This window comes from Gopherus flavomarginatus, chromosome 9 (genome assembly GCF_025201925.1).
Source record: "Gopherus flavomarginatus isolate rGopFla2 chromosome 9, rGopFla2.mat.asm, whole genome shotgun sequence".
NCBI lineage: Eukaryota > Metazoa > Chordata > Testudines > Testudinidae > Gopherus > Gopherus flavomarginatus.
In genome coordinates this window covers 70,080,082-70,187,127 of record NC_066625.1, presented here as the reverse complement: position 1 = coordinate 70,187,127, position 107,046 = coordinate 70,080,082, and the positions used below count along the sequence as shown (strand labels likewise).

At 44.1% G+C, this 107,046-nt stretch overlaps 3 protein-coding genes across 9 annotated transcripts; all 3 read right to left on the bottom strand.

The window, feature by feature from the left end:
- Positions 1–25,615: 25,615 nt before the first annotated feature.
- On the bottom strand, positions 25,616–83,756 carry LOC127057813 (tropomodulin-2). Of its 3 annotated transcripts, XM_050966918.1 has the most exons (12): positions 83,660–83,756; positions 82,637–82,692; positions 81,822–81,984; positions 61,564–61,771; positions 57,261–57,417; positions 41,908–42,030; positions 39,698–39,784; positions 35,161–35,291; positions 33,479–33,586; positions 32,400–32,543; positions 31,960–32,104; positions 25,616–29,515 (listed from the first exon to the last, which is right to left on the bottom strand). In XM_050966918.1, exons 4-12 carry the CDS (start codon positions 61,687–61,689, stop codon positions 29,481–29,483), a joined length of 1,056 nt encoding a protein of 351 aa, XP_050822875.1. In that variant the 5' UTR covers positions 61,690–61,771; positions 81,822–81,984; positions 82,637–82,692; positions 83,660–83,756; the 3' UTR covers positions 25,616–29,480. The 3 variants fall into 3 exon arrangements, with proteins under 3 accessions (XP_050822875.1, XP_050822877.1, XP_050822876.1); XM_050966920.1 differs by lacking the exons at positions 81,822–81,984; positions 82,637–82,692 and having other exon boundaries at positions 83,660–83,743; XM_050966919.1 differs by lacking the exons at positions 81,822–81,984; positions 82,637–82,692; positions 83,660–83,756 and adding an exon at positions 67,421–67,747.
- Positions 69,194–73,240, bottom strand: LOC127057814 (zinc finger and SCAN domain-containing protein 29-like). The gene is made up of 2 exons (XM_050966921.1): positions 72,435–73,240; positions 69,194–71,778 (listed from the first exon to the last, which is right to left on the bottom strand). The coding sequence occupies exons 1-2, from the start codon at positions 72,970–72,972 to the stop codon at positions 71,369–71,371; spliced, it is 948 nt and encodes a 315-aa protein (XP_050822878.1). The 5' UTR covers positions 72,973–73,240; the 3' UTR covers positions 69,194–71,368.
- On the bottom strand, positions 79,230–96,672 carry LOC127057804 (tigger transposable element-derived protein 1-like). Of its 5 annotated transcripts, none has more exons than XM_050966905.1 (3): positions 96,537–96,672; positions 88,899–89,565; positions 79,230–81,317 (listed from the first exon to the last, which is right to left on the bottom strand). In XM_050966905.1, exons 2-3 carry the CDS (start codon positions 89,023–89,025, stop codon positions 79,663–79,665), a joined length of 1,782 nt encoding a protein of 593 aa, XP_050822862.1. In that variant the 5' UTR covers positions 89,026–89,565; positions 96,537–96,672; the 3' UTR covers positions 79,230–79,662. The 5 variants fall into 5 exon arrangements, with proteins under 5 accessions (XP_050822862.1, XP_050822861.1, XP_050822864.1 ...); XM_050966904.1 differs by lacking the exons at positions 79,230–81,317; positions 96,537–96,672 and adding exons at positions 90,702–90,757; positions 90,966–90,985 and having other exon boundaries at positions 86,997–89,565; XM_050966907.1 differs by lacking the exons at positions 79,230–81,317; positions 96,537–96,672 and adding an exon at positions 96,178–96,225 and having other exon boundaries at positions 86,997–89,565.
- Positions 96,673–107,046: the final 10,374 nt, after the last annotated feature.

The window sequence follows — 107,046 nt, the reverse complement described above, 5'->3', positions numbered from 1 at the left end:
AATTGTTTGTTGTGTTGTATCCAAATATTACGCAAAGTCCTTGTCCCCAGTTTTTGCCAGTCAGCAATATCATCTTTCAGAATGACCAGTATTTCTCCAGGAGGCATGCACTGTAAAACTCAGCTTTTCTCTGTGCTGTGCTAGTTACTGTCTAGCCAACCAGTCCATGGCAACAGCTTGGGAGCTTTAGAGAAGTGTTGATCTTGCTTATTTAAGTATTGTTGCATGTAGGGATTGGCTGCCTTTGCCACCCTTACTGAAGGAGACAGTGAACGGGTTCCTGACAGCTTATGTTTCATTCACCAGACTCAAAAAATGATAGCACCTGCCTTGCCTTACAACAATAGACATGGGCTAGGCCCACAAGGCTAGGAACCAGACCCAAACTTCTCAAACCTTTAGGGATGCTTGTATCCAGAGCTCTGGTTGAGCCCAATTCTTTAGAGTTCGGTGAATTATTTCAGCTAAAATAAACCAATCATGTTGATTTTCACTGAAAGTGAATGAGCTAAGATGTCAGAATAGAAATCCAATTATCAAATCAAAATATTCAGATAAACTCAATCACTGTCACCATGATGAAATAACACTCCCTCACCCCCTGCTTAATTGCTTTGAGGTGGGGTTTATTAATGTTAAATCACTGGAACTTCATGAGCTGCCTCTGCTGACAAATGTTTCTCACAGCTAGATATTCTAAACAACACTGCAGGTGAGCCTTACAATATGGGGATACCAGAAATGTGCCCAGGCACCCAAGAGTAAAGCAAACAAAGCAACAAGCAGACCTGAACTGTAGAATAAACAGTACCACAGGGTATTAAACAACCAGTGTGACACAGGAGTAATGAGGTCACCTGGAAGGCACAGACAGTCATTAGAAATCTGAGTTTCCAGGCCCTGTGATTAAGGGACATAAAGCCATCACCTGGGCTTCTGAAGAAAAGATTAAGCCTAAAGGAAAGGAATAAAATAGATCAGTCTGTGGGTGGAGTGAACTGTGTTTCAAAGTACAGGGAGGGGAACACTAGAATCTGAAATAAAACAGAAAGGGGATGCTGCTTTTGATTGTACAGAGGAAAAGGTTAATAATTCAGTGAAAGAAATGGAGAGACCAGCTCTAATTCTCAGGACTGTTTACCATGGTATTGCTCTGGAAGTTCATTACTGTGGTATCTGGTCAGCTAGCTCTCAGCAGCTGAATAGATATTTTCATTTGTCTCCAAAGTTGTAAGGCCATCAGAAGAATTAATTGATAGAATCCAAACCCACCTTCTGTAAACTCCAGTCCTGTAGATAATCAAACAAATACTCTGTAACCTGCTTCACATCTTAACTCCCTTTTAGGCAATTGCTTCAGGCTGTTCTGAATTAGTTTCTTAACCCCTGGCCACATGAATAGGTTTGTGAGATTGAAAAGGTGTTTTCTGTTTCTCAGCATTAATTTTCTGCTATTTCCTGATTAGTTGACCTGGCAGGTTCTCTTCATGTAGCATGAGACAATCACTGAACTCATTAGCATGTAGTGTCAAACTTGAGCTTATTGTATTTTTCTTTGCAAAATTGTACTGAAAAAGATAAGAGCCATTAGTATAAAACACTTTCCTTAACTGAAAATTCCAGAGCACTTTGCTTCATCAGAAAGTGCATTATGCCATTAATACTAGCAGCACCCCAGTTTAGGTGTGATGAGAGACTCCCTCACTCATTATTATTATTATTATTATTGTTGTTTATATTTCAGTAGCAGCTAAACAGGATTGGGGCTTTACTGTGGTAGGCACTTTACATAGATAGGCATCCCTGCTCCCTAAAAGAGCATACAGACCCTGTAGAGGAGGTTCCATCAGATGAGTAGCGATAAGGGTGATAGCAGATAAATGCCGTGTTGTTATAGCTGTGGTGAAACATTGTAAAATCATAAAGACAATTTGCATCTAAAGGCATGGAACTAACCTGACATAGTAGAGAGACAAGGTGGATGAGGTAATATATTTTATTGGACCAACTTCTGTTGGTGAGCGAGACAAGCTTTTGAGGTTCTATAGAGCTCTTCTTCAGGTCTGGGAAACATGCTCAGAGTCACATCTAAATACAAGGTGGAACAAATTGTTTCCCAGACCTGAAGAAAGCTGGTCTCTCTCATCAACAGCAGTTGGTCCAATAAAATACATTACCTCACCCAGCTTGTCTCTCTAATATGTCAGGTTAGTTCCATGTCTTTAGACACAGATGTCTTTATGGTTTTACAGCACGTTTCACAGACAGGGATCCAAAGATTATGGCCACTTGTCCAAAGCCATAGAAGGAGTCCACATCAGAGCAAGGATTAGAACCAGTGTAGGTATTTGGAAACCAAATTCTTCTCTAAGTTACACCTGTGCAACTCCACTGCCTTTAGGTGTAACAGAGAAGAATTTGACCCTCAATGTCTTGCCTTCAAGCAAAAAGTGGTGGGAAGATCTGATTCTGCACTGCTTTGCCCCATATGCAGTCATTTACTCTGATGTAAAGAGACAGCAGAGAGGGTGTAAATGCTACCACATCTATAAGCATGGGGAGAATTCTGTTGGTATAATTTCATACCCACGTGGTCCTAATTGAGCCTGGGTGTCAAGGACCATACAAGAGAATCCAAGTCACGTTTGCTTTTCTGTAACAGATATTCCAGTGGCCGTAATTTTAATGGGGAACCAGAAGGGACCTTTCCCTCCAACTTTCAGCCAGCCCCGAAGGGAGGGAAGGGGAAGAGGTGAAGACCAAAACTGTCTCAGATCTGTGAACAGTCTCCTCTCTCCCCTGCTCCGTGCCAGGGCTCTGCTCAGCAGTGCCACACTCAGCCATCAGGGGGAGCTAGAAGGCAGAGGAGAGCTGCTTTCTGCCAACAGGCTGCGTCCCCACTAGCCTGTGCTGTGTTTGTGGAGGTGTCACGGATTCCCAGGATCAGTGTGATGCCCCAGCTTTGAAACACCTCTTGGAGGAACCCCCTGCAATCTGCCAGATCCTATGGCAGGGACGGATTACGGTTATGAGGGACCTACAGCTAATGGGAGGGAAAGACCTAAGTATGAATTACATATTGCAAAAAAAAGTATGAAGTCATTGAACATTTATCTACACACATTTACATATTATTTATTTATGTAAAGTTAACAAGTTTATTCTACTTTCACTACACTCAATTCTTCAAATACTTCTGAATAAGAGGTAGCACAAGGGATGCTACACTGTCCTTCTCTTAGACCTCCTTCCTCTTAAGTAGTGGAGTGGCCAGCTGTATGAGGGTAAACCCTGCAACATTCCCCATCCCGCTCACCTCTTTCAGCCTTGTGCTTCTACCCTCAGCTCTCCTCGGGCACAGTGCAAAGCCAAGCCCTGCAGGTGTTTCCCCCAAGCTATGGCCCCTACACCACACACCCTATCTCACTCTGATTGCAGCCTGGGAGGGAGCCAGCTTTTATTAGGTAAAAGAAAACCACTCAGGTGTAAAATCCACTGAAATAGAGGAAATAGTAGTGGGGAAAGTATACGGGGCGGCATTGTATTTTAGGCTGTCTTGCTCTGAAAGCTGCCTCCCAGTATTGCACTGGCTGAGGACAATGAATTATGTTTTCACAGTGAACCCAAATATCATTTGTGGAATGATACCCAGTTTGTGTAGTTAATCACCACATCAGACCATTCTGTCACCAAGCTCTTCCACAATTAGCATCAGAGGACAGGAAGGGACCTCGAGAGGTCATCTAATCCGGTCCTCTGCACTCATGGCAGGACTAAGTATTATCTATTCTAGATTGTGTGATCAGCAGCTCTGACATGAGATTTTTTAAGGATGAGTTCCGTGTGAAAAAGCCCCCTACTGTTTGCATTTGTTTGTTTTAAGCTTTCTGTAAGAAAAAGGTAACAAGTAAAAGTGACACAGATCTTTAGATGGTTGCCCAGTCATCATAATTAGCACCTGTACTATGTTAGCTTTTCAAAATCACGATGCAAACATTAAACAAACTTAATCTAAAGCCTTCCAGCTTTTAAATGATTAGGAGTTGACAAAACAAAGCTATTCCCTATTGTGTTCTCTGCCCCCCTGAACAAAAAGACTTTCACTGAAAATCAGCATCTTAAAAGAACCATTAAGGAGCTTTCAAAAGATCAGTCCAACCAAGCCTGCTGTAGTGACACCCTCATTACATCAGATCTTGTGTTTGTTTAAGGCTGATGTACAATGAAGGGAGAGCTTTCTGTTTCATTTGCATGTTTAAATCAAGCAGATCTTGCTTTTTATTTTATTTTATTTTTTTTTGTCTTAAAGTGCTCAGAATTTCGGGGAGGAAAGTGAATGAGATTCTGCTTATACCAGGTGTGAAAAAGCAGAAGGGACCAAAACCTATTCTTGTACAAAAATCTGTTCTCCCTGAAGTCAATAAGGCTACACAGTTGTAACTGTCAACAGGAATTGGCCTGTGTTCTCATTCCCTTCTCAAATCTCATTCCATGCTTACCCAACATTTTCCACTTGGGAAAAAGTTAGTTTGAGTTGGGGCAGAAAAATGAGGACTAACTTTAGGTTTATTTAGCTCTTAAGTTTCTGAATGAAACTCAAAAGAAATCTAATGTGAGGTCCTTTTATGATAGATTGAACTGCTAGCGAACCAGCAAATAGACAGAACCTACCTTTAGCCTATTCAGACAGTCTTTCTATCATAGCCTGCTAAGAAGTGGATTTAAAATCCTTGAGGGAGAAACCTACAACATTGTGTGTTGAGCTTCCTCCAGTGCTTTTGCAACCCCTTAAAAGTACAAAGATGTGTTGGCCTATGGAACTAGGTTGGGCATAAAGAAAGAACTTGGTTGCCTGTGCATCCCAGTACAGAGCAGTACTTCAAAGAAAAAAATGGGTAGCAATATAAAATATAGCAGGAACCTGAGACACACATGGGATTCATTAAAAAAATTACAAAAAATCCCACTTCATCACAGGTGGGAAGAGAGAGAGGTCCCACTTGGAATCCAGAGGGCAAGGTACCTCTGCCAGGGGGTGAGTCCCCTTTCCCCGTTGGGGGATAAAAAGCCCCTGGTGTTGGAGATGGAGAGGAAGGGGTATCTAGAGTCCTGCTCAAAGTGGGGAGTATGGGAGAAGGATACCTGTATGGTTGCCACCTCTCCAGGCTTTCCCAGGGCCATTCTTTTTTTGAGGTATCTGTCAAGGTGCTTTGTACATGGTGCCAGTTGTCCAGTTTATGAGCTCAGAATCATCCCGATGTCCTCGATTTATTTTTCCCCTCAGTGGTGGCAACACAAAGTACCTAGAGCCCTGACCTGATGGGTGGGGTGCAGATAGAGGAGCGGACAGAGCTCCTGGCCTGGGAAGAGGGGATTTGAGAGGAGGAATGCAAAGAGCTCCTGGCTTGGGAAGAGAACACATAAGTATTTGCTTATATATTAATATTTTAAAATGCTCTTGCATGTGCATACACACTCGCTGTCATTGCATTGCTCAGTGGGTATAATGTGAGCTATAACATACGTTGGAGTGGACCTGGGGATAGGGTAGGTGAAGGGGCTGAACTTGTCTATTCAGCCATCATTCTCTCCTCACCAACACTGGGAGAATCCTGCCCTTGGATGTTCCTAGCTACGTCAGCCCATCCCCTCTGCGTCTCTCCCTTTTTGAAGAGGCCATTGCATTTTGATATGAGTGATCCATGTGTGATGTCTTGTTGTGACCTGAGAACATAACTTCCTGTGGTCAGAGTCCTGGAGCGTGTACGTACACACGCACACACACTCTGCAGCAGAGGAACATGCAGTGTAGCTCCGGGGGGGCATGCTGAGATGGGCCTTACACTGAAAAGATATTACTGCCTAGGGCTGTATAATCTTGTCTCTGGAGCTGTGGCCAGGGAGGGTCTCTGGCAATGGGGTTCCAATGGAGCCATGAGGCCAGGGAGACAAGGGAGTTCAGCTGTTGCAGAAGTACAGAGTCCCTACGTGATTGGTCCTGGCCTTCCATAGATCCTGAGCGATCTGCCAGGTTTAGGGATGGTCCTTGTGTGACCTTTTCACTGCAGTGTAAGGGGTTTGCTGCAAGGAGATCCTAGCAGCATCTTCTTGCTTCAGAACCCCATCCTATGGACAGGGCAGACGGGGGGAAACCAGTATAAATTATTGGGGCCCAGTGGTCTGAAAGGGGGCCCAGGGCCCAGCTTCCCCGGCTTCATCGGCCCTGTTTAGCCGGTCTGCCCTTGATGGGGGACCCGAAAAATTTTTTCACCAGGGCCTGAACCCGCTGTCATGGCCCTGCCCATGGACTTTGATATCTGGGCTATATTAGGCAGGGAAGGTTGTTAGAGAAGATAATATGGAAGCCGTAAATTGAAGACTAAAATATACAGAATATAGCAACCTCCTTAAGTGGTTAAAAGGGGCCCACTTCCCATGTGCTCTCATCAGTCAGTTACTGGTTTAACTTCAGCTATCGCACATGTGTTCATTTCTTGTGTTACAAGTACGGTTCTACCCAATCCATGTAATGGTTCACGTACGTAGTCAATAGTAATTTAGGAGTTTTAAGAATGAAGGCAGAGTAAGCAAAAAAGGATTTTTTTTAAAGGAAAGGTTTTATATATGTGACCTTCTTCTCAGATTTAAAGTAAAATTTGCTCCTGTGATCCAACCAAGCAGGATCAGAGGAGGCATACATTCAATAATCTAATTTAAAATCTCCAATAACCTGCTATCAAGAACATCATCATCACTGAAGGCTGGAAGTGCCTTGGGTATAAAATGGGTCTGCTGAGAACATTATTTTGTAAAGTTGTGTTTTTTCTCTCATGGAAACCAAATGCACTTAGTAATTTCTATAAATATTTATAAAAATGACTCATAGAGCCTGAGAGAGCCTCGGGTTAGACACTGCAGTGATAAGTGCATTAAAAAGGAATAAGAGGCCAGGTAGACAGTGTTCGGCAGTAGTTTTGAGATTCGGGCTGTGAATTTAAAATGACCTAAATAACAAATTGCAGACTATACTTTGAGTGACAAAAAGCATAGATTTTAAAATGAAGATTTGTTCCATGCTCAACAAGTAAAGTAAACCTTTGTGTAGGAAATGAAGTTGTGCCCTGCAGACTAACCACATAAATTGCACAACAGTCCTTCCAGAATGCACTCGACAAAAGGAAGTAATATTAATTGAAATGTTTAATCATTCTGTACATTATAATTGTTCTCTTAATACTGTTACAGAAAGAAAAACAAATAACACTAATTACTGGGACTGGTTTATGTAGTGACCTTTGCAATCCATAGTGATCACAGCTATTAGGTTTGTTGAAGTATAAATAAAAACTTGTTTTCAGTATTGTACTTTTTGCAAAAACTTAACACCCTTCTGTCCAGATATTGCAGCATCAGATTAAAGACCATGCTAATTGCCAGTATTGATTTTATTTTAGTGTCTTTGAAAAATGTATGTCATGTAAGGATAGCATTTTCCCCAATACACCAGCAAGGGCAGTGAAAAAACAAATAATATTCAGTTTTGATTTGTAAACTTGCAACATTTTTATCACTTCTCTCTCTTAAAAAATGAATCTGATGCATTCTGGGATAACTAGAGTAAAACAGGAAGTGCAAATGATTTCTCTTTTAAGCAGGCCATTTTCTCAAATATTGTTGCAACTTCCTGCTTGTGTTTTTATAATAGCAGAAGTTTGATCTAGAAGGCTTCTTGTTTTAATAACTAAGATGTCAAATAGAGAGGGGGGATGGTCTTGTATGTAAGGCATTGGGCTCGGACTTAAGAGATTGGAGTGCCAGAGACTTCATGTGTGACCTTGGGCAGGTCACTTAATCCCTCTGTGCCTCAGTTCCCTATCTGTAAAATGGAAATAATACTGCCTTTCTCTCATCCTTTGTCTGTCTTGTATATTACTATGTATTTATGTAATGCCCAGTCCAGGGCCCCCCGATTTCAGCTGGAGCCTCTAGGCACTACTTACAAATAGTGTTCATAAACTTGTATTCTTGCCTTTGTAGCTATGGACTTTGAATTGACCCAAGCAATTGTCTGGACTGTTGAGCACCATGTGGGCTGCTCCAATGCAGGGCTTGGGCTCATCTCCTTAAAGCGTTGTTCCAAATCATACCTATCTTTGCCACTGAATAATTTTTCATTTAACAGCATTGCAAATCTTGAGATTTTTGCAGTCCCAGCCTCTTCATGATTGCTCTTTTTTGACACTCATTCCAGGAAATATGCATCATTACTCACCCTTGCTTGGGCTGTCTCACTGATTCCATTGTTGTAAGAGTACACAACAGTATCTCTGCAGCAATAACTTCATCACCTGTTTGTATAAAGCAGAAGCTTCCCATATTGAATGTTAATCCTTGCAAGTGAATGAAACAAATTCAATGGGTTTACCTGCCGTGACTTTGGGATTTTAAAGGTAAAGCCTCTTGGGATTAAACACTAGAAAAGCCATTGAACATAGTCTTCCAAGAAATGATGAGACTAAAATATATTTCTATTTAATGGATGTCGTCATACCATATTTGTATCTCTTAGTCACCTAATTGCATTCATTGAACAAGTATCCTAGTGGCAAACACATTAGTTTACAAATATGATTATCCTGTTTGCAAGCCCCTATGCTTGAAATTTTGTTAATTTCTCCTACCTATGTACAAAAATAGCCTTTTAGTTGTACACAACGATTCATTGTAAGGTGGCACTTATCATGTTAAGGTAATGGGTTTCCTGCTGCTTTTGCAAGCTAGTACAGCTATTATTTCTCTGACACCTTAGTGGTGTAGTCTAGTAATTTCGTCCTATCTCTGCATTTCGTGTTATGTCACAAACCTATCTTGTGATTCACCTATGCTGCAAAATATGTTTTCGTAAAATCCTTCGTGAACTGAATGAAGAATAAAGGTTAGCTTCTGATCCCTTTTACACTTGTGCAAAGCCAGAGAAATTCAAGCCAGCAGCATTACTCTTGATTTATGCTGATGTAACTGGGATTAGAATCTGTTCCTGAATCTTTAACTTTGGCAAAAAGTTTTCTTTAGCTGCACTGGTAGTGAATATCCATTTCAGTTGTCAATTGTGAGTGCAGCGGAGGTGGCATGCTCAGCCCCTACGATGAACGAAGTTAGTGACAGGTTTCAGAGTAGCAGCCGTTTTAGTCTGTCTCCAGCACATCATCAAGGATCTACAACAAGGGAAGGCAACCTATGGCACAGGTGCCGAAAGCGGCACGCGAGCTGATTTTCAGTGGCACTCACACTGCCCGCGTCCTGGCCACTGGTCTGGGGGGCTCTGCATTTTAATTTAATTTTAAATGAAGCTTCTTAAACATTTTAAAAATCTTATTGGGGGGAGGGATAGCTCAGTGGTTTTGAGCATTGGCCTGCTAAATCCAGGGTTGTGAGTTCAATCCTTGAAGGGGCCACTTAGGGATGTGGGGCAAAAAAAAAAAATCAGTACTTGGTCCTGCTAGTGAAGGCAGGGGGCTGAACTCAATGACCCTTCAAGGTCCCTTCTAGTTCTAGGAGATAGGTATATCTCCTTTCTTTCTTATTTACTTTACATACAACAATAGTGTAGTTATAGAAAGAGACCTTCTAAAGACATTAAAATGTGTGACTGGCACACAAAACCTTAAATCAGAGTGAATAAATGAAGACTCGGCACACAACTTCTGAAAGGTTGCCGAACCCTGATCTACAACCTATCCTGAAAGATGATCCCTCACTCCCACAGATCTTGAGAGACAGACCAGTCCTCGCTTACAGACAGCCCCCCCCCCAACCTGAAGCAAATACTCACCAGCAACCACACACCAAAAACGCTAAACCAGGAGCCTATCCTTGCAACAGAGTCCAATGGCAACTCTGTTCACATATCTATTCAAGTGACACCATCATAGGACCTAATCACATCAGCCACACCATCAGGGGCTCGTTCACCTGCACATCTACCAATGTTGTACTCAGCATTTCCTTTGTTATGAAGCGTTTTCCAGCTAATTATCCTGGCCATGAAGGACAGATTTCCCCAGGATTAGTTTTCCTCCTTCCCTGTTTTGATTAACATTTCGCATTCCCTCTCTCTAACAGCACTGGGGTAGATATCAGACCCTCTCTTTCCCACTGCTCCTTCCATCTGAACACACTTTCATATACATAATCCCAAGAGTTAGTGAATCGGTGGTACACAGTTCTCATGAAACTGATGGCCCAGAACACAAGAATGGCAATCATCTCACAGTAATGGGACTCCTTGCAGTATATTCCACCCCCACCAAAAAAAGTCTCCTTTTTATGCAATAATTATCTAGGCTGCAGCCCTACAAAACTAAGAGCTTCCTGGGAGAGCACAGGGGATATTATTCTGCATCTGAACACAAAATAAATAGCAGAGTGTGAGGTCTTTCCAGTTAAAAGCACAGTTCACAGAAAACAAGCCATAACAGATGTGTGTTGCATACAGTAATGGTGAATTGATGCTGGTTTTTAAACCCCTGGGGATGCTGCAGGTAAAGTAAACCCTGCTTTCAGCTGTGGGTGCCCAGCTCAAGTTGACCTACCTGGAGGTTATGGGTGTGCATCTAAGCCCCCAGAGTGCAGAGTCTCTTTCTCATCAGCAGCCAGTGTCTCTGGAAACTATTTAAATTTCAAAAAGAACATAACGCCATTTTGTTTCACATTGTTCACAGAATTGTCTGCTAACATGCTGCTGCTGCTAAAAGGAAAATGTTACAATGAGGGGACATCAAATAAAGGGCCTGATCCTGCAAGATGCTGAGCCGCCTTTGTCTCTTGCTAGAGGCAATGGGCCTCCAAGGATCGTGCTAAATCTTTAACCTTGTGCAAGTCACTTAATCTCTAGTTGGCCCAGTTTTCCCAGATGTAGACTAAATCCCAGCTGAAGGAGCTCTGTCTCGGGCTGAATCTGTTGCGAAGAACCCAAATTATTACAGCAATTGAAACGGGCAAGAATCCTAGCTATTCTGCCCACGCTAAATCCAAACTTTCTGGATTGTTGCACAGAACTGGGATACAGTTCATTTGCAAACTGCTGGCTGTGCTCTTGAATTAAGGGCAGCTGAGTGACTGGCAGGAGGTACTAATTCCAGAACGGCTGACACAGGCCACCTTGTGCCCTGAGATGCCCCCACCCCCGATAACAATAATGGAACCAGGTGCAGCCGTCCGAGGGCAGAGTTTGGATCTTCAACTGGCCAGGGATGGGTAAAGTGAAACTGTTCATGCAGATCTCAAATGTTTATGGAAACATTCCTGGGGAAAGAGTGTCTGTTTAAATCATAATGTAAAGGCAGGGAAGGGAGATAAACCTGAGGATGAGGAGAGAGGGTTTGTGTCGCTTTTGGCCACCAGGATCAGAGCTGAGAAACTAAGGCCATGTCTACACTACAAAATTATGTCCACTTAAGTTATGTTGGCACACAGCTGTGGCAATAATTAAACCACTTTTGTGTGTCCACATTATGCTCCTCGTGTCGACAGTGCGCGTCCTCACTAGCAGCACTTGCATCAATACAGAGAGCCATGCACCAAGGGTAACTATCCTAGGCCTGGTCTACACTGGGGGGGGGGATGTGGAAGGGTTGATCAAAGTTACGCAACTTCAGCTATGTGAATAACATATCTTAAGTCGACGTACTTAGAGCTACTCACTGCAGTGTCTTCACTGAAGTAGGTCGACTGCTGGCACTCCCCCATCGACTCCGCCTGCACTTCTCGCTCTGGTGGAATACCGGAGTCAGTGGGAGAGCACTCAGCGGTCGATTTATCACATCTTCACTAGACACGATAAACTGACCCCTGCTGGATCGATCGCTCCGCAGGTAAGTGTAGACATGCCCCCACTGTGCAACTCGCCACCATCTAACAGGTTTTGCAAAGCCTCATGGGGCCAAACAAGTCACACAGGAGTGACTAGGAACATGATTCCAATGTCCCATAATGCCATGTTCTCCATCCCCTCATGTCATCTGCATCCTATAATTTTTCACACCTCTTTTCAAAAATCTTCACAAACTCACATGTTCCTCCTCGCTGTCTGCCACCTGTGTCAGAAGCCTGGATCCTGCACAGCTCTGCACTATTGTGATGAGTGTTGTGAGCACAGAGTGTCTGATCCTGCAGTATTTGCAGAGCCGCTAGAGGAATCACAGGGAACATGATGATTCCTTAGAAGCTAGATTGCTATGGGACATTAGAAAAAATTTACAGTTGTAGGTGGCATTCACAGAGCTACTGCAGATGGTGGAGCACCAGTTCTGGGCCTGAGGAACCAGCACTGACTGGTGGGATTGCATCGTAATGCAGGTTTGAGATGATGAGCAGTGGTTGCAGAACTTTCAGATGCACAAGGCCATGTTCCTGGATCTGTGTGCAGAGCTTACCCCAGCCCTCCAGCACAGCTACACCAAAATGAGATTTGCACTGACAGTGGAGAAGTGAGTGGTGATGGCTCTGTGGAAACTTGCAACACCTGATTGCTTCCAATCAGTTGGGAATCAATTTGGAATTGGGAAATCCACTGTGAAGGTGGTTGTGATGCAAGGCCATTAATTGCTTCCTTCTACAAAGGACTGTGACTCTGGGCAACATGCCGGATATAGTGGATGGATTTGTCGCAATGGGTTTCCCAAAGAGGGGCAATAGATGGCACACACATCCCAATTTTGCCACCAGACCACCTTGCCACAGAGTACATCAACAGAAAGGGCTACTTTTCTATGGTATTGCAAGTGCTGGTGGATTGATATCAATGCGGGCTGGTCAGGGAAGATGCATGACATGTGCATCTATATGAACACAGAACTGTTCAGAAAGCTGAAAGCAGAGACTTTCTTTCCAGACTGGTGGATTACCACTGGGGATGTTGAAATGCCAATAGTGATCATGGGAGATTCGGTCTACCCCTTACTCCTGTGGCTTACAAAGCCAGCCACCTCGACAGCACCAAGTAGTGCTTCAACTAAAGGCTGATTTTGAGCAGCTGGATACCTGGGCTATAAGAAGAGCTTAGGGAAATAGCTTGCAGGCATGAATATGTGCAGATAGGTCGACTGAACTGAATACTGGCTCCGTTTTCCACAGGTGGTGGTGATTTTAGCTGATATCTCACTCCTGAGGGTAACGGAGGCTGAAAGGAAACAGCTTCTGCAAGCATCTGGCTGCAGACCGGGTCTATTTGCTGCAAGCCTGTGTACTGCAATTGTGCCTGCTGAAGTCAGGGCCGCTCAGAGGGCGAGGGGGGGCAAGTGGGGTAATTTGCCCTGGGCCCTGCAGGGGCCCCCACAAGAGTGTTTCTGGGGTCCTGGAGCTGGGTCCTTCACTTGCTCCAAGGGCCCTGGAAAACTCTCGCGGGGCCCAGGCCCCCAGAGCTTCTTACGCTCTGGGTCTTCGGCGGTAATTCGAGTGGGGGGATGCTTAGGCAGTAATTTGGCGGCAGGGGGTCCTTCTGTTCCGGGACCCACCGCCGAAGTACCAGGTCTTCGGCGGCGGGGGCCCCCCGCCGCGGCTCTTCGTGGCATTTCGGCGGCGGGTCCCAGAGCGGAAGGACCCCCCGCTGCCGAATTACCACTGAAGTGAGGGCTCCCCACCGCCGAAGACCCCAGACCCCCTGAATCCTCTGGGCGGCCTTGGCTGAAGTAATCATTGAGTAGCGTGGGAAAGTGTCCTACCGCAGTGGAAGAAATAAGGCAGCCCTGCCCAAAAACCTGGGCAGAGAATTGCAGACTAGCTGCACAAAAATTTCCTTGAGATCTCCATGGAGGATTCACGGGACACCCCAGTGCACATAAACAAACTGTTCTGCAGGGCCTCTGCCTAACTCTACAGGGGAATGAGAAGCGGATAGCAAGTCTACCTTCCTTGGTTGTTTCTCTACCTCTTCCAGTGCAAGTAAAAAATAGTAAATCGACGGATGTGCCCTGCTGCTTTGGGGATTCCATCCCTGCAATTTCAAAGCAAACTGCATATTGACTAGAGATTCCTTCCCCTGCAGCCAGCTCACCTGTGCTGGACTTTCAGGATTGGCTGGATTGTCCAGGAGTCAAAAACAGGTCCTGGCTCACTGCCTTGCTGGATCTGCCGGTTGGCTGTCCCCCATACTCCTCCTCCTCCGCTTCCACCTCACCGTTCATGGCAGGGGCCTGTAACTCGTGTTCCCTTGAGGTATCCACTGGGCTCTTGGGGGTGGTGGTGGCATCTCCATCGAGGATGGCGTGCAGCTCTTTGTAAAAGCAAGTCAGTGTGCACACTAGAGTGATTGTTGACCTCTCTTGCTTTCTGGTACACCTACTGCAACTCCTTGTCTTTCACGCAGCGCTGCTGCTGGTCTCTTGTAGCCCTTCTTCTCCATACTTCGAGTGTTCTTCTCATAGATATCGACATTTCTGTGGCTGCATTGGAGCAGTGCTTGCACGGTCTCTTCTCTCCACAGACCCAGGAGATCCAAAACCTCCTGCGTACTCTGGACAGGAGTGTGTCTGCAGTGTGTAGTTGGCGTGGTCAGTTGGGCAGTTGCTAGGCATGCTCGAGAGCTATTAGATAAGCTCTGCAGTCAAGGTGGGGCCTTGCGAGACACCTCCTGGAAGCCACTAAAGTTGATGTAAGTAACGCAGTGTCTACACTAACACTGCATCAACTCAACTATGTTGACCTAAATGCTAAACCTTTCGCAGAGGTGGAGTTAAGTCGGCCTCGCGGGACAGTTACATCCGTGGGAGTTAAATTTTAGTGTGGATGCTTACAGAGTTAGGTTGATGTAAGCAGCCTTGTATTGCCCTAACACTGTAGTGTACACCAGGCCCAACATGTGCCTTTGCACAGAACGTCCCATCTGCAGAGCACTTCATTTCCAGCGACATCCATACTCACAACTCCCCCGTGACTTCTAATGAAGGGCCAAATGCAGCCCAAAGCAGCGAGAGGATTGTTCCCTTCGGATCCATGTGTGGAGGGAACACACCAACTCTGGATTTCTCCCTGTCTGTGTAGCTGCCTCCTTGACATCAGCTGCTCCCCTTCGTGGGATCCAGCCTGTGGAGGGCTCTCCATGAGGTCCAGTGTCTGCACGAGGGGATGGCTGGGGAAGGAAGAGCATTGAACACACTCGTTCACTCCTATCGACTTGGCAGGGGATCTGCTCTGGGCCAGGGGCTGCCCTTACGGCTGCGTGGAGGGTACCTCCATGCTTAGCCCCCCCTTTACAGAGGATTTGAGGAACAGTGACTCGCAGAGGAAGCCCTTTAACTGGGATGATGGTTAAACCTGGCCTCGTCTGGAAAGCCTGCCCCCTATTTAGTGCCTCTCTTTAAACCTGCCCTCTTTTTTTTCATGGGCTCTGTGGACTGGCTCTCTGTTGTACTGATCATTGGCTGGCTTGTTTGAAATCTGGATGAGGCTTCCTTGCATTGTGAATGAGGTGGAAATATTAAGAATCTGGGAAAATGGAGGGAGAGGAATCCAGTCATTAATTAAAAGCTCCAAAGTCTGAATAATACAAAGATACCCAGTTAAAAGCTCTGTTGTCATGACAACATCACCCCCAGATGCTCTTGGATGAGTCACGCTCCCTTTACTGCTCTACTTACGTTCAAAAGCTGCTTGCATATGTATGTGATGGGAGCTAATCTCCCAACTCAACTGTCTACAGTGAGCATAGGCTTCACTGAACCAGAGGGAGAAAAAGAGAAAATATGGCTGAGATCTGGAATAATTATACTGGAAACAAACAGATGGCTGGTAACTGAATTTTAGTCTGACAGGGTAAGATACCGGGCAACACAATCTAGTGGAATGGGGTTTCAGAGAGCTGGCTTGTCTTCACAGATTTCTGTCAGTGACTCACTGGGTGAATTGGAGCAAATTATTAAACCTCTCTATGCCTCAGTTTCCCCATCTGTACTATGGGAAGGGTACAGTTCTCACCTTTGTGAAACACTTTGAACTCTGATGAAAAGTGCTATGCAAAGTGCAAAGCATTAGTATTTATTAATGAGCTAGGAATGCCCGGAATCATGTGACCTAATGCCTGTATCAGCCAATCGCATGCCCAAAATGGGGAGCACAACAGGGAGTCACCTCCTCTTCTAGGGCATTTTTTTTTTAAAAATGTGTTTGATCTTACAAGGATATAGCCCTCAGCAGAGGCTGTGTCCTAGGGATCGATAACCAGCTGGAGTTGGGGTTTTCCATCTGTCACGGAGTGTGGGGGAGTCAAGGCCCTGCACCCCCGGCTTCCTGCCATTCACCATGACTCTCAGCCAGCTAGTAAAACAGAAGGTTTATTTAGACAACAGGAACACAGTCCAAAACAGGTCTTGCTGGTACAGACAACAGGACCCCCTTTAATTAGGTCCATCTGGGGGCCCCAGGGAGGCCACAGCCCCGTTGGAAAGCCCAAGCCTAGTCGGGGCACCCCTCTCCATTTCCCAGCCAGTTCCAAACTGAAACTCCCTCCAGCCCACTCACTCAGCCTCCCCCCCAGCTCCTCCCCCTGCCTTTGTGTCCTTTGTCCAGTTTCCCAGGCAGAGGTGTTACCTGGCCTCCAACCCCCCATCCTGGGTTCTCATGTTTCATGCTCAGGTATCCTCCCTTCCCCAAAGGCCATCCCAGCAAAACTCCCCTGCAGCCTTCCCAGGTTAATACTCCCCACTCAGTATTCAAATAACACATCAAGAACATTCCCATTCGTCACACCATCCATTCCTCCAAACCAGCCCTTATCCCCAGAAAATGCACTCAGTTGTTACTGCTCCATTCAGTAGCTGGACTTGATACAGGAAAGGCAAGAGGGAATATTTCCAGCCTAGGATGTTCACTTTATTTGTTGCACCTGTTAGAAAATGGCATGCTGAGTTTGAAACCGGGTCCCCATTTCTGTCCAGTGTCTCCCCCCCACCCCTCATTCATTCACAATGACACATTCTGTAATCCTGCCCTGGCTGCTGCTTTGTCCCGCAGAATGTATGACCAGCCCTCACCTACCAAATGCCACTCCCTGCTGCCTGAGGAATCATTTCTTGAGAGCCCAAAGAACTGTAGATTGCTTGGTGCTAGACTGGACACCAACCCCAGCATTTGTTTCAAGGCTGGCTCTTCTTGTCTCAGGCCGGCTGTTCACTAAATGTACTGAGCTGATTCCTTCCCAGTTTCCCTTTCCAATAAGGAGATATTAATTAACGCTAGTGAAATGCCAAGGGGACTCCATGTGCCTGCATCCCACATTTGAAAACCCAAGGGGCTCATCACCATTTATCCTGTGACAACGAACAAGCAGTGATTTGGTGCTCCCTTGGGTTTCCCCTTGCAGTCAATGAACATGGTAAGATTCACATGCAACCTGGAAACAGGAAATCCATGCACGCTGCTCTGCTCTAGCAGCAGGAAGGGTTTATTTTAAACCCTTAAGAAGAGGTGCACTAGGCCAGGGCACTATTAGCCCCCACGGCTCTGGGACCTGATCCAACACCCGTTGTAATCAATTGAAAGGCTCCCACTGACTTCAGTGGTCATTAGATCACCATCCTCTATGCCAGGGGTAGGCAACCTATGGCATGCGTGCTGAAGGCGGCACGTGAGCTGATTTTCAGTGGCACTCACACTGCCTGAGTCCTAGCCACTGGTCCGGGGGGCTCTGCATTTTAATTTAATTTTAAATGAAGCTTCTGAAACATTTTTAAAACCTTATTTACTTTACATACAACAATAGTTTAGTTATATAATATAGACTTATAGAAAGAGACCTTCTAAAAATGTTAAAATGTATTACTGGCACATGACACCTTAAATTAGAGTGAATAAATGAAGACTCAGCACACCACTTCTGAAAGGTTGCCGACCCCTGCTCTATGCAGATGCCCAGCACTGCAGGTTGGGAGGGGAATTCCATCTCGCCCAAACTCTGCCGTGTCTTGGAGATGAGATTTTTACCCTCAGGGTCCCATCCAGCAGTTAAACCTGATTTGGATAAAAACTCCCTTTTGGCTTCAGTGGAGATTTGTCCAGTTTAGGATGGCAGGATCAGCCCATCAAAAGAGTCAAAGCTGCAAATTCGTTAGCAGGCTGAGCTCTCACCTACCTAGGATGGAATGTTTAAACTCACATTAAACATCCTGAAAACAAGAACAGTTGGTTGTTCAACAAAACCCAAGTGAGACGGATACAAACAGCATCGCTGTGGCCCAACTGGTCAGAACTGCAGATGGTTACAAATCCAGATATGTGCATGCACACTTACAGCGAGGGAATGGGTAATGGTCATAACTATGTATGCAAAGCATCACTTAGGTAGATCAGCTGACCATTGATTTTGAATGGCAGCTAACTGGACAGTTGCCTATGCAGCAATTGTGTACACAGAATCAGGGACTGAGCAGTTTTGTAAATTGTGGTCCTTGTAGCGGGGTGACCACCTGCTCTAGCCCTGAAGGGGTTGGAAAAGCCCTGCAGAGGGATGGGGATGGGGAAGGGAGCAAAACCCTGGCTGATTGGTGGAAGTGGCTGCAGCTGGGGCCATGCCCCAAACAGACTAACTGGGCCTTATAAGAAGGACAGGGCAGGCAGAATCTCAGCACTCACTCTCTCCCTGCTTCTAGAGAGAGAAGGGCCTGGCTGCTAGGGAGCTGAGTAGGATACTGGGAGTGGAGCAGGGCTGGGGAGCTCCAGCCTGGAAAACCCCCAGGCTGCGGGCCTAGCTGAGGGCCTAAGACCAGCTAGAGAGAAAGGCAGCAGGTCCAACCCAACCTTGCCTGTGATGAGTGGCGTATACTGCAGTCTGCCCCAAGGAGTGGGGCTAGATGGTGATGCAGTAGCCTTACACTGAGGTGAGGTGGGGTTAGTGGGTGGGGGTTCCCCTGGGTGGGGAGACCCAGAGTGGGGGGTTATTGTCAGGGGGGCAGCAACGCAGAGAAAGGGGCACCGTGGTCCTGGGAGGGACACAGGGGCCAGTGGTAAGGCGGATCACCAGCCTGCAGGGAGTGCTCCAGGATGCTGGAAGAGCTAATTCCCATGGACAACCAGCAGGAGGTGCTGCAGGGGTGAGTCCACTCTCTTACAGTCCTATAATTGCAAACTATGGACCTGATCCTGTCTTCCTTGTGTACCTGAAACTCTGAGGCCTCAGCCAGGCAAAGCAGTACACACTCAAGTGGGAGTTTAACATTAAGCCTGGGGATAGTCCTCCTGAAGTCAATGGGACTACATATGATGATAACACTAAGCATGTACAGGATTGTGCCCCAACTGATTTCAGGAGAGTGCAGGATCATGCCCTCTAATGCCTGATCAAGGACAGTATTTGCATTACTCAGCTATTAAAACAACTTTCATTGACTTACTCATTTAATTAAGAAGTCACAGGGAGAGGAGCAAAAGAATGAGACTCCCATGTTATTAGAGACAACCTACGATTTTTCACATCAACACTCCACTAAAATTACAGTATACCATGCAAACCTCTGCTTAGAGACTAAGCACAATTGTGAACTTTCCATTAATCACTGTCAAACTGCTTTTCAGACTATGGCTATAACATTCGGATGCCAATACATGATCACATTGGAATTAAAACTTATCACCATTTTGGTTTTCATTCATCTGCATAGATTGCACTGTAGAAATAATCTTTCAAAAGATGTAGCCTCCCAGTCTTTGTGATGGCTAACTTCAACGGGGAGGGACACAGCATAACCGCCCATCGCCTTTCTTTCTAGATTTGTGCTGGACATTGGGTACTTTTGTCTGACTTGCTTACGCATATGAGACTTTCATTCTCTTGTATGATCCACTGCATCAGGTCTTCCACCTTAGTGCTGATTTGTGATGCGAACATGACATACGGGGACAAATTCAGAGCTGGAGTAACTGGGTACAATTCCATTGACTTCATTGGCGTGCTGCTTAAGTACACCAGAATGCAATCTGGTCCAGGGTCTCCCCCAGCACTCAAAAGGCACAACAGAGCCAATGGGTCAAAAGGAAAGCTTATTACTGTAGTTACCCTCAATTACACTTCCTAATACACTCTGTACCCTACATCCAACGGGGGGACACACAGCAATAATCGTTGAGTAAATTATTGAGAAGGTGATGATTTTTGAGTGGATCCCTCTTACTTTCTAAAGTTTGGGCTGTTCCTAATCCCATGCTCTATACACTGGACAGTATGAAGCTAAAGAAATGTTAATACAAAAAAAACAGCAAGCAAATTAGAAAACATACAGCACTGTATTGAAGTGCCAGTATGCCCTCTAGTGGACAAAGGTAGATACCAACAGGTCTTTGTCAGGTAACAGTGAGGAGGAAATCCCTCCAGTGAGGAGGGTAGGTTCCTGCAGACCCGTGTTGTTATCCCTCTGTTCCGCCGAGCAGTGTGGAGATTATGTGATATGGTTGAAATGCCCATTAGACTTCCAATAAACCCTAATCAATGTGTGAAATGACCCCCCAGTGTGTGCAGCTGCTGCATTGTGTGTGTGGACTAGCAGGAAATGCTAACTGGCCTACTGGACAGGTACCACTCAGTCATTTCCTAGCTCTGTAGCCTTGTTATCCCATAGCTCCGAACACTGTCTCAGATTCACGTTCTGTGCAGATCGGAACATGACAGCATTAACAGTGGGGATAACTTTGTATCTTTGCTCATTTATACAGCACTCACTGGTACAGCTTGACTCGCACTCCAAAGTGCATATGAGTGGGGGCCAGAGCCTGTAGTGATGCACAGGATGCGAGATCTAATTTGCACAGTTTGAAATGTAGCTTTCGGATTCTACATGGTTCAGTATATTGAAAGGGCTTTCAGTACCAACTGAAATCAGCAAAGACCAGAGAGGCAAATGATCTGTGCAAGTGCTTTAGCCTAACTGCCTTTTCTTGCTCACCAGAGTGTCTCTCTCTCTAATGTCAGATTCGATTAAATCAGGCAGATGGCTCTAGGAGGCAGCCAGACCCTCATTAAGGGAGTCCCCGTCGTCCTGCTTTTGTTTATGCTCATCTGCTTTACTAGAATGGCCAAGCATAGCATGAATATTTTAAAGCATTTCATTGTGGCTTGGATCCTCCCGAGCAACTCTGCTTTAAAAATGCCACTCATGCAGGAATGAGATGGAGGTCGTGTGGGGGGCAGGAGGGGGTGGTTCTGCCGCAGCAAACCCCATGTGTTAGCTCAGCCTCCTCTGTTTCAGCTGTAGTGGATGTTTATCAGTTTCTAAATGGATGTCAGAGTGAAGAAAAAGCCTGTTACAACAGAGATTGACTGATTTCTATGCAGAGATACTGGCACTTACTGGAATTGTGTTAATAAAAATACAATTAGAATATTTATATGCATGTTACATTCCCTGTCTCTACCCCCTTTCCTCCCATCCCCTCCCCAACCAGCAGCAATGAGAGCTGACCATGAGCTGCTTTTTGGACACTAGCCTTCAGAGAGGTTTGCTGCAACTTGTCCCTGGGAACAGAATGTGGTGCCCTGGATGCATACAGAGAAATGGAGACACACACAGAGAAGGAAATTGACCAGAGCTACTTTAAATGCTTGGCAGAGTCACATCCCTGCCACTGAAATGCTGGATTCAAGCTACACCAAACATTTTCATGTCAATACAAATTGATTAAAATTTGTTTTTGTTGATCATTACATGAAAAGACAAGGGTGGGGAGCTCTTACTGCTGTGAATGGCAGCAGAGGGAGGTGAAGGTCCGTGGGTAAATTCAGCTTGCTGCATTCATGCTGCCATGAATTTCACTCACATGGGAAGGATTCTGCACCTTCTGTAGAGCCAAAACTCCCACTTGATTTTACTTTGGCCTGTAATCATTGGTGCTCAGGCCCCATGTGGGACAGAACTTAGAGTCGACAGGAATGAGGGTCAAGGAATCAAGACACATGCTCAGAGATTCTGTGGAAATAGCTTCAATCCTTTTTTTCTTTTTGTAAGTGAAGAATCTTCTGCTGTTTTTATGTTACTCTTTAATATTGAAAAGCCAGAGGAGCGGGATGAGAAGTTGACTCCTAAAACGGAAACTCAGATTGAGAGCATGGGCTCGAATAATCTTTGGCTCAAGTCTTGTAGCCCATTCACAGCCAAAACTCTCACTGACTTCAAAAGGAGCCATGTTGTGAAAAGGATGCAGGACCAAGCACCACTCTCCAAAGAGCCCTTTACCTTTGTGTGAAAGAGCCAAAGGCAGAGAGCAATAATCCTCTGACCTTTATAACCTCTTACACCCAAAGATCTCAAAGCACTTGTCTCACCAATTTCTTCTCGCAACTCACTCTCCTTGCAAATAGCAGCACAGAAACAGCTGTCACATTAGCACTGTTCTCTGCCATTAACAAGAGCTCCTCCTGTAATTTCTTGTGAAGTTCATCAAAACACACAGCAGCTGTGCCATGAGATGACAGACAGCAAGGGAGATGGCAGTGAAAGTAGGGGTGGGAGTAAGGGCAGAAATTAGAAGGTCAGTGAAGATTTTTCATGTCTGTCTCCTCACAGTCTGTGTCTGGGCAAGTGGGTGGGAGTAACATTAATTGGTCAAGGGTAAAACTTGGCCTTCAATTAAAGACGCAGTAAAAGGGTGATGGCAACTGTGCTGAAGCTTGAAGGTGAAGGAGTGTCCCCTTAAGCCCCTTACAGTCACCTAGAGGCATTCAGTGTTTCCCCTGCATCTGTCAACACAGCCCTGCACATGACATGCCCTATGAATTGAGAATCCCAAGCTGGGACACCTCCCCTTTCACTACCTTGGAGAGCTGGGCTGGCAGGTGGGGCTGCCTCTCAAGGCTGGCATGTGTGAAGACCACAAAGAATCCAAAGCAAAGTCCAACTGGTCCAATTCAAAACCAGGGTTACTCAGAATAGAGAGAGGAGATCAGATGACAATGAAATAGACGGTTAGTGACCTATCTAGGTGTATACTGCCGAAGCTTAGGCCAGGTGGGTCCATTTGGGTCTTGGTAGAGACTAGGAACTAGCTTGTGTTTCTAGAGAGCACCTCACTGCTTCCTTCAGACTCATTCAGCCAGCATGGGGACAATTTCAGTTCTCTCCTTTCCGCCTTTCCTCTAGGAGTTTTCTAACACCCCCACAAAGCTCCCACTGCATGCAGCCCTTTCATCTTCTCCCTAAAGCTTATGTTATTGCTGCCATTACAAGCCACTGAGGTATCACCAAGGAGACTGAGAGACCTAGGGTGACTTATGTGACCGCACTGTTCACATGCTCTGACAACAAGTCCTAGTGAGCAGAGCAACCCCTATCCCAGGACTCGCATGGGGATGGGAATGTGCCCTGTACTGGCCCCCTGCTGCCTGCACTCCATTTCCTTCCCTCACACAACAGAAAAGCAGCATTTCTGCCTTGCATGCTTGCAAGAGTGGGGAGCAGGAGTTGGATTTGCCTTAATGTTTTAAACTGGGGCACCCAAGCTGCACTGGCTGCCTGTCAGGTACCCAACGGCTGCCCTCATTTTTATTAGACAAGTAAATCTAGCCCGTCATCCCGCTATTGCAGGCAAAATAAAATCTGCTGGTGGTTGAACTGAGGGAGGATCAGTGAATGTTTAGTTATTAACGTCATGTGGGGCGAGGGCTGACCCTGGTTTAACACCAACTCGGAAAGGCTTGTTACAGCTAGCATGAGTGTGATTTACTCCAGAGATTGAGTAAAAGCTTTGGCTGGAAATCTGAGCCCAAACAGTTGGAAAGTGTTTTTGAGATTTTTTTTTTCCTATTGAGAAAATATCTGTAGCGCTGTACATGCTCTAGTTCAGTCAGAGCTATTTCACTGCTGTAGGGCATTCCTGGAGCGGATTCCTGATCTTGGATCTGATAGCCTTGCGGGCATGCTGTGCTCCTCACTGGGCTTTGGCTGGGAGGCTGGAGGGTTTTTCTAACTAGTTATTTATGTAAAGGCAGTCCTTGACATTGTATTGTGTACTGTAAGGTATGGGGTAGACCCCTAGGGCCAGATTTACAGTCCTTTATTTGCCAAAAGATGCAGATTGATTTCTAGCAGGATTTACAGAAGCACCTGAGCAGATAAAGTGCCTAACTCCCATTGCCTGTAGAGCACTGAATGAACATTGGAGATGTCTGTACACGTTGGCAGAAACCAATATAAATTAATAAGGGCAAAATCTGGCAGGGTGACCACTGAAAAGTCACACTCAGTGGGGAGTCATAGGAAAGATGTATTCCATCCAAAACCTATGGAAAGCCCATTTTGCAGGCTCTCCATAAAATGAGCTATGGAGGGATACTCCAAGGTGAAATATGGCATACTGTATGTTTTTGATTTAAGCTCCTGATTTGGCAATAGCAACCGTGTGCTAACAACCACACACGCACATCAGCAATAACCCACATGAGGCTGCTACTGACAGGAGTATCACCACGTATAATTGCTGTGAATACAAAGGGCTATTTGCTGTATAAAAATATTCTACAGAAGAAAATAATGTCATAGTCGTCACTGTCCATTGACCAGTGAGAGGCTCTATTGCTAATCTGATAAATGATTGATTAATCTTGTAGGGGATCAGAGAGCTGCTGCTTAGATTTTAGAAAGCTTTTTGACTTTCTGTTGGATCAGTTTCATCCCTGCTGAGACGTGTTGGGAAACTTCGATCACTAACACATCTGCAGAAGTCTGCAATGAGAACAACTGAGATTCATTTTAAAATCCCAAAGCCAAGAATGTGAATTGGATTTTAGATCTTGCACAACGCTAAAATGAGGACAATACATCCATGGCCACCTAACAATCTAGCCACCTGTTAGCTCAGATGAGATTTTGTACCAGCACCTTATTGTAAATTGCACTTTTTTCTTTGAAGCAATACTTACCGCTGTCTTGCATAAACCTACTGTTATCATTCACTACTTAGTTACAAATTATTGGGATCATAAATGCTGAAAATTGAAACTGAGATTATAGAAAACATTAGTTATGCTTCTACAAATGAGCCCCTCTTTTTCCTGCTTCCTGTTTTTTGCGATATACTTAATCTGGGAGCCATGTCATCTTAAAAAGGTCAGTATCTCACATTTTGGCCTTGGAATAGCTCTAGGGTAACATTTTCAAAAGTGCTTAAGTGGCTAAGGAGCCGATGGCCTATTTTCAGAAGTGACTTAGGTACCTTTTAAAGGTATTTAGGTCCCTAAAGATGTAGGATTTTCAAAAGCATCAGATGCTCCCTGACTTAGCCAAGCGTTCCATTCCGGAACGCCTTGTGTAACTTGAATTTTGCATAAGTCGGAAACATATACCCAACCATTACACGTGCACACGCACACAATCCCCCTCCCTCTCCTATTTCTAGCATACGGAACTTTTTCCTAAGTGCAGATTTGCATAAGTCAGGTTTGCATAACTCGGAGGGGAATCTGTCAAATACATGCCTAATTCCCATTAAAATTCTGTTACGTGGGAGACAGAATGTGAAATTTAAATGATTCTCAAGAGCAAGTGAAAACTGTGAGGGTGAGGAAAGTTGCTTACTCCAAGGTCTGTGGCAATGCATTGACAGCCACTTAGCACAGCTGCAAGTAAACACAGAAAGCCAATTTCCTTATGAAGGTTTATTTATAAAAGTCAAGGTGTTTGGGAGTCACTGCTACATTTCTGGTGATTCCCATTCCCTTGTGTAAAATGCACCACGCTGTGCACATGCAATCATTTATATTCCAGATCAAACATTTTCTTCTAGTGTTTAACACATACACTTCACGTTCCTTAGTGCACTCTACAACACGCACAAATGTTAGGATATGCACATGTTGAGTTTCTCAATGAAAAATGTTATAAAAAATACAAACAAAACCCAAACTATCAACATGAGAAGCAATGTGCAATGAGCCCAGCTACTCCCAGTCTGTGTGTTGTTTAAAAAGGGGACCTCTACTTATGCTCTGTGTCAGAGCTACTGGATTGGGAATATGACCATCTGCTTGGAATTGTACTTAAAAATGACCTAGTCAAATAGTAACCCCCTTAATACTAAGAGAGGGGTTTTTAACTGGCCAACTGCTTCTGTTTTAAGGTTAATATTTAGACACTGCTAACTGCACTAGATTCGCTATAGCTATAGTGAATACAGCCTTATATTTTCATACATTGTTTGTCACTATGTTCACTATAAAATGCTTAAGGCTAGATCATGGCCAGTCCTCATGTTGATGTGCAAGAAGGGGAGGTCCCGTTATGATTCTTGGGCAGTCACTTGTCGCCACTGCAGTCCCTGTGCCTTCCTGAGGCCAAGGACTGTTCCCTGCAAGTGCCCCCTCAGGAGCAAACCCTCCAAAAGAGATAAAAAGGGGTAGAAGTGAGGCCCAGCTATGACCCCAAGCCAGCTGGCAGGCCAGATAGGGGATGTCATACATTGGAAAGCTCCACTATACACAATGCTTCTCCGATCCCTTTCCTATCCACCCCCAGCATGGGCACCATCTGGCTCTTAATAGGAGAAACTCTCAAGTGCCGGAAGAGTCTCACTCTTAGAAAACAGCTAACTGTGCATGATGCCTGCAGTCATGGCCGATGAAGGGAAGGTGAGACTACCCACACTTCCCAAAGTCTTTTTCCTTGTTTAGCCCAGCAAGTGGAATGTTACAAACCGTTGCTGACATGAATGTAGCCAGTTCACAATGGCTCTGCTCAAATAGACATGGGGGAGATGCTGCCATACGTCACAAAGCAGCCAGACCAGTCCACCCATTACAGAACTGCTGCATGCAAATACAGTGTCATTTACATTTTGAGTGGAGGTTCAGACTATAAACGCATCATGCTCGTTTGTTCTGAACACACTAGATCCCATTAAAAAACATAACTGATTTTAAAAAAATCATTAAAATGTTAAAAAATATCCAGATGTACTTGGGAATCCCCTGCTCTTCTTATCCACCCCCACCCCCAAAAAAAAAACCTAAAGAAGGGAATAGGGAAAAGGTGGGAGTCAGAACAAATTTCTTTTCAGGCTGAAGATTGTCCATGTCAGAAATCTTTGGCTTTGGGGATAAGGATACTTAAATCAAATTTCTTCCCCTAGGCCGGGCCTGATGTTGCAAACCCACAATCATGCAAGAGTAGTTGTGACACATGCAAGTAGCCCCATTGGTTTTAAGGACTGCTCACATAAGGGTATGCACAATCTGGACCATATGAAGGAATTCAGTCTCCCTTTTTTTTTAAGACTATGTGGGTCGATATCCATTCTCACAGCAAATCCTGCCTGGGGGTGGGGAAAACCCTCTGGTAATGCCACAAGGTCCTCTCATAGAATTTCTTTCCCATTCTTCCCTTGAGGAGGAGGAGTTTCTAACCCTGCACTGGAGGAGGGAGAGGGCCTTGAAAGCCCCTCAGAACCCTAGATTCCTCAGGGAAGATGGTTGTACTGAGGATACTACTCTTAGGCCCTGATTTAGTAAAGCTCTTATGCTTGTCTGGAAGTCAGTAGGACTTAAGCATGTGCTTAAGTGCTTTATACAACCAGGGCTATAGTGCAGAGATCCAGCCCTACCCCACTGCACCCCTCAGGAGCAGTGCTGCCGTTGGTCCCACCTATTTTAAAAGAGGCATAGATGACATAGACTAGATGGATAGAGAGTGAATTTATACGGTCTGAAGCAGCACTGATTTGCAGGCAGATTTCTGTTCAGGAATCTGCCAGGTTCAGAGGGGAATATCCCACACACCCTGACTGCTCCCTTGCCTCCATCCCCTCCTAATTTACAGACCCCAGCCCAATGTCTTCTGCAGGCTCCAAGATGTCAGCGCACCATTCGTTCCCTTTCCACAGTCCCCTGGCCAGAACTCTTTTGCCAGCACAAATGATGGGAAGTGTGTAGGCCAGAAAGAGGGAAGAGAGGCTAATGTTTCAAGGGTACCGCAGGTTGTTGGCCCCAGTTAAACACCTTAAGGTTTCTGAAAGAATTAGTATAACTAAACCAGTTAATAGCATCCTTCCTTAATTCTTGCATTACATTTAAATATGACCAAAGTGAACCCCTGGCTATTTAACAGACTCAGATGTTGGCAAAGACAATATATATATATGGCTAGAAATTAATGTCTGATACTATAAAACTATACACAATACAATGAAATTATATTGCAAACTAAACACTTAACACAATCTTTTCACAATACCCCACTGATTTGTTCTAATGCTGTTGGGTTTAATTCTGCTGCACAAGTATCTTCCATGTGTTCAGCAATGTGCAGAATTCTGGGTTAATGCCCTGTTTCAGCAGAGCACTGGAACACGTACTTACGCCCACCCTTATTCAGCAAAGTGCTTAAGCACTGTTGCTAAAGTCCCATTGGAATCAGGCACAGCCTTAAGCACTTTGCTTAACAAAGAATGAGTGTTGAATCAGATGCTAAAAATGTAAACTAGGTGATTGGTACATGTTACTCTTCTAATTGTTATCCCTCTCTAGGTAGAGCTGCTGCCACCCTGGATTAAACATTTTACTCACTCTTTATCTAACTGGTCCCGAGAACAATTCTGTCATTTATACTAATAAATGCACATAAATACCAGAAATTAAAAAACAGTCAACAATATGGTTCAAAGCAAAACGAGCACTGCTCAGTATACTGGTTTCCATTAATGAGATTTATCGCTGCAAATTTGGCATTCTGTTTTTTGAAAAAAATCCTCAATGGATTAGAAAAATAATGAAGTGACATTGTTAAGGTATTCTAGGTTTGGCAACACTAATATTTTTACTTTACATCATGGAATAAGAATACACATCAGTGTAATATTGATGATGTGATCAGCCTAACTTAAACACATGTAAACAATAGGCTTTGACAATACTTACAAATGCATCCTACATCTGGATCCACAAAGGCAGAACCCTGCTGCAGTCAGTGGGGATCTGTATAAGTGTAGAGTTCCAACTGCACAGATCTGAAAGCAGGATTGGGGCCTAAGGGCGTGATCCTGCAAACCGGTATTGGCATAAGTAGTCTCTACTCACCTGAGCAGCCCATTGACTTCAATGGAACTACTCTCACAAGTGAGGATTATTCACATGCTTAAGGCATTGCAGGACAGGGTGGTAAAGCCCCATTTTATATAGAGAATCCTTTATCAACGTAAAATGATCGGTTTTTAACAGAGTTTAAAAAAAGGACTATAAAAGATTCAGTGTGATTCCAGCTGAAGCTCAGTAAGACATATTTTAACCTTAGGTTGTGGATATCAGCTTCATATATTCCAATAACACAATTATATTTTCATAAACATTAAGCTAAATATGAAAGTTAACAACTTTAATGGTTAAAGGGGACAGTAACGGAAACGAGCAACTTTCATTACAATGATTTTCCAGTGTTTTCCCTTCTGACCAGTGGATGTTGTGAGATTGCCGTTGTGTCGGCTGCATTCAATACCACTTCGCATCCTCCAAGGCATGACTACTGCCGGTCTGCTTCCACTCGTTTTTTACGAACTATGCCAGTAAAATCAAAAACCATCTCTCAGCATTAACTTACTAAGTATCCGAGCACACATCTCAATGTGACATTATTTGGGACTAGAAAACTGGGTTATTCGTACTTCCCTTCTCCAGGACCCAGTTAAGGAAAGTGCATAGTACCCTCAACTCTCACTCAAATCAATGGGAGGGTTGGCCCATCAGTATTTTCTAGGACATGGACTGGCAATCTTAGGCATGTGGCCCGCCAAGGAAACCACTGGCAGGCCAAGTGGGTTTATATACCTGCCGCGTCTGCAGGTTTGGCTGATTGCAGCTCCCACTGGCTGCGGTTTGCCCTCCCAGGCCAATGGGGGCTGCGGGAAGCAGCGCAGGCTGAGGAACATACTGGCCACCTTTCCCGCAGCCCCCATTCGCCTAGGACAGCGAACCGCGGCCAGTGGGAGCTGCCATCAGCCAAACCTACAGATGCTGCAGGCAGAAACCGGCTCGGCCCGCCAGCGGCTTTCCCTGGCGGGCTGTGGGCCAAAGGTTGCCGATCCCTGATCTAGGAGGTACAGGATTGTGTCCAGAGATTTCACAGATTCATAGTTTAAGGCTGAAAGGGGCCTATGTCATCTAGTCTGAGTAACCATGTAACCACAGGCCACAGAATTTCACCCACTTATCCCTGTATTGAGCTCCGAAACTTGAGTTTGGCTAAAGCGTATCTTCCAGAAAGGCATCCAGTCTTGATATGAAAACTTTAAGTGATGGAGAATCCACCATTCCTCTTGATATTTTGTTCCAATGGTTAAATTTAGGTTATCAGGATGGCTTATATCATCTGTTTTTTTTAAAAGCCATATTGCTCCAACTAAATTGAAACAGGTACTGTGGACTGTGTGGGAGTGCTAGATCCTCCTCACTGGATTCATTTAAGTGTGATGTAGCCAAAAATCAACAGCTGTTCCAGCTGCAAGAGTTTCTCTTGTGGGGTTACGAAATAAGTAAAAATTCTGTTGTTCCATATGCTAACACTACATGCAAATATGCATGGTTAAGTCATTTGATGCCTTTGTGAGAAACGTATCTGTATGAAAGAATCAGGCGTTTTATAATGTACTTTCACATGGTACTGATTACTAACAAAAAGGAAAATATCAAATTAGACCCAAAAGGAAACAGTTTAGTCTCAGAATAGATCTCTGGGTTGCATGGGCCATTGGATAATACGGTAAACCTTAATTAACCCATGGATCTGCACTGAAAATGGATTATTTTGGGGGAATGCAGTTTAATGAAGCACGGATCAATGACATTCTACTATTGTGCCCTGAGCAGGACTACTCTGGGTGATGTCTTATCAGGACCACCCAGAGGAGTCAGGAAGCCTGGGGCAAAGCGGGGAAGCTGCGGCGCATGTACTCACCCGGCAGCGGTCCGGGTCTTTGGCGGCATTTTGGCGTTGGGGGGGCCCTTCAGTCGCTCTGCGTCTTCGGTAGCACTGAAGCCCCCCCTCCCCCCCCGCCGAAATGCTGGCCGGGGCCTGGGGCAAATTGCCCCACTTGCCCCCTGCTCTGGGCGGCCCTGTGTCTTATTCCCTGCAACGCAATGGAGGAGTCTCCTGGCACTCAGCAATGCACTGTAAGAGGGCCTGGGAAGTTCTAACTAGTCCATTGTGCAGGTGCTCCTTGCCATCCACAGCATTAGCTATTCTGTAATCCTGTTCAGTCTGCACTGAGCCATAAGGCCAGATTAATGCTGTTCAGACTAGATAGGCTTTGGTGTTACCAAACTGCACTGAGATGCCATGTTTGTGATACTGGGTTTCTGAAATACAGAACAAAACAGGCAGAGCTGGAAGAATACTTCTCATTGCAGCGTGCCAGCAATGACAATGTCTGGCCATGAACTTCCTTTAATGTAAACATGAAAGCTCTTGGCAAAGAGACTGCATTATCCCAAAGCCTTGCAGTGCAAATGTCCGTCATTTTGCCTCTGCTTCCAACGTTTTGCTTTTCCAGATATGGTTTTATGAAGTAGTCTATTGTACTAAATAGTCAGTGATAATTTGCCAGTGCAAAAGAGGAAAACTTTCTAGATGCAAACCAGGAGAAGGCAACATTCTAGAGTAACTGTCTAAATGATAAGGTGTACTAAGTCCTTTCTCAGGCAAACACCCATTGACTTCAGTCTGGGTTTGCTTCAGTAAGGACTTAGATAAAAATGAGCAAATGCATATTTTGGTGCAGATACTTTATTTTTTAGCAATACTTAAATATCCTGCTGAATTCCCATGATATACTTTATTTCCTGAAATTCTAATTGTCCCCAGTAGGATAAAGGCTGGTTAAATCTCTCAGCTGATTAAGGACCTCAGGATCTAGCACTATTTGATTATTTTTTGTCGACAAAGTGTATAAGGAGGGCAGGAGTTGGCCTGCAAGAATTGCTGATGAATGTCTGTAGCATCTTACCTAGATCGTTATTTTTAGTGATAGCTGCAGCTACCCTGGTTCTTGGACCTTGCTTTGTGAACTGGTATCCAAATTTGAGAATCTTGGAGTTCTCCTCAAGCATCTGGGCAATCTCCATCTCTACCACTGTCCCCATCTGCTGCCTCTGTTGGGTGACACACAGTGAAAAGAAAAGGAAACATCTTCTCACAAAAGAGAGAGAAGTGGTTACATTCAGTAATGTGCTACAAACTGGAGAGAGAAACCCATCTCTGGAGAACTTCCTCTGGGCTTTCTTTTTAGCATTGATCAGTTTTGTTTTCTATAGCTTAGCAGCATGTGCTTAGGAATGAGGTGCAGAAAGTCTTTGACAGATCCCAAACCTAAAATATTATAGAAGAACATATGGAACCTACCAGAAACTAAACAAAGTAGGCACCAATTTACTGCCCGCTCCTTACCTGGTTGTCAATTTTGATCTCCGTCAGGGTTTCATTCTCTTTTAGTGCATCAATCAATGCCAGAATGCCAGCCCCAGTGATGAAATTGGATTCTATATTTAGACTCTTCAGGGTCTTGTTCACTTTTAACATATCTGCAAAAGCCTAAAGAGTCAGGGAAGAGGTGGTATGAGTTTGAAACTCTGAAAGCTTCAAGAATCTGAATTGTGGTTAATACCTAGAAAAGCATTGCAAACAGTCATGGAGGAAGAGTGTATTCCTAGAACAGAACAGGTTATAATGCCACTGTGCACAGTCACAAGAGACATCTGAAAAACGAGCCCCTCTGTAGCAGGGCAGTAACCCCGCTCCTGACGAAAAGGGGTTAAAAGCAGCCCTAAAGAGGGCTGCAGCAGGGAAAGGCTGGGCTGACTGGGGAAGGAGCCACAGCTGGGGCCACGCCCCAGTCAGGCCACAGCTGGCCATATAAAAGGGCTGTGAGCCAGGAGCTCAAAAGGAATCTCTCTCTAGCTGTCTGAGAAAGAAGGACCTCGCTGCCTGGCAGCTGAGATGAGTACCTGAGGTGGAGGAGTGCTGGGGAAGGGCAGAGGGAGCTGGGGAGCTCCAGCCTGAAAAAAACCTAGGCTGCAGGCCTTGAAAAGGGCCTATGAAAGGTACTGGGGCTGCAGAGGGGCAGCCCAGAGATAGGCGAAGGCAGCAGGTCCTAACCCCCCTGGCCGTTGACGAGTGGTTTACAGACTACAGTCTGTCCCAGTGAGCGGGGGCTAGATGATGACTGGCAGTAGCCACTGAGGCAAGGTGGGGATAGCGGGTTGGGGGTTCCCCTGGGTGGGGAGACCCAGATTGTGGGTTACTGCTGGGGGCAGAACCCTGATGTAGAGGGCACCGGGGTCTGGGAGGAACATGGGGGGCCAGTGGCAGGTGAGACACTGGCCTGGAGCTCTGGGCTGGAAGAGCTAATTCCCAGGATGACCAGCAGGAGGCGCCGCACCAGTGAGTCATTGTCCTGCCACACTCTCCTAGATACAAATGCAGCCTTAGTGAACAACTCTGTCTTTTCAGGCTGTGTTTCAACTTACAACAGCAACAGGGTCATTGCTTCGAGTGGCTGCGAGGCTGAACTTCTTCACGTGGGTGTTGGTTTCCAAAGCCTTAGCAAATTCTTTCAGCGTTGGAATCGGGATGTTCTACATTAAGACAAAACACAGTAAACATTTTAGCCAATCACATCACCAGACATTTATTTTGATGATTGCTACATTAATTAACACTGCCTCTCTGTACAACTTCTTAGCTATTCCCTTTGCTCTACAAAGCCCATCAAGCCAGAGTACTGTAACTTGCTCAGCTTTGCAGCTGCCCTTGAAGACTGCCCAGTGCCTTGAGCTAGGGCAGAATGCAGCCACCAACTTTTAGGCAAGGCAGGCCAAAGTGAAAATACTGCTCTGCACTGTTTTTCATATTCATTTCCAGGTGCAATGAAAGGTGCTGATTTCTTTGTAAAGTCCTAAACAGTCTGAGAACTGATGATCCTCTAGGTGTCTCTTCTACCATGCACCATCCTGGAAATTAAGGCTGGTGGCAATCTCTTGCTGTCTGTCTCCAGGGTTGAAGCATGGCCATAATATTCTCATTGGCGGGCCCCCATCGTCAGCATAAGCTCCCTCTTGCAATCTGACAAAGCCTGAGTTTGGCCCCATGGGCTGGAGTGTAAAATGTATCTGTTAAATCTGGCTTTTTAGCTGGGACACAAATTTGCTGCTGGCTGTGAGGAGGTCTATTTATTGGTTGTGGATTTGTTACCGGCAGGTGAGAGTAAGTGCTGAGCTGTGATACAGCTTTGTGGTTGTACTGTTGGATCATTGGTATTGCTTATTTTTTTTTCAAATATATACTCAGGCCCAGAAACAGTGTGACGAGGGGTGAATAACCAATCCATAAACCCTTAGCACAACAGGCACTGGCAGCTTTGGGCATGAGCCTAAGTCTTGATATGGAATTAGACACCTGGAGGTGAGATTGCTACCAAACAAGCTATACTGATAAAGAGGAGGATACAATGAATCAACTCAACGTGCCGGTCCTGTTAGAAAATTACTTAGTTTTAAAGCAAGATGAAAGAAGAAAGGGAAAAAAATAATGAGCTGCTATTTGTCACCACCTCTGAGCTCACAGCAAACATTAACAAAGCTTTATCCTATTCCTAGATCCAACCAGCCGCTCTAAACTGTGCAGACAAAGGTTACTTCTCCAGCTCAGGGTGGGGGGTGGGGCTTGTTCAGTGTCTGAGCTTCCTAACTTCTTCCTTTTCATCTGTGGACTAACTGAATGAGGCCAACAATTGTGTGGTACCCCCATAAGTGCTGGAACAAGCGGGGCTGCTGCACCCACTTGCTTGAAGTAGTTTCCATCAGATACAGGGTTTACAGTTTGGTTCAATGACTCTCAGCACCCCGGGTGCCCCATGAGGTATCTTTCTTTACCAGCTGTTAGAGAAATGAAGGCAGAAGGGAACCCTTGCTCAGAGTTCTAATTGGCAGCTAATTCTATGTCAGGTGTTGGTAACCCTTGGAATAACTGGGACAATTCCTGTCTGCCTCTCTTTCTCTCCTGAGTGTCCTGTTCCTCCCAAATATTGTAAATGCAGCAACATGTTGGAAAACAAAACCCCATGCTTCCAAAAAAAACGTTGTAAATCTTGTCATCTCAGATGAAACCTCCTGCAGCAAAGAAAATGAAGCCACAACCCCGATCCAAATACCTTTATGTTGTTCAGATTGACTTCAAGGAGGCTAGGGTCATTTGCTTTCATCCTTTGCAAACTTGCTTCCACATTAGTTGGATTAGGTGGCTCCTCGAAAATTGGCTTGACCTTTTCACCTTTGATCACATCTGAAACACAGGATCGAATTAAACATGCATCATCGGAAATAAACTGGCTTTTCCAAACTCTCACTTATGTTTGGGTTGAGGCACGCTGGATGTTGCTGTGGCGAATCTCATGTTTGTGATGAATACTGGTAAGCCGTGGAGCACTGTGGAGGAAGGGTTCTGGATTTCTGACTAGTGTTTCTTTGAGATGCTGATGCTTTTGTGGCCAGTGAAGAATGGTATCACATACAGTTGTTTCTCCTACTGTTTCTTATTAGTTTGTGCAGCTATACGCAAGAAAGAAAGTGCAGCTAAAGTGCAGAGATGAATAATTATTGAGATACACTTTAGAACACTTCTTTTCCCAGTTTGTGGGAAAGTAGTAGAAAATTCTTTTCCCGGGGGGCAACCTTCTAGCAGACCCATTAACACAGCCAGATGAAGGTGACATGAAGTGTATGGTATGACATTCACTGTGCTATATACATTAGAATTAGTGTTATACACCAAATTGTGACCAGCACCGTGCTCTCTCCCACTCTTACGTCTCTCTGTAGGGGTCAGCTACAATACAGTTGGGAGAACAGGCCTTCTCTTTTCTAGTGCCCTTGCAGTGCTCTTACAAATGGTAGGAGCTAGGTAAGGGTGTGGCCACACCTCACTCCCCTCTCCACACTGGCCAGCACAGCTGACTTGGCATGAGGGAGGAGTATACTGCACCTCCTCCAGGCCAGGCATGGTGTAGATCGGGGTGGGCAAACATTTTAGCCCGAGGGCCACATCAGTGTTGCGAAACTGTATGGAGGGCCGAGTAGGGAAGGCTGTGCCTCTCCAAACATCCTGGCCCCTGCCCCCTATCCGCCCTCTCCCACTTCCTGCCCCCTCAGAACCCCCGACCCATCCAACACCCCTTGTCCCCTGATGGCTCCTGGGGCCCCCTGCCCCTTATCCAACCTTCCCCCCCTCCGGCTCCCCACTCCCTTACCATGCTGCTCAGAGCAGCAGGAGCTCATAGCTCCGCCGCTCGTCTGGAGCCAGCCACGCCACCTGCGCTGCCCAACAGGAGGGAGGGAACAGAGCGCTGGTGGCGTGGCGTGCTGAGGCTGCGGGGGAGGGGCTGGGGGCTAGCCTTCCCGGCCAGGAGCTCAGGGCCCGGGCAGGATGGTTCCGTGGGCCAGACGTGGCCTGCAGGCCATAGTTTGCCCACCTCTGGTGTAGATGCTGAGCCGCTGTGCTTGCTAGGGTGCTGCCAGGAGGAGACTCTGGCTGCAGTGTGCATTCCCTTCCAGCAAATCTAATGAACATCTATTTTCCTTGAAATTAAAACCAAACCCAAATTGTGCCTTTTGGGGTGGACAGTCACCCTTTCATCCTATGAGCTACTTTGGGTTGGACCCTGCCTTTCCTGCAGATCTTTGCCATCTCCTGGAAGTTCTGTCCCCATCATCACAAAGGAGAGCGTATGCAGGCGCAGTCAGGTTAGTTCCAGCCCCTTCTGTGCATCTGTCCTTGGGAAGGGAAGCATGTTAGCCTATGGTATGTGACCAGAGTCCTGAGCTGTATCATTAGGGACAAATTCTGTCCTCAGCTTTATGTGCAAAGCTCCCAGTGCAGTCACTCTGACCCAGCCATGTGCAGCCAACTCTGAGGGAAGCATGTAGTCTATTGCACAGGATATAAAATAGCAATATTGAAAGGAACCCAGGGTTTATGGTCCTGCCATAAAGCCTGCAAAGGGAGATGCGCTTGTGAATATATTTGGTTATATTCTGAGAAAGTGCCCCTTTCCCTCTAAACATACAGTGCTAACATCAAAGACCTAGATGAGGCCCTTTAGCGTCCACCTCCATCTCTGACATTAGCAGCCCATCTATAAATTCAATTAGCTCTTGTAAAATTGCAACATCCGCACATTCTAAATCATAAAACTATCAAAGCACGAAAAGCAGCTCTCTGCTAGCACTGAGATTTATGAAGTCTTTGCATATCCCTGTTCCAAAGCAATACAATTTTTAATGTTGGCAGCCATGTACTATAAAAGAAAATCAATCATTCCAGGAGATGCATAAAAATCATAGCATACAACATAATTAATACCTATAATTCCCCAGCTTATAATTGTGGAGATGAATAATAAGCCTTGCCCACCCGAGCTGCTAGAGCCAAGAAAGGAATGCGTTACTGACCACAACTGTGTTTAAACATGGTTATTTTGTAGTGCAGAAAGTCATGTTCTATTCAAGGGGCTTGTGTTGAAACCTGAAAGTTTACATGCACTTCCATGAGGTGCAATGGGTGACACTCATCCTGGTGCACTGGGACAGGACAAAGCCAATGCACCAATTAAATCACACCTAAGCTCTTTGTAGAACTTGTGTTACCTACACCTTGAACTGGATTTCACTATTTGAGCAGATTCCAACTCTCTTTGCTATAGAGGATGTCCCAGTCCTCTCCCCACAGGACCTCCCAATACCTCCATAAATACTCCAGTGGCAGCCTTCAGAGAGTTCCTGATGTTGGAGATTGCTAATAAAATGCACTTGGAGAATTCACCACCCTTTGGATTCAAACTAAAAATTGCACCAAAACATTTTTGCATATGTAGCAGCACTCTACTAAGCTGAAAGCCAAGGACCAGCCATTGAAGGACTGTTTGTTAAAGATTGTAACCCTGTTCACAGAGTAGACTTTCTACTTTACCATGTCATGAGTAGTTAGCAGTGATTTTCTCCTCCTGTTGTGCTGCCTGCCACTGTCCATGAATTTCATTTTATTTCTTTAACTAGGGAACTGTTTTGTCATGTTAACAATCAGCTCTTGAAACGTGTTTCCCTTTTTTACTGAAAAATTACACTTCGCTAGGAAAAGTTATTGCTTTTGGACCAAGGAACAAAGCGATCTGACAGAGCAACTTTCTAGTGTTAAATTTGTGATTGGAGCATAGTTTAGCAAACCCACGTAGTTGACGTTTTGACCCAATACAACAAAAATAATCTCAAATTTATGTGAATTAGCACCATAAGCAGTTGCATGTTCTGGGATAGCCTGCAATTTGCACAGATTCCCACTGGGAAGGATTGCAGAGATATCTCAATCCTGTTCTGTGTACCTCCATGTCCTCCTCTTGGGTAGGGTGACCAGACCGCAAGTGTGAAAAATTGGGACAGTGGGTGTGGGGGGCGGTAATAGGTGCCTATAGAAGAAAATGCCCCAAATATCGGGACTGTCCTTACAAAATAAAGACATCTGGTCACCCTACTCTTCGGTGATCTCTTCACACACAGAAGGGAGGAGATGAAAAGTCCCTGCTGACAACAACTGCTATTGTCACAGCCCATATTGGAGGGGAGACTTCTTGTGTGGCTACCTTTTCCTGTGCACTCAGGCAAAGGCCCATCACAATCTAGCATTGAAATACACAGAGGGACGCAGAATTGGAACCCTGGATCTGAACATCCGTGAACTCAGGATGTGCAAAGGCATTGGATCCAAACTTTACAGCTTCTCCCTAAGTTTGCGGACAGGCTGAGCCCAACCCCTGGAGCAAAGAACTCCAAACATTAGGGGAAGTTCAGATCTTGAGCTAAACTCTGCAGCTCAGAATCATCTCTGATGAAAAGGAATTTATAAGATTTGAATTTTGTTCAGTTTTTTTAACATCTATGACTGTTATTTTTCTGCGTGCTTATACCTCCTGCAGAATGTACTTAACCACAGAAAGAACACACAATATATCATTTAAAGTGTACTGGGTATTATTTTTAAGTCCAACAAAAAAGCCCAAGTGACAGATCAGATGAAAATAATGCTTTCCCTATTATTGCAAGTACCCTCCTCACAGTGCTGAAAGCAGCCTGGTGGACCTGACATATTGTGAACTGTGCTAGAAACACATCAAGCATCAGGTTGTACTAACCTGGAATTGTCTCAGCTAGGGATACTACCCAGTTAATGGCCCACAGCTGTAAGGGCAGGCAAATGCATGTACAGTGATTGGATGAGATGCTCTGACTTGCATAATGATCACATGGTCATTTCTCAGTAACTGTGCAGATGCCAATGCTCTACTTACTGCCTTTGGAATTCCACATCCATATGCCCCTGGATGCCTTAGCTTCCCGTTCCACTCCCACACTTATTATCCTGGGCACTCCCAATCCTCTCTGCCACCACTATCTGGCAAGCCTTGATTGTGAGGAAAGCTGAGCTCCCTGCTAGAGTGATTTATTTGTGTAGCACACTGTCAATAGTATGAATTTTTAATTTAAATTGTATTTAATTTAAGAGTGCCTCCTCATGATTAATTATGTTGGGTTAATCAAGGATTGGTCCAGAGATATTATACTTATTAGACCAACAAGCCCCAACATGTATATAACTACCTAAGAACACAAGCAGACTGCAGAGGAAATCTGTTTACTTACTTCTCACACTTCCTTTTCCATCTTTACCGCTGGTTCCTTCTTCATCAAACTGTGGGTTGTTGACCATGTTGTGCACCCCAAGAACAGCTATAAACATAAAAATGCCAGTAGTAGAATCCAATATTAATAACGTTTGCAAAAGAAACATGCACTTTACAAATTTCAATTTAGTTCCCTAGCTAGATTATCAATCAGAGAGTTGTTACTGTCTTGGGTCACATGTGTTCATAGGTGAGGCTTGGTTAACCTAATACGATAAGTTGAAAGTTTAGAGAACTTGACTGTAGGTTCTTTCCTACAAATGCACCAGTGGAGCATGCATATTATGTGTCTATAACCTTGTACACTTACATTCATACATGCACATCATAACCATCTTGGGATTTCTGTGGGTGCTAAAGTATTGGGCAGGGAGAAATAAAACGTTTAAACATAATGGAAGACCCAGCAATAAGGATTTATATGAGAACTAGAAATAGGCTGATGAAAGAAACCAGACTTCAGTAAAAGAAGCAGCAAATAAAAATGATCTTAGTACAGAGGCAGTTTCCACAGTATTCTATCAGAAACAACATAACGGTTAGGTATCTGATCCTTCTCCTTGGATTAGTTGCCTGCTTGGACCTGAGGGAACCTTTCTATTGCGTACAGGTATCTATGACTCGAGAATGAATGACTCACTGTGGATTTTTACCTTTACACTCAGATTTTCCTTACGCAGACACTGAAGAGAGTGACTGTCTACAGACAATCTCACTTGTGACTATTACACTGCCATTATGGGCTATTTGCAACCCTCTGTTTGGTAGGGCTATTATATAATCATATATTAGTCTTTATTTGTGCTGTACAGTGAGTTGGGTACAGACTACAGCTGAGCAGAAACTGGAATTTCCATCACAGGTCAAATTCTGATATTTCTACATTTGTTTTGGCTGAATGATGTACCGCAGTCATACAGCTCCCATGAGTCACCACAAGGTTTGGTCAGAGGAGAAACCGCAATGCATCATGGGAGATGTAGTCTGGCAAAGGAGCTCAGCACACAGGAGAGCATAGGGGCATGCAGCATCTGAACTACGACTCCTCCTTTGCAATGCAGCACCTTAGGCAGATGTCATTTAATGTTGAATTGACTCAAAACAAAATGTTTCAACTCAGTTCAACAAACTGAAATATTTTTACATTTTCCCAACAAAAAATTGAAAAGAAATCAGTAAAGCTGAAATTTTCCATGGAAAACTTTATTTCTCTGAAAAATGAACTTTCTGTTCAAAAAATAATTCCCAACCAGCTCTAGTATTGACCATTGTAAAACACAAACAAAAACCCTAATGTAGAGCCACACTTTATCCTTAGTCTTTTCATTCACACCAGTGGTAACAGTGTGTGAAATGAAGATACAATATGAACCAGAAACTTTGTAGATAGCATATTTTGTGTGAGATGCACATTGGATGTAGCGGGGCAGTGTTCTGGTTGTTTAAAATATGTTTGCAGGTACACAACATTGTGTCTTTCACAAAATAGTGAAAACAGTTGCAAATGCTCTGAATGATACTGAAGGCCCAATTCTAGAAGGTGCTGAGTACCTCCAATGATACAGTGGAAATTAAATGCACTTGGAGTGAAAAGACACTCATGGCATATCTACCCTTCGAGCTGAGGGTATGAGTCTCAGCTTGAGGAAACATTGATGCTAATTCTCATCAAGCTAGCGTGCTAAAAATAGAATGTAGCAGCAGCAGCATGAGCAGTTAACCACCTCGAGAATGTCCCTAGGGTCTTGGGTAGGGCTGTACTTGGGGCACTTACCCCTCTTGCCACTTGTGCTGAGGCATCTACACTTGATTTTTAACATGCTAGCTCGATGATAGCTGGCACAAGTGTCTCCTCAAGCTGTGAATCACACCCCCTGCTCGAAGTGCATACAACTAAGTGCATTAGCAATACCATTAGAATGATGCAGGCTTTATCCCATACTAACACTTATGCACCAGTGTGTGCTCCACATTTCTAACATCTGTGCGCATTTTAGAGGCCTAGATTCCATAAGGGCTTAAAAATAGGGTGAGTAATAGAGAGGCTGAAGAAAGACAAGTCTAACCAGTGTAAGAATAGAGCATGCTGTGACAACTCAAACTCTTGATGGAAGGGCCAGGCAGTGCTGGGCTGAAGAAGACTGTATACTTACAAACACATTAACTAACCTGCAAGGTCATAGAGCTCAGTATCAGAGGCACTGGCCAGGGCTTCTTCTAATTCTGGCTCCAGGGTTACCTTCTCTTCGGTGTGGGTTTCTATGGGCTTTTCTTTAGGGATAAATATTTTTCCTGAGGGGGGAAAAATCCGAAAGTGAATATTGAATTACTGTGACAACTCCTCCCCATCCTGACCATATAGGGAGGAGACCTATGTAAACAGTATTGTTCTATATTGTGCACCAATGTATGTTTCCCTATTAATTTCTACACCTTCAGCACATTTCTACTGTATGTTGGGGTAGTTTATTTTTGTGGAAGCAAAGGTCTTAAAATCTATACTTTAGCTCTGGAATCTCCTGTGCATAGTGGCACATGCGACAATCCATTTTTCCCACTACTGTCTGTCCAGAGTAAGATATTTGACTCTATGGTAAGCTGTCTGCATGATGGTCACATTCTTTGTGATCATCCTGGATTAAGGTATTCTTTGTCATCCATCCCTTCTTTTCCCTCTAGGGGGTATCTAATCTAAGACATGGCTTGTGCTTCTGCAACGGGGTAACCCGTTGGCACAGCCAAACCACTGTAGTTGTCTTTGTCTGATTATTGAGTCTGCAGTCTGCTGACCTGTGCAACACAACACTTCCACATTGGTTAGACGATCTCGCCAGTGAATTCCCAAGATTAGTCTTAAACAACACTGGCGGAATGCAGTCAGTTCCAGCTGTGTACTTCCACCATCTGCTACATTTCCGAGGCATACAGTAGTGTTGGGAGAACATTAACATTGTACAATCTCATTTCAGTCTGTAGATGTATCTTCTTACTCTTTCAGCTGTTTGACAAACTGAAAAAATACCCCCTGGCTTTGTTGATTCTTGCCCTCACTTCTTTAGTGAACTGACCATTAGCAGATATTGTACCTCCAAAATAGACAAAGTCATCAGCTCTTTTAAACTCTTCTCCATCAGTCACTCATTTGACAGTGCTGACAGCATTCTCTCCTGCCTCCATGATCATGGTCTTCTATATACTGCTACAAAGTCCCACTTTGACCACTTCTGCTTTTATGCTCAAAAAGAGTCTTTCCATTGCATCCAAGTTGGGATCCAATATTATATCATCTGCAAAATCGAAGTCTCGCATATATATTATCTCTTGTCCAAATAATATCAGTGTTCTTGGCAGCAGCCATCACTGTTCTCATCACAAAGTCTATAACAATGCATAAGAGAAGTAGGGATAATATGTAACCTTGCCTTATGCCAGTAACAACCTTAAACCGATAGATTTGAAGAGTTAAAGCCACCGATGTATGACACTGAGGAACAATGGCAGTTTTTCAAAGAAGCAAATGTTGATGCAGCCAGGACTACAGTGGGGACAGGAAGATGTAAGAAAGAAGAATGTCTGTCTCCAACCAATCCCTGGAGAGAGGAAAGAATTAAAGAAGAGAATTCAATAAGCACAGGGCCGCAGCAAAAGAGCTATTCTGCAACAAGAATATGCAGACAAAGACAAGGAAGTTAAAATATCAGCCACAGAAGAGAATTGATGGAAAATAAAGTAAAAGAAGCTGAGGAGGCATACAAGAAAGAGAATTCTAAAAAAGCTTTTTCTAGTATCTAAACAATTGACATAGCAATTCTTGAACTGTTGTGGCATTGTGAAGGCTCAAGATGGTACAATTTTAACCAGAGTAAGAAGGGAGAGCCCATTGGATGCAACATTTCCAGGTTGTGCTTAACCAGTCAGAACCACTAACACTCATTGAGAGATGTGATGAAACAGTGGACTTACCTGTATCACTAAAAGCAGTCGCCTTTGAGGAAGTAACTAAGGCTATAAGCCAACTGAACAGTTAGAAAGCACCAAGCTTACGATAGATGCTGAAATGTTAAAAGCTGGGGAGGAAGTGGTGGAGGATTCCATGTGCAGGTTGGACAGAATGGTTTGGGAAAAGGAGATCTATCCTAAGGATTGCAGAAGTGTTATCTGCAACATCCCTAAAAGGAGGATCTGTTTATTTGTGATAACTAGAGAGGGGCATCAAGGACCAGATCAGCTAGGACCAGCTGCTGGCCTGCTCCCTGACTAACTTTGCTGCTAGGCAACCAATAAGCCCAGCTACAATGCCTTGGAACTGACAGAGCCCCTGACTGGCTGCTGGTTTAGCTTATAATACTGGCCCCCAGAGCAGGTCAGCAGCTTCTCAATGTCTACCATGCCTGCAACTGTGCTTGTTCTTGGTCTAGTCCTTGATTCTGCTTTCTTTGAGCCCTTGTTCCAACCCTGGTCCACCACTGCTCCTCTCTGGCTTCAGACTTCCAGCTTTGATCCATGGCTCCCCTTCTGCCTTATGGCTCTGGTTTACCCTCCGGCTCTGGCATTTGGCTTCTGTCTCTCTGGTACTGACCCTTGGCTTGTTTCCTGGACTCTGCCCATCTCGGACCCAGCTCTAACTAGTAGGCTGAACTCTTGCTTCCATCACTAGGCATGACCACCCATGGACCAGTCAGCTACAAGAGGTGACACTTCTATCTGTACCTGGAAACGTGTTTTGCATTATCATTCTGAATAGGATAAAAACTGCTATCAATAAAATTGATACCCTGCAGTGTGAGTAGTTGGGATTTTCAAGTACTCACCACTAGGCATTGGGTTCTACACTTGTACAGGTGTAGAACCAGGCGGGTGCTAATCCAAGGCAGATGTGGGTCTATTTAAGGACAGTGTTTTCTGAGGAATTGAAAGCAATTCAAAAAATCCCTCTGCAGGAACCTTCCATCAACAGAAGCCTGTTCAAGGGCACATAAGCTGTGAAACCATTCGTAGGGACTGTACTTCCTCCTTCAGTAGCCCTGTAGATTTCTTATTTAATCCAGCACTCTCTGATATTCACTGAAAAGGACATTTCCCAAGGCCCATGTGCTGATCCCAGGACCACAGGGTACAAAACTAGGAGTGAAGCAGATGTATTTGCTGCTACTTCCCATAAGCTACAGCCATTATTTGAGCTTACCACACAGGTACCAGGGGGAAGGAGGATCCAATTCCCCAACTGCCTCTGTGTAATTTCCAACTTTCCCAAAGGCATTCTGCCCCCTCTGTCTCATCAGCCAATGATATGATCGGTCTTCCCATGACCACCTCTGCAAGGCTGGGGAAGCTGAGCTAGATTTAACCACATGTTCTCAAAGGACCAAGTAGTTTCCCTACCACAGACCCTTGTACAACCTATCCTAGACCCTTTCAATTCTTCCCCCACTGGACACTGCTCTTATATAGGCATTAGCAGGTGGCTCCATGTAGCTTTTCTCAAAGGCCAAGACCATCAATCTCTATGGTACTTCCAGTCTATGACAGCTGAATCAGAGAAAAATCTAGGTCACTTTAATGAGGAACTGGACAACATTAAAAGCCACGCCACCAGCTTGTAAGCAATGGAGTAACTGCACTGGATAATACCATTGATCTGCTAAGTCAGTGATTCCCAATTTGTTACTGTCCATAATGCTTTTAGACTCATTTAGCAGAAATACAGCTGAGCCTTAGTCCCTTTGTGCCTTAGTCCTAAACAACTAAATTTCTGTCAGGCTTTAGATAATTCCTTTGTACTGAGACTGCAATGACCTTTGGATAGAGGTGGATCTGGTCCACTGTCAGTTCTAAATTGTCTTATTTTCTGCAAGTTTTGACACTGTAAATCAAATGCTTAGAGTACATCCTGGGCCTTTCTGACACTGCTCCGAAACAGCTTTATTTTCATTTGTTTCAGTGATGCCATTCTGTCACCATAAATGAATGTTCTTCTGATATTGCTCCTTTCCATTACACATTCCTGTGTCTTTTGCTTTTCAATAGCTGCATGCGTCTGTGGCTTAAATCTTTTTCCATGATGGTCCCGATTAGCATTTTTAGGCAGATAATACCCAGATTCATTTATCTCTTCCAGCAAGTCTGTCTGCACAAATCTCAATACTCTCAGCCTCCAGCAATGAATTTAAAGACTGAATGGGCTCAGAAACTCTTGAAATGAAAATTGAAGACATACCGTCAAGGATGACTGGCCCAGAAGTTTACTTCCCTTCTTGCCCACAACCTCTTCCATTCTTATTACAAAAAAATCTCTGTTCTACATGAAGAATTGCTTAAAATGCCAGCTGACAAGTGACTGATAAAATAATACTTTGTGTTTCTGTCACACATGCTACCCAAGGCTCTCAGAGCACTTCATAGGCATAAATGTATTTCACCCTCAGTACATTCCTGTGAGGTAGGTAAGTATCCTCATTTTACAGATGAGATGATTCAGAGACATCCCGGCAATATCAAAGAAAATGGTCAAGTGCAAGTGTTGGGTGTGTAGTACGTAGAAAACTTGCAGCAAGAAGTACTTAACTCTGTTTCCGAATGAAGGCAGGTTACATTTGTCAGATTATCCACAACTCAGAACTGTGCTGATAGATGTGATTTGCAGATGCTATGGTGAAGAAAAAGCAAATGCTCTGAGCCATACCATAAGATTTAAATCCCCCTAGGCTATAGCTGATCAAACTTAGTGTCTGGTTGTCACCATGCACCCATCTGTCGTGAATCATCTGTGCACTAGGATGACCTAGAAGAAGCAAACTCACATTTTCAATGGTAGAGGACCAAAAGTAATCAGAATATCTAATTAAACTATCAGTAGAATGGGCCATTGGCTGTCAAGTATGTTTCCTTAAAGAAACATGACAGCCACTTAAGCCCATTGACGTTAGGTAGACTAAAGACCTGTCTTCATCCATGATGGTGATACCAGTAGGCTACTGACCTTGCACTGAGCAGCATGAACTAGCCAGACAATGCCCTAAATTCCAGAAATGAAATCCCAAACAAGGACAGCAGGGCTGACAAATGTTGACAATATTGTCTATATCTTCTTGCCTGGGCTCTTCATATCCCTCATCAGGGGCTAGAGAGCCCCTCGACCCCAGAAATGGCTGTGCCAGTTGTCCAGCTGCATAGTTCCTAGCAACACTGCTCAACCTCTCAGCCACATTCCAACACCATAGAGAGGAATCATTTCCATAACTATGTTCAACAATAAGGACCTACAGAATAGGTCATAGCTGCCATTCCAGAGTGCTATATTGATAAAATGCAGATGAAATAATCTTTTGAATGGCTTACTGCACACTCAGCTTTTGTATAACCTAAACAAAATGTGCATTTGATTTTTTTGTGCCTCTCTACACACTTCTGGATCTGTGTACTGCCCCACTTACTGTCGGCCAAATGTCCTGTTGCACAGTGAGAAATCCATACTGATGAAAACAGTAGAGTGTAAAATACAAATGGGAGTTTTGGTTCATATTTTTTCCATGCAGCTTGTGTGTATGTATATGTGTGTGTGGGTGTATTTATATATATATATATAAAGTATAAAAAGTGTTTATCAGGCAAATGTGATTCTCAGATTGCAGCCTGAGTCTTTTTTGTTCTCTTGCTTTAAAATTTTCTGGTTATTACTCCTTACATTCGATGAATCATTGAAAAATGAAGTCCTATTTATTCTTGATTACAGAATGCTTGAGTGACCTTTGATGTGAAATTCAATAATCTTGGAACTCTGCCTGACATAAATTACACACAAGATTCACATTTTCCATCTAAAGTAAAGGATTCTTTCCTTTTGATGTTTGCTTAAATTCCTCTCTAAAAATACTCTATTAAAATATAATTAAATGAATTCTTACCAGCAATACACTGAGTTATAAACAAGAAAACTGGCCAGGCTCAATTCGGTTGAAAGCTGAAAACTAGTAATATAAAAACAGTCTAGTATAACTCCTGTCACATTAATACACCTTTCCATCAGGCACTACTTACCCTGTATCAGAGTTTATCCAAAACCAAACAAATAAACATACAACCCCCTCCCACAACAATCTTATATTTAAAGATTAAGTTTGCAAAGTCAAGCACTCAAAAGTTCTCATAGCTTAAAAGTTGCTGTCACAGTGTGGCTGGCTGGCCCCTGTAACTGAAGTAGGTCCAGCTCTGCTATGCCTGAACAAGTGCTTCCAAATGGGCCAGTTAAGGAGGGGGAGCTGCATCTGAGTCTATAAAGGGTCAGAGAGTCCACACTGGCTGATGAAGCAGTAGCAGCTTCACCGACCACTAACACTATCACTACCAGAATCCTCTGGGAGGGGAAGCAGTTTTGTTTAAGTCTGGACAGGACACTTGCCTCAAAGGGACTGTGGGTGCTGCACTGTTTCTTTGAGAGCTTGGGAGAAGCTGCCACATTATATGTCGTGGAGAAGGCGGGCACTGCAATCAGTCTCTGATACAGGAGAAGAGTGAGGAGGATTGCTGGTGCCAGGAAAAAAAAGAAAGGGGGAAAGTGAAGCCTCGAGGATTGACTGACCCCATCCAGCTTCGCTAATTAAGAAGATGGAGGAGGTGATCAGCTTATTGGTGATGGTGCAACAGCAGCAGCAGACAACTATGCTATAGCGGCAGATCCAGGCTATAGTCCTGCAGTTGATGGGCAGTCTGCAACAGCAGTGGTAAGAGGCCCACTTCCAGCAAGAGAAGTAGCTGCAGAAGCAGTTGGGCCAAGGGACTTAGGGAAATGTGGTTGGTGATTGAGAGAGAAGCTCAGTCTGGCTGGTAACTGGTCTTGTGAATCTGGGGCCAGGTGATGATCCGGAGCCTTCCTCCGTATCTTTGAAAGAATGACAAGTGCAGCAGGGAAAGAATGAACACAGCACCTTCCTGATGAGTGAGACACAGGAAGCCCACTGACCAGTAAGCAACAAGCAGGTGGGCACCTAGCTTGTGTTGAAGGCTGCCTCTTAGATAGACCGAAACTGATTCCAAAGACATGTAGAATCCAGTTTTGGGTTGAACCATTTCCCTGGGAGGAACAACAATGTGTAGTGGCTCAACGATTATGGGACCTTGTGGCTCGTGGCTAGGCCCCGAGACTAGGTCAGTAGAGAAAATGATGGACCAAGCCATCCTGGGACAGTTCTTAAGAGCCCTTCCCATAGGACCTCAGATCAAAGTAAGGCAATATTAGTCTGCCTCAGTGGGTGAGGCAGTCAAATAGGCAGAAGCAGTCTCTGAGGTTGAAGGAGATGAGCATGGCAGGGCAAGAGGAAAGGGAAGGTCATATGGAGAATTTAGCTGCCAGACTCTACCACGTCTCTACTGAGCATGTGCCAGCTAAGATTTTCAGAGGCTTATAACTCAGGCAAATTTTCGTGGGAATCACAAAAGGCTCAGCCCTGACACCAGGGTGACACTCACCATACAATTTTAAACCCCTGCTCTAAAACATGGAGCCTCAACTAAATGGCTGGAAAAATGTACTTTGGAGCGACAAAACAATGTCTCCTCCCTTCTCCCAATTTTGTTCTTGGTAACAGCTAGACCACTTTAGCTGAAACTTTCAAAAAAAAATCAGCCTGGAGTAGACACTCAGCATGGACATTTCAGCCTGAGCAGTATAAATTTGGCAAAGTTGTAAGTAACTGAAAACAGGGTCTTATAATGGAAACTGTTGGGCAACCCTAACCATAGGCTTCACCGCTAACAATATTGTAAGGGAGTCTATGCTAGAGGTTATAGTCAACTCTGAACACAGGTCTTAAAGCTCCAAAAAGCCTGAAGAAGCTGACAACATTTCAGGCAAAGCAGCCAACAGTATTTTAGCTTTGGAGAGTAAAAACTGACTTTTGTTTATCATCCCAAAACTACATAAATAATAGAGTCTTTCCAAACAAAACCTTCCACCAGCCAGAATCGCCTATTAAAATACTTAAACTTTTCACTTTTATCAGCTGTTTGATATTTTAGTTAGGCTTCTCCTCCCGAAGGCTATATAACCCTTAAACGTGACTCCATTATCAGAAAAGCACCTAGGGTTGGGAAAAATGCCCATATTCATTCTGAAAATGACTCTCATTTTTATTGCTGAACGCTGATGGTATTCTTGGCACTATTAGTATATGAAAGATCGATGGTCTCTTCTTGGGGATAGGGGGGTTGATGACAACAGCTTGGTGAAAAAAGCTCTTGTTTAGTCATTATTTTCCTCCTTTTTTCTTTTGTTTTTCAGCTGATCGAAAAATGTTCACATTTAGTCACATACAAAGAGCGTGGATTTCCCCTTCCTTTCCCAGCACTAGTCCTCCTGGGTCTGATCCACTGGAGTCTTTCCACTGACTTTGACTGGAGCTGGATCAGACCCAACATGAAATTGTTTGGCAAGCAGCAGGAGATATTATAGAAAACAAGGATAATGCTGCAGGACTGACTGGAAACAGCAGTACTAGATGCAAGCAAGGATGTACCCAACTTTTACTACTTACATTCTAAATTTGAATGGTCATATCTTAGAATGTTTAATAACTGGGTTGTTTTTCAGTTACTGTTTGTTAGTGTCACATAGGGGCAACCTCTGCAAGGGAAGCAGAAGGGGAAATGTTGTTGATAATAAATAAATCTGTATTCTGGTAGCACCGAGAGACCTCAAGTAAGGTCGGGGCTCCAACAGGCTAGGTGCTGTACATACACATAGTAAGTGAGATCCCCTGCTGTGAGGAGTGTGTAGTCTAAACAAAAGCAGAAAGAAAGGCAGGATTATTGTACTTCTTTTAGATACAGGAGATGGTGGGGGGGAAGAAAGATGACATGACTTGTGCAGTCTGTGGCAGAGCTGAGAACTGAACCCAGGTTACTTGATTGCCAGTCAAGTGGTGGAGCCACAGGATCATCCTTTCCATTGCTGAACCTTGTTCAGTTTTAGCCACAATATGGCCCCTGCATAGTCTCATTCCTGTGTCCTCCCAAAAGATTCCTTTTTAATATGATTGCGCCTATGTAGTATCATCGTCAGTGTTAAACATTTTGGGACTTAATCCTGCCTTTCCTGTGCACCAAACTTTCATTAACTTACAAGGCCCCATAATTGTACAAACATGGCTGACAATTGATCCAGCTGTATTTATATAATGCAGTGAGTCAGTAGGCGTATCTCTTGAACCGGAGTTTATTGCCTCTGATATAAGAATTGCTAGAGCATCTGTTACAGATAGGAGCTAGTCAAAAAACCTACAAAGTAAACATTACAGATTGCCATTCCCTGTGGCTACACAAATCAGACATATCTCCCACCATCTCGCTGCTGCTCAACAGTAATGAACCCCCTGCTAGTGAGACGCCCAGACTTAAAAAGCGTGTTTCACATCAGCTCTTGAAAGTCACCAAACCTCTGCTTTGGCAGCCTGTAAGTGGGAGCAAATTCCAAAGATGAGGAACCTACAAAAGCAATGCCCATTTTCTATACTCTTCAGGCTCCAATCTGGGGACAGACAACCAATACCATTTGGACAATGATAACTGCTATCATGGAGCATATGCGGAGATGTGATCTCTGTGGCAACTGAATTCTTGGCCATCTAGGGTGCAATTCTCAAAGGTGCTGAATACTTGGACCCTTATGCAGTAAAGCGTTTAAGCATGCACTTAACTTTATGCACATGAGCAATCCCATTCAAATCAATTAGATTACTCACATGCTTAAAATTAAACACATGCCTAAGTGCTTTGCTGAACTGGGAGCAGAGCACTCAACATTTACAGGATTGACCCTTTAGTTCCTAACCTATGGCAGAGGCCCAAAACTATAATGCAAGCCATACGCTCCGTTGTTTTTGCCAAATACTGCAAGTCCCACATAAGATGATTACAATAAGCTACAAGGCAACTCTCCATACCCTTAAGTCCCCTTTGAGCTAGTGTTTAATACTTCCTGTGTTCTGACTCCTCTGAATGTCTCCCCATTAGTTTTGGAATTTGTTTTGGCTTGTTGTGTAGCATAATCAAAACCTTATGGCAGTGTTAAAAATATAAGAACCAATGCAGGCAACTAAATTTCATCTTTCAGCTATCTGGTTGATGCTGGATGCTTCTTTGTCAAGAACTCCCTGATGAAAAGCTAACAAAAGAAGGCAGAAACACTGAATAAGGAAAAATGATGGACCACAAACTCTTTCAGGGGGAGGAGCTGGATTTTAAAATACATCTCCTTTTTCTTTTCAGCTTGCCAAAGACCTTCCATGGCAGGGTAAGTTTTGCATCATGCCCATAGCAACATGTAGAAATGTCACTTAGCAAGTGGAATGCTTCCTCCAAAGGTTAATCTTCAAAGAATATATTTCCTAGTGGACGACAAATAGTAAAGTGCAAAATAGTGACAAAACCTTAAACAAAGCCTGATGCACTTGAATCCCACTGACATACAGACATTCCTCAAAGGGGAATTGTGCTGGATGGCATATTGGCTTCTGTGCCTTCCGTTTCTAATTTTCCAGAACAGGAGATCCAAGATCTTAATTTTTAATTAACAGGGTACCCTTAAAATTAAGATGAAATTTTAGGGCCTGATTCTCATTTTCACTAATGCCTCTTTATATTGCTCCAGCAGTGTAAAGGGGCCAGAAAGTAGGTCTAAATTATATGCACACCCACTTTCCAACCCCTTTATATTGGCAGTAGAGTTTAAGGGGGCCTTAGGGCTTGTGACTTTTATTCCAGAATAGAGTGTCCCCCTGAGAAGCTCTCCTGGAACAGCCATTGCAGAATATTTTACAGCAGTAGCTATTCCAGTCAATTTCCCAATGTAGATAAGCCCCTAATGTAATTGAGAATCTAGCCATTAATCTTTCAAAACAATCATGCCATAGTTACTTATTCAATGAGTTTTGCCAAGCTAAGTAAGTCTGAGACTAGGAACGCTGGTACTAAGATCTACAGCCAGTCCTACTTGCTCCTGGTCCTTATACAACATTCATCAGATTTGATCAGCGTCACATTAGAAAAGACTCATTTTACAGCTTGTAGAAAGCCCACAGTGCTTGTTTATGTGGTAGATGAGTGTCTCAGTAACATTTTATTGGATTCAAATTACAGCGTGCCGTATCTCCCCCTCTATGTAGCAGAGAGGGAAAGAGGAGAACATAATAAGGCAGTGAACACAGGATGAAATTCTGGCCTCATTGAAGTCAATGACACTTTAGCCACTGACTTAAGTGTAGCCAGGGTGTGTGTGTGTGTGTGCGCGCGCAAACAACCTCTATGGAATGCTGTTAAAACATGCACTTCAATCAGATGACAGCACACACAGGCTCCAGCAGTCCCAGCATGAGGGAATGATTCTTTCCTGAAGTCATGCACTAAAACCAGCACACAAATTGGTGGACAAACCACCAAGTTCTTGGATGCTATGGTGCTGAACGGGACATAATTGTCATTATTGATCTAGTTAGATAAATCTTAAAATAATATAGGAATATAATCAGTCTTAATAAAGGAAGACACAGATATTTTCAAGGGATTTGGCCACCAACTTCTCTGAGAATAGAGGAGAGTTCCCTGTTTAGATAATTGCCAAATAGTTACATAATGCAGTGGCCATGAGGTTTCTTTTCATATGTTTTAATCTGCTAAGGCTCACACTGGGGACTTAATCTGGGACAAAGAGCCCAAAAGAGGGACACAAGAGAAATCAAGGGAATAATTGCTTTAGCAATAAAAGCACTGGTATAACTATATTCTAATAACCCCCTGAATCAGCATTTGTGTTGTACTTACTTTACATTAACTAACTAAGATAACAGCAGCTTTGTGTGCAAGAAAGGCTGAGCTGATTCTATGCTGAGGGATAGGTGAGAAGTACAGTTATTTGTGGTTTGTGTAACAGTGATGTTACTAAATCACAGAAACTGCAAATTAATAATCAGGGTTAATACAACCTGGACACGTTGAAGAATCATGTGTTTTTAAGAGTATCCAAAGAAAACCTAAAGATGAAAAACTACCCAATATCTCATTGCAGAGTGACCCAGTGGTGGACAACGCAATGATTAGCCTTACACAGGACAAGTGCAATCCCGAGGGTGGTGTGAAATCCTGCACCTCATGGGTAGCAATTTTTTGTGTTGTGTGTGTCAGGTCTGCTAGGGGATCCAAGCAGCGGAAGTTCAAATTCTCTAATGTAGACAGGACAAAAAAGAAGCCAATCTTACCTCTAACACTAACTAATCATTAAAAATCAGACATGACTGTGACAGAGCAGTAGAGGCAAATGACATATCTGGCTTCAAGACTGAGCTTGATAAGTTTATGGAAGGGATGGTATGACGGGATAGCCTAATTCTGGCAATTAATTGATCTTTGACTATTAGCGGTAAATATGTCCAATGGCCTGTGATGGGACACTAGATAGGGTGGGATCTGAGTTACTACAAAGAATTCTTTCCTGGGTGTCTGGCTGGTGAGTCTTGCTCACATGCTCAAGGTTTAGCTGATCACCATATTTGGGGTCGGGAAGCAATTTTCCTCCAGGGCAGATTGGCAGAGGTCCTGGGGGGTTTTCGCTTTCCTCTGCAGCATGGGGCACCAGTCATTTGCTTTAAACCACAAGTTGAGACTTCAATAGCTCAGACATAGGTCAGAGGGTTATTATAGGAATGGGTGGGTGAGATTCTGTGGCCTGCGTTGTGCAGGAGGTCAGACTAGAAGATCATAATGGTCCCTTCTGACCTTAAAGTCTATGAGTCTAACATGCACATGGCCAGGGTGGATTGATTTAAAGCAGAGTGATTTAAATCACCAACTTAAATCATGATTCAAATCAGCAAGCAGGAAACTTGATCTAAAGTATCAATTTGAATCATGGTTTGCATTTGTACCTTTTAGTTACTTTCCTAAAGAAAGATTGATTCTCATTGACTAAAATACATTAATTTGTAACTAAATGTAGCCTTTACACAATTTAGTACTACTTTTTGCTACCCAGAATGATATGCAATATCTACATACATTTATTGAAGCAACTATATAGCTTAACACATTTATTCAGATTCTTAATTTTTTACACTTTTTATGTTAGAAAATTATGAATTATATATTGTTTAATAGATGATTTTTTACTTGTGATTTGTGTCAAACTTTAGATGGATCTAAATTGGAATTCAGTTAAAAATACACAAAACCAGCATTTTAAAATTGTTATTAGTTAAATAATACTACCTTAAATGTGCTGGATACATTAGAAAAAAGTTTATCAAAATACATTTTGTATTTAAAACTAACTGCTTTATTAAATAAAGGAAGTATCATCTGTAGTTAGTGAATTGAACTGATTGTTTCTAGTCACCATATCCTTCAAGATTTTAGAACTAGTAGATCTTGTCCTTTCACACCCAGTTTTTATTTATAGATTGGATGAGGAAAATAAGCTTTCCTGCTTTTTTAGCTCCCAATTTGTTTCTCAACTTTGAGCTAGTTATTGCCATGAACTTGCTGAATAACCTGAAATGAAGTAAATATTCTCTCTGCACCTCTACAGAAGAGGCTACTAGTGTCAAAAGCTCTGGTTTAGCACTTCAGCGAACTCTAGTTCCAAGTGCTTAGTCAGTGACTTCCTCCAGTTCAACAATTTGACTTGCTTTAAAATTTTAGCAGCTAACATTTACTGCTTAATATTATTTTTATTTAATTTAAATAATTTAAATAGATTATGGTAAATGTATAGCTTAACATAGGTTGCGATAATTTCAAATAGGTTTATTTTTTAAAAGAAAAATATATTTAAATTGGAAATATGATTTTATAATTGTTTAAAAATCAGATCAAGTTTTGTTGTTTTTGTTTTTTTAAATCCATGCACAGGCCTCATAAGAAGAATCATTAGTCAATAGTAGAAAGGAAATCTGTAACAGTTTAACATGATATTAACAGATTCTGCATAGAGGTCACTCAAGAGGAGGGGTTGGTAATAAATCCCTGCTCAGATAGACTGGTTTTTCCTTTCTAAACAATATGTGCCCAATTCTGACCTAGTGAAGTCAATGGTAAGTATCCCATTGACTTCAATGAGCTTAGGATCAGTCCTTATGTCATTAAAATTAAAAACTGGATAAGGTGCTGGGGAAGAAAATAGGGACGACAATGTGCAATGATCTAAAATAATGCTTCAGTTAGAGAAATCTAGGTGTCATCGCTCTTTGAAAAGATTTTTTTATGATGTCCTTTTTTTTAAAAAGGAGGAACATGAAATGTAGTAATAGTAACTTACTACATACTTATACATACAAATAGCATACAAATAGCACTTTTAGGGTGACCAGACAGCAAGTGTGAAAAATCAGAACAGAGGGTGGGGGTAATAGGCACCTATATAAGATGAAGCCCCAAATATCAGGACTGTCCCTATAATATCGGGACATCTGGTCACCCTAAGCACTTTATATCTTCCAAGCACTTTCGTAAACAGTAATTAGAGCCAAATCTTGGTCCCATTAAAATCAATAATTTTGCCATTTACTTTCTTAGGGGTCAGAGTAGGTTGTTAATCATTTAGTCGTTGAGTTGGCCAGGTATTTAAGCACATGCCTAACTTTAAGCATGCTGCATTGCAATAAATGGAACTACTCACATGCTCAGAGTTAGGCACATGCTTAAATACCTTGCTGATAGGAGGCCTTAGGCAAGTATTAATATTATTTTCAATGTACTGATGAGGAAAATGAGGCAGTGATGTTAAAGGGACAGAGTATACTTGAAATCTAGTCAGCTGTTTAAGGAGTAAATTAAAAGTAGTTGCCACTCCTGCCTAAGTCACCTTGCAAATGTTTGGGGTTTTACAATCACTCTTTCCTGTGTTTAAAAATATTTTTCTCTCCTCTGTGGCTATATGGCAAACCCCTATAAAAACAGGAGGAAGATGAAACTGAATAGTGCTGTCAAATGTACAAAGAAACCAACTGGAAAAATAACTGTTTGCTCTAATCTCTTTCCTTTACAGTGATCTTAGGTGTTACTTATAGCAATAGCAGGTAACAATTATTCAGAAAGGAGTGATATTTGAGTTGACAGTGTCTATTTAAGGGTCTGATCCATAATAGTATTCTAGCACATGCTTAACTGTGAGCACGTGACTAGACCCAGTGAAGTCAATGGGAGTGCTTAAGTGGTTTGCTGAATTAGGGGCACAGTGCCCAGCACCTGGCTGGACTGGCAGCTTCTTCCCCAAGCCCTCAGAGAGAGTTGCTATAAGAACTGAGATTAGAACTCCAGAGCTGTTGGCTCCTGGTCTTGTGTGCAGGACACTAGACCACAGATAAAACTAGCATTTTATTTGGTTTGCTTTAAAAAGTATTTTTGGCTCTAAATTTAAAGCCTATGATTTGGCATCCATCCACCTCCCCCTGGTTAATTTCCCTGAGAGGCCCCACAGCTGGTAATTAATATGTTCAAATACCACCTTGTTGCAGGCATTGGTGAGGGTGAACCATTACCTTTCTTCTCCCCTGTAAAGGGCACAAAGTCTTCCCTGTCTTTGTGTTCCAGTGCTTGCTTCTCCAAGTATGAAAGCAGTCGATCTCTGTCGAAAGGGCCTGTGGCAGCTTTATTGGTCTGGTCTTTTTGTCGGAAGCCCGCCGGCAGAAGTGCATTCTACCAAAATATATGAGATGCAGATACAGAATCATAAAAATATTGATCTGGGAGGTCCTCAAGAAGTCCTCAAGTCTCATGACAGTATTAACACACAGACACCTGTGGCCAGATTTTCAGATCGCATAAATTGTCATAGCTCCACTGATATCATTTGAGCTATGCCAATTTACACCAGCTGAGAATCTGGCCCCTGATGAGGAAGCTTTGGGTATGTAGCATTTCATAGAATCAGGGAATCACAAAAATGTAGGGCTGGAAGGGGTCTAGAGAAGCCATCAAGTCCAGACTACTGCACTGAGGCAGGACCAACTAAACTTAGACCATCCCTGCCAGGTGTTTGTCCAACCTGCTCTTAAAAACCTCCAGTGCTGGGGACTCCACAATTTCCTTTGGATGCCTATTCCAGAGCTTAACTATCCTTATAGTTAGAAAGTTTTTCCTAATATCTAACTTAAATCTCCCTTGCTGCAGATCAAGCCCATTACTTTTTGTCCTATCTTCAGTGGACATAGAGAACAATTGATCATGTCATCTTTATAACAGCCCTTTACATATTTGAAAACTTATAATTCTTATAATTATAACTCAGTCTTCTTTTCTCAGAACTAAACATGCCCTGTTTTTTTAACCTTTCCTCATAGGTCAAGTTTTCTAAATCTTCTGTCATTTTTGTTGCTCTGCTCTGGACTTTTGCCAAGCTATCCATATATTTTCTTTTCTGAAGTGTGGCACCCAGAATTGGACACAGTACTCCAGCAGAGGCCTCACCAATGCCAAGTAGAGTGGAACAATTACCTCCCATGTCCTACCATACAACATTCCTGTTAATACACCTCAGAATGATATTAGCTTTTTTCACAACTGCATCACACTGTTGACTCATATTCAATTTGTGATCCACTATAACCCCAGATCCTTTTTAGCAGTACCATCTAGCCCAGAGGTGGGTAAACTACGGTGGCCCACGGGACTGTCTTGCCCGGCCCCTGAGCTCCTGGACGGGGAGGCTTGCCCCCGGCCCCTCCCCTGCTGGTCCTCTTCCCCTGCAGCCTCAGCTTGCCCGACTACCAGCGCAATGCTCTGGGCAGCAGGGCTGTGAGCTCCTGGGACAGTGCAGCTGCAAAGCCTAGCCTGACCCAGTGCTCTGTGCTGTGTGGTGGCATGGCTGCCTGTCCTGGTGCTCTGGGAGGTGCGGCTTAGCACCGCCAGCCGCCGGTGCTCCAGGCAGTGCGGTAAGGGGGCAGGGGTGTTCAGAGTGGTGGGCAGGGGTGTGGATAGGGATTGGGGAGGTCAGAGGGTGAGGAACAGGGGGGTTGAATGAAGGCAGAGGTCCCGGGGAGCAGTCAGGAAGGAGAAGGGGGGTTGGATGGGGCCACAGGGGGCAGTCAGGGGCAGGGGTTCCGGGGCAGTCAGGGGACAGGGAGAAGGGGTGGTTAGATGGGGCAGAGGTCCCAGGGGGGGCAGTCAGGAATGAGAGGAGGGGTTGGATGGGGCGGTGAGGAGCACTCAGGGGCAGGGGGTCTGGGGGAAGTCGGGGCAGGGAGCAGGGGGGCGTGGATGGGGCAGGGGTTTCGGGGGGGCTGTCAGGGAACAGGGGTGGTTGGATGGGACAGGTGTCTTGGGTGGGCGTCGAGGTGAGAAGCAGGGGGAGAGGATTGGATGGGGGCAGGGTTGGGCCACGCCTGGCTGTCTGGGGAGGCACAGCCTCCTCTAACTAGCCCTTCATACAATTTTGGAAACCTGACATGGCCCTCAGGCCAAAAAGTTTGCCCACCCCGATCTAGCCAGTTATTCCCCATTTTGTAGTTGTGCCTTTGATTTTTCCTTCTTAATTGTCTTTATTGAATTCCATCGTGTTGATTTCAGGCCAGCTCTCTAATTTCTCACGGTCATTTTGAATTTTTTTCCTGTCCCCCAATGTGTTTGTAATTACTCTCAGATTGGTGTCATCTACAAATTTTTTATAGAGGCATACGCTCCACTACATTATCCAAGTATTAATGAAAATATTGAATAGTACCAGATCCAGGACTGACCACTGCAGGACCCCACTAGACACGCCATCCCAGTTTGACAGTGAACCATTGATAACTACTCTTTGAGTACAGTCTTTCAGCCAGTTGTACACTCACCTTACAGTAATTTCACACAGACTGCATTTCCCTTGTTTGCTTATAAGAATGTCATGTGGGACTGCATCAAAGGCCTGTCTGAAATCAAGATATATCACATCTATTGTTACCCCTCTATCCACTAGGTCAGTAATCCTGTCAAAGAAGGAAATTAGATTGGTTTGGCATGATTTGTTCTTGGCAATTCTGTGCTGGCTATTCCTTATAACCCTATTATCCTGTAGGTGCTCACAAACTGTAGAGAGAGTGATGCCATGTTTGTATAATGTTCTGAATTTAAACTCCACTATAAGGTACTTTTTTTTTTTTTTTTTTTAAGTGGAGCCATTTCTTTACAGCAATGTATTGACTAGATGTAACTATTAAAATTACATTCTCAAGTACTCTCAGGCTAGGTCTACACTGGGGGGGAGTCGACCTAAGATACGCAACTTCAGCTACGCAAATACCATAGCTGAAGTCAGCGTACCTTAGGTCGATTTACCTGGCCGTGAGGATGGCGGCAAGTCGACCACTGCTGCTCCCCCATCGACTCCGCTTCCACCTCTCGCGTGTGGTGGAGTTCCGGAGTCGACAGCAGAATGATCGGGGATCGATTTTGGTCTAGTGTAGACGCGATAAAATCGATCCCCAATAGATCGACCACTACCCGCCGATCCGGCGGGTGATGTAGACATACCCTCAGCCAAATATCTCTTACCCCTTATTAACTGTGTTTTTTACAGTAGTGCTAAGGGACCAACTGAGACCCATTGTGCAAACTCTGTACAAATAGAGTAGTACAGTTTCTGACCTGAACAGCTGACAGTTGAAATAAACAGGACATGTGAAGGGTAGAGGAAAGAGAGAACCTCTCTCCCTTCCTAACTTTACCTACTCTTTTCGATGTCTCTTTCTCTTTCCAATTCTCCCTCTTTTTTTTTCTGTTCTTTTCTATTTCCTCTCTTCTTTCTCCATTCTGCCCCCCCTTTTATCCCAGTACAGATGACTATGAGAGTCTAATATTCAGTAAATAAATTGAGTGTGCAGAAAGTACTTAGTGTAAAAAATATGGTTGGTCATTGCCATTACCGGCTAACCTTCATATAGAGTGCTAAGAAACTTGAAATGATTAACCTTTTTTTGGTCATCCTTATTTTCCCTCCAGTGTCAATCAGATTTGGTCTGCTAGTTTAGGAAATTGGCCAGGGAGCTGGGTTGACTGGAATACTAGCAGTATGGAATGTCTTTGAATAATTTGTAGTGTCCCTGAAAGTACTTTCCAGTTCCATTCCATTCTACCTTGTTCAACATTTGGAACCAGTATTTTCTTTTGGTGAAAACTAGGAACTGATAGCTAAATTCCTAGGTCAATTTGAAAGCTTTGATATTATGCAAACACCCACAGTGCAAGCTTCCCAGCAACAGCCGTATCAGTGACCTCAGCCCCATCTTTCTTAAAGTGAAAGGTAATCTTTTCTCCCAGGTCACAGGTTTCTAAGCATACTGTGCATGCCATTTGCAAGTCTGCAACACTACGGTCTTTTCTTAATGTAGAGCTCTAGAGATATGGCTGATATATAATTGAGTGGAGATGGCTCAGTTAGTCTTGGCAAAGCAAATGTTCCCCAATTAAAAAGAATTTGTACGTTGAAAATACAGAGTCAGTGTATTTCAGAAAGAAGTGATGTTCACAAACTGATGATGATGATTATTTGCTTATAGCTGTGCCTAGAAGCCCCAACCAGATTAAAGCCTCATTAGGCTAGGCACTGTACAAACACATAGTAAGAGAATCTCTGTCCTGAAGAACTTACTGCCTAAATAGAGAAGGGGTAGCATAAAGACTTGCCCAATGTCAGACAGCACATCAGTGGCAGAGCGGGGAACAGAACCAAGGTCTCAGAGTTCCTAGTCTAGTGCTTTACCCTTCAGAACATGTGATCACCTCTATGTGCCTGGAATACTAGTAAGCCTCAGTGTCTCTTACTTCATTTTGAAACATCAGTCCTGTTTCTGTCCCATTACCTACCTCAGGGTCAAGGTCATCAAGAACATGTTCCAATTGTTTCAGCTCTTCCTCTGACAGTTTGCTGAGAATTTCATCTTCATTGATATTCTTATATTTTTCTAACTCCTTTTGGAATGGCAGCGACATGGCTCCTGCAGCACAGGGTCACTCAATGCTCTCCTGAGAAATTTCAACCATTCAGGAGGCAATCTTCTTGGTGTTCCACTCACTGTTAACAACAAGCGGTTGTCAGTGTCTCCTTTTACACTAGACACCTATAGCTCAGGGGGTCACATATGTATTTTGTTTATGGATTAATTTAAAAAAGGAAACATTTTCTCTGGCTCAGCAGTGTCAGGCTACATCTACACTTGAAGCTAAGGGTATGTTTCCAGCTCAAGCAAACATTCACGCTAGCTCTCACCAAACTAGAATGCTAAATATAGTAGTGTAGCTGCGGGGTACCCAGGAATACGTACCTATGGGGTCTGGGTGGGCTTGTACTCTGGATGGCTAGCCCACGCAGCCATTCACCACTACCTGGGCTACTGTTTTTGGCACACTAGCTTGATGAGAGAGTGCAAATATGTCTACTTGAGCTGGGAATCACACTCCTATCTCCAAATGTTGCCTAAGGGCGGGGACAGTGCCATGCTGGCCTATGCAGCAAGTGTCCTAGCAACAGGAATTAATTTAGGACAGTGGTTCCCAAACTTTAACAACCTGTGAACCCCTTTCATCAAAATATCGTGTCTTGCGAACCCCCTCCTAAAAATGAATATTTTCAGGGATTTTCTCCTTTACCTGAGTACAAATTATAAAAGCAGTGATCTTGGAAATATAAAATTTGTTTTTATGACATGCTTATTACACACTATTTATTATTATTATTTATCATTACAGTATTTTTATTACCTTATGAAAATGGCAACACTTTTCTGAGATCTCACTTTTGTAGCTTGTACCACTTTGAATAAGTCTGTTATAAGACAAGGCTCCTATATTTCATCAAGGAGTATCAGATGTGAAACAGCATGAAGGTATTTAAGAAGCCAACTCAAAGAGTTCCTCCTACACAAGAATTCAGTTCTTGAGCAGTCCAGGGAAACAACGCACGTTACACCAAAACTTAAACTTGTTCTTCATAATAATTTAAAAAACACCACTAGCTGCCTATTTCATTTTAAAAACAACAAAAAAATCCACCTCCCTTTCCATTTCTTATAAGGAACCTTGAAGTTTAAATCTCCTCAGTGTGATAGATATGCTTGCTTTGATCTGCTTTGCTTTTGGAAGTCCAGGGGCTCCAGGCTGCTGGCCCCGTGCTGCCCAGGGTCCCTAGGGACAGCTCTGTCGGCCATTAGGGAATTTTTTCCCAAGAACCTCCTGTAACATTTTGCGAACCCCCAGGGGTTCATGAACCCATTTGGGAACCACTGATTTAGGACATCCTTTCTGCAGTGCAGGAGCTATGTAGGTGCAGCATCAAAGGGAAGCTTTAGGCATCACATAATCGAGAACCAAGATTATCCTTCACTTGGGAGATGAATTTGTTTTATGTGGCTTCTAAAGAGAAGCATCTGCTTTGTTCTCCTGGCTAAAGGGAAAATATGGTGAGTGTCATGTGACAATAGTAAAAACGTCCCTCGGCCCCTGCCACTTCCAGCAGCTCCCATTGGCCTGGAGCAGCAAACCATGGCCAATGGGAGCCACGATCGGCCGGACCTGCGGACGCAGCAGGTAAACAAACCGGCTCGGCCCGCCAGGGGCTTTCCCTGCACAAGCGGCGTCCCAAGTCTGGGAAACACTGGAATAAGGGAAGCAATATTATCCCTAAAGCTATTCTGTCTCTTCTCAGTTTCATTGTAGAGTTTCTGTCTAGGACCTTTCCCATCCCATTCTGCCTGGGTTCCTGACAGGTTTTAAGAAACAGTTCACATCTCCTCATGGTAATGTAAGCAGCTTTCCGGCACACTGGTTTATAGTCTATTTTAGAATTCTCTGCTGTCTGCATTACAAATGGTGACACTTTTCAGCAAAACGAGAAATCCCCCTGAAGGAAACTGCCAATTTTAATTTAAAACATCATTTCCAAATAATTTAACTGCATTCAGACTTTGGGGACAAACACAGTAAGTCCGTAACATTTCATGAACCCTGTGTTTTTAAAACTCAACAGTTGTCAATTTTCAGTTGTTGCCCAGCAGATCAATAACAAAAACCAAGTAATTGATTATCATGTGGCCACAACTAATAAGATAATTCTCCTATGATTTGTATGTGGTGGCTCCCTGCCTCTGTTCATTCCCTTCTTTCTAGCACTGGTAGCATGGCTTGCAATACTGCGTAAAAGCTGAAGAGGGAGCAATCTTGCTCCTCAGAGCAGCAGTAATGTATGATGCATGAAGCAGTTAGTGGCAGAGTCCAAAACATAATCCAGGCTCCCAGCTCCCTGCCATACCTATTAGAACTCATTGCCTCCCAACTGAACAATATACTAGCTGTGCAGATTACAGCTGAGATTCTTGAATGCACAAAATTCAAAATTATGCTCAGGCCACTGACATTACCTCATCAGATTTATAAAGATGAACCCTGTGGTCTTCGTGTAATTTTACATGAGAATTTGCACAATGATTTTTGTGTGTGCACGGTTAATACGAATGCATGTACAAAACAAGACAGTTGTGTGTGTGAATGCATATTTAGGCATGTCACAATTTGTGTGCCCAACTCTAGTTTGTGCACCTAGAAATATAGACGCACAAAGGTGCAGAGACTTCAGGAGTTTCAATTTTTGCAATTTTGTCCCATTAAGATATAAAAAAGTAACGATCTGTACAGAAATATCGATAGGGCAACTATAACATTGAATTTTCTGGACCAGGTCCTCTTCTGTTGTAAACTGGTAAAACTCCATTGACTTGAATCCAGTTTACTTCCCCTGAGGGTCTGGTCCTTTATCTTTTATTCAGTCAAAATCCTAACCAAAGAGTCCATTTAATTATAATCAAACTCTTACAATGTTCCCTTCCACCTATAGTTTTAAACTAAAAACTGAATGAGAGAATTAGAACCAAAATAGAAAAGTCAATGGCAGAAAAATAGATGAGCCAATAAGCATTTTAAATACATCTCTTTTGGCTGTTGATCCAGTTTCTGAATAGAAGTCAATAGCCCACATGACAGAAGAGAATAATTTATAGGATAGGTTACAGATGTGAAAACTCCAGAATTATATAAACATCACACGTTAGGTCTGGACATTTAAAAAAATAATATAAAGGTAAATCTGTTAAAATATTAATAGAATTACCTTATCATCCTGACACATGAAAGAGAACTTTTTCATTATACTCCAACTTCCATTGCAATATAACAATATCATAAAGTCATTCCTGCCTTTAACAGTACAACTAGACACATTTTCAGGATTCCTTTAGGAGGTTTAGTAATCTTCTGACCGGTCGCAAAGTTCTCAGGCCATGGCTACACTAGAGAGTTGCAGCTCTGGTGAGGGGGTTACAGCGCTGCAACTTAGGATGTGGCCACACTTGCAAAGCACGGCCAGCGCTGCAACTCCCTGGTTTGCAGCGCTGGCTGTACACCCGGTCGAGCCTCGGGTGTAGCGATTCCAGCGCTGGTGATCCAGCGCTGGTCAGCAAGTGTGGACCCCACCAGCGCTTTTATTGACCTCCGGGGTATAAGGAGGTATCCCAGAATTCCTGTCCACAACAAACCGGAAGAAAGGGAGAGCTCGGAGTTCAGCCAAACTGCTTATTTAAAAAACAAACACAGCTCCTGTTTGCTGAGTGAGCGGAGGCAGGCAGGGGAATTACTTTGGAATATTCACAGCTGTTTGCTTGAAGAGAGAAACAGCACGCTCACACGGCAGAGGGGGAGGGGGAAGTCCAGATAAGCATCTGCTCAACATGGTCTGACGGCTATTTAGGAGTACATAATTTGCATTTAGTGAATGAGAGAGGGGTGGGGGAAGGGGATCAGAACTTTTAAAATGATTGAAGGTAGGCACTGTGTGTCTTCCAGTCCTTAGAACTTGCAAGGCAGGGAGCTGAGAACAGTGTCAACTCCAAAAATCCATTCTGTCTGTCTCCTCCACGCTCCCTGTCACATTCCACCCTACCCCCCTCTTTTGAAAAGCACATTGCAGCCACTTGAATGCTGGGATAGCTACCCACAATGCACCACTCCCAACAGCGCTGCAAATGTGGCCACACTGCAGCGCTGGTAGCTCTCAGTGTGGCCACACTGCAGCGCTGGCCCTACACAGCTGTACGAACACAGCTGTAACTACCAGCGCTGCAGAACTTTAAGTGTAGCCATGGCCTCAGAGTTGTAAAAACTCCTTTGTTATCAAAATCCTAATACACACAGTGAGTTTTAGAAAAGTTTATGCAAAAGTAGCAGCCAAAGAGGTTTACTGAAATCATTTGCTTTTTTTTCTTTTGTTTTTGGCTGCTGAATTCAGCATTAGCTTTACAAAAGGCTAAGGCCATGGCTACACTAGAGAGTTGCAGCGCTGGTGAGGGGGTTACAGCGCTGCAACTTAGGATGTGGCCACACTTGCAAAGCACGGCCAGCACTGCAACTCCCTGGTTGCAGCGCTGGCTGTACACCTGGTCGAGCTTCGGGTGTAGCGATTCCAGCGCTGGAGCAGCAAGTGTGGACCCACCAGCGCTTTTATTGACCTCCGGGGTATAAGGAGGTATCCCAGAATTCCTGTCCACAACAAACCGGAAGAAAGGGAGAGCTCGGAGTTCAGCCAAACTGCTTATTTAAAAAACAAACACAGCTCCTGTTTGCTGAGCGAGCGGAGGCAGGCAGGGGAATTACTTTGGAATGTTCACAGCTGTTTGCTTGAAGAGAGAAACAGCACGCTCACACGGCAGAGGGGGAGGGGTTGCTTATCTGGTCTGACGGGTATTTAGGAGTGCATAATTTGCATTTAGTGAATGAGAGAGGAGTGGGGGAGGGGAGTCAGAACTTTTAAAATGATTGAAGGTAGGCACTGTGTGTCTTCCAGTCCTTAGAACTTGCAAGGCAGGGAGCTGAGAACAGTGTCAACTCCAAAAATCCATTCTGTCTGTCTCCTCCACGCTCCCTGTCACATTCCACCCCACCCCCCTCTTTTGAAAAGCACGTTGCAGCCACTTGAATGCTGGGATAGCTGCCCACAATGCACCACTCCCAACAGTGCTGCAAATGTGGCCACACTGCAGCACTGGTAGCTGTCAGTGTGGCCACACTGCAGCGCTGGCCCTACACAGCTGTATGAACACAGCTGTAACTACCAGCGCTGCAGAACTGTAAGTGTAGCCATGGCCTAAGTGATTCACATTGTAACCAAAAGCAGCAAAGAATCCTGTGGCACCTTATAGACTAACAGACGTTTAGGAGCATGAGCTTTGGACTCCTTTTTGTTTTCACAGCACTTCTGTTACACAGACTGCAAAGAGCCTTCTAAAAGTTTCTTTGGTTAAACTCATTAAACTCCTAGCACTCTAGCTAGCAGTCATTACTTGAGATGAAAAACTTCTTTAAGGAGATTACAGCTTTTTAAAACTGTATTTAGTGGTTTAAAGGCTGATTTCATTAGAGTTTAATCATGTCCCTAGGAAAGACAGAGTTGTAATCCAGAGGTTGAAATATTTTATCAGATAGAGTTAGGGAAATGATTGCTTTGAAGAACAAAACCAGCTACAACTGCTGAGGTCCCAGAGCCTTTATCATTCTGAGTAGTACACATTTGTACCTCAGATTGGACTGGATTGTGTGACCCTTATTCATTTTGGTGAAAATTTGGCATCTTTGTTGATAGACTCAGCCAAGAGTATAATTAAACCTCACCACCACCTACCACTCATCAACACAACTCTTTGCAGTCCATCACCACACCTCCATCTGTCCACCTCTCACCAGTGGAGGCTGTCCGTCCACCTCAGGATTGTGGTGCATTGGCAAGACAATAGAAGCTGTCATTGTCAGAGCCTACGTTCTAAGGGTAAACAGAACGTTAGTCTCCACGATTATCAGTCTAGCACTTTTTACCAGCCTCGATTCAGCACTTCCTTAAATCCATCTCTTTTAAAGAAAGTACTTAAGCATGTCCTTAACTTCAGTGGGATTTAAGCATATGCTTTAAAGTGCAGTTCTGAACAGAGATGCTTTCCTGAATCAGGGCCTGAACTGGTGCACAATTTCACAGGTTTTTTTTAGATACTAAATTGCCTAGAAATGTGTAACCTGTTGAACAATTCCTAATAGTATTTTAGTTTTTGTGGGTGTAGTTACATTTTCTTCAATTAGTTCTGGAGTAATGTTATTTGTTTTATAAATAGAGAAACATTCTCAGCTCTTACAATAGATTAGAGAAGTTAATAAATATTGTAAATGTTTTGTAATAACTTTTCTTGTTTAAAAAACAGTGTGTAAAATTACTTTGGGATCTAATCCCCAAAATATTTGCTTTTTAGTGAAAACTTTTAATTCTGTATTCTAGTGAGTAATGATCATGTAACTGTATTTATTTTTTTCTGTGTGCCTGACCCTCCTAGTCAAGGCAATCATAGGATAATTATGCCAGAGAGAAAGGGAAGAATTCAGAGAGCTAGATTTGGCTTTAATTTTGACTGCATTGCTGAAAATCATTACTCACACTAAGTAATGATTCAGGCTAAATTTTCAGCACTACATGCAGCTCATTTCCTGATTAGCTATCTAAATTATGGAGATGCAAGAGACAGTTACATAGAAACTGCTCCCATTTTTTCATTTTATTTAGTTCCAAAAGACTATTAGTTGGAGAAAAAAAACAGCCACAGCAGGTGACTATTTTAAGTACTTTATAAGAAAAATTAACATGTGGAATCAAGCTGGCGACCCCGCTCTGCAGAACGCAAGGGAGATAGATGTGCCCCTGTATGCTATACTCATCTGTTCTGTTCTACAGTAACTCCTCGCTTAACATTGTAGTTATGTTCTTGAAATATGCTACTTCAAGCGAAACAGTGTTAAGCAAATCCAATTTCCCCATAAGAATGAATGTAAATAGCGGGGGTTAGGTTCCAGGGAAATTTTTTTCACCAGACAAAAGACATATATATGTACACACATGCGCACACACAAAAACACACACACACTATAAGTTTTAAACAAACAATGTAATACTGTACTCAGCAATGATGATTGTGAAGCTTGGTTGAGGTGGTAGAGTCAGAGGGTGTGATATTTCCCAGGGAATGCCTTAGTGCTGAATGATGAACTAGCACTTGGCTGAGCCCTCAAGGGTTAACCCGTTGTTGGTAATATATCCTCACACTCTATAAGGCAGCAGAAATGGAGGGAGGAGACACAGCATGGCAGAGAGAGACAGAGACACAAAGTGTGTGTGTGTGTGTGTGTGTGTGTGTGTGTGTGTGTGTGTGTGTGTGTGTGTGTGTGTGTGTGTGTGTGTGTGTGTGTGTGTGTGAGAGAGAGAGAGAGAGGGAGAAAGACTGTGAGTAGGGGGACACCCTGACATTAACACCCCTCTTCCCCGCCCGCCCTCTGCACAGAAAGCAGGAGGATCCCAGGAGCAGCTCCAAGGCAGAGGGCAGGAGCAGTGCGGGGAGGGACAGCTGAATTGTCCAGCAATTGATAGCCTGCTGAGTGGCTTCACACAGGAAACTTAGGGGGAGCTGATAGTGGGGCTGACGGTCCACCCTGGTTCCAAGCCCCCACCAGCTAGCTCCCATGGGCTGCTCTTCTTGCAAGCAGCTGCCAAACAACATTATAAAGGAGCATTGCACAACTTTAAACGAGCATGTTCTCTAAGGCCATGCTTCCACTTGCAGATGTAGAGTGCCTGGAATTAAACCAGCCCTCAGAGACTGGAGCAGGGAAAGTGCTGCTGTGTATTCACACTGTCAGCTGCCACCGCAGTGGCATGGCCACATATGCGGCACTTGCAGTGGCATTGGGAGCGGTGCATTATGGGCAGCTATCCCACAGAGCACCTCTTCCCATTCTGGTGCTGTAGATTGTGGGAAAGGGAAGGGGGAAAGGGGGCAGGGGACATTCTGGGTCCTGTCCCAATGCCCTGTGATGCATTGCTTCGCGTCCCAGAAATCCCTGTGCCCCTGTCCACATTTGGCACCATCAACGGCTTTTGTACTGTGTGTTCTGTCTTCCCTTTCGGTCTGCGGGAATGGATCCCGAAATTGTGAGGTATATGCTGATGGGTCTTGCCAGCATGTCACCAATTGCAATTGAGTTACTCTTTAAGCTAAAAAGTGACAGTGAGAAGTCTGACGATGATGTCGACTCATATAACGCAGATGACACAAGATTGCTTGTGTCATTCACAGACATGTTCACCACAGTAGAATGCCACTTTTGGGCTTGGGAAATAAGCACTGAGCGGTGGGATCACATCGTTATGCAAGTCTGGGATGACGAGCAGTGGCTGCAGAACTTTTGGATGAGGAAAGCCACTTTCATTGAACTGTGTGCTGAGCTCACCCCACCCTGCAGTGCAAGGACACAAGATTGAGAGCTGCCCTGCCGGTGGAGAAGCATGTGGCTATTGCAGTCTTGAAGCTGGCAACCCCAGACAGCTACCGATTGGTCGCTAACCAGTTCGGAGTGGGAAAGGCAACCGTTGGAATCATGTTGGTGCAAGTTTGGAGGGCCATTAATCGCATCCTGCTCAAAACCATGACTCTGGTAACGTGCAGGATATTGTGGCTGGTTTTGCACAAATGGGTTTCCCTAACTGCAGAAGTGCGATAGATGGGACACATATTCCAATTCTGGCACCAGACCACCTAACCTCCAAGTACATAAATCAGAAGAGGCATTTCTTGATGGTTCTCCAGGCACTTGTGGATCACCGTGGGCGTTTCATGGACATTAACGCAGGCTGGTCTGGAAAGGTGCATGACGCATGCATCTTTCAGAACACAGGCCTGTTCAGGAAACTGCAAGCCGGGTCTTTCTTCCCAGACCAGAAGATCACTGTAGGGGAAGTCAAAATGCCCATTGTGATCCTTGAAGACCCCATTTACCCTTTAATGCCATGGCTGATGAAATTCTACACAGGGATCCTTGACAGCAGCAAGGAGTGGTTCAACAACAGGCTGAGCTGGTGCAGAATGACTGCAGAGTGTGCTTTTGGATGTTTAAAGGGCCGCTAGCGCTCTCTGTATGGGAAGCTGGACCTGGCCAATGACAACATTCCCACGGTTATAGCTGCTGCTGTACCCTCCATAACATTTGTGAAGGGAAGGGTGAAAGCTTGACTCAAGCATGGACCACCGAGGTTCAACACCTGGGACTGAATTTCAACAGCCAGAGACCAGGGCTATTAGAGGGGCCCAGTGTGGGGCTGTTAGGATTAGGGATGCCTTGAGGGAGCAATTCAATTCTGAAAGACACCAGTAATGTTTGGTACCCTGCACAGGATTCCAATGCTAGTAGGCATCTGTGTTTGCTATGTATGATGCACTGACTTGCACTGCCTGTTGCTTTCCTGGGCTATGCTATCTTTTACTTAATGCAATAAAGAATGTTTGCAAAGCCAAAAAAATCATTTATTGAAAAGAAACTGGGGAAACACACATGGCATGACACATCTGTGCTGTGTGGGAGGAGGAAAGGGGGTGGGGTGGGGAACAGGGCAATCACAGATTTGCATATGTCCTGTTATCATAGTCAGCCTTCCTGTCTGGAGTGCTGTGCAATCAGTGCTGCACTTCAGGCTGGCTAACACGCATGGTGATGGGGTTGAGTGCAGTGGATAAGGGTCATAGTTTGCAGGGCTGGGTGGTTAAGCTACAGGTGTTAGAGGCAGCTGGTGGCGATAAGAAACTGGATGTTGGGGGCAGTGGGTTGGCAGTGACATGGGGACACAAGGGAAAGAGTTTTGGGACAAGGGCTGTGAGGGGGGAGGGGAAGAGGGGCGCAGATCTGCTCCGTCTGCTATGAGCACCTGCATCAAGTCCACTTGGTGCTCTATAATGCTTAGGAGTCGCTCCGTGCTTTGGTGGCAGTGATCTGCATTCTGCTGACAGAGCCTCCTTTTGGTCTCCTGCCACTCATGTACTTTTCGATTTTCAGTAAGGGACTGCTGCATGACTTCATGCAGAAGGTCCTCTTTGCTTCTTCGCGGATGCTTCCTGATTCTTTGCAGCCTTTTGGCAGTTGATAACAAGGACGGGTGGGATCTCAAAGTTGCATCTGTAAAGCCGAAATGCAATACTTAACAGAGGCAGCATTGTTCACACTAGACAGAGCAATGATGCAGCCAAACTTAGACAAGCAGAGTGCACACAATAGCAGAAAGTGCCCGTCCCAAAGCGAGCGCACATAATCCACAAGAGTCCCGAAATGGTGAGTAACTACAGGGGCAAGAGAGACTGATTGTTTCAGGGCCGTAGTGTCCTCTGGGATTCTGTGCTTGGGGAGAGCCAAAAGCTGCAAGGGGCCCCTATATTGAACCTTGTTCCCACATTTTCCACAGGATGAGTTCATCCTGGAAGATATCTCGCTGCTGAGGGTGACTACAATGCGGCTTCCGCCCTGGCCCTTATGCCGCTTGCCTGTACGCAGCAGTGGTCTCCCCACCCCTCACGGCACAGTGGTGTGGACATGTTAGTCTTACTAGGACAAGGAGCACAATGGCTCTGCCAAGGAACCTGCACAAGCAGATTGCCCAGCTTCTGCATGAGACCTTCAGTGAGATCACTGAGGCTGATTACTGCAATGTGAGAGAGCAATTCAACACCCTATTCTGCATTTAGGCATGCACGCAGCCCTAACCATTCTTTCTGCAACCCTCCTCACCCCAAGAGCCTGCACCGAACAACTACCTTCCCAAAATAAAAGCCACTTACCCAGGCACCTCCTCTGCTGTTTGTTCTTCCCCAAGCACTGCAACTGGCTACCTTCCTCCTGGCTTGAAAACAGCTCCTGGCTGCATGTATCTAGGGATGCCGGGCTGTCCTCTGGCTCTGGGCTCCCCTCCTCTTCAGCACTCTCACTCCCACTTTCCTCCTCCTGCCTTGTTGAACTGTGTGCTGCTATGGCCTCTGAAGTGTCCATGGTGCTCTTTGGAGTGGAGGCGGAGTTGCCCCCAAGTATCTTGTCCAGCTCTTTGTAGAAACGGCAGGTCGTGGGGGCAGCACCTGCATGGTGGTTTGCCTCCCGCACTTTGTGGTAGGCAGTCCGCAGCTCCCTCACTTTAACCCTGCATTGCACTGCATCCTGGTCATAGCCCTTTTCTATTATGGCCCTTGATATTTGCCCATAGGTATCGTAATTCCTACAGCTAGAGCACAGCTGGGACTGGACAGCTTCCTCTCCCCAAACACTGATGAGGTCCAGAACTTCTCCATTGCTCCATACTGGGGATTGCCTGGAACGTGAAGGCATGGTCACTTGGAAAGATGCACTGAGAGCACTACATGACTTGCTGAGAAAACAAGAAGGGGAATTCCAAAATTCCCAGAGAATTTAAAAGGCAGGTCTGACGGTTGGTCACCTGAGGGCAGGGCAATAGAGTTCAAAGTGATGACCAGAGTGGCTGGAACAGGCATTGTGCGACACTTCATGGAGGCCTATCAGAGTGCATTAATAGACCAGGGCGTCCACACTGGCACCATGGCACTCTAGCCAGGGCACAGCACACTTTATGCTTCTTGTGGAGGTGGATTACCAGGGGCGCTCCAGCCACGGAGTCCGGGTTCTCTACGTGCTTTGCCAGTGTGAACACCTCAGGAGTTAGGGCACTCAGGGCTGATTTAATGCACTCCAACTCACAAGTGTAGCCAAGGCCTAATTGATCAGCAACATAACAATGAAACAACATTAACTGGGATGACGTTAAGTGAGGAGTTACTGTATATAGGTTCTTAAACCAAGCACATCACAGTAGTGTTTGGGCATCTTCTACATTACTGCACCTACTGCATTAAGTAACATGACTCTCTTTGGTCCCATGTGGTTTGTTCTGTCATCCGCTCTGCAGGGGAGAAGTGTGTGCAGTGGAGTGTTTTGTGTTAGTAAGATGGATTGTTTGTTTTTGATGTCCTTACTTCCTGAGGGAGTTCATTCCACAGTCTCAGACCAGGCCCCAAGAAAGTTCTGTCTCCTACATAGATGATTTTTTCCCTTCCAGTAGAAAAGTAGATTGTGTCAGAAAAGTGAGGAGTTGTGTTGACCATGGCCTTCAACCCAGAGCTTTAGTCAATCTTTTAAATATAGCAGACTAGGTCATGGAGCACTAAGAAGATAAGGACTGAGACCTTGAACTTGATTCAATATTCTATGGAAAGCTAATCTAGAAAGTAGGGGACAGGTTTGATGTGTTTGCAATAGCCAGTGTTGCTGAAGAGATGTGTTGTAGTGTTCTGTAGTAGTTGTATAGTCACTTCATTTGCACCCCATTTGGCACACAACTCTTAAGTGGTGGGGAAGGTCCTCCATGTCTAGGTGGATTTAACCATAGTACTTCAAGGGCTTGATCCTGAAAGGTGCCGAGACGCTTCTGAAGTCAGTGGGAGTTGAGGGTACTCATAATCTCTAGGAGTTGATCAGCACCTTGCAGGATTGAACCCTAAATGACTCTCAAATGAAGCTGTCAAATCACTGTTCAAACATTAATTAATTAAATGTAACAGCACCCTGGTGAAGTGGATATTATCATCCCTGTTCTAGAGATGGGGAAACTGAGACACAGAGAAGTTAAGTGACCTTCCCCAGATCACTCAGCAGAAATGGAAATTGAACTCAGGAAAGCTGATCTCCATTCTTATGGGATGAATGCTAATAAACCACACTGCAACTACATTCTGTTGATGCCCTACATTCTCCACACTCCTCCATTCTTACTTTAAATTGGAGAGGGCACAGAGAAGAAATATGTGAATAATTAAAGGATTGGAAAATCTGTTTTATAGTGATAGACTCAAGGAGGTCAATCTAGGTAGCTTAATCTTCCTTTTGTCAAGGGGTGACTTGATCACAGTTTAAAAGTACTTGGGAAACAAAAAAATTGATAATAGGCTCTTCAGTCTAGCAAACAAAGATATAACAAGATCCAATAGCTGGAAACTGAAATTAGGTAAATTTGGACTAGAAATAAGGTGCACATTTTTAACAGTGATGGTAATTAACCATTGGAACAATTTACCAAGGACTGTGGTGGATTCTCCATCACTAGTAATTTTTAAATCAAGATTGGATGTTTTTCTAAAGGATAGGCTCTAATTCCAACAGAAATTAATTCAAGGAAGTTCTGTGGCCTGTGTTATAAACAGGGCAGACTAGATGATCACAGTAGTCTCTTCTGGTTTTGAAATCTATGAAAAATTATTTTTAAAGGAAGATCCAGTGAACCTGCTCTTGCCATTTAAACTGAAACAGGAAAAATATCAACTTAAAAGAAGTCCACATATTGTCAATGCATAATTATTCATCATAATTTTTAACAAGGAAACAACTGCAATCCGTATAATTTATCATCACAACCTACAGCAGACTATAAATTGATCAGACATAGTAAAGAAAGCTACTTGTTTCCAGTAGATACTTTCACGTCTCAAATAGTTATGAATAAATTTAATATTATTTAAAAAAATTTAAAATCTAAATTATTATATGACTTTATGGGAAACCTCTTCTACATCAAAGGGAGAGGATCCATTGATGTTTCATCTTCCTTCTTTTATTCCCTAATGATTGTCTTTCATCTTATCCGGATCAAAGAAAGTTTGAATTTGATTTCTATAAATAGCTAGAGACTCACATGGATACCTTTGCAATTTACATGACAGCTAGTTTCTTTATCAAGGCTCTGATCCAACTCTTATTAAAGTAAATGGATGTCTTTCATTTGACTTTAATGGGAGCTGTCAAGTCCGACATAAAGAAACTAATTGTCATGTAAATTGTGAAGTAACCGATGCATTACTAGGATACAAGGCAGCTGCATGATTTTGGAATAGAGTATTTGACCTCTGAATGTTCAGCCTAAAAATCCAGTCCTAGTCTAATATTACCACAAAATAACTCTCCAAGTTCTACCAGGCATTCACTCTCTCTTTCTTCAACGCTTAGCCAGACAGTCAGCCATAGCGATCATTCGCCATTTGGTCCGTTCCTGCACAACCGCAAAGGCTTGAAGGCGTGAGAGTCCAACACGGGAACAGACTTTATGAACTCATGTAATAAGGGGTCTGCCTCTGGGCCGCCTCTATCCCTTGGTTGGTGGAATTTTATCCTAGATGTTACAAGCCACGCAGAGAATGGCGTTTGCTGGAACGTCTTGTGGCATGCTTGTGACATGTCCAAAAAGTGTAAGGTGCCACCTGCGGACAATGGCCCCAGTAGTCTGTAGACCCGAGCGACCATAAACATCTGCATTACAGATGCAGGCATTAGGTAGATATTAGATAGGACTAAAACAGTTGCTAGGAAGATAATGTAAGCTAACACTAAACTTGCCCTAAGGGGAAAAAAACCTCTATTTAAAGAGAAATGGTTTCCGTCAAACAGGGTTTAAACATATCAATGGAAATTGTCATGACATAATTCAGAGACAAAAACAAGAACCCTTTATTTTTGACATGAAATGTTACCTTGTTGCCACAGTGCTAGGATTTAAATTCTTACTAATAATCAAATACCTAACAAGTTAGTTTGTAATAAATTAGTCAAATAAAAAAGCAATGCTTCACAGCCCTGGACTTGCAAGCCCAGAGACTGTGTTAATGCATATTAGTTATAATTTGTCTGTGTTGGGGGGAAAGCCATGTGTATACACATCTTGATAACTTTCAGCACCTGCTTTGAATTGAGAGATTGATGCAGGAGGTATGTAACCTAAGCTGGTTATGCTTGAACTCTAAAACATCCACCTGAATTTTCAGATAGGGAAGGCATTAGCTAACAGATTTTTTTTCCCCTATAAATGTAGCCATTGAGCAAAGGGACACATCAGTTTACTAAAAGCTAGCTATCAGAAACAGTCAGTTATTTTATAGCAGCACAGAGAAGCTCTCTTCAATGAACACGTGTTAAGGGAATAAACATTTTAAAGGAATACCTGATAAATCAGTTTAGAGACTGAGGAAAAACTAGTCTGGTGAAAAAATAGGTTACATTACATTATTTATCATTTGTTCAGTGTCAACACTATGCTCATGCTGTGCAAGACAAATAAAAAGGCAGTTCTGTCCTGAGGGACTTGCGTTCTAAGAGCCATATCCTCCTGCAAATCCTTACATAGTTGCTTAGTTTTTTACACATTAGGTAGTCCTGTTCCCATTAATGGAATGACTTGAGTCAGAAAGGAGGGGCAAAATAAGAGAAATCACACTGGAAGAGCCAGAGGAAAGTATCAATATAGTTTCCTTAATTTGCAGATTCCCAGGAAGGTTTCTGCAGACCTGGAAGCAAACAGAAAAGAAAATCAAAGAGGATCCTGGAGGATCAATCCCTACTGCCCTCAGAAAAGAATGTAGGGCTGACAAAGTTAGTGTATTATTATGTATAATACTGGATTATTCATTCACTTAATGTATTATATTGTAACCACAGGGTTCTCTTTCATTTTCTTCCTCCATGCTTTTTACTGTTGTGGCAAGATCTGTAACTAAAGTCATTTTTGATCATACAGAGAAAAAAAGGTGTAGGTCCTTTTAACACTTCCCTGTACATCAGTAATACACGTCTGTGAAAGGCTGGGCCAAATGGTTCCATTTTGACTCTCCTGAGGTGTCTGAAATATTTCAGGTTCAAAACCAAGGCACAACTTTGTACTGCTGAAAGTGATCTCTTATGCGTAGCTCCCTTATGCTCATGGTTGTAAAACTAATCTCAATCCTGCTTTTTGTGTTTACATATAAAAATTATCAAAATAAGGAACTTTATTTGGAAAAAGCAAATGTCAAATTAGAATTCCTCAATACATGCAGTTTTCAACAACCTGATTTTCAGAGCTGTTCTTGGAGATCAGAAGGACAATCTGTCTGGGACCAGATTAACTGTATAATTTGGAGAACTCCATTTGCTGGATAACTGTGGAACAATCGTCCCAGTTTTACTGCACATCTATTTGTGTTACAAGAATACTGCTCTTAATCATAATGGACCCAACCCCATTCACTGGATCCAGTATCTAAGTAACTGATTTGTTCCACTTGTTGTTTAATATACTCTTTTGTTCAGCTGTCTGAGAATATTCAGAGAAAGTAAGGAATGTTTCTACTTTTTCAAATATGTCAGCATTCATAAGAGAAACATTCACTAATATTACTGGAATAGTTTAAAATATATTAGTGTTCTGGTCCTTCGGACAGACTACTTGGTGCTGCTGTAGTTGGTGTGAAGCAGTTTTTTCATTTTTAAGCATGTGTTTTCAGAAATTTGTAAAATGAATGAAAATTTTCTCAGGTTTGAGCATAAAAATCAACATTTTTTTCCTACTAAATTGAAAAATCCTGTTGAATTATTTCCTTTAAAGTGCATGTGTCCTTCTCCCAAAGCAGTGTTTCACACTGTATGTAGTTTTGTTCTTAGTTTATAGAACAGTAGCAAAAGTGGGGGATTTTAGCATGCTGGGAAAACTGTTCCCACAGAGTAGTTATCAGTGGCTCGCAGTCAAGCTGGAAGGGCACATCAAGTGGGGTCCCGCAGAGCTCAGTTCTGGGTCTGGTTCTGTTCAATATCTTCATCAATGATTTAGATCAGTGTTTCCCAAACTTGGGACGCTGCTTGTTTAGGGAAAGCCCCTGGGAGGCCGGGCCAATTTGTTTACTTACTGCGTCTGCAGGTCTGGCCGATCGCAGCCCCCACTGGCCACGGTTCGCTACTCCAGGCCAATGGGAGCTGCGGGAAGCAGCACGGGCTGAGAGACGTACTGGGGACTGGACTAGATGACCTTTCGAGGTCCCTTCCAGTGTTTCGATTCTATGATTCACACCATCTGCACTGTAAGAATCTTATCACTACAGGACTTTGGAGAAATTATGGTTTTTGAGCTTAATAGCTTCTGTTTTAACACTGTTGGCAACGTTGTAGCACCATCAGAAACTAGAAACTGCTTATCGTTGAGGACCCTTTTCACTAGCTTGTAAGGATTATAACACAGCAGGTCCTTTGGGGGCATACTATAGTATAAAGGGGTTATAACACAGCAGGTCCTTTGGGGACATACCATAGTATAAAGGGGTTATAACACACAGGGCTGGCTCCAGGCACCAGCCCAGCAAGCAGGTGCTTGGAGCAGCCAACAGAGAGGAGCGGCACGTCTGGCTCTTCGGCAACAGGTCCTTCAGTCCCTCTCGGAGCGAAGGACCAGCCGCCAAATTGCCGCCGAAGACTGAAGAAGCAGCAGTAGTGCCGCATATCGCGATCGCATTTTTTTTTCCTTTTTGCTGCTTGGGGCAGCAAAAACCCTGGAGTCAGCCCTGATAACACAGCAGATGTAAAATGTGTATAGGAGTAATATTCTTATGCAGTCTAGTTAAAGACACCTTCTCTCAGTCTTGGAAGAATGAGTCTTGAGTGACTGTAAACTCTCATATTAGATTCTAAACTCTTCCCGTCAGGGACCATGTCTCCTCTGTATTGTGAGGCACCTAATATATTATTGGATACTGTAAAATGAAACAATTCAATTATAATAATGAGTTTTAAATGGGCTTATTTTATACAATAATTAGATCAAAGGAAACAAACTGGATAGAATCTATGAAAGCTAATCTCTCACACACAAAAAATCAACAGGGTGATCAACATAACAAAAAGGGCATGGCACTACTTATAGGCCCAAAGCTAATAGTATGGAATCCAATTTAAAAGGTGGAGATGGTAATTATATGATTATACAGTAACTCCTTGCTTAATGCAGTTATGTTCTTGAAAAATGCGACTTTAAGCAAAACTATGTTAAGCAAATCCAATTTCTCCATAAAAATTAATGTAAATGGGAGGGTTAGGTTCCAGGGAAATTGTTTTTCCCAGACAAAAGACATTATATACATATACAGTATATGTTTTAAACAATTTTAAACAAACAATTTAATGCAAGTATAAGTTTTAAACAATTTAATACTGTACTCAGAAAAAATGATTGTTAAGCTTGGTTGAGGTGGTGGAGTCAGAGGTGGAAGAGGGTGGATCGTCCGGCTGCTCCTCTTCATGTTCTTCCTTAACTGTCACAACTCGAAAAAACATATCTAGAGATGGTTGTTTGGCTTTCCTTTTTTCTTCTTGGTAAATTTCTTTATAGCAAGTCATTAGATGACCAACTCCCCTAATCACTTTGGAGCTGCGTTCCCTGTCAGGATCGTCGTCACTAAGGATCTGCAAGCCAGCTTCAATCATTTGGAAAGCTTCAGAAAGACGTTTGGCAGTCAAATTTCGATGAGTTGGTTCTTCTTTTACTTCTTGGCCCTCATCTTCCATTGCTCTCATCATGTCCAGTTGCATCAGGTCTTCATTGGTTAGCTCTTCTCCATGTGACTGCAGAAGTTGTGTAACGTCGGCTTCTTCCACCTTATCAAAACCCGCTTTCTTGGCCAAGCCGAGAATATCTTTCTTCATAGCGGGAACAACATCTTTAAATCCTTTTACATCATTGACACATTCAGGCCACAACTTCCCCCACACACCATTCATGCATGCCTGAGTAACTTCAGCCCAGGACTCACCAATGTTATTGATGCACTTGAGGATGTTGTAGTCACGCCAAAATTGCCGAATTGTAGGCTTGCCTTCTCCATCAGTGCCTCTGATGAGCTGGTCGAAAGTACGGCGTAAGTAATACGCCTTAAATGCAGCAATGGCTCCTTGGTCCATGGGCTGGATGAGTGATGTGGTGTTAGGTGGCAGAAAGACAACTTTGACGTTTTCGCACAGGTCGTCCAGATTGATTGGATGAGCTGGTACGTCAGCAATAAGTAATAAAATCTTGAAATCAAGATTTTCATTGGCACAGTATTCCTTCCATGCAGGGATGGCATAAAGAGTCAGCCATTCTGAAAAAATAGCTCCAGTTATCCATGCCTTCTTATTGGATCTCCAAATGACCGGAAGGTCTTCCTTTGAAAATCCCTTGAGAGCTCGTGGTGTTTCGAATTGGTACACTGTCAGCGGTTTCATTTTCATGTCTCCGGCAGCATTGCCACCTAGAAGCAAGGTTAGGCGGTCTTTAACTGCTTTAAATCCAGGAGCTGTCTTCTTGTCTCGGGAAATGTAAGACCGTTCAGGCATCATCTTCCAGTAGAGACTTGTTTCATTGACATTGAAGACTTGCTTAGGTGAATAGCCGCCTTCCTCAATTATTTTCTTGAGATACTCGGGGAATTTTTTAGCTGCTGCGGTATCAGCACTAGCCACCTCGCCGGACATCTTCATGTTGTGCAGGTGGAAGCGCCTCTTGAACCGATCAAACCATCCCCGACTTGCCATAAACATCTCTGTCTGTGATCCTTCACCTTGGTCTCTCTTTAATTTGTCATACAAACTTTTTGCTTTAGCTTGTATCATAGGCATACTTAGATGTATGTTCCGCTGGTTTTGGTCCTCTATCCACACTGAGAGAAGACGCTCCATGTTTTCCATCAAACTACTTCTTGATCGACTTATTTTAGTAGCACTAAGCGGTGTTACACACCGAGCACTAGCCCTGATCTTGTCGGCATTACTCCGAATCGTTCTCACAGTGGTCGGAGTAAGACCTAGAGTGATGCCAATGTCTACCGCACGCTCACCTGCATCAAAATGCCTTAAAACGTCTAATTTAGTACCCAAACAAATGGTTTTCCTGGTTTTCTTACTGGTAGTGGTACTACTACTACTAGGCACTCCACTATGACTTGCTCGGCGTTTTTGACTCATGATGCTGGGCGATACTGTACAATACAATCACAATGAGCACTCCACCATTATATTTAAAACAGACTTGCACAGGGTCACTGGAACAATGTCCTATGTCAGCTCCTTGAGCCCCTTCTGTTTCTTGCTCACGCACGTTAGCAGCAGCTCCCCTGTCCCCAAATCTCCCTGCAGTCACTAATCAGAGGATTCTCATGAACTTCTCCTAAAGCAACAGCGTTGATATCAGATGGGATATTTCTCAGGAAATGCCTTACTGCTAAATAATGAACTAGCACTCGGCTGAACCCTGAAGGGTTCACACGTTGTTGTTAATGTAGCCTTACACTTTACAAGGCAGCACAGATGGAGGCAGGAGCGAGGAGACACAACAGACTCACGGCAGTGGCTGCAAACACTTCCCTGTGGAAACTGAAGGTGATGATGAACTCATGCTATCCCGGCCTGCTGGAGCGCACCACTCCCTTCTCCGGACGGCGCATGCACTTGCTACTCTTCACTCCCTTCAGCCTGGAGTGGTTGGGGTCATGCAGCATCAATCAACTATTGAAAAGGAAAGAATTTGGAAAACCCATGTCATTCTCCATGGTAATCTGCTCCCCTACTGAAAGCCCTTTGGGTTTAGGCTAAGACTAGTTATGGAGTCAGTTTCACTTCCAGGTTCTTACTTTCACAGGAACCCTGCTGAAGGACCAAAGGCCTGTCTTCCGGGGTGCCCTGGAAAAACCAGCCCTGCTATACCTCCCATAGTAACCATGCGTGCAACACCGTGGCACTACTGCAGGCAATGTAGTTGTGACTGTTCTAAGAGGAGAAAAATCCTTTGGATTCTGCGTATCTCTCTTTACCCCATCTACCTTGTTATGTACTGCCTGGCTCTTAGAAATCCCACAGAGAAATCAGAACAGCCTAAAACACAAAAATATGAGTCCTGCAGTAACTGTCACTAATCCCATCAAGCTTGCACAGCCCTCAGGAATGACTCAGTGTCACATGTGATGGCGCCTTTTGTGATATGAATGCCTGTTCCATAGCAACTGGACTAAAGCCATCCCTTGTTTCACATGGGCCACCAAACATGGTAACGCCAGCTATAACATGCTAAGATCTTTCAGGCACTGCCAGTCTGCACTAGATTTAAACTATTCTAGTCTATTTTAGACAGTTTCTTATACCACACACATCACGGAAGTACCTGAGATCCGCAGAAGAAAAGCTCTGGTGTCCAGTTACCAATCTCCCAAATTCTAACTGTGTTGTAAAAAGAATTATATGTGATCACACTTACCCCAAATACAAGGCTGACATGTACATTACATAGTAGCAGCTTTTAAAACAAGAATTATCAAAAAATTCACAGACAGATAAGAGGAGCAGAATCTATCTATCACACTTATATGGTCCTGATTACCATAGCACTTAAATAGCACGTCACATTCTTCCATGTATTTATTCTCACATTTTTGATGTAGAAAAGTGCTATAATCTCTATTTTGCAGTCACATCGGCAGTTTGTGGCAGAGCAGGGAACAGGTCTTCCAAGTCCTAGGCGAACACCCTACCCATTGGATTATCCTTCCTCTCATTGAGTAGTACCTTGTTCCTTAAGTAGCCTCAGTATTTTCAATGGACCTGCTCATTCAGCAAAATGTTTCTCAATCTGAGAAGGTGAACAGACCCTGAACTAAAGGCTGGGCTACAAATATACGTTGTTGTCAGCAGAAAAGTGATAATCGATAATGATAATTATCAGATCATTTCTAAAAAAGAAGAAAAAAGTTACTTTGTCTCCCCTACACTTTCCTTTCTCATTACAGTAACTCCTCACTTAACCTCATCCTGGTCATTATTACATTGCTGATCAGTTAGACAACATGCTCGTTTAAAGTTGCACAATCAATCCTCCCTGATAACGTTGTTTGGTAGCCGCCTTCTTTTTCCACTGCTTGCAGGAAAAGCAGTCTGTTGGAGCTAGCTGGTAGGGGCTAGGAACCAGGGTGCACCGGCAGCCCCCCTATCAGCCCCCCTAAGTTCCCTCTGCGCAGCCGCTCAGCAGGCTATCAATTGCTTGGCAGTTCAGCTGCCCCTCCCCCCACTGCCGTGTGCTGCTCCTGCCCTCTGCCTTGGAGCTGCTCCAGGGAGCCTCCTGCTTGCTTGGGAGGGGGGGGAAGAAGAGGGGTGCTAATGTCAGGGTTTCCCCCTCCTCCCGCTCCTGTACCTTAGCTCCACAGAGAGTGGGGGACAAGCACGGCTCAGGAGGGAGGGAGCTTCCTGGCAGCAGCCGCTCTCGCAACTTGCTGATCTACTTAAAAAAGGCAATGTACTTAGAGTGGGGTCAGCGTACTTAAAGGGGCAATGCACGTCTCTCTCTCTCTGACACACACATGGTGTGTGTCTCTCCCTCTCACACACACACACACACACACACACACACACACACAGGTCAGTCCTTAGGCAAACGCAGCTGCATAGGGAAATTTGGGGCACCCCTGGGTCTTAGTGTCCAAACATCCACCTCTTCCTATCCCTGATCTGATCCTTCCTGCAGGCTCCCACAGCTAGCTGCTGCAGCCTAGTGAGTCTTCCTCCAGAGGGAATCTAGTAACTTAAAAGTGAAAAATCCATCCAATCTGCCAGTCCTATTAGCACAGCGGTGGGCAAACTACGATCGAGGGGCCACATCTGGCTCTTCAGATTTTTTAATCTGGCCCTTGAGCTTCTGCCAGGGAGCGAGGTCTGGGACTTGCCCTGCTCCGGCACTCCAGCTGGGAGCTTGCCCTGCTCCTTGCATGCTGTGGCTCTGCGCAGCTCTAGGAAGAAGTGGCATGTCCCCACTCTGGTTCCTACATATAAGGGCAGCCAGGGGAGTCTGCATGCTACCCCAACTCTGAGTGCCGCCCCCGCAGCTCCCACTGGAACCACGGCCAATGGGAGTTGCAGGGGTGGTGCCTGCTGCTGGGGCAGCACGCCGAGCTGCCTGGCTGCACCTCCACACAGGAGCTGGAGGGGGGATGTGCCTCTGCTTCCAGGAGCTACTTGAGATAAATGCTGCCTGAATCCTGCACCCATGACCCCCTCCTCACCCCCAACTCCCTGCCCCAGCCCTGATCCCCCTCTCGCCCTCCGAACTCCTTGGTCCCAGCCTGGAGCACTCTCCCGCACCTCCAACCCCTCATTCCCAGGCCCACCCCAGAGCCCAGAGCCCCAGCTGGAGCCCTCACCCCCCTACACACTCCAACCCCCTGCTCCAGCCCAGAGCCTCCTCCCTCACCCTGAACTCCTCATTTCTGGCCCCACGCCAGAGCCCACACCCCCGGCCAGAGCCTGCACCTCCTACCGCACCCCAACCTCCAACTGCATGAGCATTCATGACCCACCATACAATTTCCATACCCAGATGTGGCCCTCGGGCCAAAAAGTTTGCCCACCCCTGTGTTAGCACAACATTGAAAGTGTTAAAGAGCCATTTAAGTTAAAGAGCCATGCAAATAATGAAGCCATTTAACAGGCATTTGCCAACCCCTAGGTATATACTGTCATTTTCTGAATTTACTGACAAAAACAGTTGTGCATTACTGTAATATTTACTCAGGACATGTTAGTCTACAGGACCTTCATTTAAAATTTGCTTTAAAAATATTTCATTTGAAGATTATAAAATCACATCCCTAAAAATTCCTTGCATAGATTTTTAGATGCACAATCTGAGTATTCATCTTTAGCCTTAAATGCTTGGATCTTCAGATATAGTTTTTAAAATAAATCCTTCAAAAGACCACCCTTATCTAAAATACACATTTGCATTTTAATTACTATAGTACTGTAGGGAGGCGCCCTGGCTCCCTGCCGCGCCTGAGAGGGATGAGTCAGAACAGGTGCCTCCGTAGGCGGAGCCACCACCGCCTGTCCCCGCCCCCCAGAAGTCAAGGGGTGGGACAGGAAGTATAAAAGCCCGGCCTCAGCGCTCAGTTGGCTGCAGACTGCTGGAGAGGACAGATGCTGGTGCCTGAGCTCCCGCCGGGCCCAGCCTGCCTTGTGCTCACTACCCGGAGGAGCGCTGGCCTGAGCTTCCCCGTGCCTGGGATCCCAAGGAGCTGCCTGAGCTTCCTTGTGCCCAGGATCCCAAGGAGCTGCCTGAGCTTCCCTACGCCCAGTATCCTGAGGAACCCATGGTCTGGGACCCGCCGGATGACACTGGCAAAGGACAGGTACCTAGAGAGGGGGAGATTGGAAGTGGCCTGGGGGAAGCCGACCCCAGTCTGGCTCCAGGGGACCCTGAACCAATGTCAGTGTGTTGCGCCCAGGATTCCCCACTGACTGCAGCGAACCCTTGCCACTGCTAGGGCCCTGGGCTGGGACGCAGTGGAGTGGGAGGGCCTGTGTCCCCCCTGCCACACTTCCAAGGGTGGCAGATTCTCCCTCCCCCTGGCCTGAGGAGGCCTCTTGTGCTGTTTAACTCACTGTTCAGCCCCTGCTTGAGGGTCTGACCCTTACCTGGGTTTGTTGCCCCACCCTGCCCAAGGGCCTGGGCTTATATATTGTTGACTTGTTGCTCAGCCCCTGCTGAAAGGCCTGAGCTTGAACTGTGTGCTGCCCCGCAGTGCCCAAGAGCCTGGGCTATAGACTTTGTATTCGCTCAGCCCTGCTGGAAGGCCTGAGCTGTGAGCAGCTTACTGCCCTGCCCCACCCAAGGGCTGGGCTTATGTACTGTGTTGCTCAGCCCTGCTGAAATGTCTGAGCCCGAACTGCTTATAGACTCTGTACTTGCTCAGCCCTTGCTGAAGGGCCCTGAGCCTGAACTGCTTGTTGCCCTGCCCCTGCTCCAGGGCTGGGCTTATAGAACCTGTGTCAGCTTAGCCCCTGCTGAAGGGCTAGGACTCTGAATTGCTTAGAGACTATTTGTTTGCTCAGCCCCTGCTGACGGGTCTGGGCCCTGCACAGACTGCTGCCTGTAGGGAGGCGCCCTGGCTCCCCGCTGCGCCTAAGAGGGACGAGCCCCAGTACCGGACCCTTACAAGTACAAAAAAACTTGCTTGCAAAGTCTTTCTGTCCTTTCTGTCCATCTCTTTCTCCCTTCACCCCTCTGTTGAAGAGAGCCCTTAAAAGGACAGCACCCCTTTCTTTCCAGATATCTGGAACAGAATGAGTTTCCCTTTCTTTACTTCTGACTAGCTGATGAAGTAGTTTTAAGAGAACCCTCTAGCAAAATCAGTACCTTAGTAAGATATAAAATCCTTTGTTATGCCTAAAATCTTTGGAAACATATATTTTAAAGTTGGTGAAACTTCATAAACACTTCTATTTATTGTTATGGAGATCACACAAAGTAAATTAGTGTTCCCTTTTTCTAAAAGCAATGAATATTGTTATGAACATGCTAAACCTTTGTGACTGATTGATTTAAAGTAATGTCTTTGTTTCAGTGAGTTAAATATGTAGTAATCTGGAATGATTATTTGAAGGCTTAAGAGTACATTTAAAATATAAAATCACCTTAGAAATATCAATTAAGAAAATGTAAAACACGGAAGAACTGCATCATGTATTCCATAATATTTAATATTCGGCCAGGGATGGTAATCATATGATTATACAGTAACACCTTGCTTAATGTTGGAGTTATGTTCTTAAAAAATGTGACTTTAAGCAAAACAATGTAAAGCGAATCCCATTTCCCCATAAAAATTAGTGTAAATTGGGGGGTTAGGTTCCAGAAAAAAGAATTCGCCAGACAAAAGACATTATATACATGTACGGTACAAGTTTATTAAACAATTTCAAACGAACAATTTAAAACTGTACTCAGCAATGATGATAGTTAAGCTTGGTTGAGGTGGTGGAGTCAGAGGTGGAAGAGGGTGGATCATCCAGCTGCTCCTCTTCATGTTCTTCCTTAACTGTCACAACTCGAAAAAACATATCTAGAGATGGTTGTTTGGCTTTCCTTTTTTCTTCTTGGTAAACTTCTTTATAGCAAGTCATTAGATGACCAACTCCCCTAATCACTTTGGAGCTGCGTTCCCTGTCAGGATCGTCGTCACTAAGGATCTGCAAGCCAGCTTCAATCATTTGGAAAGCTTCAGAAAGACGTTTGGCAGTCAAATTTCGATGGGTTGGTTCTTCTTTTACTTCTTGGCCCTCGTCTTCCATTGCTCTCATCATGTCTAGTTGCATCAGATCTTCATTGGTTAGCTCTTCTCCATGTGACTGCAGAAGTTGTGTAACGTCGGCTTCTTCCACCTCAACAAAACCTGCTTTCTTGGCCAAGCTGAGAATATCTTTCTTCATAGCGGGAACACCATCTTTAAATCCTTTTACATCATTGACACATTCAGGCCACAACTTCCCCCACACACCATTCATGCATGCCTGAGTAACTTCAGCCCAGGACTCACTAATGTTATTGATGCACTTGAGGATGTTGTAGTCACGCCAAAATTGCCGAATTGTAGGTTTGCCTTCTCCATCAGTGCCTCTGATGAGCTGGTCGAAAGTACGGCGTAAGTAATACGCCTTAAATGCAGCAATGGCTCCTTGGTCCATGGGTTGGATGAGTGATGTGGTGTTAGGTGGCAGAAAGACAACTTTGACGTTTTTGCACAAATTATCCAGGTTGATTGGATGAGCTGGTGCATTATCAATAAGTAATAAAATCTTGAAATCAAGATTTTTATTGGCACAGTATTCCTTCCATGCAGGGACAGCATAGAAAGTCAGCCATTCTGAAAAAATAGCTCCAGTTATCCATGCCTTCTTATTGGATCTCCAAATGACCGGAAGGTCTTCCTTTGAATATCCCTTGAGAGCTCGTGGTGTTTTGAATTGGTACACTGTCAGCGGTTTCATTTTCATGTCTCCGGCAGCATTGCCACCTAGAAGCAAGGTTAGGTGGTCTTTAGCTGCTTTAAATCCAGGAGCTGTCTTCTCCTCTTGGGAAATGTAAGTCCGTTCAGGCATCCTCTTCCAGTAGAGGCTCGTTTCATTGACATTGAAGACTTGCTTAGGTGAATAGCCGCCTTCCTCAATTATTTTCTTGAGATACTCGGGGAATTTTTTAGCTGCTGCGGTATCAGCACTAGCCACCTCGCCGGACATCTTCATGTTGTGCAGGTGGAAGCGCCTCTTGAACCGATCAAACCATCCCCGACTTGCCATAAACATCTCTGTCTGTGATCCTTCACCTTGGTCTCTCTTTAATTTGTCATACAAACTTTTTGCCTTAGCTTGTATCACAGGTAAACTTAGAGGTATGTTCCGCTGGTTTTGGTCCTCTATCCACACTGAGAGAAGACGCTCCATGTTTTCCATCAAACTACTTCTTGATCGACTTATTTTAGCAGCACTAAGCGGTGTTACACACCGAGCACTAGCCCTGATCTTGTCGGCATTACTCCGAATTGTTCTCACAGTGGTCGGAGTAAGACCTAGAGTGATGCCAATGTCTACTGCACGCTCACCTGCATCAAAATGCCTTAAAACGTCTAATTTAGTATCCAAACAAATGGTTTTCCTGGTTTTCTTACTGGTAGTGGTACTACTACTACTAGGCACTCCACTATGACTTGCTCGGCGTTTTTGACTCATGATGCTGGGTGATTCTGTACAGTACAATCACAATGAGCACTCCACCATTATATTTAAAACAGACTTCCACAGGGTCACTGGAACAATGTCCTATGTCAGCTCCTTGAGCCCCTTCTGTTTCTTGCTCACGCACGTTAGCAGCAGCTCCCCTGTCCCCAAATCTCCCTGCAGTCACTAATCAGAGGATTCTCATGAACTTCTCCTAAAGCAACAGCGTTGATATCAGATGGGATATTTCTCAGGGAATGCCTTACTGCTAAATAATGAACTAGCACTCGGCTGAACCCTGAAGGGTTCACACGTTGTTGTTAATGTAGCCTCACACTTTACAAGGCAGCACAGATGGAGGCAGGAGCGAGGAGACACAACAGACTCACGGCAGTGGCTGCAAACACTTCCCTGTGGAAACTGATGGTGATGATGAACTCATGCTATCCCGGCCTGCTGGAGCGCACCACTCCCTTCTCCGGACGGCGCATGCACTTGCTACTCTTCACTCCCTTCAGCCTGGAGTGGTTGGGGTCATGCAGCATCAATCAACTATTGAAAGGGAAAGAATTTGGAAAACCCATGTCATTCTCCATGGTAATCTGCTCCCCTACTGAAAGCTCTTTGGGTTTAGGCTAAGACTAGTTATGGAGCCAGTTTCACTTCCAGGTTCTTACTTTCACAGGAACCCTGCTGAAGGACCAAAGGCCTGTCTTCCAGGGTGCCCTGGAAAAACCAGCCCTGCTGTACCTCCCATAGTAACCATACACGCAACACCGGGGCAGCACTGCAGCCAATGTAGCTGTGACTGTTATAAGAGGAGAAAAATGTTTGCTGTAGGGCTGCACCCCTTTCTGCTGTTTGTGGGCTGGGGCAGAGACATGCAGCTGGCATTGAAGTGAATGGCAAAGCTCCCATTAATTTCACACACTTCCATGGGAGTAGGGCCAGGTTCTGAGCATCCCTACACCGCTACTCCCCCTTGCTAAAGCGAAGCAGGCACTGGAAAGCTAATAACTTGCTTTAGGTGGGCTGCTGCCCCCGTTTTCCTATCCCCCTCCCGCAAAGGGGGGAGTGGATGGAATGTTGTGTCAACAGACACACAATAGTAAGGCGGGGCTGCCAATGTGCAGCCCTGCAGCTGCTTTGCAGGTGGCTGGTAGCCTTGGGCGGAGCCTCTGCAAGTGCTCTGCGTAGGGCCCTATTCCCAAGCAATTCCATCATTAAAGGGAAACGACCCAGGGCCCATCCCTTTGTGATTTACCATGATGAGATAATGACCAAGGTACCAAGAACTGTTGTTTGATGGCAAAAATCCTTTGGATTCTGCGTATCTCTCTTTACCCCATCTACCTTATGTACTGCCTGGCTCTTAGAAATCCCACAGAGAAATCAGAACAGCCTAAAACACAAAAATATGAGTCCTGCAGTAACTGTCACTAATCCCATCAAGCTTGCACAGCCCTCAGGAATGACTCAGTGTCACATGTGATGGTGCCTTTTGTGATATGAATGCCTGTTCCATAGCAACTGGACTAAAGCCACCCCTTGTTTCACATGGGCCACCAATCATGGTAACGCCAGCTATAACATGCTAAGACCTTTCAGGCACTGCCAGTCTGCACTAGGTTTAAACTATTCTAGTCTATTTTAGACAGTTTCTTATACCACACACATCACGGAAGTACCTGAGATCCGCAGAAGAAAAGCTCTGGTGTCCAGTTACCAATCTCCCAAATTCTAACTGTGTTGTAAAAAGAATTATATGTGATCACACTTACCCCAAATACAAGGCTGACATGTACATTACATAGTAGCAGATTTTAAAACAAGAATTATCAAAAAATTCACAGACAGATTCTGCTCCTCTTATCTATCTATAACACTTATATGGTCCTGATTACCATAGCACTTAAATAGCACCTCACATTCTTCCATGTATTTATTCTCACATTTTTGATGTAGAAAAGTGCTATAATCTCTATTTTGCAGTCACACCGGCAGTTTGTGGCAGAGCAGGGAACAGGTCTTCCACGTCCTAGGCGAACACCCTACCCATTGGATTATCCTTCCTCTCATTAAGTAGTACCTTGTTCCTTAAGTAGCCTCAGTAATTTCAATGGACCTGCTCATTCAGCAAAATGTTTCTCAATCTGAGAAGGCGAACAGAACAGGCTGGGCTATAAATATACGTTGTTGTCAGCAGAAAAGTGATCATCGATCATGATAATTATCAGATCATTTCTAAAAAAGAAGAAAAAAGTTACTTTGTCTCCCCTGCACTTTCCTTTCTCATTACAGTAACTCCTCACTTAACCTCATCCTGGTCATTATTACATTGCTGATCAGTTAGACAACATGCTCGTTTAAAGTTGCACAATCAATCCTCCCTTATAACTTGGCAGCCGCCTTCTTTTTCCACTGCTTGCAGGAAGAGCAGCCCTTGGAGCTGGGGTGGGGAGCCTGGAACCAGGGTGGACCAGCAGCCGCCCTATCAGCTCCCCTACGTTCCCTCTGCGCAGCCGCTTAGCAGGCTATCAATTGCTTGGCAGTTCAGCTGCCCCTCCCCCCCCACTGCCATGTGCTGCTCCTGCCCTCTGCCTTGGAGCTGCTCCCAGGAGCCTCCTGCTTGCTTGAGGCGGGGGGACGGGAAAGGAGGGGGTGCCTATGTCAGGGTCTCCCCCTCCTCCTGCTCCTGTATCTTAGCTCCACAGAGAGCGGGGCTCCTGGCTCACCACACAACAGGGCTCAGGAGGGAGGGAGCTTCCTGGCTGCAGCTGCTGTCTCTGTTTGCTGATCTAATTAATAAGGCAGAGTACTGAGAGTGGGGTCAACGTACTTAAAGGGGAAATGCCCCTCTCTCTCTCTGGCACACACACGCGCACACACACACACACACAGGGTTGCCCTTAGACAGACACAGCTCCATAGGGCATCTGAAAATTTGGGGCACCCCGGGTCTTAGTGTCCACCTGCCCACCTCATCCTATGCCTGTTTTGACCCATCCTGCAGGCTCCCACAGCTGCGTCTCTGCACAGGAGCGGAAGATTGGACATGCAGCTGCTTCCGGGAGCTTCTTGAGGTAAGCGCTGCCTGAAGCCTGCACCCATGACCCACTCCTCACCCCCAATTCCCTGCCCCAGCCTTGATCCCCCTGCCGCCCTCCAAACTCCTTAGTCCCAGCCCGGAGCACCCTCCTGCACCCCCAATTCCTCACTCCCAGCCCCACCCCAGAGCTCATACCCCCAGCTGGAGCCCTCACCCCCCCACACACTCCAACCCCCTGCTCCAGCCCAGAGCCCCCTCCCTTACCCTGAACTCCCCATTTCTGTCCCCACCCCAGAGCCTGCACATCCTCCCACACCCCAGCCCCCAATTGCATGAGCAGTCGTGACCCACCATACAATTTCCATACCCAGATGTGGCCCTCGGGCCAAAAAGTTTGCCCACCCCTGTATTAGCACAACATTGAAACTGTTTAAAGAGCCATTTAAATTAAAGAGCCATTCAAGTAATGAAGCCATTTAACAGACATTTGCCAACCCCTAGGTATATACGAGGGGTAAGCAACCTAGGCGGCACACGAGCTGATTTTCAGTGGCACTCACGCTGCCCGGGTCCTGGCCACTGGTCTGGGGGGGGCTCTGCATTTTAATGAAGTTTCTTAAACATTTTAAAAACCTTATTTACTTTACATACAATAATAGTTTAGTTATATATTATAGACTTATGGAAAGAGACATTATAAAAATGTTGAAATGTATTACTGGCACGCGAAACCTTAAATTACACTGAATAAATGAAGACTTGGCACACCACTTCTGAAAGGTTGTTGACCCCTGGTATATAGTCAGTTTCTGAATTTACTGACAAAAACAGTTGTGCATTACTGTAATATTTACTCAGAACATGTTAGTCTACAGGACCTTAGTTTAAAATTTGCTTTAAAAATATTTCATTAGAAGATTGAAGATTATAAAATCACATCTCTAAAAAATCCTTGTGCATCTAAAAATCTATGCAATCTGAGTATTCATCTTTAGCCTTACATGCTTGGAACTTAGACATAGCTTTTTAAATAAATCCTTCAAAAGATCACCCTTATCTAAAATACACATTTTCATTTTAATTACTATAGTACAAAAAAAAACTTGCTTGCAAAGTCTTCCTGTCCTTTCTGTCCATCCCTTTCTTCCTTCACCCCCCTGTTGAAGAGAGTCCTTAAAAGGACAACACCCAGATATCTGGAACAGAATGAGTTTCCCTTTCTTTACTTCTGACTAGTTGATGAAGTAGTTTTAAGAGAAGCCTCTAGCAAAATCAGTACCTTTAGTAAGATATAAAAAGAGTACACTTAAAATATAATATCTCCTTAGAAATACTGATTAAGAAAATGTAAAACAGAGAAGCTGCATCATGCATTCCATAATATTTAATGTTGTATTCAGCAGGACAGATGACTTGCTCTTCTTGCAAATTTTTGCAAATAAATCTCTGACAAACTTCAGAGTGTATCAAAATACCTGTGACTGACATTTTTTATTCCCAAGTTTAGAGCTTTTAATTAGGTACCTTCTGCATGCACTGGTGCCACACATTCTGCATGAGGGAGAGGGCATGGGGGTCTCTGCGGGGAACTGTGACTCTCCACCACTGTGAGGCGGGCCAGGTGGTTTTGGTATCCTTGCTGCCTTGTCCCTCCCCACCACCACCACCCCAGGCTGGGACCCCTGGCTGCTGTTGTCGGGCATAGGGGCACCAGTTTAATAATAGTGCTTAGGGCCCCATAAATCCTAAGGACAGTGCTTTCTCTCTCTCCCCCCCACATACACACGGTGTGTGTCTGGGTCTCTCTCGGCCATGCTGTGTCTCCTCCTTCTATTCCTGATGCCTTGTAGAGTGTAAGGCTACATTAACAATGTGTTAACCCTTGAGGGCTCATCCGAGTGCTAGTTCATCATTAAGCAGTAAGACATCCCCTGGGAAATATCCCACCCTCTGCCTCCACCACCTCAACCAAGCCTCACACTCATCATTGCTGTGTATAGTATTAAACTGTTTGTTTAGAACTTCCACACTCTCTCTCTCTAGTCTTTTGTCTGGCAAAAAAATTTCCCTGGAACCTAATCCCCCCCATTTACATTACTTCGCTTAACATTGTTTCCCTTAAAGTAGCATTTTTCAGGAACATAACTACAATATTAAGCAAGAAGTTACTGTATGTGGTTTTGTGCCTTTTAACTGCTAACCAGCTAATAGAAAACAACTGTGATGTGTACAACTTGATAACTATAGCAATAAATAGCATGAGGAGCTCTGCATTGAAATACAGAGTACTTTTAAATTTTATAACAGAGATGGGAGGTCCTTGAACAGACAAGACTATTGATTTTTGTCCATGTTAGTGTGAGAAATATATCATGATAATATTATAATTATTGTTCCACTCTCACTGACCATAGCTATCTAAAGAGTGCTGCTTGTTTGCCCATGGCTATCCCCAGATCCCCCTGCCTTATAATTACAATTGTCAGACATCTGGATCCAGCTGCCACCTGAAATAATTATAGTAAAGATGGGTGAACAAATATCTCCATATAATTTGTCTTTTACAAACTATAATGTAGATCAAACTCCACCATTAAACAGAACCTATGACCACATTGCCTCACAGGTGGAGGCATGCTGTGTGTACTGGATGAAGAGTACCAGTTAACCTCCACCACAGCCCCAGCATATGCAATTATATGTGACGAGGGTAGCTACCTGATGCCCTTCAGCCCAAGACCCTTCCAAGCTACCTCAACCTCAAGTCAGGAGTTTCACCAGATACAGTGAAACATGGAACTAGGTGAAAATAAATGATTCCATACTTGTTTACAATTTCTGAAAACAATTTGCAAAGGTAAGTAAGCAAAGGTCCATAGAGTTTGCTTGCTGGGAACTGTAAAATGTTGAAAATTAAAAATGATGATCTGGAAGAGGAATTGAGCAAATAGGTGGAAGCATTTGCAGAGGACTCTGGGAAAGTTCAGAGGGACCTAGCCAAGCTAGGTCAATGGACAACATGATAGCAGATGCAATTAATGTTGGCAAAAGCAAGTCATTCACAGTGAAAAGGATTATTTGAACTACCTGCACATACCTTACTAGCTTCTTAATTAACTGTAACAATTCAGAAAAAGACCTGAGCATCACTGTGAACAGACCAATGAAGACCTCTAGTCAATGTGCAGCAGCAATCAAAAACACAAATGTCATGTTAGGATGCAAATAGTTGGAGAATAATACTGAAAATATTATAATACCACTATCTGAATTAGTGGTACACTCCAACCTGAATCACATGTTCATTTTCCTGGTCACCACATCTCTAATAGGAGATCACAGAAATACATGAGAGTCATAGATAAAGATGAGAATAGTCTGAGGCAGAGGAAAACATTCCTTCATCAAACACTTAGAAATATCATTAAACCAATATCACATTACTGAGTCCTGTCTTTAAATACACGTATTCTTAATTGGTCCAAGCCAAGAGACCAGATCTAAAGACAGTATATCAGTCTCATTTTACATATAATAGGAATATGAGCATCAAGGAGAGGCAGATATATTCTCTTATTAAAAAAAACCTTCACCATGTTTTCATATTTTAACACTTTTCTCTAAGTTTTGTAATGTACTTGGGATAGGTGCAGGGAGGAAATTCAAATATATTTTAATTTTTAAAATTACCCTTTAAAAATAAATTATTACTTATTCTGCCTATATTTTTAAATGAAAGACATTCTGCAGCCTGATTTGAACTTTATTTTTTTAAATCAATCACCCTAATTTTAAAGCATTACATTATATTGTGAAAGTGTATTTGCAGGGGCTTGGGGGTGGAGTTTAAAAACAAGGCGTTGTAATGTTCACTGTACCAAACCGACCGCTCCACCATTAACACACCCCAGGGAACTAAGCATGTCGCTTTCGGCACATGGAGACGGGATTGTAGCTCTGCTCCAGGCAGAAGGAATGTCTGAAAAGGGTTTGACACCACTCCACGATGCAGGGCAGCAATTATACCAAGGTAGGAACCCCTGCAAGGTCCTTTAATTGTACAGTCCAAACACAGCTCCCTTTTCATCCCCTGCAGAATATATATATATACACACCTCGACACACACACAGAGTTCCGCAATGCAATCAGCCGAGCCGGTCGGTGGCAATCACACCCATGCAGTCTCCTCCAGCTAGAGCTGGTGCTCAACTAGAGCATCCTAAGAGGCAGCACCGCCCAGCCGGCTGCGTGCAGCTCAGAGCGCTGCAAGACCCTTCCTGCGCCGCGCGGCAGCCGGGGCACGGCTTCTCCCGGGGTGCGGGAAGGGCAGAGGCTCAGCCAGGCAGAGCGCGCTGGGATGGACCGCACCAGTGCCTGTGTGTCTCTGCGGGAGGCTGGCGGAGATGCATCCCTGCCCGGGAGGGGGAGCGAGGCAGCGTGCCCGCGGCGCTGGGCGGGGGGTCGCGGGCTTACCCTTCTGCAGTGTCACCTGCGGTGCAGCCGGCCGTCAGTCCGTCTGCCCGAGCCACGGAGCCACCCCTCCCCAAAACAGCGCTGTCAACAGGCAGCTCGCTCCCCAGCTGGGCGGCTGCGCAACCTCAATCTCAGCGCCGAGTGCTGAGCACGCTGGGACTCGTAGTCCGAGAAGCCCAGGGCGTCCTAATACTAGCGGTCTAAGCCCCCTCCAGCCTCCCTGCTCCTTCGAGCCCCAGGCAGCAGCATCCTCCCTTCACCACCCCCATATGTATCCTTCTCCCTCTACCACAGCAGGACCGCGGTCCTTCCCCACCACACCCATGTGTATCCTCCTCCCTCCACCACCGGGGACCATCTCCACCCCACCCTATGTGTATCCTCCTTCCTCCACCACAGCAAGACTGCAGTCCTTCCCCACCACCCCCATGTGCATCCCCTCTCCCTCCACCACCACGGGACCGGGGTCCTTCCCCACCACCCCCATGTGCATCTCCTCTCCCTCCACCACCACGGGACTGGGGTCCTTCCCCACCACCCCATGTGTGTCCTCCTCCTTCCACCACCACAGGACCAATGTCTCTCCCCAATACCCCCATGTGTATCCCCTCTCTCTCCACCACCACAGGACCAGGCACCATCCCCACCACTCATTGCTGCATCCTACTCCCCTCTTTCCCCAGATCAGGGGATCCGTCTCTCTTCCCCTTCCTCCTCTTCATTGTCCCCACACAGTATCTTCCTCTTCTTTCAACAGCCAGGCTAGTCTTCTGGGTCCAATCTTCTATTATCCTCCCTGTGGAATCCCCTTCTCTGACAAGATTTCAGACTAGGATTACTATTGAATATAGTCTGGACTGGATGGTCACACTTGCATGTGCATATTGCCCCTGCGTGGAATGTGGAAGCTGTAATTGCAAATGGCCAGTTATACACCTGGTTGTGTCGACAGTGCATTTGTAAACACACAGTCCTGGCACTGTGCACAGAAATTCCGGGTGAATATTTTCCCACATGCAGTGAACAGCTGGCTTGACAAACACACATTTTATCAGAATTAGAATATCCTCCTCCCAGCTTCAAGGACAGTCTCCTTGGCTCACGAAACACCTGGCTAAACAAAAAAAGTCTTTTTTGCTTCTGGGAGCTGCCAAAGCCTGGGGTGATGGACTGCCACAGAGAGTGAATTCCAGAGGTGTGGGTGATCCACAGAGAAAGCTTGGGCTTGGCTCCTCCAGAGGTGAGTTTTAAAACCCTAACTGCAAAATTGGTTTAGTAGACTGTAACCAGAAATGCAGAACACCAAGTGGAAGCAAAGCAATCTCGGAATGACTGGTTCCCATCCATTTAAGACTTTGTAGAGCATAAGGAGCACCTTGAAATCAAATATTTTGGGTTTACCCTCCAAAGGGATGTGTGCACTTGAGTAACGGGGCAGTTCCTTAGTTGAGCCTTCCTATGTAGGGTTGATCTCAGCATCTGCACATAGCTGCAGCTGGGTGTGTTCCTACCTGTATATGTGCTGGGGGAGGCTTGAGAGCCTGTCACAGCAGTACAGTATTAAAGGGACCCCAGGCGGGGTCAGTGGTACCCCAGTTCCAGGTGGCATCCTGAGGGCAACCTGTCATTGTATACTACATGGAAGCCTAGCATAATTCGAGTGTAAGTCATAAAGTATAAAAAAAGCTGAAAATGACTGAGAACTTAAAAATTGGACAGTAACTTACCGTGGATCCCAGTGATGATTGAACCTGGTGGTATTTTAAACAAAAATGAGCTCTCAGCCACACTTGTAGCTGTTTCCATTGTTCCACAATGAATCAGACACTCTAGGTTTCAGAGTGAAACACGGAATAACAATCCTGGAATCTTATTATATAGATCTCTTATTTTAATATATATTACATTTAATAGTTTACATTATATTATACTGTTTTGACAGTGTTTACAAAAGTCTCAATATTATTGAAACAAAACATTTTGATGTTTCCAAATTGATTATTTATTTCAGAATTTCTATTCTATGTTGACTTTTTGTTTTGATTAAATGGAAAAACAAATTTCAAAATGCTGTAATTTTCCATGGGAACAAAATTCTGTTCTCTGAGCACAGACATGAGCACTTGCATTCATGAAAAAGTAAGATAGCCCTGGGTCTTCATTTTGAAAGCTTTGCAGACCAGAGGGCTTTGTTGTCTTCTCAATGGCTGTCTATGCACATTGAACAAGAGGGGTGGTAGAATGAAATCCTGCAAGAACATGTGTATACAAGTTCTTGGGATGGAAAAGTAAATATTTGTTAGTACCTTTTGGGAACTTTCAGAGAAAAAAAGAATGTACCAATTTGAAGGTTGCTCCATTCACTCTCACAACCAAACCAATTCAATCTCATAATCAAACTCAGCTCTCACAGTAAGTAAAAGCAGAACAAACACTTTGCCACTGCCCGTTGCTAGAACATTGAACAAACCATAGACAACAGAGCTATCTCCCCATGAGTATCACATCTAAAACAGACTGTGCATATCAAGGATACCTGTGGAAGCAACTTCCCTGGTATTTATGTGTAATAAGGCATGTATTCATTTACTAAATTAATATGAATATTTATAGTGTAATGTTATGAATGTCCTAACTATGATGGGGATACTGGAAAGTGTCTTCACACAACCCATCCTTTCATCACTCACAAATATCAATGGTTATCAGAAGAATCAGCCATTGTGTACTTTCTATTTACAGTGAACATAAAATTATAAAATAATCTGCTTTTAGTAAATAAATATAAATCCTACATAGTAATAAAACGATTTTGGAAGATCTTTGGTTAATGTCTAACTCTTATGAAGGCAGTTTTATTAATGGTTAGAACAAAGGACTAGGAACAAGAGATCTCTGGGTTTTAATGAGAGAAAGCCACTGGGTACTGAGCTCTGTGTGCTGAGCAGCTCGATATTGGACAGTGGGTGTTGATCAGATGCCATTTGAGTGCTGAGCACTAGGTGGGGAGCCAGTAGGGGCAGAGAAGTTTGAGCCACTGGACCAATCATTAAGATGTCCATGTGCTTCATGACAATCTGGCTGGAAAGCTGGATGAAAAAGCAGGACCTGACTTCACCTCGCTGAAAAGCAAATGCTGGATCTGAGCTTAATTTTCCTGTGGGAATAAAAAATGCAACTTTGAAATGTAACAGCTTTAGCTTCACTCCATATACGGTCAAAGGCTTCAGGCACAAGTGGCAGGACCTTTGGTAGGAAGAAAAGAGAAAACTCACTCATGACAATGACAGAAGTGGGCTACCTTGGGCACTTCAGTCACTCTGGTTGGGAAAATACTAGTATACACAATAACACAGTGTACAAAGACAGCCACCTCCTTGAAACTCCACATTCCCAAGCTTCAGATGAAATGAGTCTCAGATCCATACCAAACCACTCCAACGTTTCCCATAAGAAATGGGCCAAAACCAGAGACATTATCCAACGTCTCTCCTTTCTCCCTGTTTTGAACAGCTTGGATAAAATTGGAAGACGATCTGAGCACCCTTAGTTTTGAGTATCTGTGTACAGTACTAAAGTCAGTGGGAAAAAGCAAATTCAAATTCCTTTGAAATGAACCACTCTATAAACAGTACTTCAAATCTAAGATGATGTTTGTCAGTGAATTTTGGATTAGGTTTGAGTTGATGCTGGATTGTAAGCATTTGCTGGCTAGGGTCATAGTTGGGGCCAGTTTAGGTGTATGGTTGGGGCCAATTAGTGGGCTTTTGTTAGCCATAGGGTTACAGCTGGATATTTTCACTATGGATAAGGTTTTCACCAGGATTAGTCTTGGGGCCGGAGGGACTGGGTGGAGACAATTGTGAATATACAGAGGTTAAGGACCTGGCTATAGGTTGGGAGCAAACTGGACACAGAACTCCAAAACCAAAGACTGGCCTTGCTAAATCCAGGATGACATCATGCTTATTCAAATACTGATAAGCAAAAATATGAAGTGTCAACAAAGAAGCAAAGTTAACTTTGTGTGTTTTTCTCTGATAAACTGCTTGAAGTTTTCAGCTCTGCCCCAAGTCTTTATTCCCACCTTAAAATATTTTTGACAAGTTGAAACTGTATCTGTTCCTTTGTACATAGAGATACCCTCCCATAGTGATTTTCTCTTTCCTTTTTGTTTTGTTTTTGCCAATAAATTACTTTTGTATCCTTCCTGTTACAAATCTGACAATCTAGGGCCTCTTCACAGTCTGTGTGATTTGGCTGGAAACAATAGTATTTTCCCTGCTTTGGCTATGATTTTTTTTCAATTGTTTCTTTTTTCCTTTTATATCACAAACAGAATTTGCAATCAAACAATTAGAAACATGAAAACCAATCCTAATCTCAAAAATAAAATGATACACAAACGAGTGTATTGAATCAGATCCATACACACAATAATATACGTAATACAATAATACATAAAGATTTATATAGTAATATATATGCAGATATAGGACTAAAACTACTCCCCCAAACCACAATATATATACAAAGGCAAGTAACACTGTATTTCTGGATTTTCCTTTATATATATCCTATTTATATTGTATGTTCTGCACTGCAAAATAATTCTTAGTTTTCTCAATATCACTAGGTTGCAATTCAGAGGTATCCAACACAGCCAACAAACCTAATAACTGTTGTGCCTCAGGTTCCCAAGATCTCTTTGCATCAAAGTTCTGAGACTGATTATTGATTGTATTTGTACTGCATGAGAATCCATACAGCACTTAACTCTCAAAAGTATGTCTAGAATGTACTAGGCTCAGTCTAAATCTCCAGATGGATTGTTTGGGAGATCACTCTATTCTTCTGTTGTACTGGAGGGGGTATTCCCAGGACATTTCAACAGCAGACTAAATCATTTCTTTAAGGACAACCCCAGGCCAGATTAACCATCCATGAGGTGCAATTTGCATAGGGATTGCTCATCTGCAAAAAAGAGGATTTACCTCTAAGCAGGGCAATTTTAATGCTAACAGCAGGGATTCTACAGCAGCCCCACTAACTCTGCCCTCTCCTGGACTAATCCTACTTACTTTTGGGAATCCACAGGCTGGCTCCAAGTCCCTGAGTGGTGCATGGATTCTGAATAGCTAGTGTTATTCCATCCCCATGTAGGGAAGACTGGCTCAGGGGAGGACGAGTACAAACAGTAAAATCTGGGTTGCAGCATCTTAAACCCCTGGATCATAAATGTCAGTGTCCAAAAAGAAAATATGGCTGCCACAACTATTTGTAGACAAAATTTATATTTCTTTGTTTAAACTTAATTGTTCCCCAGTCCCCCACAGTTTCATAGATTATAAAACCAGAAGGGACCATTGTGATCATCTAGTCTGACCCCCTGCATAACTCACATATGACTTCCCTGAATTAATTCCTGTTTGAACTAGAGCAGAGCTTTTATAAATATATCCAGTCTTGATTATTGTGATGTGCGTTGTGATCTGCTCCTTTAAGGACAAGCTATTGGTCAGGTGTGATCTGAATTTAAAAATCCTTGGTTCAGTGGCTGACCAGCAAGCATCCATCCTGAGGCTGAAAATGAAATCTGACTTCCTGCCTCATTTTCCATGGAAATAGCATTGAGCATCCATAATGCCGCACATGATGTTAGGTGGATAGTGCCAGTTTGTGTAATCCAACCTCAGATTATCTGAACCAGTTGGTCTAGATCTTTAAATGCTTGTCAGCAGCATATCCAGCAGGCAGAGAGTAAGTACATTTCACTTTGTCTGGACTGGTTGTATTTAGTTGCCAGGGTCTGCCAGATAATAGGATTTTTCCTGGCCTGTCTTGTAAGACAAATAATTAAAGTTCTACTATGATTTTAAATCAGTTTCTCAGCACCTAAAATCTGGCTTCTGTGATCAGAATGAGACTTTCCATGCCTGCATATTCCTATTTGGGCACTCTGAGCTAGGTTGTGGTTTTATAATAGTATGTAGCTCTTATACAGCACGTTTCATCAGCAGATCTCAAAGCACTTTAAAAAGGAGGTATCATTTTCCCTATTTTATAAATGGAGAAACTGAGGCACGGAGTGGTGATGTGTCACCCAGCCCAGTGGCACAGCTGGGAATAGAATGCAGGTCTCGTGAGTCACAGTCCGGGCCTGCTTCTACAGTCCTGCATAGGGAGCTGTGCTGAGTTGCTCCTTGGGCAGGCACAGCTTCCCCAATCTGCTTGTGAGCATGGGGAGTGCTCAGTCTGATCCTTCCATTGGGTTGTCATAGGCTTTCCTCCACCCTGCACTACTGTATGAGCTGGTATGAGAGCAGGGGAGGCAAGGCCTCTCTACCTCTTTCTGCACCCTTTATAGTGACCTGCTCAACAGCAGTGGTTTCTGTGCTTGCCAGACTGCAGGGACTGCTAATGTGGGGCAGGGCCATTCACTGTCTGGCCTTCATTTTTTACTTGATCAGTGAGCATCTGGTCGGATGCATAAAATGAAATCTGCCTTTCTGCCTCAGGTACCCTGTAAATAGCACTCAAGAATCAGGGTCCCTAGTTCAGATAAGTGCCTTAGCAAGTCAACAACATATAACAAACATGCCTTCAGCTTTCTCCACCAAGCACAAGGTGTATTGGGTCACTTTGAACATATGCAAGTGTTAACCATAGAATCATAGGAATATAGGGCTGGAAGGGACCTCAAGAGGCCATCAAGTACAACCTTCTGTGCTGAGGCAGGAACATTTAAACTTAGACCATCCCTGATAGATGTTTGTCCAACCTGCTCTTAAAAACCTCCAACAATGGGGATTCCACAACCTCCCTTGGAAGCCTATTTCAGAGCTTAACTACCCTTATAGGGTAGTTTTTCCTAATATCTAATCTAAATCTCCCTTGCTGTAGATCAAGTTCACTACTTCTTGTTCTACCTTCAGTGGACATGGAGAACAATTGATCCCCATCCTCTTTATAACAGCCCTTAAGCTATTTGAAGATGGTTATCAGGCCTCCCCCCTCCCCGTCATCTTTTCTCAGTACTAAACATGTCCAGTTTTTAAACTTTTCCTCATAGGTCAGGTTTCCTAAACCTTTTTTCATTTTTGTTGCTGTCCTCTGGACTCTAGCCAACTTATCCACATCTTTCCTGAAGTGAGGCACCAAGAATTGGACACAGTACTCCAGCTGAGGCCTCACCAGTGCCAAGTACAGTGGGACAGTTACCACCCATGTCCTACATACAACACTCCTCTTATTACAGCCCAGACTGATATTAGCCTTTTTTGTAACTATTGACTCATATTCAGTTTGTGATCCACTATAACCCCAGGATCCTTTTCAGCAGTACCATCTAGCCAGTTATTCCCTATTCCGTAGTTGTGCCTTTGATTTTTCCTTCCTAATCGTAGTACTTTGCACTTGTCTTTATTAACTTTTAGTTTGTTTATTTCAGACTAATTCTCTAATTTGTCAAAGTTGTTTTGAATTCTAATCCTGACTTTCAAAATGCTTGTAACCCCATGCAGCTTGGTATCATCTGCAAATTTTATAAGCAGTCTTTCAACTCCATTATCCAAGTCCTTAATGAAAATATTGAGTAGTACTGGATCTCTGCAGGATCACCCTAGATGCAGCTTCCCAGTGAATCACTGGTAACCACTCTTTGAGTATAGTCTTTACCCATTTGTGCATCCACCTTACAGTAGTTTCATCTAGATCTTATTTCCCTTGTTTGTGTTATGACCCACAGGTCTCTAACGTGGGTCTGGAGAGTTTCTAGGAGCAGGCAGCAGTGATACTCCAACTCTCCATCTGGAAGCCTGATGACACTTGCTTACCTGGCTGCAACCCACAAAGCCCAGCATCAGTTTGATGCTCTGCTGCTGCAGTCCTATTGGCGGAGTCCCAGAGCAGCTGATTGGTCTGTTGGCCCTACTTAAGCCAGCAGTGGGAACAGGAAGCGGTCTACACAAGTGAGCTTCACCCTTTTCTGGGCTGTATGACTTGTGCTTCCTGCTTCTCTGGCTTGATTTCCTGGCATCTATTTGTGGTTCTGATCTCCTGGTATGCTGACTCCTGCCTGTAACTGTGTAAAAAGCTTTACTAAAATCAAGATATCACATCTACTGCCTCTTCTCTATCCACTAAGCCAGTAACCCTGTCAAAGAAGGAAATTAAATTGGTTTGGCATGATGTGTTCTTGACAAAAACATGCTGGTTATTTCTTATAACCCTATCATCCTCTAAGTCAGTGTTTCCCAAACTTGGGAAGCCGCTTGTGTAGAGAAAGCCCCTGTTGGGCCAGGCTGGTTTGTTTACCTGCTGTGTCTGCAGATCCGGCTGATCACAGCTCCCACTGGCCGTAGTTCACTACTCCAGGCCAGTGGGAGCTGCTGGAAGTGGCACGGGCCGAGGGATGTACTGGCTGCCATTTCCAATAGCCCCCATTGGCCTGGAGCAGCGAACCGCGGCCAGTGGGAGCTGCAATCGGCCGGACCTGTGGATGCAGCAGGTAAACAAACCGGCTTGGCCAGACAGGGGCTTTCCCTAAACAAGCAGTGTCCCAAGTTTGGGAAACACTGCTCTAAGTGCTTATAAATTGATTGCTAAATTGTTTGTTACAGTATCTTTCCAGGTACTGAAGTTTGACTGATCTATAATTCCCTGGGTCCTTTTTGTCCCACTTTTCTCCCCTTAACTTTTAAAGATAAGTACCAAGTTTTCCCTTCTCTAGTTCTCTGGGAGCCTCTTGAAGTTAATTGCTAATGGTTCCAAGATTGCTTCAGCCAGTTTCTTAAGTATTCCTAAATATCAAACATAACATTCTGAGAGAATATGGACTGTATATCAAGGGAGCCAGGGCTAAACTGTTTTCAATAGCAGATTCTTCACTAACACATGAAACTGATCTCAACCTGAGCTTAGCACATTTCAGAAAAGGTTGTAAGGCACATCTATTTGTCCAGCTCTTCTTTCTACAGATACCTAGTCTACTGACAATATTCTTCCTGTCTCTATCCTTGTAAAGCCATGATGCTTACAGGAGTCATTGTGTATAAGTTCCCTATAAATGAAAATTGGTTTTGCCTTAGTCTCAACTATATACATTGAACCCAGATACTACAGATCAGTTCCACACAAACGACTGTAATAAATAAATAAATAACATATTCAGCTCAGGCTTTGCATATTCCTTTTATTTCTATAGGCTGTATAATGCTATGAATGAAAGTGTGACTGTATTGTACAGTATTTGCTGTTTGTCTTTGTGTGCATACAAATCATTTCAGAGAGGGTACAAATCCCAGTACTGCACAGACCTCCCCGTGCTACACTTTCCACACAGACGTATAATAGTCTTTAAAATATTGTTTATTTCAACCATTGAAAAAGAAATTACACTAATCCCTTTGAGGACGTTATATTTGACCTCTGACACATGCACTAGGCTGTCAGCTTGGAAGAGGCCTGCATTCTAAGGACTGAAGGATTATAATCTATTGCTAAATATTTGTGGGAGTACTCTTGTGATTATAAAAGTCTCTTGACTCACCCTTAGGCTGGGTGCCAGAACTACTGAGCTTTGCTTTGTGGGTCTCTCAGCCTGAGCATTCACAAGTGAAACTCCCAGCTATTATAAAATCCAGTCAGATCACTAGCTGAACACTCTTAACCTCATAGTTGTCTACACAAAGGGTGTTTCATACTGTGAAACAAAGCACCCTTAGATTGTTCCATTTTACATATTCAACTGTTCCATTTTAAGTTCACACCAAAGAGAAGAAACATTCTTAATTTTAATAACATGCAGTGGGTAAAATTCAGCTCTTATTAAAGTCCATGTGAGTTTTGACATTGATTTCAACAGATCTAGGATTCCATCCACTATATCACATTAATTTAATGATTATTTTAGCTATTTAAAGTCAAGTAATTTATAATAAACTATTACATTATGCCCTTTTACACTGGATATGTCTTATGAGGCTGGAAGATCAGAGGTTAATCCTGGTCCTGTTGAAGTCAATAGCAAAACTCCCATTAACTTCGATAAGGCCAGGATTTCACCCCTTGTTTCTATTGCTGGAATTGCAACAAATTTCCTATGGCAACTTGTGCAAATCATGTAAGAACTTGGTTCCTCAGTCTCCTCATCCGTAAAGTGGAGATAATACTGCTGTATCCTCTAGGCAGAAAAGAAGACAAATAATTTTGTTAGAAAGATTATCAGAGGCCACGTCCAGACTAGAAATTAAAATCGATTTTAGATACGCAACTTCAGCTACGTGAATAACGTAGCTGAAGTCGAATTTCTAAAATCGAGGTACTCACCAGTCTGGACGGCGCTGCATCGATGTCCGCGGCTCTCCGCGTCGATTCCGGAACTCCGTTCGGATTGATGGAGTTCCGGAATCGATGTAAGCGCGCTCGGGGATCGATACACCGCGTCCAGACTAGACGCGATATATCGATCCCCGAGCAATCGATTTTAACCCGCCGATGCCGCGGGTTA

What these genes read in the sequence shown, in the direction of transcription:
- LOC127057814 (XM_050966921.1), bottom strand. Translation starts at nt 72,972, where the DNA reads ATGCCTTCACGTTCCAGGCAATCCCCAGTATGGAGCAATGGAGAAGTT. An exon ending in ACAGCAGAGGAGGTGCCTGG is followed by an intron (nt 71,779 to 72,434) that starts GTAAGTGGCTTT and finishes TCGGCTTTACAG; the next exon opens with ATGCAACTTTGAGATCCCAC.
- LOC127057813 (XM_050966918.1), bottom strand. Translation starts at nt 61,689, where the DNA reads ATGTCGCTGCCATTCCAAAAGGAGTTAGAAAAATATAAGAATATCAAT. An exon ending in TCAATCTGAACAACATAAAG is followed by an intron (nt 33,587 to 35,160) that starts GTATTTGGATCG and finishes GTCTTAATGTAG; the next exon opens with AACATCCCGATTCCAACGCT. An exon ending in CACTAAAAATAACGATCTAG is followed by an intron (nt 29,516 to 31,959) that starts GTAAGATGCTAC and finishes TTACTGGCATAG; the next exon opens with TTCGTAAAAAACGAGTGGAA.
- LOC127057804 (XM_050966905.1), bottom strand. Translation starts at nt 89,025, where the DNA reads ATGAGTCAAAAACGCCGAGCAAGTCATAGTGGAGTGCCTAGTAGTAGT. An exon ending in TTTAAGGCATTTTGATGCAG is followed by an intron (nt 81,318 to 88,898) that starts GTGAGCGTGCAG and finishes ATTTTGATGCAG; the next exon opens with GTGAGCGTGCGGTAGACATT.